The following is a 144,179-nucleotide window of genomic DNA, read 5'->3' as shown; positions in this document are numbered from 1 at the left end:
CTTCTTGAGGGGAAAGCTGTAACTCTGTGAGATGATTTCACAGAACACAAAGAAGTTTCTCAGAAAGCTTCTTTCTCTTTCTTATCGGAGGATATTTCCTTCGGCCCGATAGTCTCCAAAGGGAACCGAAATATCTGTTCTCAGATTCCACAGAAATAAGGCTAGCAAAGAGATCCACGAAATACAGATGTAACTCTGTGAGATGAATTAACAGAACACTAACCAGTTTCTCAGAAAGCTTCTTTCCAGATTTCATCTGAGGATATTTCCTTTTTCACCGAGCCCTCTATTGGCTTCCAAATATCACTTTGCCAATTCCACAGGAACTGGCTTAGCGAACGGCTTCTTGAGGGGAAAGTTGTAGGACTATGAGATGATTTCACAGAACACAAAGAAGTTTCTCTGAAAGCTTCTTTCTCTTTGTTATCGGAGGATATTTCCTTTGGCCCTGTAGTCTCCAAAGGGATCCGAAATATCTGTTCTCAGATTCCACAGAAATAAAGCTAGCAAAGAGATCCACGAAATACAGATGTAACTATGTGAGATGAATTAACAGAACACTAAGCAGTTTCTCAGAAAGCTTCTTTCCAGATTTCATTTGAGGATATTTCCTTTTTCACCATAGCCCTCTATGGGCATCCAAATATCACTTTGCCAATTCCACAAGAACTGTCTTAGCGAAAGGCTTCTTGAGGGGAAAGCTGTAACTCTGTGAGATGATTTCACAGAACACAAAGAAGTTTCTCAGAAAGCTTCTTTGTCTTTGTTATCGGAGGATATTTCCTTTGGCCCTATAGTCTCCAAAGGGATCCGAAATATCTGTTCTCGGACTCCACAGAAATAAGGCTAGCAAAGAGATCCACAAATACAGATGTAATTCTGTGAGATGAATTAACAGAACACTAAGCAGTTTCTCAGAAAGCTTCTTTCCAGATTTCATCTGAGGATATTTCCTTTTTAACCATAGCCCTCTATGGGCTTCCAAATATCACTTTGCCAATTCCACAAGAACTGTCTTAGCGAAAGGCTTCTTGAGGGGAAAGCTGTAACTCTGTGAGATGATTTCACAGAACACAAAGAAGTTTCTCAGAAAGCTTCTTTCTCTTTGTTATCGGAGGATATTTCCTTTGGCCCAATAGTCTCCAAAGGGAACCGAGATATCTGTTCTCAGATTCCACAGAAATAAGGCTAGCAAAGAGATCCACGAAATACAGATGTAACTCTGTGAGACGAATTAACAGAACACTAAGCAGTTCCTCAGAAAGCTTCTTTCCAGATTTCATTTGAGGATATTTCCTTTTCCACCATAGCCCTCTATGGGCCTCCAAATATCACTTTGCCAATTCCACAGGAACTGTCTTAGCGAAAGGCTTCTTGAGGGGAAAACTGTAAGTCTATGAGATGATTTCACAGAACTCAAAGAAGTTTCTTAAAAAGCTTCTTTCTCTTTGTTATCGGAGGATATTTCCTTTGGCCCTATAGTCTCCAAAGGGATCCGAAATATCTGTTCTCAGATTCCACAGAAATAAAGCTAGTAAAGACATCCACGAAATACAGAAGTAACTCTGTGAGATGAATTAACAGAACACTAAGCAGTTTCTCAGAAAGCTTCTTTCCAGATTTCATCTGAGGATATTTCCTTTTTCACCATAGCCCTCTATGGGCTTCCAAATATCACTTTGCCAATTCCACAAGAACTGTCTTAGCAAAAGGCTTCTTGAGGGGAAAGCTGTAACTCTGTGAGATGATTTCACAGAACACAAAGAAGTTTCTCAGAAAGCTTCTTTCTCTTTGTTATCTTAGGATATTTCCTTTGGCCCTATACTCTCCAAAGGGATCCGAAATATCTGTTCTCAGATTCCACAGAAATAAGGCTAGCAAAGAGATCCAGGAAATAAAGATGTAACTCTGTCAGATGAATTAACAGAACACTAAGCAGTTTCTCAGAAAGCTTCCTTCCAGATTTCATCTGGGGATATTTCCTTTTTCACCATCGCCCTCTATGGGCTTCCAAATATCACTTTGCCAATCACACAAGAACTGTCTTAGCGAAAGGCTTCTTGAGGGGAAAGCTGTAATTCTGTGAGATGATTTCACAGAACACAAAGAAGTTTCTCAGAAAGCTTCTTTCTCTTTGTTATCGGAGGATATTTCCTTTGGCCCTATAGTCTCCAAAGGGAACCGAAATATCTGTTCTCAGATTCCACAGAAATAAGGCTAGCAAAGAGATGCACGAAATACAGATGTAACTCTGTGAGATGAATTAACAGAACACTAACCAGTTTCTCAGAAAGCTTCTTTCCAGATTTCATCTGAGGATATTTCCTTTTTCACCACAGCCCTCTATTGGCTTCCAAATATCACTTTGCCAATTCCACAGGAACTGTCTTAGCGAAAGGCTTCTTGAGGTGAAAGCTGTAACTCTGTGAGATGATTTCACAGAAACCAAATAAGTTTCTCAGAAAGCTTCTTTCTCTTTGTTATCGGAGGATATTTCCTTTGGCCCTATAGTCTCCAAAGAGATCCGAAATATCTGTTCTCAGATTCCACAGAAATAAAGCTAGCAAAGACATCCACGAAATACAGATGTAACTCTGTGAGTGGAAGTCACGCATCACAGAGCAGTTTCTCAGAAAGCTTCTTTCCAAATTTCATTTGAGGATATTTCCTTTTTCACCATAGCCCTCTATGGGCTTCCAAATATCACTTTGCCAATTCCACAAGAACTGTCTTAGCGAAAGGTTTCTTGAGGGGAAAGCTGTAACTCTGTGAGATGATTTCACAGAACACAAAGAAGTTTCTCAGAAAGCTTCTTTCTCTTTGTTATCGGAGTATATTTCCTTTGGCCCTATAGTCTCCAAAGGGTACCGCAATATCTGTTCTCAGATTTCACAGAAATAAGGCTAGCAAAGAGATCCACGAAATACAGATGTAACTCTGTGAGATGAATTAACAGAACACTAATCAGTTTCTCAGAAAGCTTCTTTCCAGATTTCTTCTGAGGATATTTCCTTTTTCACCATAGCCTTCTATGGGCTTCCAAATATCACTTTGCCATTTCCACAGGAACTGTCTTAGCGAAAGGCTTCTTGAGGTGAAAGCTGTAACTCTGTGAGATGATTTCACAGAAACCAAATAAGTTTCTCAGAAAGCTTCTTTCTCTTTGTTATCGGAGGATATCTCCTTTGGCCCTATAGTCTCCAAAGGGATCGGAAATATCTGTTCTCGGACTCCACAGAAATAAGGCTAGCAAAGAGATCCACAAATACAGATGTAATTCTGTAAGATGAATTAACAGAACACTAAGCAGTTTCTCAGAAAGCTTCTTTCCAGATTTCATCTGAGGATATTTCCTTTTTCACCATAGCCCTCTATGGGCTTCCAAATATCACTTTGCCAATTCCACAAGAACTGTCTTAGCGAAAGGCTTCTTGAGGGGAAAGCTGTAACTCTGTGAGATGATTTCACAGAACACAAAGAAGTTTCTCAGAAAGCTTCCTTCTCTTTCTTATCGGAGGATATTTCCTTTGACCCTATATTCTCCAAAGGGATCCGAAATATCTGTTCTCAGATTCCACAGAAATAAGGCTAGCAAAGAGATCCACGAAATACAGATGTAACTCTGTGAGACGAATTAACAGAACATTAAGCAGTTCCTCAGAAAGCTTCTTTCCAGATTTCATTTGAGGATATTTCCTTTTTCCCCATAGCCCTCTATGGGCTTCCAATAATCACTTTGCCAATTCCACAGGAACTGTCTTAGCGAAAGGCTTCTTGAGGGGAAAACTGTAAGTCTATGAGATGATTTCACAGAACCCAAAGAAGTTTCTCAAAAAGCTTCTTTCTCTTTGTTATCGTAGGATATTTCCTTTGGCCCTATAGTCTCCAAAGGGAACAGAAATATCTGTTCTCAGATTCCACAGAAATAAGGCTAGCAAAGAGATCCACGAAATACAGATGTAACTCTGTGAGATGAATTAACAGAACACTAAGCAGTTTCTCAGAAAGCTTCTTTCCAGATTTCATCTGTGGATATTTCCTTTTTCACCATAGCCCTCTATGGGCTTCCAAATATCACTTTGCCAATTCCACAAGAACTGTCTTAGCGAAAGGCTGCTTGAGGGGAAAGCTGTAACTCTGTGAAATGATTTCACAGAACACAAAGGAGTTTCTCAGAAAGATTCTTTCTCTTTGTTATCGGAGGATATTTCCTTTGGCCCTATAGTCTCCAAAGGGATCCGAAATATCTGTTCTCAGATTCCACAGAAATAAGGCTAGCAAAGAGATCCACAAATACAGATGTAACTCTGTGAGATGAATTAACAGAACACTAAGCAGTTTCTCAGAAAGCTTCTTTCCAGATTTCATCTGAGGATATTTCCTTTTTCACCATAGCCCTCTATGGGCTTCCAAATATCACTTTGCCAATTCCACAAGAACTGTCTTAGCGAAAGGCTTCTTGAGGGGAAAGCTGTAACTCTGTGAGATGATTTCACAGAACACAAAGAAGTTTCTCAGAAAGCTTCTTTCTCTTTGTTATCGGAGGATATTTCCTTTGGCCCAATAGTCTCCAAAGGGAACCGAGATATCTGTTCTCAGATTCCACAGAAATAAGGCTAGCAAAGAGATCCACGAAATACAGATGTAACTCTGTGAGACGAATTAACAGAACACTAAGCAGTTCCTCAGAAAGCTTCTTTCCAGATTTCATCTGAGGATATTTCCTTTTCCACCATAGCCCTCTATGGGCCTCCAAATATCACTTTGCCAATTCCACAGGAACTGTCTTAGCGAAAGGCTTCTTGAGGGGAAAACTGTAAGTCTATGAGATGATTTCACAGAACGCAAAGAAGTTTCTTAAAAAGCTTCTTTCTCTTTGTTATCGGAGGATATTTCCTTTGGCCCTATAGTCTCCAAAGGGATCCGAAATATCTGTTCTCAGATTCCACAGAAATAAAGCTAGTAAAGACATCCACGAAATACAGAAGTAACTCTGTGAGATGAATTAACAGAACACTAAGCAGTTTCTCAGAAAGCTTCTTTCCAGATTTCATCTGAGGATATTTCCTTTTTCACCCTAGCCCTCTATGGGCTTCCAAATATCACTTTGCCAATTCCACAAGAACTGTCTTAGCAAAAGGCTTCTTGAGGGGAAAGCTGTAACTCTGTGAGATGATTTCACAGAACACAAAGAAGTTTCTCAGAAAGCTTCTTTCTCTTTGTTATCTTAGGATATTTCCTTTGGCCCTATAGTCTCCAAAGGGATCCGAAATATCTGTTCTCAGATTCCACAGAAATAAGGCTAGCAAAGAGATCCAGGAAATAAAGATGTAACTCTGTCAGATGAATTAACAGAACACTAAGCCGTTTCTCAGAAAGCTTCCTTCCAGATTTCATCTGGGGATATTTCCTTTTTCACCATCGCCCTCTATGGGCTTCCAAATATCACTTTGCCAATCACACAAGAACTGTCTTAGCGAAAGGCTTCTTGAGGGGAAAGCTGTAATTCTGTGAGATGATTTCACAGAACACAAAGAAGTTTCTCAGAAAGCTTCTTTCTCTTTGTTATCGGAGGATATTTCCTTTGGCCCTATAGTCTCCAAAGGGAACCGAAATATCTGTTCTCAGATTCCACAGAAATAAGGCTAGCAAAGAGATCCACGAAATACAGATGTAACTCTGTGAGATGAATTAACAGAACACTAACCAGTTTCTCAGAAAGCTTCTTTCCAGATTTCATCTGAGGATATTTCCTTTTTCACCACAGCCCTCTATTGGCTTCCAAATATCACTTTGCCAATTCCACAGGAACTGTCTTAGCGAAAGGCTTCTTGAGGTGAAAGCTGTAACTCTGTGAGATGATTTCACAGAAACCAAATAAGTTTCTCAGAAAGCTTCTTTCTCTTTGTTATCGGAGGATATTTCCTTTGGCCCTATAGTCTCCAAAGAGATCCGAAATATCTGTTCTCAGATTCCACAGAAACAAAGCTAGCAAAGACATCCACGAAATACAGATGTAACTCTGTGAGTGGAAGTCACGCATCACAGAGCAGTTTCTCAGAAAGCTTCTTTCCAAATTTCATTTGAGGATATTTCCTTTTTCACCATAGCCCTCTATGGGCTTCCAAATATCACTTTGCCAATTCCACAAGAACTGTCTTAGCGAAAGGCTTCTTGAGGGGAAAGCTGTAACTCTGTGAGATGATTTCACAGAACACAAAGAAGTTTCTCAGAAAGCTTCTTTCTCTTTGTTATCGGAGGATATTTCCTTTGGCCCTATAGTCTCCAAAGGGTACCGAAATATCTGTTCTCAGATTCCACAGAAATAAGGCTAGCAAAGAGATCCACGAAATACAGATGTAACTCTGTGAGATGAATTAACAGAACACTAATCAGTTTCTCAGAAAGCTTCTTTCCAGATTTCTTCTGAGGATATTTCCTTTTTCACCATAGCCTTCTATGGGCTTCCAAATATCACTTTGCCAATTCCACAGGAAATGTCTTAGCGAAAGGCTTCTTGAGGTGAAAGCTGTAACTCTGTGAGATGATTTCACAGAAACCAAATAAGTTTCTCAGAAAGCTTCTTTCTCTTTGTTATCGGAGGATATCTCCTTTGGCCCTATAGTCTCCAAAGGGATCGGAAATATCTGTTCTCGGACTCCACAGAAATAAGGCTAGCAAAGAGATCCACAAATACAGATGTAATTCTGTAAGATGAATTAACAGAACACTAAGCAGTTTCTCAGAAAGCTTCTTTCCAGATTTCATCTGAGGATATTTCCTTTTTCACCATAGCCCTCTATGGGCTTCCAAATATCACTTTGCCAATTCCACAAGAACTGTCTTAGCGAAAGGCTTCTTGAGGGGAAAGCTGTAACTCTGTGAGATGATTTCACAGAACACAAAGAAGTTTCTGAGAAAGCTTCCTTCTCTTTCTTATCGGAGGATATTTCCTTTGGCCCTATAGTCTCCAAAGGGAACCGAAATATCTGTTCTCAGATTCCACAGAAATAAGGCTAGCAAAGAGATCCACGAAATACAGATGTAACTCTGTGAGACGAATTAACAGAACACTAAGCAGTTCCTCAGAAAGCTTCTTTCCAGATTTCATTTGAGGATATTTCCTTTTTCCCCATAGCCCTCTATGGGCTTCCAAAAATCACTTTGCCAATTCCACAGGAACTGTCTTAGCGAAAGGCTTCTTGAGGGGAAAACTGTAAGTCTATGAGATGATTTCACAGAACCCAAAGAAGTTTCTCAAAAAGCTTCTTTCTCTTTGTTATCGTAGGATATTTCCTTTGGCCCTATAGTCTCCAAAGGGAACCGAAATATCTGTTCTCAGATTCCACAGAAATAAGGCTAGCAAAGAGATCGACGAAATACAGATGTAACTCTGTGAGATGAATTAACAAAACACTAAGCAGTTTCTCAGAAAGCTTCTTTCCAGATTTCATCTGAGGATATTTCCTTTTTCACCATAGCCCTCTATGGGCTTCCAAATATCACTTGGAAAATTCCACAGGAACTGTCTTACCGAAATGCTTCTTTAGGGGAAAGCTGTAACTCTGTGAGATGATTTGACAGAACACAAAAAAGTTTCTCAGAAAGCTTCACTCTTTTGTTATCGGAGGATATTTCCTTTGGCCCTATAGTCTCCAAAGGGATCCGAAATATGTGTTCTCAGATTCCACAGAAATAAGGCTAGCAAAGAGATCCACGAAATACAGATGTAACTCTGTGAGATGAATTAACAGAACACTAAGCAGTTTCTCACAAAGCTTCTTTCCAGATTTCATCTGAGGATATTTCCTTTTTCACCATAGCCCTCTATGGGCTTCCAAATATCACTTTGCGAATTCCACAAGAACTGTCCTAGCGAAAGGCTTCTTGAGAGGAAAGCTGTAACTCTGTGAGATGATTTCACAGAACACAAAGAAGTTTCTCAGAAAGTTTCTTTCTCTTTGTTATCGGAGGATATTTCCTTTGGCCCTATAGTCTCCAAAGGGAACCGAAATATCTGTTCTCAGATTCCACAGAAATAAGGCTAGCAAAGAGATCCACGAAATACAGATGTAACTCTCTGAGATGAATTAACAGAACACTAAGCAGTTTCTCAGAAAGCTTCTTTCCAGATTTCATCTGAGGATATTTCCTTTTTCACCATAGCCCTCTATGGGCTTCCAAATATCACTTTCCCAATTCCACAAGAACTGTCTTAGCGAAAGGCTTCTTGAGGGGAAAGCTGTAACTCTGTGAGATGATTTCACAGAACACAAAGAAGTTTCTCAGAAAGCTTCTTTCTCTTTGTTATCTTAGGATATTTCCTTTGCCCTATAGTCTCCAAAGGGATCCGAAATATCTGTTCTCAGATTCCACAGAAATAAGGCTAGCAAAGAGATCCAGGAAATAAAGATGTAACTCTGTCAGATGAATTAACAGAACACTAAGCCGTTTCTCAGAAAGCTTCTTTCCAGATTTCATCTGGGGATATTTCCTTTTTCACCATTGCCCTCTATGGGCTTCCAAATATCACTTTGCCAATTCCACAAGAACTGTCTTAGCGAAAGGCTTCTTGAGGGGAAAGCTGTAATTCTGTGAGATGATTTCACAGAACACAAAGAAGTTTCTCGGAAAGCTTCTTTCTCTTTGTTATCGGAGGATATTTCCTTTGGCCCTATAGTCTCCGAAGGGAACCGAAATATCTGTTCTCAGATTCCACAGAAATAAGGCTAGCAAAGAGATCCACGAAATACAGATGTAACTCTGTGAGATGAATTAACAGAACACTAAGCAGTTTCTCAGAAAGCTTCTTTCCAGATTTCACCTGAGGATATTTCCTTTTTCACCATAGCCCTCTATGGGCTTACAAATAACACTTTGCCAATTCCACAAGAACTGTCTTAGCGAAAGGATTCTTGAGGGGTAATCTGTAACTCTGTGAGATGATTTCGGAGAACACAAAGAAGTTTCTCAGAAAGCTTCTTTCTCTTTGTTATCGGAGGATATTTCCTTTGGCCCTATAGTCTCCAAAGGGATCCGAAATATCTGTTCTCAGATTCCACAGAAATAAGGCTAGCAAAGAGATCCACGAAATACAGATGTAACTCTGTGAGATGAATTAACAGAACACTAAGCAGTTTCTCAGAAAGCTTCTTTCCAGATTTCATCTGAGGATATTTCCTTTTTCACCATAGCCCTCTAAGGGCTTCCAAATATAACTTTGCCAATTCCACAAGAACTGTCTCACCGAACGGCTTCTTGAGGGGAAAGCTGTAACTCTGTGAGATGATTTCACAGAACACAAAGAAGTTTCTCAGAAAGCTTCTTTCTCTTTGTTATCGGAGGATATTTCCTTTGGCCGTATAGTCTCCAAAGGGTACCGAAATATCTGTTCTCAGATTCCACAGAAATAAGGCTAGCAAAGAGATCCACGAAATACAGATGTAATTCTGTGAGATGAATTAACAGAACACTAAGCAGTTTCTCAGAAAGCTTCTTTCCAGATTTCATCTGAGGATATTTCCTTTTTCACCATAGCCCTCTATGGGCTACCAAATATCACTTTGCCAATTCCACAAGAACTGTCTTAGCGAAAGGCTTCTTGAGGGGAAAGCTGTAACTCTGTGAGATGATTTCACAGAACACAAAGAAGTTTCTCACAAAGCTTCTTTCTCTTTGTTATCGGAGGATATTTCCTTTGGCCCTATAGTCTCCAAAGGGAACCTAAATATCTGTTCTCAGATTCCACAGAAATAAGGCTAGCAAAGAGATCCACGAAATGCAGATGTAACTCCGTGAGATGAATTAACAGAACACTAAGCAGTTCCTCAGAAAGCGTCTTTCCAGATTTCATCTGAGGATATTTCCTTTTTCACCATAGCCCTCTATGGGCTTCCCAATATCACTTTCCCAATTCCACAAGAACTGTCTTAGCGAAAGGCTTCTTGAGGGGAAAGCTGTAACTCTGTGAGGTGATTTCACAGAACACAAAGAAGTTTCTCAGAAAGCTTCTTTCTCTTTGTTATCATAGGATGTTTCCTTTGGCCCTATAGTCTCCAAAGGGATCCGAAATATCTGTTCTCAGATTCCACAGAAATAAGGCTAGCAAAGAGATCCAGGAAATAAAGATGTAACTCTGTCAGATGAATTAACAGAACACTAAGCCGTTTCTCAGAAAGCTTCTTTCCAGATTTCATCTGGGGATATTTCCTTTTTCAACATCGCCCTCTATGGGCTTCCAAATATCACTTTGCCAATTCCACAAGAACTGTCTTAGCGAAAGGCTTCTTGAGGGGAAAGCTGTAACTCTGTGAGATGATTTCACAGAACACAAAGAAGTTTCTCAGAAAGCTTCTTTCTCTTTGTTATCGGAGGATATTTCCTTTGGCCCTATAGTCTCCAAAGGGAACCGAAATATTTGTTCTCAGATTTCACAGAAATAAGGCTAGCAAAGAGATCGACGAAATACAGATGTAACTCTGTGAGATGAATTAAAAAAACACTAAGCAGTTTCTCAGAAAGCTTCTTTCCAGATTTCATCTGAGGATATTTCCTTTTTCACCATAGCCCTCTATGGGCTTCCAAATATCACTTTGAAAATTCCACAGGAACTGTCTTACCGAAATGCTTCTTTAGGGGAAAGCTGTAACTCTGTGAGATGATTTGACAGAACACAAAAAAGTTTCTCAGAAAGCTTCATTCTTTTGTTATCGGAGGATATTTCCTTTGGCCCTATAGTCTCCAAAGGGATCCGAAATATCTGTTCTCAGATTCCACAGAAATAAGGCTAGCAAAGAGATCCACGAAATACAGATGTAACTCTGTGAGATGAATTAACAGAACACTAAGCAGTTTCTCACAAAGCTTCTTTCCAGATTTCATCTGAGGATATTTCCTTATTCACCATAGCCCTCTATGGGCTTCCAAATATCACTTTGCGAATTCCACAAGAACTGTCTTAGCGAAAGGCTTCTTGAGAGGAAAGCTGTAACTCTGTGAGATGATTTCACAGAACACAAAGAAGTTTCTCAGAAAGTTTCTTTCTCTTTGTTATCGGAGGATATTTCCTTTGGCCCTATAGTCTCCAAAGGGAACCGAAATATCTGTTCTCAGATTCCACAGAAATAAGGCTAGCAAAGAGATCCACGAAATACAGATGTAACTCTGTGAGATGAATTAACAGAACACTAAGCAGTTTCTCAGAAAGCTTCTTTCCAGATTTCATCTGAGGATATTTCCTTTTTCACCATAGCCCTCTATGGGCTTCCAAATATCACTTTCCCAATTCCACAAGAACTGTCTTAGCTTAAGGCTCCTTGAGGGGAAAGCTGTAACTCTGTGAGATGATTTCACAGAACACAAAGAAGTTTCTCAGAAAGCTTCTTTCTCTTTGTTATCTTAGGATATTTCCTTTGCCCTATAGTCTCCAAAGGGATCCGAAATATCTGTTCTCAGATTCCACAGAAATAAGGCTAGCAAAGAGATCCAGGAAATAAAGATGTAACTCTGTCAGATGAATTAACAGAACACTAAGCCGTTTCTCAGAAAGCTTCTTTCCAGATTTCATCTGGGGATATTTCCTTTTTCACCATCGCCCTCTATGGGCTTCCAAATATCACTTTGCCAATTCCACAAGAACTGTCTTAGCGAAAGGCTTCTTGAGGGGAAAGCTGTAATTCTGTGAGATGATTTCACAGAACACAAAGAAGTTTCTCAGAAAGCTTCTTTCTCTTTGTTATCGGAGGATATTTCCTTTGGCCCTATAGTCTCCAAAGGGAACCGAAATATCTGTTCTCAGATTCCACAGAAATAAGGCTAGCAAAGAGATCCACGAAATACAGATGTAACTTTGAGAGATGAATTAACAGAACACTAAGCAGTTTCTCAGAAAGCTTCTTTCCAGATTTCATCTGAGGATATTTCCTTTTTCACCATAGCCCTCTATGGGTTTCCAAATATCACTTTGCCAATTCCACAAGAACTGTCTTTGCGAAAGGTTTCTGGAGGGGAAAGCTGTAACTCTGTGAGATGATTTCACAGAACACAAAGGAGTTTCTCAGAAAGCTTCTTTCTCTTTGTTATCGGAGGATATTTCCTTTGGCCCTATAGTCTCCAAAGGGAACCGAAATATCTGTTCTCAGATTCCACAGAAATAAGGCTAGCAAAGAGATCCAGGAAATGCAGATGTAACTCTGTGAGATGAATTAACAGAACACTAAGTAGTTTCTCAGAAAGTTTCTTTCCAGATTTCATCTGAGGATATTTCCTTTTTCACCATAGCCCTCTATGGGCTTCCAAATATCACTTTGCCAATTCCACAAGAACTGTCTTTGCGAAAGGTTTCTTGAGGGGAAAGCTGTAACTCTGTGAGATGATTTCACAGAACACAAAGGAGTTTCTCAGAAAGCTTCTTTCTCTTTGTTATCGGAGGATATTTCCTTTGGCCCTATAGTCTCCAAAGGGATCCGAAATATCTGTTCTCAGATTCCACAGAAATAAGGCTAGCAAAGAGATCCACGAAATGCAGATGTAACTCTGTGAGATGAATTAGCAGAACACTAAGCAGTTTCTCAGAAAGCTTCTTTCCAGATTTCATCTGGGGATATTTCCTTTTTCACCATAACCCTCTATGGGCTTCCAAATATCACTTTGCCAATTCCACAAGAACTGTCTTAGCGAAAGGCTTCTTGAGGGGAAAGCTGTAACTCTGTGAGATGATTTCACAGAACACAAAGAAGTTTCTCAGAAAGCTTCTTTCTCTTTGTTATCGGAGGATATTTCCTTTGGTCCTATAGACTGCAAAGGGATCCGCAATATCTGTTTTCAGATTCCACAGAAATAAGGCTAGCAAGGAGATCCACGAAATACAGATGTAACTCTGTGAGATGAATTAGCAGAACACTAAGCAGTTTCTCAGAAATCTTCTTTCCAGAATTCATCAGAGGATATTTCCTTTTTACCATAGCCCTCTAAGGCCTTCCAAGTATCACTTTGCAAATTCCACAAGAACTGTCTTAGCGAACGGCTTCTTCAGGGGAAAGCTGTAACTCTGTGAGATGATTTCACAGAACACAAAGAAGTTTCTCAGAAAGATTCTTTCTCTTTGTTATCGGAGGATATTTCCTTTGGTCATATAGTCTCCAAAGGGATCCGAAATATCTGTTCTCAAATTCCACAGAAATAAAGCTAGCAAAGAGATCCACGAAATACAGATGTAACTCTGTGAGATGAATTAACAGAACACTAAGCAGTTTTTCAGAAAGCTTCTTTCCATATTTCATTTGAGGATATTTCCTTTTTCACCATAGCCCAATATGGGCTTCCAAATATCACTTTGCCAATTCCACAAGAACTGTCTTAGCGAAAGGCTGCTTGAGGGGAAAGCTGTAACTCTGTGAAATGATTTCACAGAACACAAAGGAGTTTCTCAGAAAGCTTCTTTCTCTTTGTTATCGGAGGATATTTCCTTTGGCCCTATAGTCTCCAAAGGGATCCGAAATATCTGTTCTCAGATTCCACAGAAATAAGGCTAGCAAAGAGATCCACAAATACAGATGTAACTCTGTGAGATGAATTAAGAGAACACTAAGCAGTTTCTCAGAAAGCTTCTTTCCAGATTTCATCTGGGGATATTTCCTTTTTCACCATAACCCTCTATGGGCTTCCAAATATCACTTTGCCAATTCCACAAGAACTGTCTTAGCGAAAGGCTTCTTGAGGGGAAAGCTGTAACTCTGTGAGATGATTTCACAGAACACAAAGAAGTTTCTCAGAAAGCTTCTTTCTCTTTGTTATCGGAGGATATTTCCTTTGGTCCTATAGACTGCAAAGGGATCCGCAATATCTGCTTTCAGATTCCACAGAAATAAGGCTAGCAAGGAGATCCACGAAATACAGATGTAACTCTGTGAGATGAATTAGCAGAACACTAAGCAGTTTCTCAGAAATCTTCTTTCCAGAATTCATCAGAGGATATTTCCTTTTTACCATAGCCCTCTAAGGCCTTCCAAGTATCACTTTGCAAATTCCACAAGAACTGTCTTAGCGAACGGCTTCTTCAGGGGAAAGCTGTAACTCTGTGAGATGATTTCACAGAACACAAAGAAGTTTCTCAGAAAGATTCTTTCTCTTTGTTATCGGAGGATATTTCCTTTGGTCATATAGTCTCCAAAGGGATCCGAAATATCTGTTCTCAAATTCCACAGAAATAAAGCTAGCAAAGAGATCCACGAAATACAGATGTAACTCTGTGAGATGAATTAACAGAACACTAAGCAGTTTTTCAGAAAGCTTCTTTCCATATTTCATTTGAGGATATTTCCTTTTTCACCATAGCCCTCTAAGGGCTTCCAAATATCACTTTGCCAATTCCACAAGAACTGTCTTAGCGAAAGGCTTCTTGAGGGGAAAGCTGTAACTCTGTGAGATGATTTCACAGAACACAAAGAAGTTTCTCACAAAGCTTCTTTCTCTTTGTTATCGGAGGATATTTCCTTTGGCCCTATAGTCTCCAAAGGGAACCGAAATATCTGTTCTCAGATTCCACAGAAATAAGGCTAGCAAAGAGATCCACGAATTACAGATGTAACTCTGTGAGATGAATTAACAGAACACTAAGCAGTTCCTCAGAAAGCGTCTTTCCAGATTTCATCTGAGGATATTTCCTTTTTCACCATAGCCCTCTATGGGCTTCCAAATATCACTTTACCAATTCCACAAGAACTGTCTTAGCGAAAGGCTTCTTGAGGGGAAAGCTGTAACTCTGTGAGATGATTTCACAGAACATTAAGAAGTTTCTCAGAAAGCTTCTTTCTCTTTGTTATCTTAGGATATTTCCTTAGGCCCTATAGTCTCCAAAGGGATTGGAAATATCTGTTCTCAGATACCACAGAAATAAGGCTAGCAAAGAGATCCACGAAATACAGATGTAACTCTGTGAGATGAATTAACAGAACACTAAGCAGTTTCTCAGAAATCTTCTTTCCAGATTTCTTCTGGGGATATTTCCTTTTTCACCATCGCCCTCTATGGGCTTCCAAATATCACTTTGCCAATTTCACAAGAACTGTCTTAGCGAAAGGCTTCTTTAGGGGAAAGCTGTAACTCTGTGAGATGATTTCACAGAACACAAGGAAGTTTCTCACAAAGCTTCTTTCTCTTTGTTATCGGAGGATATTTCCTTTGGCCCTATAGTCTCCAAAGGGAACCGAAATATCTGTTCTCAGATTCCACAGAAATAAGGCTAGCAAAGAGATCCACGAAATACAGATGTAACTCTGTGAGATGAATTAACAGAACACTAAGCAGTTCCTCAGAAAGCGTCTTTCCAGATTTCATCTGAGGATATTTCCTTTTTCACCATAGCCCTCTATGGGCTTCCAAATATCACTTTGCCAATTCCACAAGAACTCTCTTAGCGAAAGGCTTCTTGAGGGGAAAGCTGTAACTCTGTGAGATGATTTCACAGAACACAAAGAAGTTTCTCAGAAAGCTTCTTTCTCTTTGTTATCATAGGATATTTCCTTTGGCCCTATTGTCCCCAAAGGGATCCGAAATATCTGTTCTCAGATTCCACAGAAATAAGGCTAGCAAAGAGATCCAGGAAATAAAGATGTAACTCTGTCAGATGAATTAACAGAACACTAAGCCGTTTCTCAGAAAGCTTCTTTCCAGATTTCATCTGGGGATATTTCCTTTTTCACCATCGCCCTCTATGGGCTTCCAAATATCACTTTGCCAATTCCACAAGAACTGTCTTAGCGAAAGATTTCTGGAGGGGAAAGCTGTAACTCTGTGAGATGATTTCACAGCACACAAAGGAGTTTCTCAGAAAGCTTCTTTCTCTTTGTTATCGGAGGATATTTCCTTTGGCCCTATAGTCTCCAAAGGGAACCGAAATATCTGTTCTCAGATTCCACAGAAATAAGGCTAGCAAAGAGATCCAGGAAATGCAGATGTAACTCTGTGAGATGAATTAACAGAACACTAAGTAGTTTCTCAGAAAGTTTCTTTCCAGATTTCATCTGAGGATATTTCCTTTTTCACCATAGCCCTCTATGGGCTTCCAAATATCACTTTGCCAAATCCACAAGAACTGTCTTAGCGAAAGGCTTCTTGAGGGGAAAGCTGTAACTCTGTGAGATGATTTCACAGAACACAAGGAAGTTTCTCAGAAAGCTTCTTTCTCTTTTTTATCGGAGGATATTTCCTTTGGCCCTATAGACTCCAAAGGGATCGGCAGTATCTGTTCTCAGATTCCACAGAAATAAGGCTAGCAAAGGGATCCACGAAATGCAGATGTAACTCTGTGAGATGAATTAACAGAACACTAAGCAGTTTCTCAGAAAGCTTCTTTCCAGATTTCATCTGAGTATATTTCCTTTTTCACCATAGCCCTACATGGGCTTCCAAATATCACTTTACCAATTCCACAAGAACTGTCTTAGCGAAAGGCTTCTTGAAAGGAAAGCTGTAATTCTGTGTGATGATTTCACAGAACACAAAGAAGTTTCTCAGAAAGCTTTTTTCTCTTTGTTATCGGATGATATTTCCTTTGGCCCTATAATCTCCAAAGGGATCCGAAATATCTGTTCTCAGATTCCACAGAAATAAGACTAGCAAAGAGATCCACGAAATACAGATGTAACTTTGAGAGATGAATTAACAGAACACTAAGCAGTTTCTCAGAAAGCTTCTTTCCAGATTTCATCTGAGGATATTTCCTTTTTCACCATAGCCCTCTATGGGCTTCCAAATATCACTTTGAAAATTCCACAGGAACTGTCTTACCGAAATGCTTCTTGAGGGGAAAGCTGTAACTCTGTGAGATGATTTGACAGAACACAAAAAAGTTTCTCAGAAAGCTTCATTCTTTTTGTTATCGGAGGATATTTCCTTTGGCCCTATAGTCTCCAAAGGGATCCGAAATATCTGTTCTCAGATTCCACAGAAATAAGGCTAGCAAAGAGATCCACGAAATAGAGATGTAACACTGTGAGATGAATTAACAGAACACTAAGCAGTTTCTCAGAAAGCTTCTTTCCAGATTTCATCTGAGGATATTTCCTTATTCACCATAGCCCTCTATGGGCTTCCAAATATCACTTTGCGAATTCCACAAGAACTGTCTTAGCGAAAGGCTTCTTGAGAGGAAAGCTGTAACTCTGTGAGATGATTTCACAGAACACAAAGAAGTTTCTCAGAAAGTTTCTTTCTCTTTGTTATCGGAGGATATTTCCTTTGGCCCGAGAGTCTCCAAAGGGAACCGAAATATCTCTTCTCAGATTCCACAGAAATAAGGCTAGCAAAGAGATCCACGAAATACAGATGTAACTCTGTGAGATGAATTAACAGAACACTTAGCAGTTTCTCAGAAAGCTTCTTTCCAGATTTCATCTGAGGATATTTCCTTTTTCACCATAGCCCTCTATGGGCTTCCAAATATCACTTTGCCATTTCCACAAGAACTGTCTTAGCGAAAGGCTTCTTGAGGGGAAAGCTGTAACTCTGTGAGATGATTTCACAGAACACAAAGAAGTTTCTCAGAAAGCTTCTTTCTCTTTGTTATCGGAGGATATTTCCTTTGGCCCTATAGTCTCCAAAGGGATCCGAAACATCTGTTCTCAGATTCCACAGAAATAAGGCTAGCAAAGAGATCCACGAAATACAGATGTAACTCTGTGAGATGAATTAACAGAACACTAAGCAGTTTCTCAGAAAGCTTCTTTCCAGATTTCATCTGAGGATAATTCCTTTTTCAACATAGCCCTCTAGGGCCTTCCAAATATCACTTTGCCAATTCCACAAGAACTGTCTTAGCGAAAGGCTTCTTGAGAGGAAAGCTGTAACTCTGTGAGATGATTTCACAGAACACAAAGAAGTTTCTCAGAAAGCTTCTTTCTCTTTGTTATCGGAGGATATTTCCTTTGGCCCTAAAGTCTCCAAAGGGATCCGAAATATCTGTTCTCAGATTCCACAGAAATAAGGCTAGCAAAGAGATCCACGAAATACAGATGTAACTCTGTGAGATGAATTAACAGAACACTAAGCAGTTTCTCAGAAAGCTTCTTTCCAGATTTCATTTGAGGGTATTTCCTTTTTCATCATAGCCCGCTATGGGCTTCCAAATATCACTTTGCCAATTCCACAAGAACTGTCTTAGCGAAAGGCTTCTTGAGGGGAAAGCTGTAACTCTGTGAGATGATTTCTCAGAACACAAAGAAGTTTCTCAGAAAGCTTCTTTCTCTTTGTTATCAGAGGATATTTCCTTTGGCCCTATAGTCTCCAAAGGGATCCGAAATATCTGTTTTCAGATTCCACAGAAATAAGGCTAGCAAAGATATCCACGAAATACAGATGTAACTCTGTGAGATGAATTAACAGAACACTAAGCAGTTTCTCAGAAAGCATCTTTTCAGATTTCATTTGAGGATATTTCCTTTTTCATCATAGACCTCTATGGGCTTCCAAATATCACTATGCCAAAACCACAAGAACTGTCTTAGCGAAAGGCTTCTTGAGGGGAAAGCTGTAACTCTGTGAGATGATTTCACAGAACACAAAGAAGTTTCTCAGAAAGCTTCTTTCTCTTTGTTATCGGAGTATATTTCCTTTGGCCCTATAGTCTCCAAAGGGATCGGTAATATCTGTTCTCAGATTCCACAGAAATAAGGCTAACAAAGAGATCCATGAAATACAGATGTAACTCTGTGAGATGAATTAACAGAACACTAAGCAGTTTCTCAGAAAGCTTCTTTCCAGATTTCATCTGAGGATATTTCCTTTTTCATCATAGCCCTCTATGGGCTTCCAAATATCACTTTGCCAATTCCACAAGAACTGTCTTAGCGAAAGGCTTCTTGAGGGGAAAGCTGTAACTCTGTGAGATGATTTCACAGAACACAAAGAAGTTTCTCAGAAAGCTTCTTTCTCTTTGTTATCGGAGGATATTTCCTTTGGCCCTATAGTCTCCAAAGGGATCCGAAACATCTGTTCTCAGATTCCACAGAAATAAGGCTAGCAAAGAGATCCACGAAATACAGATGTAACTCTGTGAGATGAATTAACAGAAGATTAAGCAGTTTCTCAGAAAGCTTCTTTCCAGATTTCATCTGAGGATAATTCCTTTTTCAACATAGCCCTCTATGGGCTTCCAAATATCACTTTACCAATTACGCAAGAACTGTCTTAGCGAAAGTCTTCTTGAGAGGAAAGTTGTAACTCTGTGAGATGATTTCACAGAACACAAAGAAGTTTCTCAGAAAGCTTCTTTCTCTTTGTTATCGGAGGATATTTCCTTTGGCCCTATAGTCTCCAAAGGGATCCGAAATATCTGTTCTCAGATTCCACAGAAATAAGGCTAGCAAAGAGATCCACGAAATACAGATGTAACTCTCTGAGATGAATTAACAGAACACTAAGCAGTTTCTCAGAAAGCTTCCTCCAGATTTCATCTGAGGATATTTCCTTTTTCACCATAGCCCTCTATGGGCTTCCAAATATCACTTTGCCATTTCCACAAGAACTGTCTTAGCGAAAGGCTTCTCTGAGGGGAAATCTGTAACTCTGTGAGATGATTTCACAGAACACAAAGAAGTTTCTCAGAAAGCTTCTTTCTCTTTGTTATCGGAGTATATTTCCTTTGGCCCTATAGTCTCCAAAGGGATCGGTAATATCTGTTCTCAGATTCCACAGAAATAGGCTAACAAAGAGATCCATGAAATACAGACGTAACACTGTGAGATGAATTAACAGAACACTAAGCAGTTTCTCAGAAAGCTTCTTTCCAGATTTCATCTGAGGATATTTCCTTTTTCATCATAGCCCTCTATGGGCTTCCAAATATCACTTTGCCAATTCCACAAGAACTGTCTTAGCGAAAGGCTTCTTGAGGGGAAAGCTGTAACTCTGTGAGATGATTTCACAGAACACAAAGAAGTTTCTCAGAAAGCTTCTTTCTCTTTGTTATCGGAGGATATTTCCTTTGGCCCTATAGTCTCCAAAGGGATCCGAAACATCTGTTCTCAGATTTCACAGAAATAAGGCTAGCAAAGAGATCCACGAAATACAGATGTAACTCTGTGAGATGAATTAACAGAACACTAAGCAGTTTCTCAGAAAGCTTCTTTCCAGATTTCATCTGAGGATAATTCCTTTTTCAACATAGCCCTCTAGGGCCTTCCAAATATCACTTTGCCAATTCCACAAGAACTGTCTTAGCGAAAGGCTTCTTGAGGGGAAAGCAGTAACTCTGTGAGATGATTTCTCAGAACACAAAGAAGTTTCTCAGAAAGCTTCTTTCTCTTTGTTATCAGAGGATATTTCCTTTGGCCCTATAGTCTCCAAAGGGATCCGAAATATCTGTTCTCAGATTCCACAGAAATAAGGCTAGCAAAGAGATCCACGAAATTCAGATGTAACTCTGTGAGATGAATTAACAGAACACTAAGCAGTTTCTCAGAAAGCTTCTTTTCAGATTTCATTTGAGGATATTTCCTTTTTCATCATAGCCGTCTATGGGCTTCCAAATATCACTTTGCCAAAACCACAGGAACTGTCTTAGCGAAAGGCTTCTTGAGGGGAAAGCTGTAACTCTGTGAAATGATTTCACAGAACACAAAGAAGTTTCTCAGAAAGCTTCTTTCTCTTTGTTATCGGAGGATATTTCCTTTGGCCCTATTGTCTCCAAAGGGATCCGAAACATCTGTTCTCAGATTCCACAGAAATAAGGCTAGCAAAGAGATCCACGAAATACAGATGTAACTCTCTGAGATGAATTAACAGAACACTAAGCAGTTTCTCAGAAAGCTTCCTCCAGATTTCATCTGAGGATATTTCCTTTTTCACCATAGCCCTCTATGGGCTTCCAAATATCACTTTGCCAATTCCACAAGAACTGTCTTAGCGAAAGGCTTCTCTGAGGGGAAATCTGTAACTCTGTGAGATGATTTCACAGAACACAAAGAAGTTTCTCAGAAAGCTTCTTTCTCTTTGTTATCGGAGGATATTTCCTTTGGCTCTACAGTCTCCAAAGGGATCCGAAATATCTGTTCTCAGATTCCACAGAAATAAGGCTAGCAAAGAGATCCACGAAATACAGCTGTAACTCTGTGAGATGAATTAACACAACACTAAGCAGTTTCTCAGAAAGCTTCTTTCCAGATTTTATTTGAGGATATTTCCTTTTTCATCATAGCCCTCTATGGGCTTCCAAATATCACCTTGCCAATTCCACAAGAACTGTCTTAGCGAAAGGCTTCTTGAGGTGAAAGCTGTAACTCTGTGAGATGATTTCTCAGAACACAAAGAAGTTTCTCAGAAAGCTTCTTTCTCTTTGTTATAAGAGGATATTTCCTTTGGCCCTATAGTCTCCAAAGGGATCCGAAATATCTGTTCTCAGATTCCACAGAAATAAGGCTAGCAAAGAGATCCACGAAATACAGATGTAACTCTGTGAGATGAATTAACAGAACACTAAGTAGTTTCTCAGAAAGCTTCTTTCCAGATTTTATTTGAGGATATTTCCTTTTTCATCATAGCCCTCTATGGGCTTCCAAATATCACTTTGCCAATTCCACAAGAACTGTCTTAGCGAAAGGCTTCTTGAGGGGAAAGCTGTAACTCTGTGAGATGATTTCTCAGAACACAAAGAAGTTTCTCAGAAAGCTTCTTTCTCTTTGTTATCGGAGGATATTTCCGTTGGCCCTATAGTCTCCAAAGGGATCCGAAACATCTGTTCTCAGATTCCACAGAAATAAGGCTAGCAAAGAGATCCACGAAATACAGATGTAACTCTGTGAGATGAATTAACAGAACACTAAGCAGTTTCTCAGAAAGCTTCTTTCCAGATTTCATCTGAGGATAATTCCTTTTTCAATATAGCCCTCTAGGGGCTTCCAAATATCACTTTGCCTATTCCACAAGAACTGTCTTAGCGAAAGGCTTCTTGAGAGGAAATCTGTAACTCTGTGAGATGATTTCACAGAACACAAAGAAGTTTCTCAGAAAGCTTCTTTCTCTTTGTTATCGGAAGATATTTCCTTTGGCTCTACAGTCTCCAAAGGGATCCGAAATATCTGTTCTCAGATTCCACAGAAATAAGGCTAGCAAAGAGATCCACGAAATACAGCTGTAACTCTGTGAGATGAATTAACACAACACTAAGCAGTTTCTCAGAAAGCTTCTTTCCAGATTTTATTTGAGGATATTTCCTTTTTCATCATAGCCCTCTATGGGCTTCCAAATATCACCTTGCCAATTCCATAAGAACTGTCTTAGCGAAAGGCTTCTTGAGGTGAAAGCTGTAACTCTGTGAGATGATTTCTCAGAACACAAAGAAGTTTCTCAGAAAGCTTCTTTCTCTTTGTTATCGGAGGATATTTCCTTTGGCCCTATAGTCTCCAAAGGGATCCGAAACATCTGTTCTCAGATTCCACAGAAATAAGGCTAGCAAAGAGATCCACGAAATACAGATGTAACTCTGTGAGATGAATTAACAGAACACTAAGCAGTTTCTCAGAAAGCTTCTTTCCAGATTTCATCTGAGGATAATTCCTTTTTCAACATAGCCCTCTAGGGGCTTCCAAATATCACTTTGCCAATTCCACAAGAACTGTCTTAGCGAAAGGCTTCTTGAGACGAAAGCTGTAACTCTGTGAGATGATTTCACAGAACACAAAGAAGTTTCTCAGAAAGCTTCTTTCTCTTTGTTATCGGAGGATATTTCCTTTGGCCCTATAGTCTCCAAAGGGATCCGAAACATCTGTTCTCAGATTCCACAGAAATAAGGCTAGCAAAGAGATCCACGAAATACAGTTGTAACTCTCTGAGATGAATTAACAGAACACTAAGCAGTTTCTCAGAAAGCTTCTTTCCAGATTTCATTTGAGGGTATTTCCTTTTTCATCATAGCCCGCTATGGGCTTCCAAATATCACTTTGCCAATTCCACAAGAACTGTCTTAGCGAAAGGCTTCTTGAGGGGAAAGCTGTAACTCTGTGAGATGATTTCTCAGAACACAAAGAAGATTCTCAGAAAGCTTCTTTCTCTTTGTTATAAGAGGATATTTTCTTTGGCCCTATAGTCTCCAAAGGGATCCGAAATATCTGTTCTCAGATTCCACAGAAAAAAGGCTAGCAAAGATATCCACGAAATACAGATGTAACTCTGTGAGATGAATTAACAGAACACTAAGCAGTTTCTAAGAAAGCTTCTTTCCAGATTTTATTTGAGGATATTTCCTTTTTCAATATAGCCCTCTAGGGGCTTCCAAATATCACTTTGCCAATTCCACAAGAACTGTCTTAGCGAAAGTCTTCTTGAGAGGAAATCTGTAACTCTGTGAGATGATTTCACAGAACACAAAGAAGTTTCTCAGAAAGCTTCTTTCTCTTTGTTATCGGAGGATATTTCCTTTGGCCCTATATCTCCAAAGGGATCCGAAATATCTGTTCTCAGATTCCACAGAAATAAGGCTAGCAAAGAGATCCACGAAATACAGATGTAACTCTGTGAGATGAATTAACAGAACACTAAGCAGTTTCTCAGAAAGCTTCTTTCCAGATTTCATCTGAGGATATTTCATTTTTCACCATAGCCCTCTATGGGCTTCCAAATATCACTTTGCCAATTCCACAAGAACTGTCTTAGCGAAAGGCTTCTTGAGGGGAAAGCTGTAACTCTGTGAGATGATTTCACAGAACACAAAGAAGTTTCTCAGAAAGCTTCTTTCTCTTTGTTATCGGAGGATATTTCCTTTGGCCCTATAGTCTCCAAAGGGATCCGAAATATCTGTTCTCAGATTCCACAGAAATAAGGCTAGCAAAGAGATACACGAAATACAGATGTAACTCTGTGAGATGAATTAACAGAACACTAAGCAGTTTCTCAGAAAGCTTCTTTTCAGATTTCATTTGAGGATATTTCCTTTTTCATCATAGCCCTCTAAGGGCTTCCAAATATCACTTTGCCAAAACCACAAGAACTGTCTTAGTGAAAGGCTTCTTGAGGGGAAAGCTGTAACTCTGTGAGATGATTTCACAGAACACAAAGAAGTTTCTCAGAAAGCTTCTTTCTCTTTGTTATCGGAGTATATTTCCTTTGGCCCTATAGTCTCCAAAGGGATCGGTAATATCTGTTCTCAGATTCCACAGAAATAAAGCTAACAAAGAGATCCACGAAATACAGATGTAACTCTGTGAGATGAATTAACAGACCACTACGCAGTTTCTCAGAAAGCTTCTTTCCAGATTTCATCTGAGGATATTTCCTTTTTCATCGTAGCCCTCTATGGGCTTCCAAATATCACTTTGCCAATTCCACAACAACTGTCTTAGCGAAAGGCTTCTTGAGGGGAAAGCTGTAACTCTGTGAGATGATTTCACAGAACACAAAGAAGTTTCTCAGAAAGCTTCTTTCTCTTTGTTATCGGAGGATATTTCCTTTGGCCCTATAGTCTCCAAAGGGATCCGAAACATCTGTTCTCAGATTCCACAGAAATAAGGCTAGCAAAGAGATCCACGAAATACAGATGTAACTCTGTGAGATGAATTAACAGAACATTAAGCAGTTTCTCAGAAAGCTTCTTTCCAGATTTCATCTGAGGACAATTACTTTTTCAACATAGCCCTCTATGGGCTTCCAAATATCACTTTACCAATTACGCAAGAACTGTCTTAGCGAAAGGCTTCTTGAGAGGAAAGCTGTAACTCTGTGAGATGATTTCACAGAACACAAAGAAGTTTCTCAGAATGCTTCTTTCTCTTTGTTATCGGAGGATATTTCCTTTGGCCCTATAGTCTCCAAAGGGATCCGAAATATCTGTTCTCAGATTCCACAGAAATAAGGCTAGCAAAGAGATCCACGAAATACAGATGTAACTCTCTGAGATGAATTAACAGAACACTAAGCAGTTTCTCAGAAAGCTTCCTCCAGATTTCATCTGAGGATATTTCCTTTTTCACCATAGCCCTCTAGGGGTTCCAAATATCACTTTGCCAATTCCACAAGAACTGTCTTAGCGAAAGGCTTCTCTGAGGGGAAATCTGTAACTCTGTGAGATGATTTCACAGAACACAAAGAAGTTTCTCAGAAAGCTTCTTTCTCTTTGTTAACGGAGGATATTTCCTTTGGCTCTACAGTCTCCAAAGGGATCCGAAATATCTGTTCTCAGATTCCACAGAAATAAGGCTAGCAAAGAGATCCAAGAAATACAGCTGTAACTCGGTGAGATTAATTAACAGAACACTAAGCAGTTTCTCAGAAAGCTTCTTTCCAGATTTTATTTGAGGATATTTCCTTTTTCATCATAGCCCTCTATGGGCTTCCAAATATCCCCTTGCTAATTCCACAAGAACTGTCTTAGCGAAAGGCTTCTTAAGGTGAAAGCTGTAACTCTGTGAGATGATTTCTCAGAACACAAAGAAGTTTCTCAGAAAGCTTCTTTCTCTTTGTTATCGGAGGATATTTCCTTTGGCCCTATAGTCTCCAAAGGGATCCGAAACATCTGTTCTCAGATTCCACAGAAATAAGGCTAGCAAAGAGATCCACGAAATACAGATGTAACTCTGTGAGATGAATTAACAGAACACTAAGCAGTTTCTCAGAAAGCTTCTTTCCAGATTTCATCTGAGGATATTTCCTTTTTCACCATAGCCCTCTATGGGCTTCCAAATATCACTTTGCCAATTCCACAAGAACTGTCTTAGCGAAAGGCTTCTTGAGGGGAAAGCTGTAACTCTGTGAGATGATTTCACAGAACATTAAGAAGTTTCTCAGAAACCTTCTTTCTCTTTGTTATCAGAGGATATTTCCTTTGCCCCTATAGTCTCCAAAGGGATCGGAAATATCTGTTCTCAGATACCACAGAAATAAGGCTAGCAAAGATATCCAGGAAATACAGATGTAACTCTGTGAGATGAATTAGCAGAACACTAAGCAGTTTCTCAGAAAGCTTCTTTCCAGATTTCATCTGGGGATATTTCCTTTTTCACCATAACCCTCTATGGGCTTCCAAATATCACTTTGCCAATTCCACAAGAACTGTCTGAGAGAAAGGCTTCTTGAGGGGAAAGCTGTAACTCTGTGAGATGATTTCACAGAACACAAAGAAGTTTCTCAGAAAGCTTCTTTCTCTTTGTTATCGGAGGATATTTCCTTTGGTCCTATAGACTGCAAAGGGATCCGCAATATCTGTTTTCAGATTCCACAGAAATAAGGCTAGCAAGGAGATCCACGAAATACAGATGTAACTCTCTGAGATGAATTAACAGAACACTAAGCAGTTTCTCAGAAATCTTCTTTCCAGAATTCATCAGAGGATATTTCCTTTTTACCATAGCCCTCTATGGGCTTCCAAGTATCACTTTGCAAATTCCACAAGAACTGTCTTATCGAACGGCTTCTTCAGGGGAAAGCTGTAACTCTGTGAGATGATTTCACAGAACACAAAGAAGTTTCTCAGAAAGATTCTTTCTCTTTGTTATCGGAGGATATTTCCTTTGGTCCTATAGTCTCCAAAGGGATCCGAAATATCTGTTCTCAAATTCCACAGAAATAAGCTAGCAAAGAGATCCACGAAATACAGATGTAACTCTGTGAGATGAATTAACAGAACACTAAGCAGTTTTTCAGAAAGCTTCTTTCCATATTTCATTTGAGGATATTTCCTTTTACACCATAGCCCTCTATGGGCTTCCAAATATCACTTTGCCAATTCCACAAGAACTGTCTTAGCGAAAGACTGCTTGAGGGGAAAGCTGTAACTCTGTGAAATGATTTCACAGAACACAAAGGAGTTTCTCAGAAAGCTTCTTTCTCTTTGTTATCGGAGGATATTTCCTTTGGCCCTATAGTCTCCAAAGGGATCCGAAATATCTGTTCTCAGATTGCACAGAAATAAGGCTAGCAAAGAGATCCACAAATACAGATGTAACTCTGTGAGATGAATTAACAGAACACTAAGCAGTTTCTCAGAAAGCTTCTTTCCAGATTTCATCTGAGGATATTTCCTTTTTCACCATAGCCCTCTATGGGCTTCCAAATATCACTTTGCCAATTCCACAAGAACTGTCTTAGCGAAAGGCTTCTTGAGGGGAATGCTGTAACTCTGTGAGATGATTTCACAGAACATTAAGAAGTTTCTCAGAAAGCTTCTTTCTCTTTGTTATCTTAGGATATTTCCTTTGGCCCTATAGTCTCCAAAGGGATCGGAAATATCTGTTCTCAGATACCACAGAAATAAGGCTAGCAAAGAGATCCAGGAAATACAGATGTAACTCTGTGAGATGAATTAACAGAACACTAAGCAGTTTCTCAGAAATCTTCTTTCCAGATTTCATCTGGGGATATTTCCTTTTTCACCATCGCCCTCTATGGGCTTCCAAATATCACTTTGCCAATTCCACAAGAACTGTCTTAGCGAATGGCTTCTTTAGGGGAAAGCTGTAACTCTGTGAGATGATTTCACAGAACACAAGGAAGTTTCTCAGAAAGCTTCTTTCTCTTTTTTATCGGAGGATATTTCCTTTGGCCCTATAGACTCCAAAGGGATCGGCAATATCTGTTCTCAGATTCCACAGAAATAAGGCTAGCAAAGGGATCCACGAAATGCAGATGTAACTCTGTGAGATGAATTAACAGAACACTAAGCAGTTTCTCAGAAAGCTTCTTTCCAGATTTCATCTGAGTATATTTCCTTTTTCACCATAGCCATACATGGGCTTCCAAATATCACTTTACCAATTCCACAAGAACTGTCTTAGCGAAAGGCTTCTTGAAAGGAAAGCTGTAATTCTGTGTGATGATTTCACAGAACACAAAGAAGTTTCTCAGAAAGCTTTTTTCTCTTTGTTATCGGATGATATTTCCTTTGGCCCTATAATCTCCAAAGGGATCCGAAATATCTGTTCTCAGATTCCACAGAAATAAGACTAGCAAAGAGATCCACGGAATACAGATGTAACTCTGTGAGATGAATTAACAGAACACTAAGCAGTTTCTCAGAAAGTTTCTTTCCAGATTTCATCTGAGGATATTTCCTTATTCACCATAGCCCTCTATGGGCTTCCAAATATCACTTTGCCAATTCCACAAGAACTGTCTTAGCGAAAGGCTTCTTGAGGGGAAAGCTGTAACTCTGTGAGATGATTTCACAGAACACAAGGAAGTTTCTCAGAAAGCTTCTTTCTCTTTGTTATCGGAGGATATTTCCTTTGGCCCTATGGTCTCCAAAGGGATCCGAAACATCTGTTCTCAGATTCCACAGAAATAAGGCTAGCAAAGAGATCCACGAAATACAGATGTAACTCTGGAAGATGAATTAACAGAACACTAAGCAGTTTCTCAGAAAGCTTCTTTCCAGATTTCATCTGAGGATAATTCCTTTTTCAACATAGCCCTCTAGGGCCTTCCAAATATCACTTTGCCAATTCCACAAGAACTGTCTTAGCGAAAGGCTTCTTGAGAGGAAAGCTGTAACTCTGTGAGATGATTTCACAGAACACAAAGAAGTTTCTCAGAAAGCTTCTTTCTCTTTGTTATCGGAGGATATTTCCTTTGGCCCTAAAGACTCCAAAGGGATCCGAAATATCTGTTCTCAGATTCCACAGAAATAAGGCTAGCAAAGAGGTCCACGAAATACAGATGTAACTCTCTGAGATGAATTAACAGAACACTAAGCAGTTTCTCAGAAAGCTTCTTTCCAGATTTCATTTGAGCGTATTTCCTTTTTCATCATAGCCCGCTATGGGCTTCCAAATATCACTTTGCCAATTCCACAAGAACTGTCTTAGCGAAAGGCTTCTTGAGGGGAAAGCTGTAACTCTGTGAGATGATTTCTCAGAACACAAAGAAGTTTCTCAGAAAGCTTCTTTCTCTTTGTTATCAGAGGATATTTCCTTTGGCCCTATAGTCTCCACAGGGATCCGAAATATCTGTTCTCAGATTCCACAGAAATAAGGCTAGCAAAGATATCCACGAAACACAGATGTAACTCTGTGAGATGAATTAACAGAACACTAAGCAGTTTCTCAGAAAGCTTCTTTTCAGATTTCATTTGAGGATATTTCCTTTTTCATCATAGCCCTCTATGGGCTTCCAAATATCACTTTGCCAAAACCACAAGAACTGTCTTAGCGAAAGGCTTCTTGAGGGGAAAGCTGTAACTCTGTGAGATGATTTCACAGAACACAAAGAAGTTTCTCAGAAAGCTTCTTTCTCTTTGTTATCGGAGTATATTTCCTTTGGCACTATAGTCTCCAAAGGGATCGGTAATATCTGTTCTCAGATTCCACAGAAATAAGGCTAACAAAGAGATCCATGAAATACAGATGTAACTCTGTGAGTTGAATTAACAGAACACTAAGCAGTTTCTCAGAAAGCTTCTTTCCAGATTTCATCTGAGGATATTTCCTTTTTCATCATAGCCCTCTATGGGCTTCCAAATATCACTTTGCCAATTCCACAAGAACTGTCTTAGCGAAAGGCTTCTTGAGGGGAAAGCTGTAACTCTGTGAGATGATTTCACAGAACACAAAGAAGTTTCTCAGAAAGCTTCTTTCTCTTTCTTATCGGAGGATATTTCCTTTGGCCCTATAATCTCCAAAGGGATCCGAAACATCTGTTCTCAGATTCCACAGAAATAAGGCTAGCAAAGAGATCCACGAAATACAGATGTAACTCTGTGAGATGAATTAACAGAACACTAAGCAGTTTCTCAGAAAGCTTCTTTCCAGATTTCATCTGAGGATAATTCCTTTTTCACCATAGCCCTCTAGGGCCTTCCAAATATCACTTTGCCAATTCCACAAGAACTGTCTTAGCGAAAGGCTTCTTGAGAGGAAAGCTGTAACTCTGTGAGATGATTTCACAAAACACAAAGAAGTTTCTCAGAAAGCTTCTTTCTCTTTGTTATCGGAGGATATTTCCTTTGGCCCTAAAGTCTCCAAAGGGATCCGAAATATCTGTTCTCAGATTCCACAGAAATAAGGCTAGCAAAGAGATCCACGAAATACAGATGTAACTCTCTGAGATGAATTAACAGAACACTAAGCAGTTTCTCAGAAAGCTTCTTTCCAGATTTCATTTGAGGGTATTTCCTTTTTCATCATAGCCCGCTATGGGCTTCCAAATATCACTTTGCCAATTCCACAAGAACTGTCTTAGCGAAAGGCTTCTTGAGGGGAAAGCTGTAACTCTGTGAGATGATTTCTCAGAACAGAAAGAAGTTTCTCAGAAAGCTTCTTTCTCTTTGTTATCAGAGGATATTTCCTTTGGCCCTATAGTCTCCAAAGGGATCCGAAATATCTGTTCTCAGATTCCACAGAAATAAGGCTAGCAAAGATATCCGTGAAATACAGATGTAACTCTGTGAGATGAATTAACAGAACACTAAGCAGTTTCTCAGAAAGCTTCTTTTCAGATTTCATTTGAGGATATTTCCTTTTTCATCATAGCCCTCTATGGGCTTCCAAATATCACTTTGCCAAAACCACAAGAACTGTCTTAGCGAAAGGCTTCTTGAGGGGAAAGCTGTAACTCTGTGAGATGATTTCACAGAACACAAAGAAGTTTCTCAGAAAGCTTCTTTCTCTTTGTTATCGGAGTATATTTCCTTTGCCCCTATAGTCTCCAAAGGGATCGGTAATATCTGTTCTCAGATTCCACAGAAATAAGGCTAACAAAGAGATCCATGAAATACAGATGTAACTCTGTGAGATGAATTAACAGAACACTAAGCAGTTTCTCAGAAAGCTTCTTTCCAGATTTCATCTGAGGATATTTCCTTTTTCATCATAGCCCTCTATGGGCTTCCAAATATCACTTTGCCAATTCCACAAGAACTGTCTTAGCGAAAGGCTTCTTGAGGGGAAAGCTGTAACTCTGTGAGATGATTTCACAGAACACAAAGAAGTTTCTCAGAAAGCTTCTTTCTCTTTGTTATCGGAGGATATTTCCTTTGGCCCTATAGTCTCCAAAGGGATCCGAAACATCTGTTCTCAGATTCCACAGAAATAAGGCTAGCAAAGAGATCCAAGAAATACAGATGTAACTCTGTGAGATGAATTAACAGAACATTAAGCAGTTTCTCAGAAAGCTTCTTTCCAGATTTCATCTGAGGATAATTCCTTTTTCAACATAGCCCTCTAAGGGCTTCCAAATATCACTTTACCAATTACGCAAGAACTGTCTAAGCGAAAGGCTTCTTGAGAGGAAAGATGTAACTCTGTGAGATGATTTCACAGAACACAAAGAAGTTTCTCAGAAAGCTTCTTTCTCTTTGTTATCGGAGGATATTTCCTTTGGCTCTACAGTCTCCAAAGGGATCCGAAATATCTGTTCTCAGATTCCACAGAAATAAGGTTAGCAAAGAGATCCACGAAATACAGCTGTAACTCTGTGAGATGAATTAACACAACACTAAGCAGTTTCTCAGAAAGCTTCTTTCCAGATTTTATTTGAGGATATTTCCTTTTTCATCATAGCCCTCTATGGGCTTCCAAATATCACCTTGCCAATTCCACAAGAACAGTCTTAGCGAAAGGCTTCTTGAGGTGAAAGCTGTAACTCTGTGAGATGATTTCTCAGAACACAAAGAAGTTTCTCAGAAAGCTTCTTTCTCTTTGTTATCGGAGGATATTTCCTTTGGCCCTATAGTCTCCAAAGGGATCCGAAACATCTGTTCTCAGATTCCACAGAAATAAGGCTAGCAAAGAGATCCACGAAATACAGATGTAACTCTGTGAGATGAATTAACAGAACACTAAGCAGTTTCTCAGAAAGCTTCTTTCCAGATTTCATCTGAGGATAATTCCTTTTTCAACATAGCCCTCTAGGGGCTTCCAAATATCACTTTGCCAATTCCACAAGAACTGTCTCAGCGAAAGGCTTCTTGAGAGGAAAGTTGTAACTCTGTGAGATGATTTCACAGAACACAAAGAAGTTTCTCAGAAAGCTTCTTTCTCTTTGTTATCGGAGGATATTTCCTTTGGCCCTATAGTCTCCAAAGGGATCCGAAATATCTGTTCTCAGATTCCACAGAAATAAGGCTAGCAAAGAGATCCACGAAATACAGTTGTAACTCTCTGAGATGAATTAACAGAACACTAAGCAGTTTCTCAGAAAGCTTCTTTCCAGATTTCATTTGAGGGTATTTCCTTTTTCATCATAGCCCGCTATGGGCTTCCAAATATCACTTTGCCAATTCCACAAGAACTGTCTTAGGGAAAGGCTTCTTGAGGGGAAAGCTGTAACTCTGTGAGATGATTTCTCAGAACACAAAGAAGTTTCTCAGAAAGCTTCTTTCTCTTTGTTATAAGAGGATATTTCCTTTGGCCCTATAGTCTCCAAAGGGATCCGAAATATCTGTTCTCAGATTCCACAGAAATAAGGCTAGCAAAGATATCCACGAAATACAGATGTAACTCTGTGAGATGAATTAACAGAACACTAAGCAGTTTCTAGGAAAGCTTCATTCCAGATTTTATTTGAGGATATTTCCTTTTTCATCATAGCCCTCTATGGGCTTCCAAATATCACTTTGCCAATTCCACAAGAACTGTCTTAGCGAAAGGCTTCTTGAGGCGAAAGCTGTAACGCTGTGAGATGATTTCTCAGAACACAAAGAAGTTTCTCAGAAAGCTTCTTTCTCTTTGTTATCGGAGGATATTTCCTTTGGCCCTATAGTCTCCAAAGGGATCCGAAACATCTGTTCTCAGATTCCACAGAAATAAGGCTAGCAAAGAGATCCACGAAATACAGATGTAACTCTGTGAGATGAATTAACAGAACACTAAGCAGTTTCTCAGAAAGCTTCTTTCCAGATTTCATCTGAGGATAATTCCTTTTTCAACATAGCCCTCTAGGGGCTACCAAATATCACTTTGCCAATTCCACAAGAACTGTCTTAGCGAAAGGCTTCTTGAGAGGAAATCTGTAACTCTGTGAGATGATTTCACAGAACACAAAGAAGTTTCTCAGAAAGCTTCTTTCTCTTTATTATCGGAGGATATTTCCTTTGGCTCTACAGTCTCCAAAGGGATCCGAAATATCTGTTCTCAGATTCCACAGAAATAAGGCTAGCAAAGAGATCCACGAAATACAGCTGTAACTCTGTGAGATGAAATAACACAACACTAAGCAGTTTCTCAGAAAGCTTCTTTCCAGATTTTATTTGAGGATATTTCCTTTTTCATCATAGCCCTCTATGGGCTTCCAAATATCACCTTGCCAATTCCACAAGAACTGTCTTAGCGAAAGGCTTCTTGAGGTGAAAGCTGTAACTCTGTGAGATGATTTCTCAGAACACAAGATTCTCAGAAAGCTTCTTTCTCTTTGTTATCGGAGGATATTTCCTTTGGCCCTATAGTCTCCAAAGGGATCCGAAACATCTGTTCTCAGATTCCACAGAAATAAGGCTAGCAAAGAGATCCACGAAATACAGATGTAACTCTGTGAGATGAATTAACAGAACACTAAGCAGTTTCTCTGAAATGTTCTTTCCAGATTTCATCTGAGGATAATTCCTTTTTCAACATAGCCCTCTAGGGGCTTCCAAATATCACTTTGCCAATTCCACAAGAACTGTCTTAGCGAAAGGCTTCTTGAGAGGAAAGTTGTAACTCTGTGAGATGATTTCACAGAACACAAAGAAGTTTCTCAGAAAGCTTCTTTCTCTTTGTTATCGGAGGATATTTCCTTTGGCCCTATAGTCTCCCAAGGGATCCGAAATATCTGTTCTCAGATTCCACAGAAATAAGGCTAGCAAAGAGATCCACGAAATACAGTTGTAACTCTCTGAGATGATTTAACAGAACACTAAGGAGTTTCTCAGAAAGCTTCTTTCCAGATTTCATTTGAGGGTATTTCCTTTTTCATCATAGCCCGCTATGGGCTTCCAAATATCACTTTGCCAATTCCACAAGAACTGTCTTAGCGAAAGGCTTCTTAAGGGGAAAGCTGTAACTCTGTCAGATGATTTCTCAGAACACAAAGAAGTTTCTCAGAAAGCTTCTTTCTCTTTGTTATAAGAGGATATTTCCTTTGGCCCTATAGTCTCCAAAGGGATCCGAAATATCTGTTCTCAGATTCCACAGAAATAAGGCTAGCAAAGATATCCACGAAATACAGATGTAACTCTGTGAGATGAATTAACAGAACACTAAGCAGTTTCTAGGAAAGCTTCATTCCAGATTTTATTTGAGGATATTTCCTTTTTCATCATAGCCCTCTATGGGCTTCCAAATATCACTTGGCCAATTCCACAAGAACTGTCTTAGCGAAAGGCTTCTTGAGGCGAAAGCTGTAACGCTGTGAGATGATTTCTCAGAACACAAAGAAGTTTCTCAGAAAGCTTCTTTCTCTTTGTTATCGGAGGATATTTCCTTTGGCCCTATAGTCTCCAAAGGGATCCGAAACATCTGTTCTCAGATTCCACAGAAATAAGGCTAGCAAAGAGATCCACGAAATACAGATGTAACTCTGTGAGATGAATTAACAGAACACTAAGCAGTTTCTCAGAAAGCTTCTTTCCAGATTTCATCTGAGGATAATTCCTTTTTCAATATAGCCCTCTAGGGGCTACCAAATATCACTTTGCCAATTCCACAAGAACTGTCTTAGCGAAAGGCTTCTTGAGAGGAAATCTGTAACTCTGTGAGATGATTTCACAGAACACAAAGAAGTTTCTCAGAAAGCTTCTTTCTCTTTGTTATCGGAGGATATTTCCTTTGGCTCTACAGTCTCCAAAGGGATCCGAAATATCTGTTCTCAGATTCCACAGAAATAAGGCTAGCAAAGAGATCCACGAAATACAGCTGTAACTCTGTGAGATGAATTAACACAACACTAAGCAGTTTCTCAGAAAGCTTCTTTCCAGATTTTATTTGAGGATATTTCCTTTTTCATCATAGCCCTCTATGGGCTTCCAAATATCACCTTGCCAATTCCACAAGAACTGTCTTAGCGAAAGGCTTCTTGAGGTGAAAGCTGTAACTCTTTGAGATGATTTCTCAGAACACAAAGAAGTTTCTCAGAAAGCTTCTTTCTCTTTGTTATCTTAGGATATTTCCTTTGGCCCTATAGTCTCCAAAGGGATCCGAAACATCTGTTCTCAGATTCCACAGAAATAAGGCTAGCAAAGAGATCCACGAAATACAGATGTAACTCTGTGAGATGAATTAACAGAACACTAAGCAGTTTCTCAGAAAGCTTCTTTCCAGATTTCATCTGAGGATAATTCCTTTTTCAACATAGCCCTCTAGGGGCTTCCAAATATCACTTTGCCACTTCCACAAGAACTGTCTTAGCGAAAGGCTTCTTGAGAGGAAAGCTGTAACTCTGTGAGATGATTTCACAGAACACCAAGAAGTTTCTCAGAAAGCTTCTTTTTCTTTGTTATCGGAGGATATTTCCTTTGGCCCTATAGTCTCCAAAGGGATCCGAAATATCTGTTCTCAGATTCCACAGAAATAAGGCTAGCAAAGAGATCCACGAAATACAGTTGTAACTCTCTGAGATGAATTAACAGAACACTAAGCAGTTTCTCAGAAAGCTTCTTTCCAGATTTCATTTGAGGGTATTTCCTTTTTCATCACAGCCCGCTATGGGCTCCAAATATCACTTTGCCAATTCCACAAGAACTGTCTTAGCGAAAGGCTTCTTGAGGGGAAAGCTGTAACTCTGTGAGATGATTTCTCAGAACACAAAGAAGATTCTCAGAAAGCTTCTTTCTCTTTGTTATAAGAGGATATTTCCTTTGGCCCTATAGTCTCGAAAGGGATCCGAAATATCTGTTCTCAGATTCCACAGAAATAAGGCTAGCAAAGATATCCACGAAATGCAGATGTAACTCTGTGAGATGAATTAACAGAACACTAAGCAGTTTCTAAGAAAGCTTCTTTCCAGATTTTATTTGAGGATATTTCCTTTTTCATCATAGCCCTCTATGGGCTTCCAAATATCACTTTGCCAATTCCACAAGAACTGTCTTAGCGAATGGCTTCTTGAGGGGAAAGCTGTAACTCTGTGAGATGATTTCTCAGAACACAAAGAAGTTTCTCAGAAAGCTTCTTTCTCTTTGTTATCGGAGGATATTTCCTTTGGCCCTATAGTCTCCAAAGGGATCCGAAACATCTGTTCTCAGATTCCACAGAAATAAGGCTAGCAAAGAGATCCACGAAATACAGATGTAACCCTGTGAGATGAATTAACAGAACACTAAGCAGTTTCTCAGAAAGCTTCTTTCCAGATTTCATCTGAGGATAATTCCTTTTTCAATATAGCTCTCTAGGGGCTTCCAAATATCACTTTGCCAATTCCACAAGAACTGTCTCAGCGAAAGGCTCCTTGAGAGGAAATCTGTAACTCTGTGAGATGATTTCACAGAACACAAAGAAGTTTCTCAGAAAGCTTCTTTCTCTTTGTTATCGGAGGATATTTCCTTTGGCCCTATAGTCTCCAAAGGGATCCGAAATATCTGTTCTCAGATTCCAGAGAAATAAGGCTAGCAAAGAGATCCACGAAATACAGTTGTAACTCTCTGAGATGAATTAACAGAACACTAAGCAGTTTCTCAGAAAGCTTCTTTCCAGATTTCATTTGAGGGTATTTCCTTTTTCATCATAGCCCGCTATGGGCTTCCAAATATCACTTTGCCAATTCCACAAGAACTGTCTTAGCGAAAGGCTACTTGAGGGGAAAGCTGTAACTCTGTGAGATGATTTCTCAGAACACAAAGAAGTTTCTCAGAAAGCTTCTTTCTCTTTGTTATAAGAGGATATTTCCTTTGGCCCTATAGTCTCCAAAGGGATCCGAAATATCTGTTCTCAGATTCCACAGAAATAAGGCTAGCAAAGATATCCACGAAATACAGATGTAACTCTGTGAGATGAATTAACAGAACACTAAGCAGTTTCTAGGAAAGCTTCATTCCAGATTTTATTTGAGGATATTTCCTTTTTCATCATAGCCCTCTATGGGCTTCCAAATATCACTTGGCCAATTCCACAAGAACTGTCTTAGCGAAAGGCTTCTTGAGGCGAAAGCTGTAACGCTGTGAGATGATTTCTCAGAACACAAAGAAGTTTCTCAGAAAGCTTCTTTCTCTTTGTTATCGGAGGATATTTCCTTTGGCCCTATAGTCTCCAAAGGGATCCGAAACATCTGTTCTCAGATTCCACAGAAATAAGGCTAGCAAAGAGATCCACGAAATACAGATGTAACTCTGTGAGATGAATTAACAGAACACTAAGCAGTTTCTCAGAAAGCTTCTTTCCAGATTTCATCTGAGGATAATTCCTTTTTCAATATAGCCCTCTAGGGGCTACCAAATATCACTTTGCCAATTCCACAAGAACTGTCTTAGCGAAAGGCTTCTTGAGAGGAAATCTGTAACTCTGTGAGATGATTTCACAGAACACAAAGAAGTTTCTCAGAAAGCTTCTTTCTCTTTGTTATCGGAGGATATTTCCTTTGGCTCAACAGTCTCCAAAGGGATCCGAAATATCTGTTCTCAGATTCCACAGAAATAAGGCTAGCAAAGAGATCCACGAAATACAGCTGTAACTCTGTGAGATGAATTAACACAACACTAAGCAGTTTCTCAGAAAGCTTCTTTCCAGATTTTATTTGAGGATATTTCCTTTTTCATCATAGCCCTCTATGGGCTTCCAAATATCACCTTGCCAATTCCACAAGAACTGTCTTAGCGAAAGGCTTCTTGAGGTGAAAGCTGTAACTCTTTGAGATGATTTCTCAGAACACAAAGAAGTTTCTCAGAAAGCTTCTTTCTCTTTTTTATCGGAGGATATTTCCTTTGGCCCTATAGTCTCCAAAGGGATCCGAAACATCTGTTCTCAGATTCCACAGAAATAAGGCTAGCAAAGAGATCCACGAAATACAGATGTAACTCTGTGAGATGAATTAACAGAACACTAAGCAGTTTCTCAGAAAGCTTCTTTCCAGATTTCATCTGAGGATAATTCCTTTTTCAACATAGCCCTCTAGGGGCTTCCAAATATCACTTTGCCAATTCCACAAGAACTCTCTTAGCGAAAGGCTTCTTGAGAGGAAAGCTGTAACTCTGTGAGATGATTTCACAGAACACCAAGAAGTTTCTCAGAAAGCTTCTTTTTCTTTGTTATCGGAGGATATTTCCTTTGGCCCTATAGTCTCCAAAGGGATTCGAAATATCTGTTCTCAGATTCCACAGAAATAAGGCTAGCAAAGAGATCCACGAAATACAGTTGTAACTCTCTGAGATGAATTAACAGAACACTAAGCAGTTTCTCAGAAAGCTTCTTTCCAGATTTCATTTGAGGGTATTTCCTTTTTCATCATAGCCCGCTATGGGCTTCCAAATATCACTTTGCCAATTCCACAAGAACTGTCTTAGCGAAAGGCTTCTTGAGGGGAAAGCTGTAACTCTGTGAGATGATTTCTCAGAACACAAAGAAGATTCACAGAAAGCTTCTTTCTCTTTGTTATCGGAGGATATTTCCTTTGGCCCTATAGTCTGCAAAGGATCCGAAATATCTGTTCTCAGATTCCACAGTAATAAGGCTAGCAAAGAGATCCACGAAATACAGATGTAACTCTGTGAGATGAATTAACAGAACACTAAGCAGTTTGTCAGAAAGCTTCTTTCCAGATTTCATTTGAGGATATTTCCTTTTTCATCATAGCCCTCTATGGGCTTCCAAATATCACTTTGCCAAAACCAGAAGAACTGTCTTAGCGAAAGGCTTCTTGAGGGGAAAGCTGTAACTCTGTGAGATGATTTCACAGAACACAAAGAAGTTTCTCAGAAAGCTTCTTTCTCTTTGTTATCGGAGGATATTTGCTTTGGCCCTATATTCTCCAAAGGGATCGGTAATATCTCTTCACAGATTCCACAGAAATAAGGCTAGCAAAGAGATCCACGAAATACAGATGTAACTCTGTGAGATGAATTAACAGAACACTAAGCAGTTTCTCAGAAAGCTTCTTTCCAGATTTCATCTGAGGATATTTCCTTTTTCATCATAGCCCTCTATGGGCTTCCAAATATCACTTTGCCAATTCCACAAGAACTGTCTTAGCGAAAGGCTTCTTGAGGGGAAAGCTGTAACTCTGTGAGATGATTTCACCGAACACAAAGAAGTTTCTCAGAAAGCTTCTTTCTCTTTGTTATCGGAGGATATTTCCTTTGGCCCTGTAGTCTCCAAAGGTATCCGAAACATCTGTTCTCAGATTCCACAGAAATAAAGCTAGCAAAGAGATCCACGAAATACAGATGTAACTCTGTGAGATGAATTAACAGAACATTTAGCAGTTTCTCAGAAAGCTTCTTTCCAGATTTCATCTGAGGATAATTCCTTTTTCAACATAGCCCTCTATGGGCTTCCAAATATCACTTTGCCAATTACGCAAGAAGTGTCTTAGCGAAAGGCTTCTTGAGAGGAAAGCTGTAACTCTGTGAGATGATTTCACAGAACACAAAGAAGTTTCGCAGAAAGCTTCTTTCTCTTTGTTATCGGAGGATATTTCCTTTGGCCCTATAGTGTCCAAAGGGATCCGAAATATCTGTTCTCAGATTCCACAGAAATAAGGCTAGCAAAGAGATCCACGAAATACAGATGTAACTCTCTGAGATGAATTAACAGAACACTAAGCAGTTTCTCAGAAAGCTTCCTCCAGATTTCATCAGAGGATATTTCCTTTTTCACCATAGCCCTCTATGGGCTTCCAAATATCACTTTGCCAATTCCACAAGAACTGTCTTAGCGAAAGGCTTCTTGAGAGGAAATCTGTAACACTGTGAGATGATTTCACAGAACACAAAGAAGTTTCTCAGAAAGCTTCTTTCTCTTTGTTATCGGAGGATATTTCCTTTGGCCCTATAGTCTCCAAAGGGATCCGAAATATCTGTTCTCAGATTCCACAGAAATAAGGCTAGCAAAGAGATCCACGAAATACAGATGTAACTCTGTGAGATGAATTAACAGAACACTAAGCAGTTTCTCAGAAAGCTTCTTTCCAGATTTCATCTGAGGATATTTACTTTTTCACCATAGACCTGTAGGGGCTTCCAAATATCACTTTGCCAATTCCACAAGAACTGTCTTAGCGAAAGGCTTCTTGAGGGGAAATCTGTAACTCTGTGAGATGATTTCACAGAACACAAAGAAGTTTCTCAGAAAGCTTCTTTCTCTTTGTTATCGGAGGATATTTCCTTTGGCCCTAAAGTCTCCACAGGGATCCGAAATATCTGTTCTCAGATTCCACAGAAATAAGGCTAGCAAAGAGATCCACGAAATACAGATGTAACTCTGTGAGATGAATTAACAGAACACTAAGCAGTTTCTCAGAAAGCTTCTTTCCAGATTTCATCTAAGGATATTTCCTTTTTCACCGTAGCCCACTATGGGCTTCCAAATATCACTTTGCCAATTACACAAGAACCGTCAAAGCGAAAGGCTTCTTGAGGGGATAGCTGTAACTCTGTGAGATGATTTCACAGAACACAAAGAAGTTTCTCAGAATGTTTCTTTCTCTTTGTTATCGGAGGATATTTCCTTTGGCGCTATAGACTCAAAGGGAACCGAAATATCTGTTCTCAGATGCCACAGAAATAAGGCTAGCAAAGAGATCCACGAAATACAGCTGTAACTCTGTGAGATGAATTAACAGAACACTAAGCAGTTTCTCTGAAAGCTTCTTTCCATATTTCATCTGAGGATATTTCCTTTTTCACCATAGCCCTCTATGGGCTTCCAAATATCACTTTGACAATTCCACAAGAACTGTCTTAGCGAAAGGCTTCTTGAGGGGAAAGCTGTAACTCTGTGAGATGATTTCACAGAACACAAAGAGATTTCTCAGAAAGCTTCTTTCTCTTTGTTATCGGAGGATATTTCCCTTTTCCCTATAGTCTCCAAAGGGATCCGAAATATCTGTTCTCAGATTCCACAGAAATAAGGCTAGGAAAGAGATCCACGAAATACAGATGTAACTCTGTGAGATGAATTAACAGAACACTAAGCAGTTTCTCAGAAAGCTTCTTTCCATATTTCATCTGAGGATATTTCCTTTTTCACCATAGCCCACTATGGGCTTCCAAATATCACTTTGCCAATTCCACAGGAACTGTCTTAGCGAAAGGCTTCTTGAGGTGAAAGCTCTAACTCTGTGAGACGATTTCACTGAAAACAAAGAAGTTTCTCAGAAAGCTTCTTTCTCTTTGTTATCGGAGGATATTTCCTTTGGCCCTATAGTCTCAAAGGGAACCGAAATATCTGTTCTCAGATTCCACAGAAATAAGGCTAGCAAAGAGATCCACGAAATACAGATGTAACTCTGTGAGATGAATTAACAAAACACTAAGCAGTTTTTCAGAAAGCTTCTTTCCAGATTTTATGTGAGGATATTTCCTTTTTCATCATAGCCATCTACGGGCTTCCAAATATCACTTTGCCAATTCCACAAGAACTGTCTTAGCGAAAGGCTTCTTGAGGGGAAAGCTGTAACTCCGTGAGATGATTTCACAGAACACAAAGAAGTTTCTCAGAAAGCTTCTTTCTCTTTGTTATCGGAGGATATTTCCTTTGGCCCTATAGTCTCCAAAGGGATCGGTAATATCTGTTCTCAGATTCCACAGAAATAAGGCTAGCAAAGAGATCCACGAAATACAGATGTAACTCTGTGAGGTGAATTAACAGAACACTAAGCAGTTTCTCAGAAAGCTTCTTTCCAGATTTCATCTGAGGATATTTCCTTTTTCATCATAGCCCTCTATGGGCTTCCAAATATCACTTTGCCAATTCCACAAGAACTGTCTTAGCGAAAGTCTTCTTGAGGGGAAAGCTGTAACTCTGTAAGATGATTTCACAGAACACAAAGAAGTTTCTCAGAAAGCTTCTTTCTCTTTGTTATCGGAGGATATTTCCTTTGGCCCTACACTCTACAAAGGGATCCGAAACATCTGTTCTCAGATTCCACAGAAACAAGGCTAGCAAAGAGATCCACGAAATACAGATGTAACTCTGTGAGATGAATTAACAGAACATTAAGCAGTTTCTCAGAAAGCTTCCTCCAGATTTCATCTGAGGATAATTCCTTTTTCAACATAGCCCTCTATGTGCTTCCAAATATCACTTTGCCAATTCCGCAAGAACTGTCTTAGCGAAAGGCTTCTTGAGAGGAAAGCTGTAACTCTGTGAGATGATTTCACAGAACACAAAGAAGTTTCTCAGAAAGCTTCTTTCTCTTTGTTATCGGAGGATATTTCCTTTGGCCCTATAGTCTCCAAAGGGATCCGAAACATCTGTTCTCAGATTCCACAGAAATAAGGCTAGCAAAGAGATCCACGAAATACAGATGTAACTCTGTGAGATGAATTAACAGAACACTAAGCAGTTTCTCAGAAATGTTCTTTCCAGATTTCATCTGAGGATAATTCCTTTTTCAACATAGCCCTCTAGGGGCTTCCAAATATCACTTTGCCAATTCCACAAGAACTGTCTTAGCGAAAGGCTTCTTGAGAGGAAAGTTGTAACTCTGTGAGATGATTTCACAGAACACAAAGAAGTTTCTCAGAAAGCTTCTTTCTCTTTGTTATCGGAGGATATTTCCTTTGGCCCTATAGTCTCCCAAGGGATCCGAAATATCTGTTCTCAGATTCCACAGAAATAAGGCTAGCAAAGAGATCCACGAAATACAGTTGTAACTCTCTGAGATGATTTAACAGAACACTAAGGAGTTTCTCAGAAAGCTTCTTTCCAGATTTCATTTGAGGGTATTTCCTTTTTCATCATAGCCCGCTATGGGCTTCCAAATATCACTTTGCCAATTCCACAAGAACTGTCTTAGCGAAAGGCTTCTTAAGGGGAAAGCTGTAACTCTGTGAGATGATTTCTCAGAACACAAAGAAGTTTCTCAGAAAGCTTCTTTCTCTTTGTTATAAGAGGATATTTCCTTTGGCCCTATAGTCTCCAAAGGGATCCGAAATATCTGTTCTCAGATTCCACAGAAATAAGGCTAGCAAAGATATCCACGAAATACAGATGTAACTCTGTGAGATGAATTAACAGAACACTAAGCAGTTTCTAGGAAAGCTTCATTCCAGATTTTATTTGAGGATATTTCCTTTTTCATCATAGCCCTCTATGGGCTTCCAAATATCACTTGGCCAATTCCACAAGAACTGTCTTAGCGAAAGGCTTCTTGAGGCGAAAGCTGTAACGCTGTGAGATGATTTCTCAGAACACAAAGAAGTTTCTCAGAAAGCTTCTTTCTCTTTGTTATCGGAGGATATTTCCTTTGGCCCTATAGTCTCCAAAGGGATCCGAAACATCTGTTCTCAGATTCCACAGAAATAAGGCTAGCAAAGAGATCCACGAAATACAGATGTAACTCTGTGAGATGAATTAACAGAACACTAAGCAGTTTCTCAGAAAGCTTCTTTCCAGATTTCATCTGAGGATAATTCCTTTTTCAATATAGCCCTCTAGGGGCTACCAAATATCACTTTGCCAATTCCACAAGAACTGTCTTAGCGAAAGGCTTCTTGAGAGGAAATCTGTAACTCTGTGAGATGATTTCACAGAACACAAAGAAGTTTCTCAGAAAGCTTCTTTCTCTTTGTTATCGGAGGATATTTCCTTTGGCTCTACAGTCTCCAAAGGGATCCGAAATATCTGTTCTCAGATTCCACAGAAATAAGGCTAGCAAAGAGATCCACGAAATACAGCTGTAACTCTGTGAGATGAATTAACACAACACTAAGCAGTTTCTCAGAAAGCTTCTTTCCAGATTTTATTTGAGGATATTTCCTTTTTCATCATAGCCCTCTATGGGCTTCCAAATATCACCTTGCCAATTCCACAAGAACTGTCTTAGCGAAAGGCTTCTTGAGGTGAAAGCTGTAACTCTTTGAGATGATTTCTCAGAACACAAAGAAGTTTCTCAGAAAGCTTCTTTCTCTTTGTTATCTTAGGATATTTCCTTTGGCCCTATAGTCTCCAAAGGGATCCGAAACATCTGTTCTCAGATTCCACAGAAATAAGGCTAGCAAAGAGATCCACGAAATACAGATGTAACTCTGTGAGATGAATTAACAGAACACTAAGCAGTTTCTCAGAAAGCTTCTTTCCAGATTTCATCTGAGGATAATTCCTTTTTCAACATAGCCCTCTAGGGGCTTCCAAATATCACTTTGCCACTTCCACAAGAACTGTCTTAGCGAAAGGCTTCTTGAGAGGAAAGCTGTAACTCTGTGAGATGATTTCACAGAACACCAAGAAGTTTCTCAGAAAGCTTCTTTTTCTTTGTTATCGGAGGATATTTCCTTTGGCCCTATAGTCTCCAAAGGGATCCGAAATATCTGTTCTCAGATTCCACAGAAATAAGGCTAGCAAAGAGATCCACGAAATACAGTTGTAACTCTCTGAGATGAATTAACAGAACACTAAGCAGTTTCTCAGAAAGCTTCTTTCCAGATTTCATTTGAGGGTATTTCCTTTTTCATCACAGCCCGCTATGGGCTCCAAATATCACTTTGCCAATTCCACAAGAACTGTCTTAGCGAAAGGCTTCTTGAGGGGAAAGCTGTAACTCTGTGAGATGATTTCTCAGAACACAAAGAAGATTCTCAGAAAGCTTCTTTCTCTTTGTTATAAGAGGATATTTCCTTTGGCCCTATAGTCTCGAAAGGGATCCGAAATATCTGTTCTCAGATTCCACAGAAATAAGGCTAGCAAAGATATCCACGAAATGCAGATGTAACTCTGTGAGATGAATTAACAGAACACTAAGCAGTTTCTAAGAAAGCTTCTTTCCAGATTTTATTTGAGGATATTTCCTTTTTCATCATAGCCCTCTATGGGCTTCCAAATATCACTTTGCCAATTCCACAAGAACTGTCTTAGCGAATGGCTTCTTGAGGGGAAAGCTGTAACTCTGTGAGATGATTTCTCAGAACACAAAGAAGTTTCTCAGAAAGCTTCTTTCTCTTTGTTATCGGAGGATATTTCCTTTGGCCCTATAGTCTCCAAAGGGATCCGAAACATCTGTTCTCAGATTCCACAGAAATAAGGCTAGCAAAGAGATCCACGAAATACAGATGTAACCCTGTGAGATGAATTAACAGAACACTAAGCAGTTTCTCAGAAAGCTTCTTTCCAGATTTCATCTGAGGATAATTCCTTTTTCAATATAGCTCTCTAGGGGCTTCCAAATATCACTTTGCCAATTCCACAAGAACTGTCTCAGCGAAAGGCTCCTTGAGAGGAAATCTGTAACTCTGTGAGATGATTTCACAGAACACAAAGAAGTTTCTCAGAAAGCTTCTTTCTCTTTGTTATCGGAGGATATTTCCTTTGGCCCTATAGTCTCCAAAGGGATCCGAAATATCTGTTCTCAGATTCCAGAGAAATAAGGCTAGCAAAGAGATCCACGAAATACAGTTGTAACTCTCTGAGATGAATTAACAGAACACTAAGCAGTTTCTCAGAAAGCTTCTTTCCAGATTTCATTTGAGGGTATTTCCTTTTTCATCATAGCCCGCTATGGGCTTCCAAATATCACTTTGCCAATTCCACAAGAACTGTCTTAGCGAAAGGCTTCTTGAGGGGAAAGCTGTAACTCTGTGAGATGATTTCTCAGAACACAAAGAAGTTTCTCAGAAAGCTTCTTTCTCTTTGTTATAAGAGGATATTTCCTTTGGCCCTATAGTCTCCAAAGGGATCCGAAATATCTGTTCTCAGATTCCACAGAAATAAGGCTAGCAAAGATATCCACGAAATACAGATGTAACTCTGTGAGATGAATTAACAGAACACTAAGCAGTTTCTAGGAAAGCTTCATTCCAGATTTTATTTGAGGATATTTCCTTTTTCATCATAGCCCTCTATGGGCTTCCAAATATCACTTGGCCAATTCCACAAGAACTGTCTTAGCGAAAGGCTTCTTGAGGCGAAAGCTGTAACGCTGTGAGATGATTTCTCAGAACACAAAGAAGTTTCTCAGAAAGCTTCTTTCTCTTTGTTATCGGAGGATATTTCCTTTGGCCCTATAGTCTCCAAAGGGATCCGAAACATCTGTTCTCAGATTCCACAGAAATAAGGCTAGCAAAGAGATCCACGAAATACAGATGTAACTCTGTGAGATGAATTAACAGAACACTAAGCAGTTTCTCAGAAAGCTTCTTTCCAGATTTCATCTGAGGATAATTCCTTTTTCAATATAGCCCTCTAGGGGCTACCAAATATCACTTTGCCAATTCCACAAGAACTGTCTTAGCGAAAGGCTTCTTGAGAGGAAATCTGTAACTCTGTGAGATGATTTCACAGAACACAAAGAAGTTTCTCAGAAAGCTTCTTTCTCTTTGTTATCGGAGGATATTTCCTTTGGCTCAACAGTCTCCAAAGGGATCCGAAATATCTGTTCTCAGATTCCACAGAAATAAGGCTAGCAAAGAGATCCACGAAATACAGCTGTAACTCTGGGAGATGAATTAACACAACACTAAGCAGTTTCTCAGAAAGCTTCTTTCCAGATTTTATTTGAGGATATTTCCTTTTTCATCATAGCCCTCTATGGGCTTCCAAATATCACCTTGCCAATTCCACAAGAACTGTCTTAGCGAAAGGCTTCTTGAGGTGAAAGCTGTAACTCTTTGAGATGATTTCTCAGAACACAAAGAAGTTTCTCAGAAAGCTTCTTTCTCTTTTTTATCGGAGGATATTTCCTTTGGCCCTATAGTCTCCAAAGGGATCCGAAACATCTGTTCTCAGATTCCACAGAAATAAGGCTAGCAAAGAGATCCACGAAATACAGATGTAACTCTGTGAGATGAATTAACAGAACACTAAGCAGTTTCTCAGAAAGCTTCTTTCCAGATTTCATCTGAGGATAATTCCTTTTTCAACATAGCCCTCTAGGGGCTTCCAAATATCACTTTGCCAATTCCACAAGAACTCTCTTAGCGAAAGGCTTCTTGAGAGGAAAGCTGTAACTCTGTGAGATGATTTCACAGAACACCAAGAAGTTTCTCAGAAAGCTTCTTTTTCTTTGTTATCGGAGGATATTTCCTTTGGCCCTATAGTCTCCAAAGGGATTCGAAATATCTGTTCTCAGATTCCACAGAAATAAGGCTAGCAAAGAGATCCACGAAATACAGTTGTAACTCTCTGAGATGAATTAACAGAACACTAAGCAGTTTCTCAGAAAGCTTCTTTCCAGATTTCATTTGAGGGTATTTCCTTTTTCATCATAGCCCGCTATGGGCTTCCAAATATCACTTTGCCAATTCCACAAGAACTGTCTTAGCGAAAGGCTTCTTGAGGGGAAAGCTGTAACTCTGTGAGATGATTTCTCAGAACACAAAGAAGATTCACAGAAAGCTTCTTTCTCTTTGTTATCGGAGGATATTTCCTTTGGCCCTATAGTCTGCAAAGGATCCGAAATATCTGTTCTCAGATTCCACAGTAATAAGGCTAGCAAAGAGATCCACGAAATACAGATGTAACTCTGTGAGATGAATTAACAGAACACTAAGCAGTTTGTCAGAAAGCTTCTTTCCAGATTTCATTTGAGGATATTTCCTTTTTCATCATAGCCCTCTATGGGCTTCCAAATATCACTTTGCCAAAACCAGAAGAACTGTCTTAGCGAAAGGCTTCTTGAGGGGAAAGCTGTAACTCTGTGAGATGATTTCACAGAACACAAAGAAGTTTCTCAGAAAGCTTCTTTCTCTTTGTTATCGGAGGATATTTGCTTTGGCCCTATATTCTCCAAAGGGATCGGTAATATCTCTTCACAGATTCCACAGAAATAAGGCTAGCAAAGAGATCCACGAAATACAGATGTAACTCTGTGAGATGAATTAACAGAACACTAAGCAGTTTCTCAGAAAGCTTCTTTCCAGATTTCATCTGAGGATATTTCCTTTTTCATCATAGCCCTCTATGGGCTTCCAAATATCACTTTGCCAATTCCACAAGAACTGTCTTAGCGAAAGGCTTCTTGAGGGGAAAGCTGTAACTCTGTGAGATGATTTCACCGAACACAAAGAAGTTTCTCAGAAAGCTTCTTTCTCTTTGTTATCGGAGGATATTTCCTTTGGCCCTGTAGTCTCCAAAGGTATCCGAAACATCTGTTCTCAGATTCCACAGAAATAAAGCTAGCAAAGAGATCCACGAAATACAGATGTAACTCTGTGAGATGAATTAACAGAACATTTAGCAGTTTCTCAGAAAGCTTCTTTCCAGATTTCATCTGAGGATAATTCCTTTTTCAACATAGCCCTCTATGGGCTTCCAAATATCACTTTGCCAATTACGCAAGAAGTGTCTTAGCGAAAGGCTTCTTGAGAGGAAAGCTGTAACTCTGTGAGATGATTTCACAGAACACAAAGAAGTTTCGCAGAAAGCTTCTTTCTCTTTGTTATCGGAGGATATTTCCTTTGGCCCTATAGTATCCAAAGGGATCCGAAATATCTGTTCTCAGATTCCACAGAAATAAGGCTAGCAAAGAGATCCACGAAATACAGATGTAACTCTCTGAGATGAATTGACAGAACACTAAGCAGTTTCTCAGAAAGCTTCCTCCAGATTTCATCAGAGGATATTTCCTTTTTCACCATAGCCCTCTATGGGCTTCCAAATATCACTTTGCCAATTCCACAAGAACTGTCTTAGCGAAAGGCTTCTTGAGGGGAAATCTGTAACACTGTGAGATGATTTCACAGAACACAAAGAAGTTTCTCAGAAAGCTTCTTTCTCTTTGTTATCGGAGGATATTTCCTTTGGCCCTATAGTCTCCAAAGGGATCCGAAATATCTGTTCTCAGATTCCACAGAAATAAGGCTAGCAAAGAGATCCACGAAATACAGATGTAACTCTGTGAGATGAATTAACAGAACACTAAGCAGTTTCTCAGAAAGCTTCTTTCCAGATTTCATCTGAGGATATTTACTTTTTCACCATAGACCTGTAGGGGCTTCCAAATATCACTTTGCCAATTCCACAAGAACTGTCTTAGCGAAAGGCTTCTTGAGGGGAAATCTGTAACTCTGTGAGATGATTTCACAGAACACAAAGAAGTTTCTCAGAAAGCTTCTTTCTCTTTGTTATCGGAGGATATTTCCTTTGGCCCTAAAGTCTCCACAGGGATCCGAAATATCTGTTCTCAGATTCCACAGAAATAAGGCTAGCAAAGAGATCCACGAAATACAGATGTAACTCTGTGAGATGAATTAACAGAACACTAAGCAGTTTCTCAGAAAGCTTCTTTCCAGATTTCATCTAAGGATATTTCCTTTTTCACCGTAGCCCACTATGGGCTTCCAAATATCACTTTGCCAATTACACAAGAACCGTCAAAGCGAAAGGCTTCTTGAGGGGATAGCTGTAACTCTGTGAGATGATTTCACAGAACACAAAGAAGTTTCTCAGAATGTTTCTTTCTCTTTGTTATCGGAGGATATTTCCTTTGGCCCTATAGACTCAAAGGGAACCGAAATATCTGTTCTCAGATTCCACAGAAATAAGGCTAGCAAAGAGATCCACGAAATACAGCTGTAACTCTGTGAGATGAATTAACAGAACACTAAGCAGTTTCTCTGAAAGCTTCTTTCCATATTTCATCTGAGGATATTTCCTTTTTCACCATAGCCCTCTATGGGCTTCCAAATATCACTTTGACAATTCCACAAGAACTGTCTTAGCGAAAGGCTTCTTGAGGGGAAAGCTGTAACTCTGTGAGATGATTTCACAGAACACAAAGAGATTTCTCAGAAAGCTTCTTTCTCTTTGTTATCGGAGGATATTTCCCTTTTCCCTATAGTCTCCAAAGGGATCCGAAATATCTGTTCTCAGATTCCACAGAAATAAGGCTAGGAAAGAGATCCACGAAATACAGATGTAACTCTGTGAGATGAATTAACAGAACACTAAGCAGTTTCTCAGAAAGCTTCTTTCCATATTTCATCTGAGGATATTTCCTTTTTCACCATAGCCCACTATGGGCTTCCAAATATCACTTTGCCAATTCCACAGGAACTGTCTTAGCGAAAGGCTTCTTGAGGTGAAAGCTCTAACTCTGTGAGACGATTTCACTGAAAAAAAGAAGTTTCTCAGAAAGCTTCTTTCTCTTTGTTATCGGAGGATATTTCCTTTGGCCCTATAGTCTCAAAGGGAACCGAAATATCTGTTCTCAGATTCCACAGAAATAAGGCTAGCAAAGAGATCCACGAAATACAGATGTAACTCTGTGAGATGAATTAACAAAACACTAAGCAGTTTTTCAGAAAGCTTCTTTCCAGATTTTATGTGAGGATATTTCCTTTTTCATCATAGCCATCTACGGGCTTCCAAATATCACTTTGCCAATTCCACAAGAACTGTCTTAGCGAAAGGCTTCTTGAGGGGAAAGCTGTAACTCCGTGAGATGATTTCACAGAACACAAAGAAGTTTCTCAGAAAGCTTCTTTCTCTTTGTTATCGGAGGATATTTCCTTTGGCCCTATAGTCTCCAAAGGGATCGGTAATATCTGTTCTCAGATTCCACAGAAATAAGGCTAGCAAAGAGATCCACGAAATACAGATGTAACTCTGTGAGGTGAATTAACAGAACACTAAGCAGTTTCTCAGAAAGCTTCTTTCCAGATTTCATCTGAGGATATTTCCTTTTTCATCATAGCCCTCTATGGGCTTCCAAATATCACTTTGCCAATTCCACAAGAACTGTCTTAGCGAAAGTCTTCTTGAGGGGAAAGCTGTAACTCTGTAAGATGATTTCACAGAACACAAAGAAGTTTCTCAGAAAGCTTCTTTCTCTTTGTTATCGGAGGATATTTCCTTTGGCCCTACACTCTACAAAGGGATCCGAAACATCTGTTCTCAGATTCCACAGAAACAAGGCTAGCAAAGAGATCCACGAAATACAGATGTAACTCTGTGAGATGAATTAACAGAACATTAAGCAGTTTCTCAGAAAGCTTCCTCCAGATTTCATCTGAGGATAATTCCTTTTTCAACATAGCCCTCTATGTGCTTCCAAATATCACTTTGCCAATTCCGCAAGAACTGTCTTAGCGAAAGGCTTCTTGAGAGGAAAGCTGTAACTCTGTGAGATGATTTCACAGAACACAAAGAAGTTTCTCAGAAAGCTTCTTTCTCTTTGTTATCGGAGGATATTTCCTTTGGCCCTATAGTCTCCAAAGGGATCCGAAATATCTGTTCTCAGATTCCACAGAAATAAGGCTAGCAAAGAGATCCACGAAATACAGATGTAACTCTGTGAGATGAATTAACAGAACACTAAGCAGTTTCTCAGAAAGCTTCTTTCCAGATTTCATCTGAGGATATTTCCTTTTTCACCATAGCCCTCTGTGGGCTTCCAAATATCATTTTGCCAATTCCACAAGAACTGTCTTAGCGAAAGGCTTCTTGAGGGGAAATCTGTAACTCTGTGAGATGATTTCACCGAACACAAAGAAGTTTCTCAGAAAGCTTCTTTCTCTTTGTTATCGGAGGATATTTCCTTTGGCCCTATAGTCTCCGAAGGGATCCGAAATATCTGTTCTCAGATTCCACAGAAATAAGGCTAGCAAAGAGATCCACGAAATACAGATGTAACCCTGTGAGATGAATTAACAGAATATTAAGCAGTTTCTCAGAAAGCTTCCTCCAGATTTCATCTGAGGATAATTCCTTTTTCAACATAGCCCTCTAAGTGCTTCCAAATATCACTTTGCCAATTCCGCAAGAACTGTCTTAGCGAAAGGCTTCTTGAGAGGAAAGTTGTAACTCTGTGAGATGATTTCACAGAACACAAAGAAGTTTCTCAGAAAGCTTCTTTCTCTTTGTTATCGGAGGATATTTCCTTTTGCCCTATAGTCTCCAAAGGGATCCGAAATATCTGTTCTCAGATTCCACAGAAATAAGGCTAGCAAAGAGATCCACGAAATACAGATGTAACTCTCTGAGATGAATTAACAGAACACTAAGCAGTTTCTCAGAAATCTTCTTTCCAGATTTCATCTGAGGATATTTCCTTTTTCACCATAGCCCTCTATGGGCTTCCAAATATCATTTTGCCAATTCCAAAAGAACTGTCTTAGCGAAAGGCTTCTTGAGGGGAAATCTGTAACTCTGTGAGATGATTTCACCGAACACAAAGAAGTTTCTCAGAAAGCTTCTTTCTCTTTGTTATCGGAGGATATTTCCTTTGGCCCGATAGTCTCCGAAGGGATCCGAAATATCTGTTCTCAGATTCCACAGAAATAAGGCTAGCAAAGAGATCCTAGAAATACAGATGTAACTCTGTGAGATGAATTAACAGAACACTAAGCAGTTTCTCAGAAAGCTTCTTTCCAGATTTCATCTGAGGATATTTCCTTTTTCACCATAGCCCTCTATGGGCTTCCAAATATCACTTTGCCAATACCACAAGAACTGTCTCAGCGAAAGGCTTCTTGAGGGGAAATCTGTAACTCTGTGAGATGATTTCACAGAACACAAAGAAGTTTCTCAGAAATCTTCTTTCTCTTTGTTATCGGAGGATATTTCCTTTCGCCCTATAGTCTCCAAAGGGATCCGAAATATCTGTTCTCAGATTCCACAGAAATAAGGCTAGCAAAGGGATCCACGAAATACAGATGTAACTCTGTGAGATGAATTAACAGAACACTAAGCAGTTTCTCAGAAAGCTTCTTTCCAGATTTCATCTGAGGATATTTCCTTTTTCACCATAGCCCTCTATGGGCTTCCAAATATCACTTTGCAAATTCCACAAGAACTGTCTCAGCGAAAGGCTTCTTGAGGGGAAATCTGTAACTCTGTGAGATGATTTCACAGAACACAAAGAAGTTTCTCAGAAAGCTTCTTTCTCTTTGTTATCGGAGGATATTTCCTTTGGCTCTACAGTCTCCAAAGGGATCCGAAATATCTGTTCTCAGATTCCACAGAAATAAAGCTAGCAAAGAGATCCACGAAATACAGATGTAACTCTGTGAGATGAATTAACAGAACACTAAGCAGTTTCTCAGAAAGCTTCTTTCCAGATTTTATTTGAGGATATTTCCTTTTTCATCATAGCCCTCTATGGGCTTCCAAATATCACTTTGCCAATTCCACAAGAACTGTCTTAGCGAAAGGCTTCTTGAGGGGAAAGCTGTAACTCTGTGAGATGATTTCACAGAAAACAAAGAAGTTTCTCAGAAATCTTCTTTCTCTTTGTTATCGGAGGATATTTCCTTTGGCCCTATAGTCTCCAAAGGGATCCGAAACATCTGTTCTCAGATTCCACAGAAATAAGGCTAGCAAAGAGATCCACGAAATACAGATGTAACTCTGTGAGATGAATTAACAGAACACTAAGCAGTTTCTCAGAAAGCTTCTTTCCAGATTTCATCTGAGGATAATTCCTTTTTCAACATAGCCCTCTAGGGGCTTCCAAATATCACTTTGCCAATTCCACAAGGACTGTCTTAGCGAAAGGCTTCCTGAGGGGAAAGCTGTAACTCTGTGGGATGATTTCACAGAACACAAAGAAGTTTCTCAGAAAGCTTCTTTCTCTTTGTTATCGGAGGATATTTCCTTTGGCCCTATAGTCTCCAAAGGGATCCGAAATATCTGTTCTCAGATTCCACAGAAATAAGGCTAGCAAAGAGATCCACGAAATACAGATGTAACTCTGTGAGATGAATTAACAGAACACTAAGCAGTTTCTCAGAAAGCTTCTTTCCAGATTTCATCTGAGGATATTTCCTTTTTCACCATAGCCCACTATGGGCTTCCAAATATCACTTTGCCAATTCCACAAGAACCGTCAAAGCGAAAGGCTTCTTGAGGGGATAGCTGTAAGTCTGTGAGATGATTTCACAGAACACAAAGAAGTTTCTCAGAATGTTTCTTTCTCTTTGTTATCGTAGGATATTTCCTTTGGCCCTATAGTCTCAAAGGGAACCGAAATATCTGTTCTCATATTCCACAGAAATAAGGCTAGCAAAGAGATCCACGAAATACAGATGTAACTCTGTGAGATGAATTAACAGAACACTAAGCAGTTTCTCAGAAAGCTTCTTTCCATATTTCATCTGATTATATTTCCTTTTTCACCATAGCCCTCTATGGGCTTCCAAATATCACTTTGACAATTCCACAAGAACTGTCTTAGCGAAAGGCTTCTTGAGGGGAAAGCTGTAACTCTGTGAGATGATTTCACAGAACACAAAGAAGTTTCTCAGAAAGCTTCTTTCTCTTTGTTATCGGAGGATATTTCCTTTGGCCCTATAGTCTCCAAAGGGATCTGAAATATCTGTTCTCAGATTCCACAGAAATAAGGCTAGCAAAGAGATCCACGAAATACAGATGTAACTCTCTGAGATGAATTAACAGAAAACTAAGCAGTTTCTCAGAAAGCTTCTTTCCAGATTTCATCTGAGGATATTTCCTTTTTCACCATAGCCCTCTAGGGGCTTCCAAATATCACTTTGCCAATTCCACAAGAACTGTCTTAGCGATAGGCTTCTTGAGGGGAAAGCTGTAACTCTGTGTGATGATTTCACAGAACACAATGAAGTTTCTCAAAAAGCTTCTTTCTGTTTGTTATCGGAGGATATTTCCTTTGGCCCTATAGTTTCCAAAGGGATCCGAAATATCTGTTCTCAGATTCCACAGAAATAAGGCTAGCAAAGAGATCCACGAAATACAGATGTAACTCTGTGAGATGAATTAACAGAACACTAAGCAGTTTCTCAGAAAGCTTCTTTCCAGATTTTATGTGAGGATATTTCCTTTTTCATCATAGCCCTCTACGGGCTTCCAAATATCACTTTGCCAATTCCACAAGAACTGTCTTAGCGAAAGGCTTCTTGAGGGGAAAGCTGTAACTCTGTGAGATGATTTCACAGAACACAAAGATGTTTCTCAGAAAGCTTCTTTCTCTTTGTTATCGGAGGATACTTCCTTTGGCCCTATAGTCTCCAAAGGGATCGGTAATATCTGTTCTCAGATTCCACAGAAATAAGGCTAGCAAAGAGATCCACGAAATACAGATGTAACTCTGTGAGGTGAATTAACAGAACACTAAGCAGTTTCTCAGAAAGCTTCTTTCCAGATTTCATCTGAGGATATTTCCTTTTTCATCATAGCCCTCTATGGGCTTCCAAATATCACTTTGCCAATTCCACAAGAACTGTCTTAGCGAAAGGCTTCTTGAGGGGAAAGCTGTAACTCTGTGAGATGATTTCACAGAACACAATGAAGTTTCTCAGAAAGCTTCTTTCTCTTTGTTATCAGAGGATATTTCCTTTGGCCCTACAGTCTCCAAAGGGATCCGAAATATCTGTTCTCAGATTCCACAGAAATAAGGCTAGCAAAGAGATCAACGAAATACAGTTGTAAATCTGTGAGATGAATTAACAGAACACTAAGCAGTTTCTCAGAAAGCTTCTTTCCAGATTTCATCTGAGGATATTTCCTCTTTCATCATAGCCCTCTATGGGCTTCCAAATATCACTTTGCGAATTCCACAAGAACTGTCTTAGCGAAAGTCTTCTTGAGGGGAAAGCTGTAACTCTGTAAGATGATTTCACAGAACACAAAGAAGTTTCTCAGAAAGCTTCTTTCTCTTTGTTATCGGAGGATATTTCCTTTGGCCCTACAGTCTACAAAGGGATCCGAAACATCTGTTCTCAGATTCCACAGAAACAAGGCTAGCAAAGAGATCCACGAAATACAGATGTAACTCTGTGAGATGAATTAACAGAACATTAAGCAGTTTCTCAGAAAGCTTCCTCCAGATTTCATCTGAGGATAATTCCTTTTTCAACATAGCCCTCTATGTGCTTCCAAATATCACTTTGCCAATTCCGCAAGAACTGTCTTAGCGAAAGGCTTCTTGAGAGGAAAGCTGTAACTCTGTGAGATGATTTCACAGAACACAAAGAAGTTTCTCAGAAAGCTTCTTTCTCTTTGTTATCGGAGGATATTTCCTTTGGCCCTATAGTCTCCAAAGGGATCCGAAATATCTGTTCTCAGATTCCACAGAAATAAGGCTAGCAAAGAGATCCACGAAATACAGATGTAACTCTCTGAGATGAATTAACAGAACTCTAAGCAGTTTCTCAGAAAGCTTCTTTCCAGATTTCATCTGAGGATATTTCCTTTTTCACCATAGCCCTCTGTGGGCTTCCAAATATCATTTTGCCAATTCCACAAGAACTGTCTTAGCGAAAGGCTTATTGAGGGGAAATCTGTAACTCTGTGAGATGATTTCACCGAACACAAAGAAGTTTCTCAGAAAGCTTCTTTCTCTTTGTTATCGGAAGATATTTCCTTTGGCCCTATAGTCTCCGAAGGGATCCGAAATATCTGTTCTCAGATTCCACAGAAATAAGGCTAGCAAAGAGATCCACGAAATACAGATGTAACCCTGTGAGATGAATTAACAGAATATTAAGCAGTTTCTCAGAAAGCTTCCTCCAGATTTCATCTGAGGATAATTCCTTTTTCAACATAGCCCTCTAAGTGCTTCCAAATATCACTTTGCCAATTCCGCAAGAACTGTCTTAGCGAAAGGCTTCTTGAGAGGAAAGTTGTAACTCTGTGAGATGATTTCACAGAACACAAAGAAGTTTCTCAGAAAGCTTCTTTCTCTTTGTTATCGGAGGATATTTCCTTTTGCCCTATAGTCTCCAAAGGGATCCGAAATATCTGTTCTCAGATTCCACAGAAATAAGGCTAGCAAAGAGATCCACGAAATACAGATGTAACTCTCTGAGATGAATTAACAGAACACTAAGCAGTTTCACAGAAATCTTCTTTCCAGATTTCATCTGAGGATATTTCCTTTTTCACCATAGCCCTCTATGGGCTTCCAAATATCATTTTGCCAATTCCAAAAGAACTGTCTCAGCGAAAGGCTTCTTGAGGGGAAATCTGTAACTCTGTGAGATGATTTCACAGAACACAAAGAAGTTTCTCAGAAATCTTCTTTCTCTTTGTTATCGGAGGATATTTCCTTCCGCCCTATAGTCTCCAAAGGGATCCGAAGTATCTGTTCTCAGATTCCACAGAAATAAGGCTAGCAAAGGGATCCACGAAATACAGATGTAACTCTGTGAGATGAATTAACAGAACACTAAGCAGTTTCTCAGAAAGCTTCTTTCCAGATTTCATCTGAGGATATTTCCTTTTTCACCATAGCCCTCTATGGGCTTCCAAATATCACTTTGCAAATTCCACAAGAACTGTCCCAGCGAAAGGCTTCTTGAGGGGAAATCTGTAACTCTGTGAGATGATTTCAGAGAACACAAAGAAGTTTCTCAGAAAGCTTCTTTCTCTTTGTTATCGGAGGATATTTCCTTTGGCTCTACAGTCTCCAAAGGGATCCGAAATATCTGTTCTCAGATTCCACAGAAATAAGGCTAGCAAAGAGATCCACGAAATACAGATGTAACTCTGTGAGATGAATTAACAGAACACTAAGCAGTTTCTCAGAAAGCTTCTTTCCAGATTTTATTTGAGGATATTTCCTTTTTCATCATAGCCCTCTATGGGCTTCCAAATATGACTTTGCCAATTCCACAAGAACTGTCTTAGCGAAAGGCTTCTTGAGGGGAAAGCTGTAACTCTGTGAGATGATTTCACAGAAAACAAAGAAGTTTCTCAGAAATCTTCTTTCTCTTTGTTATCGGAGGATATTTCCTTTGGCCCTATAGTCTCCAAAGGGATCCGAAACATCTGTTCTCAGATTCCACAGAAATAAGGCTAGCAAAGAGATCCACGAAATACAGATGTAAGTCTGTGAGATGAATTAACAGAACACTAAGCAGTTTCTCAGAAAGCTTCTTTCCAGATTTCATCTGAGGATAATTCCTTTTTGAACATAGCCCTCTAGGGGCTTCCAAATATCACTTTGCCAATTCCACAAGGACTGTCTTAGCGAAAGGCTTCCTGAAGGGAAAGCTGTAACTCTGTGGGATGATTTCACAGAACACAAAGAAGTTTCTCAGAAAGCTTCTTTCTCTTTGTTATCGGAGGATATTTCCTTTGGCCCTATAGTCTCCAAAGGGATCCGAAATATCTGTTCTCAGATTCCACAGAAATAAGGCTAGCAAAGAGATCCACGAAATACAGATGTAACTCTGTGAGATGAATTAACAGAACACTAAGCAGTTTCTCAGAAAGCTTCTTTCCAGATTTCATCTGAGGATATTTCCTTTTTCACCATAGCCCTCTAGGGGCTTCCAAATATCACTTTGCCAATTCCACAAGAACTGTCTTAGCGAAAGGCTCCTTGAGGGGAAATCTGTAACTCTGTGAGATGATTTCACCGAACACAAAGAAGTTTCTCAGAAAGCTTCTTTCTCTTTGTTATCGGAGGATATTTCCTTTGGCCCTATAGTCTCCAAAGGGATCCGAACTATCTGTTCTCAGATTCCACAGAAATAAGGCTAGCAAATAGATCCACGAAACAGAGATGTAACCCTGTGAGATGAATTAACAGAACACTAAGCAGTTTCTCAGAAAGCTTCTTTCCAGATTTCATCTGAGGATATTTCTTTTTTCACCATAGCCCTCTAAGGGCTACCAAATGTCACTTTGCCAATTCCACAAGAACTGTCTTAGCGAAAGGCTTCTTGAGGGGAAAGCTGTAACTCTGTGAGATGATTTCACAGAACACAATGAAGTTTCTCAAAAAGCTTCTTTCTCTTTGTTATCGGAGGATATTTCCTTTGGCCCTATAATTTCCAAAGGGATCCGAAATATCTGTTCTCAGATTCCACAGAAATAAGGCTAGCAAAGAGATCCACGAAATACAGATGTAACTCTGTGAGATGAATTAACACAACACTAAGCAGTTTCTCAGAAAGCTTCTTTCCAGATTTCATCTGAGGATATTTCCTTTTTCACCATAGCCCTCTATGGGCTTCCAAATATCACTTTGCAAATTCCACAAGAACTGTCTCAGCGAAAGGCTTCTTGAGGGGAAATCTGTAACTCTGTGAGATGATTTCACAGAACACAAAGAAGTTTCTCAGAAAGCTTCATTCTCTTTGTTATCGGAGGATATTTCCTTTGGCTCTACAGTCTCCAAAGGGATCCAAAATATCTGTTCTCAGATTCCACAGAAATAAGGCTAGCAAAGAGATCCACGAAATACAGATGTAACTCTGTGAGATGAATTAACAGAACACTAAGCAGTTTCTCAGAAAGCTTCTTTCTAGATTTTATGTGAGGATATTTCCTTTTTCATCATAGCCCTCTACGGGCTTCCAAATATCACTTTGCCAATTCCACAAGAACTGTCTTAGCGAAAGGCTTCTTGAGGGGAAAGCTGTAACTCTGTGAGATGATTTCACAGAACACAAAGAAGTTTCTCAGAAAGCTTCTTTCTCTTTGTTATCGGATGATATTTCCTTTGGCCCTATAGTCTCCAAAGGGATCGGTAATATCTGTTCTCAGATTCCACAGAAATAACGCTAGCAAAGAGATCCACGAAATACAGATGTAACTCTGTGAGGTGAATTAACAGAACACTAAGCAGTTTCTCAGAAAGCTTCTTTCCAGATTTCATCTGTGGATATTTCCTTTTTCACCATAGCCCTCTATGGGCTTCCAAATATCACTTTGCCAATTCTACAAGAACTGTCTTAGCGAAAGGCTTCTTGAGAGGAAAGCTGTAACTCTGTGAGATGATTTCACAGAAAACAAAGAAGTTTCTCAGAAAGCTTCTTTCTCTTTGTTATCGGAAGATATTTCCTTTGGCCCTACAGTCTCCAAAGGGATCCGAAATATCTGTTCTCAGATTCCACAGAAATAAGGCTAGCAAAGAGATCCACGAAATACAGATGTAAATCTGTGAGATGAATTAACAGAACACTAAGCAGTTTCTCAGAAAGCTTCTTTCCAGATTTCATCTGAGGATATTTCCTCTTTCATCATAGCCCTCTATGGGCTTCCAAATATCACTTTGCCAATTCCACAAGAACTGTCTTAGCGAACGGCTTCTTGAGGGGAAAGCTGTAACTCTGTAAGATGATTTCACAGAACACAAAGAAGTTTCTCAGAAAGCTTCTTTCTCTTTGTTATCGGAGGATATTTCCTTTGGCCCTACAGTCTACAAAGGGATCCGAAACATCTGTTCTCAGATTCCACAGAAACAAGGCTAGCAAAGAGATCCACGAAATACAGATGTAACTCTGTGAGATGAATTAACAGAACATTAAGCAGTTTCTCAGAAAGCTTCCTCCAGATTTCATCTGAGGATAATTCCTTTTTCAACATAGCCCTCTATGTGCTTCCAAATATCACTTTGCCAATTCCGCAAGAACTGTCTTAGCGAAAGTCTTCTTGAGAGGAAAGCTGTAACTCTGCGAGATGATTTCACAGAACACAAAGAAGTTTCTCAGAAAGCTTCTTTCTCTTTGTTATCGGAGGATATTTCCTTTGGCCCTATAGTCTCCAAAGGGATCCGAAATATCTGTTCTCAGATTCCACAGAAATAAGGCTAGCAAAGAGATCCACGAAATACAGATGTAACTCTGTGAGATGAATTAACAGAACACTAAGCAGTTTCTCAGAAAGCTTCTTTCCAGATTTCATCTGAGGATATTTCCTTTTTCACCATAGCCCTCTATGGGCTTCCAAATATCACTTGGCCAATTCCAGAAGAACTGTCTTAGCGAAAGGCTTCTTGAGGGGAAAGCTGTAAGTCTGTGAGATGATTTCACAGAACACAAAGAAGTTTCTCAGAAAGCTTCTTTCTCTTTGTTATGGGAGGATATTTCCTTTGGCCCTATAGTCTCCAAAGGGATCCGAAACAACTGTTCTCAGATTCCACAGAAATAAGGCTAGCAAAGAGATCCACGAAATACAGATGTAACTCTGTGAGATGAATTAACAGAACACTAAGCAGTTTCTCAGAAAGCTTCTTTCCAGATTTCATCTGAGGATAATTTATTTTTCAACATTGCCCTCTATGGGCTTCCAAATATCACTTTGCCAATTCCGCAAGAACTGTCTTAGCGAAAGGCTTCTTGAGAGGAAAGCTGTAACTCTGTGAGATGATTTCACAGAACACAAAGAAGTTTCTCAGAAAGCTTCTTTCTCTTTGTTATCGGAGGATATTTCCTTTGGCCCTATAGTCTCCAAAGGGAACCGAAATATATGTTCTCAGATTCCACAGAAATAAGGCTAGCAAAGAGATCCACGAAATACAGATGTAACTCTCTGAGATGAATTAACAGAACACTAAGCAGTTTCTCAGAAAGCTTCTTTCCAGATTTCATCTGAGGATATTTCCTTTTTCACCATAGCCCTCTAGGGGCTTCCAAATATCACTTTGCCAATTCCATAAGAACTCTCTTAGCGAAAGGCTTCTTGAGAGGAAAGCTGTAACTCTGTGAGATGATTTCACCGAACACAAAGAAGTTTCTCAGAAAACTTCTTTCTCTTTGTTATCGGAGGATATTTCCTTTGGCCCTATAGTCTCCAAAGGGATCCGAAATATCTGTTCTCAGACTCCACAGAAATAAGGCTAGCAAAGAGATCCACGAAATACACATGTAACTCTGTGAGATGAATTAACAGAACACTAAGCAGTTTCTCAGAAATCTTCTTTCCAGATTTCATCTGAGGATATTTCCTTTTTCACCATAGCCCTCTATGGGCTTCCAAATATCACTTTGCAAATTCCACAAGAACTGTCTCAGCGAAAGGCTTCTTGAGGGGAAATCTGTAACTCTGTGAGATGATTTCACAGAACACAAAGAAGTTTCTCAGAAAGCTTCTTTCTCTTTGTTATCGGAGAATATTTCCTTTAGCTCTACAGTCTCCAAAGGGATCCGAAATATCTGTTCTCAGATTCCACAGAAATAAGGCTAGCAAAGAGATCCACGAAATACAGATGTAAGTCTGTGAGATGAATTAACAGAACACTAAGCAGTTTCTCAGAAAGCTTCTTTCCAGATTTCATCTGAGGATATTTCCTTTTTCAACATAGCCCTCTAGGGGCTTCCAAATATCACTTTGCCAATTCCACAAGAACTGTCTTAGCGAAAGGCTTCTTGAGGGGAAAGCTGTAACTCTGTGAGATGATTTCACAGAACACAAAGAAGTTTCTCAGAAAGCTTCTTTCTCTTTGTTATGGGAGGATATTTCCTTTGGCCCTATAGTCTCCAAAGGGATCCGAAACAACTGTTCTCAGATTCCACAGAAATAAGGCTAGCAAAGAGATCCACGAAATACAGATGTAACTCTGTGAGATGAATTAACAGAACACTAAGCAGTTTCTCAGAAAGCTTCTTTCCATATTTCATCTGAGGATAATTTATTTTTCAACATTGCCCTCTATGGGCTTCCAAATATCACTTTGCCAATTCCGCAAGAACTGTCTTAGCGAAAGGCTTCTTGAGAGGAAAGCTGTAACTCTGTGAGATGATTTCACAGAACACAAAGAAGTTTCTCAGAAAGCTTCTTTCTCTTTGTTATCGGAGGATATTTCCTTTGGCCCTATAGTCTCCAAAGGGAACCGAAATATATGTTCTCAGATTCCACAGAAATAAGGCTAGCAAAGAGATCCACGAAATACAGATGTAACTCTCTGAGATGAATTAACAGAACACTAAGCAGTTTCTCAGAAAGCTTCTTTCCAGATTTCATCTGAGGATATTTCCTTTTTCACCATAGCCCTCTAGGGGCTTCCAAATATCACTTTGCCAATTCCATAAGAACTCTCTTAGCGAAAGGCTTCTTGAGAGGAAAGCTGTAACTCTGTGAGATGATTTCACCGAACACAAAGAAGTTTCTCAGAAAACTTCTTTCTCTTTGTTATCGGAGGATATTTCCTTTGGCCCTATAGTCTCCAAAGGGATCCGAAATATCTGTTCTCAGACTCCACAGAAATAAGGCTAGCAAAGAGATCCACGAAATACACATGTAACTCTGTGAGATGAATTAACAGAACACTAAGCAGTTTCTCAGAAATCTTCTTTCCAGATTTCATCTGAGGATATTTCCTTTTTCACCATAGCCCTCTATGGGCTTCCAAATATCACTTTGCAAATTCCACAAGAACTGTCTCAGCGAAAGGCTTCTTGAGGGGAAATCTGTAACTCTGTGAGATGATTTCACAGAACACAAAGAAGTTTCTCAGAAAGCTTCTTTCTCTTTGTTATCGGAGAATATTTCCTTTAGCTCTACAGTCTCCAAAGGGATCCGAAATATCTGTTCTCAGATTCCACAGAAATAAGGCTAGCAAAGAGATCCACGAAATACAGATGTAAGTCTGTGAGATGAATTAACAGAACACTAAGCAGTTTCTCAGAAAGCTTCTTTCCAGATTTCATCTGAGGATATTTCCTTTTTCAACATAGCCCTCTAGGGGCTTCCAAATATCACTTTGCCAATTCCACAAGAACTGTCTTAGCGAAAGGCTTCTTGAGGGGAAAGCTGTAACTCTGTGAGATGATTTCACAGAACACAAAGAAGTTTCTCAGAAAGCTTCTTTCTCTTTGTTATCGGAGGATATTTCCTTTGGCCCTATAGTCTCCAAAGGGATCTGAAATATCTGTTCTCAGATTCCACAGAAATAAGGCTAGCAAAGAGATCCACGAAATACAGATGTAACTCTGTGAGATGAATTAACAGAACACTAAGCAGTTTCTCAGAAAGCTTCTTTCCAGATTTCATCTGAGGATATTTCCTTTTTCACCATAGCCCTCTAGGGGCTTCCAAATATCACTTTGCCAATTCCATAAGAACTCTCTTAGCGAAAGGCTTCTTGAGGGGAAATCTGTAACTCTGTGAGATGATTTCACCGAACACAAAGAAGTTTCTCAGAAAGCTTCTTTCTCTTTGTTATCGGAGGATATTTCCTTTGGCCCTATAGTCTCCAAAGGGATCGGTAATATCTGTTCTCAGATTCCACAGAAATAAGGCTAGCAAAGAGATCCACGAAATACAGATGTAACTCTGTGAGATGAATTAACAAAACACTAAGCAGTTTCTCAGAAAGCTTCTTTCCAGATTTCATCTGAGGATATTTCCTTTTTCACCATAGCCCTCTATGGGCTTCCAAATATCACTTTGCCAATTCCACAAGAACTCTCTTAGCGAAAGGCTTCTTGAGGGGAAAGCTGTAACTCTGTGAGATGATTTCAAAGAAAACAAAGAAGTTTCTCAGAAAGATTCTTTCTCTTTGTTATCGGAGGATATTTCCTTTGGCCCTATAGTCTCCAAAGGGATCCGAAATATCTGTTCTCAGATTCCACAGAAATAAGGCTAGCAAAGAGATCCTCGAAATACAGATGTAACTCTGTGAGATGAATTAACAGAACACTAAGCAGTTTCTCAGAAAGCTTCTTTTCAGATTTCATCTGAGGATATTTCCTTTTTCACCATAGCCCTCTATGGGCTTCCAAATATCACTTTGCCAATTCCACAAGAACTGTCTTAGCGAAGGCTTCTTCAGGGGAAAGCTGTAACTCTGTGTGATGATTTCACAGAACACAATGAAGTTTCTCCAAAAGCTTCTTTCTGTTTGTTATCGGAGGATATTTCCTTTGGCCATATAGTTTCCAAAGGGATCCGAAATATCTGTTCTCAGATTCCACAGAAATAAGGCTAGCAAAGAGATCCACGAAATACAGATGTAACTCTGTGAGATGAATTAACAGAACACTAAGCAGTTTCTCAGAAAGCTTCTTTCCAGATTTTATGTGAGGATATTTCCTTTTTCATCATAGCCCTCTACGGGCTTCCAAATATCACTTTGCCAATTCCACAAGAACTGTCTTAGCGAAAGGCTTCTTGAGGGGAAAGCTGTAACTCTGTGAGATGATTTCACAGAACACAAAGAAGTTTCTCAGAAAGCTTCTTTCTCTTTGTTATCGGAGGATATTTCCTTTGGCCCTATAGTCTCCAAAGGGATCGGTAATATCTGTTCTCAGATTCCACAGAAATAAGGCTAGCAAAGAGATCCACGAAATACAGATGTAACTCTGTGAGGTGAATTAACAGAACACTAAGCAGTTTCTCAGAAAGCTTCTTTCCAGATTTCATCTGAGGATATTTCCTTTTTCAACATAGCCCTCTATGGGCTTCCAAATATCACTTTGCCAATTCCACAAGAACTGTCTTAGCGAAAGGCTTCTTGAGGGGAAAGCTGTAACTCTGTCAGATGATTTCACAGAAAACAAAGAAGTTTCTCAGAAAGCTTCTTTCTCTTTGTTATCGGAGGATATTTCCATTGGCCCTATAGTCTCCAAAGGGATCCGAAATATCTGTTCTCAGATTCCACAGAAATAAGGCTAGCAAAGAGATCCACGAAATACACATGTAACTCTGTGAGATGAATTAACAGAACACTAAGCAGTTTCTCAGAAAGCTTCTTTCCAGATTTCATCTGAGGATATTTCCTTTTTCATCATAGCCCTCTATGGGCTTCCAAATATCACTTTGCCAATTCCACAAGAACTGTCTTAGCGAAAGGCTTCTTGAGGGGAAAGCTGTAACTCTGTGAGATGATTTCACAGAACACAATGAAGTTTCTCAGAAAGCTTCTTTCTCTTTGTTATCGGAGGATATTTCCTTTGGCCCTACAGTCTCCAAAGGGATCCGAAATATCTGTTCTCAGATTCCACAGAAATAAGGCTAGCAAATAGGTCCACGAAATAGAGATGTAACCCTGTGAGATGAATTAACAGAACACTAAGCAGTTTCTCAGAAAGCTTCTTTCCAGATTTCATCTGAGGATATTTCCTCTTTCATCATAGCCCTCTATGGGCTTCTAAATATCACTTTGCCAATTCCACAAGAACTGTCTTAGCGAAAGTCTTCTTGAGGGGAAAGCTGTAACTCTGTAAGATGATTTCACAGAACACAAAGAAGTTTCTCAGAAAGCTTCTTTCTCTTTGTTATCGGAGGATATTTCCTTTGGCCCTATAGTCTCCAAAGGGATCCGAAATATCTGTTCTCAGATTCCACAGAAATAAGGCTAGCAAAGAGATCCACGAAATACAGATGTAACTCTCTGAGATGAATTAACAGAACACTAAGCAGTTTCTCAGAAAGCTTCTTTCCAGATTTCATCTGAGGATATTTCCTTTTTCACCATAGCCCTCTGTGGGCTTCCAAATATCATTTTGCCAATTCCACAAGAACTGTCTTAGCGAAAGGCTTATTGAGGGGAAATCTGTAACTCTGTGAGATGATTTCACCGAACACAAAGAAGTTTCTCAGAAAGCTTCTTTCTCTTTGTTATCGGAGGATATTTCCTTTGGCCCTATAGTCTCCGAAGGGATCCGAAATATCTGTTCTCAGATTCCACAGAAATAAGGCTAGCAAAGAGATCCACGAAATACAGATGTAACCCTGTGAGATGAATTAACAGAATATTAAGCAGTTTCTCAGAAAGCTTCCTCCAGATTTCATCTGAGGATAATTCCTTTTTCAACATAGCCCTCTAAGTGCTTCCAAATATCACTTTGCCAATTCCGCAAGAACTGTCTTAGCGAAAGGCTTCTTGAGAGGAAAGTTGTAACTCTGTGAGATGATTTCACAGAACACAAAGAAGTTTCTCAGAAAGCTTCTTTCTCTTTGTTATCGGAGGATATTTCCTTTGGCCCTATAGTCTCCAAAGGGATCCGAAATATCTGTTCTCAGATTCCACAGAAATAAGGCTAGCAAAGAGATCCACGAAATACAGATGTAACTCTCTGAGATGAATTAACAGAACACTTAGCAGTTTCTCAGAAATCTTCTTTCCAGATTTCATCTGAGGATATTTCCTTTTTCACCATAGCCCTCTATGGGCTTCCAAATATCATTTTGCCAATTCCAAAAGAACTGTCTTAGCGAAAGGCTTCTTGAGGGGAAATCTGTAACTCTGTGAGATGATTTCACCGAACACAAAGAAGTTTCTCAGAAAGCTTCTTTCTCTTTGTTATCGGAGGATATTTCCTTTGGCCCTATAGTCTCCGAAGGGATCCGAAATATCTGTTCTCAGATTCCACGGAAATAAGGCTAGCAAAGAGATCCACGAAATACAGATGTAACTCTGTGAGATGAATTAACAGAACACTAAGCAGTTTCTCAGAAAGCTTCTTCCAGATTTCATCTGAGGATATTTCCTTTTTCACCATAGCCCTCTATGGGCTTCCAAATATCACTTTGCCAATTCCACAAGAACTGTCTCAGCGAAAGGCTTCTTGAGGGGAAATCTGTAACTCTGTGAGATGATTTCACAGAACACAAAGAAGTTTCTCAGAAATCTTCTTTCTCTTTGTTATCGGAGGATATTTCCTTTCGCCCTATAGTCTCCAAAGGGATCTGAAATATATGTTCTCAGATTCCACAGAAATAAGGCTAGCAAAGGGATCCACGAAATACAGATGTAACTCTGTCAGATGAATTAACACAACACTAAGCAGTTTCTCAGAAAGCTTCTTTCCAGATTTCATCTGAGGATATTTCCTTTTTCACCATAGCCCTCTATGGGCTTCCAAATATCACTTTGCAAATTCCACAAGAACTGTCTCAGCGAAAGGCTTCTTGAGGGGAAATCTGTAACTCTGTGAGATGATTTCACAGAACACAAAGAAGTTTCTCAGAAAGCTTCTTTCTCTTTGTTATCGGAGGATATCTCCTTTGGCTCTACAGTCTCCAAAGGGATCCGAAATATCTGTTCTCAGATTCCACAGAAATAAGGCTAGCAAAGAGATCCACGAAATACAGATGTAACTCTGTGAGATGAATTAACAGAACACTAAGCAGTTTCTCAGAAAGCTTCTTTCCAGATTTTATTTGAGGATATTTCCTTTTTCATCATAGCCCTCTATGGGCTTCCAAATATCACTTTGCCAATTCCACAAGAACTGTCTTAGCGAAAGGCTTCTTGAGGGGAAAGCTGTAACTCTGTGAGATGATTTCACAGAAAACAAAGAAGTTTCTCAGAAAGCTTCTTTCTCTTTGTTATCGGAGGATATTTCCTTTGGCCCTATAGTCTCCAAAGGGATCCGAAACATCTGTTCTCAGATTCCACAGAAATAAGGCTAGCAAAGAGATCCACGAAATACAGATGTAACTCTCTGAGATGAATTAACAGAACACTAAGCAGTTTCTCAGAAAGCTTCTTTCCAGATTTCATCTGAGGATAATTCCTTTTTCAACATAGCCCTCTAGGGGCTTCCAAATATCACTTTGCCAATTCCACAAGAACTGTCTTAGCGAAAGGCTTCCTGAGGGGAAAGCTGTAACTCTGTGGGATGATTTCACAGAACACAAAGAAGTTTCTCAGAAAGCTTCTTTCTCTTTGTTATTGGAGGATATTTCCTTTGGCCCTATAGTCTCCAAAGGGATCCGAAATATCTGTTCTCAGATTCCACAGAAATAAGGCTAGCAAAGAGATCCACGAAATACAGATGTAACTCTGTGAGATGAATTAACAGAACACTAAGCAGTTTCTCAGAAAGCTTCTTTCCAGATTTCATCTGAGGATATTTCCTTTTTCACCATAGCCCTCTAGGGGCTTCCAAATATCACTTTGCCAATTCCACAAGAACTGTCTTAGCGAAAGTCTCCTTGAAGGGAAATCTGTAACTCTGTGAGATGATTTCACCGAACACAAAGAAGTTTCTCAGAAAGCTTCTTTCTCTTTGTTATCCGAGGATATTTCCTTTGGCGCTATAGTCTCCAAAGGGATCCGAACTATCTGTTCTCAGATTCCACAGAAATAAGGCTAGCAAATAGGTCCACGAAATAGAGATGTAACCCTGTGAGATGAATTAACAGAACACTAAGCAGTTTCTCAGAAAGCTTCTTTCCGGATTTCATCTGAGGATATTTCTTTTTTCACCATAGCCCTCTATGGGCTACCAAATGTCACTTTGCCAATTCCACAAGAACTGTCTTAGCGAAAGGCTTCTTGAGGGGAAAGCTGTAACTCTGTGAGATGATTTCACAGAACACAATGAAGTTTCTCAAAAAGCTTCTTTCTCTTTGTTATCGGAGGATATTTCCTTTGGCCCTATAATTTCCAAAGGGATCCGAAATATCTGTTCTCAGATTCCACAGAAATAAGGCTAGCAAAGAGATCCACGAAATACAGATGTAACTCTGTGAGATGAATTAACACAACACTAAGCAGTTTCTCAGAAAGCTTCTTTCCAGATTTCATCTGAGGATATTTCCTTTTTCACCATAGCCCTCTATGGGCTTCCAAATATCACTTTGCAAATTCCACAAGAACTGTCTCAGCGAAAGGCTTCTTGAGGGGAAATCTGTAACTCTGTGAGATGATTTCACAGAACACAAAGAAGTTTCTCAGAAAGCTTCATTCTCTTTGTTATCGGAGGATATTTCCTTTGGCTCTACAGTCTCCAAAGGGATCCAAAATATCTGTTCTCAGATTCCACAGAAATAAGGCTAGCAAAGAGATCCACGAAATACAGATGTAACTCTGTGAGATGAATTAACAGAACACTAAGCAGTTTCTCAGAAAGCTTCTTTCTAGATTTTATGTGAGGATATTTCCTTTTTCATTATAGCCCTCTACGGGCTTCCAAATATCACTTTGCCAATTCCACAAGAACTGTCTTAGCGAAAGGCTTCTTGAGGGGAAAGCTGTAACTCTGTGAGATGATTTCACAGAACACAAAGAAGTTTCTCAGAAAGCTTCTTTCTCTTTGTTATCGGAGGATATTTCCTTTGGCCCTATAGTCTCCAAAGGGATCGGTAATATCTGTTCTCAGATTCCACAGAAATAACGCTAGCAAAGAGATCCACGAAATACAGATGTAACTCTGTGAGATGAATTAACAGAACACTAAGCAGTTTCTCAGAAAGCTTCTTTCCAGATTTCATCTGAGGATATTTCCTTTTTCACCATAGCCCTCTATTGGCTTCCAAATATCACTTTGCCAATTCCACAAGAACTGTCTTAGCGAAAGGCTTCTTGAGGGGAAAGCTGTAACTCTGTGAGATGATTTCACAGAAAACAAAGAAGTTTCTCAGAAAGCTTCTTTCTCTTTGTTATCGGAGGATATTTCCTTTGGCCCTATAGTCTCCAAAGGGATCCGAAATATCTGTTCTCAGATTCCACAGAAATAAGGCTAGCAAAGAGATCCACGAAATACACATGTAACTCTGTGAGATGAATTAACAGAACACTAAGCAGTTTCTCAGAAAGCTTCTTTCCAGATTTCATCTGAGGATATTTCCTTTTTCATCATAGCCCTCTATGGGCTTCCAAATATCACTTTGCCAATTCCACAAGAACTGTCTTAGCGAAAGGCTTCTTGAGGGGAAAGCTGTAACTCTGTGAGGTGATTTCACAGAACACAATGAAGTTTCTCAGAAAGCTTCTTTCTCTTTGTTATCGGAGGATATTTCCTTTGGCCCTACAGTCTCCAAAGGGATCCGAAATATCTGTTCCCAGATTCCACAGAAATAAGGCTAGCAAAGAGATCCACGAAATAGAGATGTAAATCTGTGAGATGAATTAACAGAACACTAAGCAGTTTCTCAGAAAGCTTCTTTCCAGATTTCATCTGAGGATATTTCCTCTTTCATCATAGCCCTCTATGGGCTTCCAAATATCACTTTGCCAATTCCACAAGAACTGTCTTAGCGAAAGTCTTCTTGAGGGGAAAGCTGTAACTCTGTAAGATGATTTCACAGAACACAAAGAAGTTTCTCAGAAAGCTTCTTTCTCTTTGTTATCGGAGGATAATTCCTTTGGCCCTACAGTCTACAAAGGGATCCGAAACATCTGTTCTCAGATTCCACAGAAACAAGGCTAGCAAAGAGATCCACGAAATACAGATGTAACTCTGTGAGATGAATTAACAGAACATTAAGCAGTTTCTCAGAAAGCTTCCTCCAGATTTCATCTGAGGATAATTCCTTTTTCAACATAGCCCTCTATGTGCTTCCAAATATCACTTTGCCAATTCCGCAAGAACTGTCCTAGCGAAAGGCTTCTTGAGAGGAAAGCTGTAACTCTGTGAGATGATTTCACAGAACACAAAGAAGTTTCTCAGAAAGCTTCTTTCTCTTTGTTATCGGAGGATATTTCCTTTGGACCTATAGTCTCCAAAGGGATCCGAAATATCTGTTCTCAGATTCCACAGAAATAAGGCTAGCAAAGAGATCCACGAAATACAGATGTAACTCTCTGAGATGAATTAACAGAACACTAAGCAGTTTCTCAGAAAGCTTCTTTCCAGATTTCATCTGAGGATATTTCCTTTTTCACCATAGCCCTCTATGGGCTTCCAAATATCATTTTGCCAATTCCACAAGAACTGTCTTAGCGAAAGGCTTATTGAGGGGAAATCTGTAACTCTGTGAGATGATTTCACCGAACACAAAGAAGTTTCTCAGAAAGCTTCTTTCTCTTTGTTATCGGAGGATATTTCCTTTGGCCCTATAGTCTCCGAAGGGATCCGAAATATCTGTTCTCAGATTCCACAGAAATAAGGCTAGCAAAGAGATCCACGAAATACAGATGTAACCCTGTGAGATGAATTAACAGAACATTAAGCAGTTTCTCAGAAAGCTTCCTCCAGATTTCATCTGAGGATAATTCCTTTTTCAACATAGCCCTCTAAGTGCTTGCAAATATCACTTTGCCAATTCCGCAAGAACTGTCTTAGCGAAAGGCTTCTTGAGAGGAAAGTTGTAACTCTGTGAGATGATTTCACAGAACACAAAGAAGTTTCTCAGAAAGCTTCTTTCTCTTTGTTATCGGAGGATATTTCCTTTTGCCCTATAGTCTCCAAAGGGATCCGAAATATCTGTTCTCAGATTCCACAGTAATAAGGCTAGCAAAGAGATCCACGAAATACAGATGTAACTCTCTGAGATGAATTAACAGAACACTTAGCAGTTTCTCAGAAATCTTCTTTCCAGATTTCATCTGAGGATATTTCCTTTTTCACCATAGCCCTCTATGGGCTTCCAAATATCATTTTGCCAATTCCACAAGAACTGTCTTAGCGAAAGGCTTCTTGAGGGGAAAACTGTAACTCTGTGAGATGATTTCACCGAACACAAAGAAGTTTCTCAGAAAGCTTCTTTCTCTTTGTTATCGGAGGATATTTCCTTTGGCCCTATAGTCTCCAAAGGGATCCGAAATATCTGTTCTCAGATTCCACGGAAATAAGGCTAGCAAAGAGATCCACGAAATACAGATGTAACTCTGTGAGATGAATTAACAGAACACTAAGCAGTTTCTCAGAAAGCTTCTTTCCAGATTTCATCTGAGGATATTTCCTTTTTCACCATAGCCCTCTATGGGCTTCCAAATATCACTTTGCCAATTCCACAAGAACTGTCTCAGCGAAAGGCTTCTTGAGTGGAAATCTGTAACTCTGTGAGATGATTTCACAGAACACAAAGAAGTTTCTCAGAAATCTTCTTTCTCTTTGTTATCGGAGGATATTTCCTTTCGCCCTATAGTCTCCAAAGGGATCCGAAATATCTGTTCTCAGATTCCACAGAAATAAGGCTAGCAAAGGGATCCACGAAATACAGATGTAACTCTGTCAGATGAATTAACAGAACACTAACAGTTTCTCAGAAAGCTTCTTTCCAGATTTCATCTGAGGATATTTCCTTTTTCACCATAGCCCTCTATGGGCTTCCAAATATCACTTTGCAAATTCCACAAGAACTGTCTCAGCGAAAGGCTTCTTGAGGGGAAATCTGTAACTCTGTGAGATGATTTCACAGAACACAAAGAAGTTTCTCAGAAAGCTTCTTTCTCTTTGTTATCGGAGGATATTTCCTTTGGCTCTACAGTCTCCAAAGGGATAAGAAATATCTGTTCTCAGATTCCACAGAAATAAGGCTAGCAAAGAGATCCACGAAATACAGATGTAACTCTGTGAGATGAATTAACAGAACACTAAGCAGTTTCTCAGAGAGCTTCTTTCCAGATTTTATTTGAGGATATTTCCTTTTTCATCATAGCCCTCTATGGGCTTCCAAATATCACTTTGCCAATTCCACAAGAACTGTCTTAGCGAAAGGCTTCTTGAGGGGAAAGCTGTAACTCTGTGAGATGATTTCACAGAAAACAAAGAAGTTTCTCAGAAAGCTTCTTTCTCTTTGTTATCGGAGGATATTTCCTTTGGCCCTATAGTCTCCAAAGGGATCCGAAACATCTGTTCTCAGATTCCACAGAAATAAGGCTAGCAAAGAGATCCACGAAATACAGATGTAACTCTCTGAGATGAATTAACAGAACACTAAGCAGTTTCTCAGAAAGCTTCTTTCCAGATTTCATCTGAGGATAATTCCTTTTTCAACATAGCCCTCTAGGGGCTTCCAAATATCACTTTGCCAATTCCACAAGAACTGTCTTAGCGAAAGGCTTCCTGCGGGGAAAGCTGTAACTCTGTGGGATGATTTCACAGAACACAAAGAAGTTTCTCAGAAAGCTTCTTTCTCTTTGTTATCGGAGGATATTTCCTTTGGCCCTATAGTCTCCAAAGGGATCCGAAATATCTGTTCTCAGATTCCACAGAAATAAGGCTAGCAAAGAGATCCACGAAATACAGATGTAACTCTGTGAGATGAATTAACAGAACACTAAGCAGTTTCTCAGAAAGCTTCTTTCCAGATTTCATCTGAGGATATTTCCTTTTTCACCATAGCCCTCTAGGGGCTTCCAAATATCACTTTGCCAATTCCACAAGAACTGTCTTAGCGAAAGGCTCCTTGAGGGGAAATCTGTAACTCTGTGAGATGATTTCACCGAACACAAAGAAGTTTCTCAGAAAGCTTCTTTCTCTTTGTTATCGGAGGATATTTCCTTTGGCCCTATAGTCTCCAAAGGGATCCGAACTATCTGTTCTCAGATTCCACAGAAATAAGGCTAGCAAATAGATCCACGAAATAGAGATGTAACCCTGTGAGATGAATTAACAGAACACTAAGCAGTTTCTCAGAAAGCTTCTTTCCAGATTTCATCTGAGGATATTTCTTTTTTCACCATAGCCCTCTATGGGCTACCAAATGTCACTTTGCCAATTCCACAAGAACTGTCTTAGCGAAAGGCTTCTTGAGGGGAAAGCTGTAACTCTGTGAGATGATTTCACAGAACACAATGAAGTTTCTCAAAAAGCTTCTTTCTCTTTGTTATCGGAGGATATTTCCTTTGGCCCTATAATTTCCAAAGGGATCCGAAATATCTGTTCTCAGATTCCACAGAAATAAGGCTAGCAAAGAGATCCACGAAATACAGATGTAACTCTGTGAGATGAATTAACACAACACTAAGCAGTTTCTCAGAAAGCTTCTTTCCAGATTTCATCTGAGGATATTTCCTTTGTCACCATAGCCCTCTATGGGCTTCCAAATATCACTTTGCAAATTCCACAAGAACTGTCTCAGCGAAAGGCTTCTTGAGGGGAAATCTGTAACTCTGTGAGATGATTTCACAGAACACAAAGAAGTTTCTCAGAAAGCTTCATTCTCTTTGTTATCGGAGGATATTTCCTTTGGCTCTACAGTCTCCAAAGGGATCCAAAATATCTGTTCTCAGATTCCACAGAAATAAGGCTAGCAAAGAGATCCACGAAATACAGATGTAACTCTGTGAGATGAATTAACAGAACACTAAGCAGTTTCTCAGAAAGCTTCTTTCTAGATTTTATGTGAGGATATTTCCTTTTTCATCCTAGCCCTCTACGGGCTTCCAAATATCACTTTGCCAATTCCACAAGAACTGTCTTAGCGAATGGCTTCTTGAGGGGAAAGCTGTAACTCTGTGAGATGATTTCACAGAAAACAAAGAAGTTTCTCAGAAAGCTTCTTTCTCTTTGTTATCGCAGGATATTTCCTTTGGCCCTATAGTCTCCAAAGGGATCCGAAATATCTGTTCTCAGATTCCACAGAAATAAGGCTAGCAAAGAGATCCACGAAATACACATGTAACTCTGTGAGATGAATTAACAGAACACTAAGCAGTTTCTCAGAAAGCTTCTTTCCAGATTTCATCTGAGGATATTTCCTTTTTCATCATAGCCCTCTATGGGCTTCCAAATATCACTTTGCCAATTCCACAAGAACTGTCTTAGCGAAAGGCTTCTTGAGGGGAAAGCTGTAACTCTGTGAGGTGATTTCACAGAACACAATGAAGTTTCTCAGAAAGCTTCTTTCTCTTTGTTATCGGAGGATATTTCCTTTGGCCCTACAGTCTCCAAAGGGATCCGAAATATCTGTTCCCAGATTCCACAGAAATAAGGCTAGCAAAGAGATCCACGAAATACAGATGTAAATCTGTGAGATGAATTAACAGAACACTAAGCAGTTTCTCAGAAAGCTTCTTTCCAGATTTCATCTGAGGATATTTCCTCTTTCATCATAGCCCTCTATGGGCTTCCAAATATCACTTTGCCAATTCCACAAGAACTGTCTTAGCGAAAGTCTTCTTGAGGGGAAAGCTGTAACTCTGTAAGATGATTTCACAGAACACAAAGAAGTTTCTCAGAAAGCTTCTTTCTCTTTGTTATCGGAGGATATTTCCTTTGGCCCTACAGTCTACAAAGGGATCCGAAACATCTGTTCTCAGATTCCACAGAAACAAGGCTAGCAAAGAGATCCACGAAATACAGATGTAACTCTGTGAGATGAATTAACAGAACATTAAGCAGTTTCTCAGAAAGCTTCCTCCAGATTTCATCTGAGGATAATTCCTTTTTCAACATAACCCTCTATGTGCTTCCAAATATCACTTTGCCAATTCCGCAAGAACTGTCTTAGCGAAAGTCTTCTTGAGAGGAAAGCTGTAACTCTGTGAGATGATTTCACAGAACACAAAGAAGTTTCTCAGAAAGCTTCTTTCTCTTTGTTATCGGAGGATATTTCCTTTGGCCCTATAGTCTCCAAAGGGATCCGAAATATCTGTTCTCAGATTCCACAGAAATAAGGCTAGCAAAGAGATCCACGAAATACAGATGTAACTCTCTGAGATGAATTAACAGAACACTTAGCAGTTTCTCAGAAATCTTCTTTCCAGATTTCATCTGAGGATATTTCCTTTTTCACCATAGCCCTCTATGGGCTTCCAAATATCATTTTGCCAATTCCAAAAGAACTGTCTTAGCGAAAGGCTTCTTGAGGGGAAAACTGTAACTCTGTGAGATGATTTCACCGAACACAAAGAAGTTTCTCAGAAAGCTTCTTTCTCTTTGTTATCGGAGGATATTTCCTTTGGCCCTATAGTCTCCAAAGGGATCCGAAATATCTGTTCTCAGATTCCACGGAAATAAGGCTAGCAAAGAGATCCACGAAATACAGATGTAACTCTGTGAGATGAATTAACAGAACACTAAGCAGTTTCTCAGAAAGCTTCTTTCCAGATTTCATCTGAGGATATTTCCTTTTTCACCATAGCCCTCTATGGGCTTCCAAATATCACTTTGCCAATTCCACAAGAACTGTCTCAGCGAAAGGCTTCTTGAGGGGAAATCTGTAACTCTGTGAGATGATTTCACAGAACACAAAGAAGTTTCTCAGAAAGCTTCTTTCTCTTTGTTATCAGAGGATATTTCCTTTGGCTCTACAGTCTCCAAAGGGATCCGAAATATCTGTTCTCAGATTCCACAGAAATAAGGCTAGCAAAGAGATCCACGAAATACAGATGTAACTCTGTGAGATGAATTAACAGAACACTAAGCAGTTTCTCAGAAAGCTTCTTTCCAGATTTTATTTGAGGATATTTCCTTTTTCATCATAGCCCTCTATGGGCTTCCAAATATCACTTTGCCAATTCCACAAGTACTGTCTTAGCGAAAGGCTTCTTGAGGGGAAAGCAGTAACTCTGTGAGATGATTTCACAGAAAACAAAGAAGTTTCTCAGAAATCATCTTTCTCTTTGTTATCGGAGGATATTTCCTTTGGCCCTATAGTCTCCAAAGGGATCCGAAACATCTGTTCTCAGATTCCACAGAAATAAGGCTAGCAAAGAGATCCACGAAATACAGATGTAACTCTGTGAGATGAATTAACAGAACACTAAGCAGTTTCTCAGAAAGCTTCTTTCCAGATTTCATCTGAGGATAATTCCTTTTTCAACATAGCCCTCTAGGGGCTTCCAAATATCACTTTGCCAATTCCACAAGAACTGTCTTAGCGAAAGGCTTCTTGAGGGGAAAACTGTAACTCTGTGGGATGATTTCACAGAACACAAAGAAGTTTCTCAGAAAGCTTCTTTCTCTTTGCTATCGGAGGATATTTCCTTTGGCCCTATAGTCTCCAAAGGGATCCGAAATATCTGTTCTCAGATTCCACAGAAATAAGGCTAGCAAAGAGATCCACGAAATACAGATGTAACTCTCTGAGATGAATTAACAGAACACTAAGCAGTTTCTCAGAAAGCTTCTTTCCAGATTTCATCTGAGGATATTTCCTTTTTCACCATAGCCCTCTAGGGGATTCCAAATATCACTTTGCCAATTCCACAAGAACTGTCTTAGCGAAAGGCTCCTTGAGGGGAAATCTGTAACTCTGTGAGATGATTTCACCGAACACAAAGAAGTTTCTCAGAAAGCTTCTTTCTCTTTGTTATCGGAGGATATTTCCTTTGGCCCTATAGTCTCCAAAGGGATCCGAACTATCTGTTCTCAGATTCCACAGAAATAAGGCTAGCAAATAGATCCACGAAATAGAGATGTAACCCTGTGAGATGAATTAACAGAACACTAAGCAGTTTCTCAGAAAGCTTCTTTCCAGATTTCATGTGAGGATATTTCTTTTTTCACCATAGCCCTCTAGGGGCTTCCAAATGTCACTTTGCCAATTCCACAAGAACTGTCTTAGCGAAAGGCTTCTTGAGGGGAAAGCTGTAACTCTGTGAGATGATTTCAGAGAACACAATGAAGTTTCTCAAAAAGCTTCTTTCTCTTTGTTATCGGAGGATATTTCCTTTGGCCCTATAGTTTCCAAAGGGATCCGAAATATCTGTTCTCAGATTCCACAGAAATAAGGCTAGCAAAGGGATCCACGAAATACAGATGTAACTCTGTCAGATGAATTAACAGAACACTAAGCAGTTTCTCAGAAAGCTTCTTTCCAGATTTCATCTGAGGATATTTCCTTTTTCACCATAGCCCTCTATGGGCTTCCAAATATCACTTTGCAAATTCCACAAGAACTGTCTCAGCGAAAGGCTTCTTGAGGGGAAATCTGTAACTCTGTGAGATGATTTCACAGAACACAAAGAAGTTTCTCAGAAATCTTCTTTCTCTTTGTTATCAGAGGATATTTCCTTTGGCTCTACAGTCTCCAAAGGGATCCGAAATATCTGTTCTCAGATTCCACAGAAATAAGGCTAGCAAAGAGATTCACGAAATACAGATGTAACTCTGTGAGATGAATTAACAGAACACTAAGCAGTTTCTCAGAAAGCTTCTTTCCAGATTTTATTTGAGGATATTTCGTTTTTCATCATAGCCCTCTATGGGCTTCCAAATATCACTTTGCCAATTCCACAAGAACTGTCTTAGCGAAAGGCTTCTTGAGGGGAAAGCAGTAACTCTGTGAGATGATTTCACAGAAAACAAAGAAGTTTCTCAGAAATCTTCTTTCTCTTTGTTATCGGAGGATATTTCCTTTGGCCCTATAGTCTCCAAAGGGATCCGAAACATCTGTTCTCAGATTCCACAGAAATAAGGCTAGCAAAGAGATCCACGAAATACAGATGTAACTCTGTGAGATGAATTAACAGAACACTAAGCAGTTTCTCAGAAAGCTTCTTTCCAGATTTCATCTGAGGATAATTCCTTTTTCAACATAGCCCTCTAGGGGCTTCCAAATATCACTTTGCCAATTCCACAAGAACTGTCTTAGCGAAAAGCTTCTTGAGGGGAAAGCTGTAACTCTGTGGGATGATTTCACAGAACATAAAGAAGTTTCTCAGAAAGCTTCTTTCTCTTTGCTATCGGAGGATATTTCCTTTGGCCCTATAGTCTCCAAAGGGATCCGAAATATCTGTTCTCAGATTCCACAGAAATAAGGCTAGCAAAGAGATCCACGAAATACAGATGTAACTCTCTGAGATGAATTAACAGAACACTAAGCAGTTTCTCAGAAAGCTTCTTTCCAGATTTCATCTGAGGATATTTCCTTTTTCACCATAGCCCTCTAGGGGATTCCAAATATCACTTTGCCAATTCCACAAGAACTGTCTTAGCGAAAGGCTCCTTGAGGGGAAATCTGTAACTCTGTGAGATGATTTCACCGAACACAAAGAAGTTTCTCAGAAAGCTTCTTTCTCTTTGTTATCGGAGGATATTTCCTTTGGCCCTATAGTCTCCAAAGGGATCCGAACTATCTGTTCTCAGATTCCACAGAAATAAGGCTAGCAAATAGATCCACGAAATAGAGATGTAACCCTGTGAGATGAATTAACAGAACACTAAGCAGTTTCTCAGAAAGCTTCTTTCCAGATTTCATCTGAGGATATTTCTTTTTTCACCATAGCCCTCTATGGGCTACCAAATGTCACTTTGCCAATTCCACAAGAACTGTCTTAGCGAAAGGCTTCTTGAGGGGAAAGCTGTAACTCTGTGAGATGATTTCACAGAACACAATGAAGTTTCTCAAAAAGCTTCTTTCTCTTTGTTATCGGAGGATATTTCCTTTGGCCCTATAATTTCCAAAGGGATCCGAAATACCTGTTCTCAGATTCCACAGAAATAAGGCTAGCAAAGAGATCCACGAAATACAGATGTAACTCTGTGAGATGAATTAACACAACACTAAGCAGTTTCTCAGAAAGCTTCTTTCCAGATTTCATCTGAGGATATTTCCTTTGTCACCATAGCCCTCTATGGGCTTCCAAATATCACTTTGCAAATTCCAAAAGAACTGTCTCAGCGAAAGGCTTCTTGAGGGGAAATCTGTAACTCTGTGAGATGATTTCACAGAACACAAAGAAGTTTCTCAGAAAGCTTCATTCTCTTTGTTATCGGAGGATATTTCCTTTGGCTCTACAGTCTCCAAAGGGATCCAAAATATCTGTTCTCAGATTCCACAGAAATAAGGCTAGCAAAGAGATCCACGAAATACAGATGTAACTCTGTGAGATGAATTAACAGAACACTAAGCAGTTTCTCAGAAAGCTTCTTTCTAGATTTTATGTGAGGATATTTCCTTTTTCATCCTAGCCCTCTACGGGCTTCCAAATATCACTTTGCCAATTCCACAAGAACTGTCTTAGCGAATGGCTTCTTGAGGGGAAAGCTGTAACTCTGTGAGATGATTTCACAGAACACAAAGAAGTTTCTCAGAAAGCTTCTTTCTCTTTGTTATCGGAGGATATTTCCTTTGGCCCTATAGTCTCCAAAGGGATCCGAAATATCTGTTCTCAGATTCCACAGAAATAAGGCTAGCAAAGAGATCCACGAAATACACATGTAACTCTGTGAGATGAATTAACAGAACACTAAGCAGTTTCTCAGAAAGCTTCTTTCCAGATTTCATCTGAGGATATTTCCTTTTTCATCATAGCCCTCTATGGGCTTCCAAATATCACTTTGCCAATTCCACAAGAACTGTCTTAGCGAAAGGCTTCTTGAGGGGAAAGCTGTAACTCTGTGAGGTGATTTCACAGAACACAATGAAGTTTCTCAGAAAGCTTCTTTCTCTTTGTTATCGGAGGATATTTCCTTTGGCCCAACAGTCTCCAAAGGGATCCGAAATATCTGTTCTCAGATTCCACAGAAATAAGGCTAGCAAAGAGATCCACGAAATACAGATGTAAATCTGTGAGATGAATTAACGGAACACTAAGCAGTTGCTCAGAAATCTTCTTTCCAGATTTCATCTGAGGATATTTCCTCTTTCATCATAGCCCTCTATGGGCTTCCAAATATCACTTTGCCAATTCCACAAGAACTGTCTTAGCGAAAGTCTTCTTGAGGGGAAAGCTGTAACTCTGTAAGATGATTTCACAGAACACAAAGAAGTTTCTCAGAAAGCTTCTTTCTCTTTGTTATCGGAGGATATTTCCTTTGGCCCTACAGTCTACAAAGGGATCCGAAACATCTGTTCTCAGATTCCACAGAAACAAGGCTAGCAAAGAGATCCACGAAATACAGATGTAACTCTGTGAGATGAATTAACAGAACATTAAGCAGTTTCTCAGAAAGCTTCCTCCAGATTTCATCTGAGGATAATTCCTTTTTCAACATAGCCCTCTATGTGCTTCCAAATATCACTTTGCCAATTCCGCAAGAACTGTCTTAGCGAAAGGCTTCTTGAGAGGAAAGCTGTAACTCTGTGAGATGATTTCACAGAACACAAAGAAGTTTCTCAGAAAGCTTCTTTCTCTTTGTTATCGGAGGATATTTCCTTTGGCCCTATAGTCTCCAAAGGGATCCGAAATATCTGTTCTCAGATTCCACAGAAATAAGGCTAGCAAAGAGATCCACGAAATACAGATGTAACTCTGTGAGATGAATTAACAGAACACTAAGCAGTTTCTCAGAAAGCTTCTTTCCAGATTTCATCTGAGGATATTTCCTTTTTCACCATAGCCCTCTATGGGATTCCAAATATCATTTTGCCAATTCCACAAGAACTGTCTTAGCGAAAGGCTTATTGAGGGGAAATCTGTAACTCTGTGAGATGATTTCACCGAACACAAAGAAGTTTCTCAGAAAGCTTCTTTCTCTTTGTTATCGGAGGATATTTCCTTTGGCCCTATAGTCTCCGAAGGGATCCGAAATATCTGTTCTCAGATTCCACAGAAATAAGGCTAGCAAAGAGATCCACGAAATACAGATGTAACCCTGTGAGATGAATTAACAGAACATTAAGCAGTTTCTCAGAAAGCTTCCTCCAGATTTCATCTGAGGATAATTCCTTTTTCAACATAGCCCTCTATGTGCTTCCAAATATCACTTTGCCAAAACCAGAAGAACTGTCTTAGCGAAAGGCTTCTTGAGGGGAAAGCTGTAACTCTGTGAGATGATTTCACAGAACACAAAGAAGTTTCTCAGAAAGCTTCTTTCTCTTTGTTATCGGAGGATATTTCCTTTGGCCCTATATTCTCCAAAGGGATCGGTAATATCTGTTCTCAGATTCCACAGAAATAAGGCTAGCAAAGGGATCCACGAAATACAGATGTAACTCTGTCAGATGAATTAACAGAACACTAAGCAGTTTCTCAGAAAGCTTCTTTCCAGATTTCATCTGAGGATATTTCCTTTTTCACCATAGCCCTCTATGGGCTTCCAAATATCACTTTGCAAATTCCACAAGAACTGTCTCAGCGAAAGGCTTCTTGAGGGGAAATCTGTAACTCTGTGAGATGATTTCACAGAACACAAAGAAGTTTCTCAGAAAGCTTCTTTCTCTTTGTTATCGGAGGATATTTCCTTTGGCTCTACAGTCTCCAAAGGGATCCGAAATATCTGTTCCCAGATTCCACAGAAATAAGGCTAGCAAAGAGATCCACGAAATACAGATGTAACTCTGTGAGATGAATTAACAGAACACTAAGCAGTTTCTCAGAAAGCTTCTTTCCAGATTTTATTTGAGGATATTTCCTTTTTCATCATAGCCCTCTATGGGCTTCCAAATATCACTTTGCCAATTCCACAAGAACTGTCTTAGCGAAAGGCTTCTTGAGGGGAAAGCAGTAACTCTGTGAGATGATTTCACAGAAAACAAAGAAGTTTCTCAGAAATCTTCTTTCTCTTTGTTATCGGAGGATATTTCCTTTGGCCCTATAGTCTCCAAAGGGATCCGAAACATCTGTTCTCAGATTCCACAGAAATAAGGCTAGCAAAGAGATCCACGAAATACAGATGTAACTCTGTGAGATGAATTAACAGAACACTAAGCAGTTTCTCAGAAAGCTTCTTTCCAGATTTCATCTGAGGATAATTCCTTTTTCAACATAGCCCTCTAGGGGCTTCCAAATATCACTTTGCCAATTCCACAAGAACTGTCTTAGCGAAAGGCTTCTTGAGGGGAAAGCTGTAACTCTGTGGGATGATTTCACAGAACACAAAGAAGTTTCTCAGAAAGCTTCTTTCTCTTTGCTATCGGAGGATATTTCCTTTGGCCCTATAGTCTCCAAAGGGATCCGAAATATCTGTTCTCAGATTCCACAGAAATAAGGCTAGCAAAGAGATCCACGAAATACAGATGTAACTCTCTGAGATGAATTAACAGAACACTAAGCAGTTTCTCAGAAAGCTTCTTTCCAGATTTCATCTGAGGATATTTCCTTTTTCACCATAGCCCTCTAGGGGATTCCAAATATCACTTTGCCAATTCCACAAGAACTGTCTTAGCGAAAGGCTCCTTGAGGGGAAATCTGTAACTCTGTGAGATGATTTCACCGAACACAAAGAAGTTTCTCAGAAAGCTTCTTTCTCTTTGTTATCGGAGGATATTTCCTTTGGCCCTATAGTCTCCAAAGGGATCCGAACTATCTGTTCTCAGATTCCACAGAAATAAGGCTAGCAAATAGATCCACGAAATAGAGATGTAACCCTGTGAGATGAATTAACAGAACACTAAGCAGTTTCTCAGAAAGCTTCTTTCCAGATTTCATGTGAGGATATTTCTTTTTTCACCATAGCCCTCTATGGGCTTCCAAATGTCACTTTGCCAATTCCACAAGAACTGTCTTAGCGAAAGGCTTCTTGAGGGGAAAGCTGTAACTCTGTGAGATGATTTCACAGAACACAATGAAGTTTCTCAAAAAGCTTCTTTCTCTTTGTTATCGGAGGATATTTCCTTTGGCCCTATAGTTTCCAAAGGGATCCGAAATATCTGTTCTCAGATTCCACAGAAATAAGGCTAGCAAAGGGATCCACGAAATACAGATGTAACTCTGTCAGATGAATTAACAGAACACTAAGCAGTTTCTCAGAAAGCTTCTTTCCAGATTTCATCTGAGGATATTTCCTTTTTCACCATAGCCCTCTATGGGCTTCCAAATATCACTTTGCAAATTCCACAAGAACTGTCTCAGCGAAAGGCTTCTTGAGGGGAAATCTGTAACTCTGTGAGATGATTTCACAGAACACAAAGAAGTTTCTCAGAAAGCTTCTTTCTCTTTGTTATCAGAGGATATTTCCTTTGGCTCTACAGTCTCCAAAGGGATCCGAAATATCTGTTCTCAGATTCCACAGAAATAAGGCTAGCAAAGAGATTCACGAAATACAGATGTAACTCTGTGAGATGAATTAACAGAACACTAAGCAGTTTCTCAGAAAGCTTCTTTCCAGATTTTATTTGAGGATATTTCGTTTTTCATCATAGCCCTCTATGGGCTTCCAAATATCACTTTGCCAATTCCACAAGAACTGTCTTAGCGAAAGGCTTCTTGAGGGGAAAGCAGTAACTCTGTGAGATGATTTCACAGAAAACAAAGAAGTTTCTCAGAAATCTTCTTTCTCTTTGTTATCGGAGGATATTTCCTTTGGCCCTATAGTCTCCAAAGGGATCCGAAACATCTGTTCTCAGATTCCACAGAAATAAGGCTAGCAAAGAGATCCACGAAATACAGATGTAACTCTGTGAGATGAATTAACAGAACACTAAGCAGTTTCTCAGAAAGCTTCTTTCCAGATTTCATCTGAGGATAATTCCTTTTTCAACATAGCCCTCTAGGGGCTTCCAAATATCACTTTGCCAATTCCACAAGAACTGTCTTAGCGAAAAGCTTCTTGAGGGGAAAGCTGTAACTCTGTGGGATGATTTCACAGAACATAAAGAAGTTTCTCAGAAAGCTTCTTTCTCTTTGCTATCGGAGGATATTTCCTTTGGCCCTATAGTCTCCAAAGGGATCCGAAATATCTGTTCTCAGATTCCACAGAAATAAGGCTAGCAAAGAGATCCACGAAATACAGATGTAACTCTCTGAGATGAATTAACAGAACACTAAGCAGTTTCTCAGAAAGCTTCTTTCCAGATTTCATCTGAGGATATTTCCTTTTTCACCATAGCCCTCTAGGGGATTCCAAATATCACTTTGCCAATTCCACAAGAACTGTCTTAGCGAAAGGCTCCTTGAGGGGAAATCTGTAACTCTGTGAGATGATTTCACCGAACACAAAGAAGTTTCTCAGAAAGCTTCTTTCTCTTTGTTATCGGAGGATATTTCCTTTGGCCCTATAGTCTCCAAAGGGATCCGAACTATCTGTTCTCAGATTCCACAGAAATAAGGCTAGCAAATAGATCCACGAAATAGAGATGTAACCCTGTGAGATGAATTAACAGAACACTAAGCAGTTTCTCAGAAAGCTTCTTTCCAGATTTCATGTGAGGATATTTCTTTTTTCACCATAGCCCTCTATGGGCTTCCAAATGTCACTTTGCCAATTCCACAAGAACTGTCTTAGCGAAAGGCTTCTTGAGGGGAAAGCTGTAACTCTGTGAGATGATTTCACAGAACACAATGAAGTTTCTCAAAAAGCTTCTTTCTCTTTGTTATCGGAGGATATTTCCTTTGGCCCTATAGTTTCCAAAGGGATCCGAAATATCTGTTCTCAGATTCCACAGAAATAAGGCTAGCAAAGAGATCCACGAAATACAGATGTAACTCTGTGAGATGAATTAACAGAACACTAAGCAGTTTCTCAGAAAGCTTCTTTACAGATTTCATCTGAGGATATTTCCTTTTTCACCATAGCCCTCTATGGGCTTCCAAATATCACTTTGCAAATTCCACAAGAACTGTCTCAGCAGAAGACTTCTTGAGGGGAAATCTGTAACTCTGTGAGATGATTTCACAGAACACAAAGAAGTTTCTCAGAAAGCTTCATTCTCTTTGTTATCGGAGGATATTTCCTTTGGCTCTACAGTCTCCAAAGGGATCGGTAATATCTGTTCTCAGATTCCACAGAAATAAGGCTAGCAAAGAGATCCACGAAATACAGATGTAACTCTGTGAGGTGAATTAACAGAACACTAAGCAGTTTCTCAGAAAGCTTCTTTCCAGATTTCATCTGAGGATATTTCCTTTTTCACCATAGCCCTCTAGGGGCTTCCAAATATCACTTTGCCAATTCCACAAGAACTGTCTTAGCGAAAGGCTTCTTGAGGGGAAAGCTGTAACTCTGTGAGATGATTTCACAGAAAACAAAGAAGTTTCTCAGAAAGCTTCTTTCTCTTTGTTATCGGAGGATATTTCCTTTGGCCCTATAGTCTCCAAAGGGATCCGAAATATCTGTTCTCAGATTCCACAGAAATAAGGCTAGCAAAGAGATCCACGAAATACACATGTAACTCTGTGAGATGAATTAACAGAACACTAAGCAGTTTCTCAGAAAGCTTCTTTCCAGATTTCATCTGAGGATATTTCCTTTTTCATCATAGCCCTCTATGGGCTTCCAAATATCACTTTGCCAATTCCACAAGAACTGTCTTAGCGAAAGGCTTCTTGAGGGGAAAGCTGTAACTCTGTGAGATGATTTCACAGAAAACAAAGAAGTTTCTCAGAAAGCTTCTTTCTCTTTGTTATCGGAGGATATTTCCTTTGGCCCTATAGTCTCCAAAGGGATCCGAAATATCTGTTCTCAGATTCCACAGAAATAAGGCTAGCAAAGAGATCCACGAAATACACATGTAACTCTGTGAGATGAATTAACAGAACACTAAGCAGTTTCTCAGAAAGCTTCTTTCCAGATTTCATCTGAGGATATTTCCTTTTTCATCATAGCCCTCTATGGGCTTCCAAATATCACTTTGCCAATTCCACAAGAACTGTCTTAGCGAAAGGCTTCTTGAGGGGAAAGCTGTAACTCTGTGAGGTGATTTCACAGAACACAATGAAGTTTCTCAGAAAGCTTCTTTCTCTTTGTTATCGGAGGATATTTCCTTTGGCCCTACAGTCTCCAAAGGGATCCGAAATATCTGTTCCCAGATTCCACAGAAATAAGGCTAGCAAAGAGATCCACGAAATACAGATGTAAATCTGTGAGATGAATTAACAGAACACTAAGCAGTTTCTCAGAAAGCTTCTTTCCAGATTTCATCTGAGGATATTTCCTCTTTCATCATAGCCCTCTATGGGCTTCCAAATATCACTTTGCCAATTCCACAAGAACTGTCTTAGCGAAAGTCTTCTTGAGGGGAAAGCTGTAACTCTGTAAGATGATTTCACAGAACACAAAGAAGTTTCTCAGAAAGCTTCTTTCTCTTTGTTATCGGAGGATATTTCCTTTGGCCCTACAGTCTACAAAGGGATCCGAAACATCTGTTCTCAGATTCCACAGAAACAAGGCTAGCAAAGAGATCCACGAAATACAGATGTATCTCTGTGAGATGAATTAACAGAACATTAAGCAGTTTCTCAGAAAGCTTCCTCCAGATTTCATCTGAAGATAATTCCTTTTTCAACATAACCCTCTATGTGCTTCCAAATATCACTTTGCCAATTCCGCAAGAACTGTCTTAGCGAAAGTCTTCTTGAGAGGAAAGCTGTAACTCTGTGAGATGATTTCAAAGAACACAAAGAAGTTTCTCAGAAAGCTTCTTTCTCTTTGCTATCGGAGGATATTTCCTTTGGCCCTATAGTCTCCAAAGGGATCCGAAATATCTGTTCTCAGATTCCACAGAAATAAGGCTAGCAAAGAGATCCACGAAATACAGATGTAACTCTCTGAGATGAATTAACAGAACACTAAGCAGTTTCTCAGAAAGCTTCTTTCCAGATTTCATCTGAGGATATTTCCTTTTTCACCATAGCCCTCTAGGGGATTCCAAATATCACTTTGCCAATTCCACAAGAACTGTCTTAGCGAAAGGCTCCTTGAGGGGAAATCTGTAACTCTGTGAGATGATTTCACCGAACACAAAGAAGTTTCTCAGAAAGCTTCTTTCTCTTTGTTATCGGAGGATATTTCCTTTGGCCCTATAGTCTACAAAGGGATCCGAACTATCTGTTCTCAGATTCCACAGAAATAAGGCTAGCAAATAGATCCACGAAATAGAGATGTAACCCTGTGAGATGAATTAACAGAACACTAAGCAGTTTCTCAGAAAGCTTCTTTCCAGATTTCATGTGAGGATATTTCTTTTTTCACCATAGCCCTCTATGGGCTTCCAAATGTCACTTTGCCAATTCCACAAGAACTGTCTTAGCGAAAGGCTTCTTGAGGGGAAAGCTGTAACTCTGTGAGATGATTTCACAGAACACAATGAAGTTTCTCAAAAAGCTTCTTTCTCTTTGTTATCGGAGGATATTTCCTTTGGCCCTATAGTTTCCAAAGGGATCCGAAATATCTGTTCTCAGATTCCACAGAAATAAGGCTAGCAAAGGGATCCACGAAATACAGATGTAACTCTGTCAGATGAATTAACAGAACACTAAGCAGTTTCTCAGAAAGCTTCTTTCCAGATTTCATCTGAGGATATTTCCTTTTTCACCATAGCCCTCTATGGGCTTCCAAATATCACTTTGCAAATTCCACAAGAACTGTCTCAGCGAAAGGCTTTTTGAGGGGAAATCTGTAACTCTGTGAGATGATTTCACAGAACACAAAGAAGTTTCTCAGAAAGCTTCTTTCTCTTTGTTATCAGAGGATATTTCCTTTGGCTCTACAGTCTCCAAAGGGATCCGAAATATCTGTTCTCAGATTCCACAGAAATAAGGCTAGCAAAGAGATTCACGAAATACAGATGTAACTCTGTGAGATGAATTAACAGAACACTAAGCAGTTTCTCAGAAAGCTTCTTTCCAGATTTTATTTGAGGATATTTCGTTTTTCATCATAGCCCTCTATGGGCTTCCAAATATCACTTTGCCAATTCCACAAGAACTGTCTTACCGAAAGGCTTCTTGAGGGGAAAGCAGTAACTCTGTGAGAAGATTTCACAGAAAACAAAGAAGTTTCTCAGAAATCTTCTCTCTCTTTGTTATCGGAGGATATTTCCTTTGGCCCTATAGTCTCCAAAGGGATCCGAAACATCTGTTCTCAGATTCCACAGAAATAAGGCTAGCAAAGAGATCCACGAAATACAGATGTAACTCTGTGAGATGAATTAACAGAACACTAAGCAGTTTCTCAGAAAGCTTCTTTCCAGATTTCATCTGAGGATAATTCCTTTTTCAACATAGCCCTCTAGGGGCTTCCAAATATCACTTTGCCAATTCCACAAGAACTGTCTTAGCGAAAGGCTTCTTGAGGGGAAAGCTGTAACTCTGAGGGATGATTTCACAGAACACAAAGAAGTTTCTCAGAAAGCTTCTTTCTCTTTGCTATCGGAGGATATTTCCTTTGGCCCTATAGTCTCCAAAGGGATCCGAAATATCTGTTCTCAGATTCCACAGAAATAAGGCTAGCAAAGAGATCCACGAAATACAGATGTAACTCTCTGAGATGAATTAACAGAACACTAAGCAGTTTCTCAGAAAGCTTCTTTCCAGATTTCATCTGAGGATATTTCCTTTTTCACCATAGCCCTCTAGGGGATTCCAAATATCACTTTGCCAATTCCACAAGAACTGTCTTAGCGAAAGGCTCATTGAGGGGAAATCTGTAACTCTGTGAGATGATTTCACCGAACACAAAGAAGTTTCTCAGAAAGCTTCTTTCTCTTTGTTATCGGAGGATATTTCCTTTGGCCCTATAGTCTCCAAAGGGATCCGAACTATCTGTTCTCAGATTCCACAGAAATAAGGCTAGCAAATAGATCCACGAAATAGAGATGTAACCCTGTGAGATGAATTAACAGAACACTAAGCCGTTTCTCAGAAAGCTTCTTTCCAGATTTCATGTGAGGATATTTCTTTTTTCACCATAGCCCTCTATGGGCTTCCAAATGTCACTTTGCCAATTCCACAAGAACTGTCTTAGCGAAAGGCTTCTTGAGGGGAAAGCTGTAACTCTGTGAGATGATTTCACAGAACACAATGAAGTTTCTCAAAAAGCTTCTTTCTGTTTGTTATCGGAGGATATTTCCTTTGGCCCTATAGTTTCCAAAGGGATCCGAAATATCTGTTCTCAGATTCCACAGAAATAAGGCTAGCAAAGAGATCCACGAAATACAGCTGTAACTCTGTGAGATGAATTAACAGAACACTAAGCAGTTTCTCAGAAAGGTTCTTTACAGATTTCATCTGAGGATATTTCCTTTTTCACCATAGCCCTCTATGGGCTTCCAAATATCACTTTGCAAATTCCACAAGAACTGTCTCAGCAGAAGGCTTCTTGAGGGGAAATCTGTAACTCTGTGAGATGATTTCACAGAACACAAAGAAGTTTCTCAGAAAGCTTCATTCTCTTTGTTATCGGAGGATATTTCCTTTGGCTCTACAGTCTCCAAAGGGATCCGAAATATCTGTTCTCAGATTCCACAGAAATAAGGCTAGCAAAGAGATCCACGAAATACAGATGTAACTCTGTGAGATGAATTAACAGAACACTAAGCAGTTTCTCAGAAACCTTCTTTCCAGATTTTATGTGAGGATATTTCCTTTTTCATCATAGCCCTCTACGGGCTTCCAAATATCACTTTGCCAATTCCACAAGAACTATCTTAGCGAAAGGCTTCTTGAGGGGAAAGCTGTAACTCTGTGAGATGATTTCACAGAACACAAAGAAGTTTCTCAGAAAGCTTCTTTCTCTTTGTTATCGGAGGATATTTCCTTTGGCCCTATACTCTCCAAAGGGATCGGTAATATCTGTTCTCAGATTCCACAGAAATAAGGCTAGCAAAGAGATCCACGAAATACAGATGTAACTCTGTGAGGTGAATTAACAGAACACTAAGCAGTTTCTCAGAAAGCTTCTTACCAGATTTCATCTGAGGATATTTCCTTTTTCACCATAGCCCTCTAGGGGCTTCCAAATATCACTTTGCCAATTCCACAAGAACTGTCTTAGCGAAAGGCTTCTTGAGGGGAAAGCTGTAACTCTGTGAGATGATTTCACAGAAAACAAAGAAGTTTCTCAGAAAGCTTCTTTCTCTTTGTTATCGGAGGATATTTCCTTTGGCCCTGTAGTCTCCAAAGGGATCGGAAATATCTGTTCTCAGATTCCACAGAAATAAGGCTAGCAAAGAGATCCACGAAATACACATGTAACTCTGTGAGGTGAATTAACAGAACACTAAGCAGTTTCTCAGAAAGCTTCTTTCCAGATTTCATCTGAGGATATTTCCTTTTTCATCATAGCCCTCTATGGGCTTCCAAATATCACTTTGCCAATTCCACAAGAACTGTCTTAGCGAAAGGCTTCTTGAGGGGAAAGCTGTAACTCTGTGAGGTGATTTCACAGAACACAATGAAGTTTCTCAGAAAGCTTCTTTCTCTTTGTTATCGGAGGATATTTCCTTTGGCCCAACAGTCTCCAAAGGGATCCGAAATATCTGTTCTCAGATTCCACAGAAATAAGGCTAGCAAAGAGATCCACGAAATACAGATGTAAATCAGTGAGATGAATTAACGGAACACTAAGCAGTTGCTCAGAAAGCTTCTTTCCAGATTTCATCTGAGGATATTTCCTCTTTCATCATAGCCCTCTATGGGCTTCCAAATATCACTTTGCCAATTCCACAAGAACTGTCTTAGCGAAAGTCTTCTTGAGGGGAAAGCTGTAACTCTGTAAGATGATTTCACAGAACACAAAGAAGTTTCTCAGAAAGCTTCTTTCTCTTTGTTATCGGAGGATATTTCCTTTGGCCCTACAGTCTACAAAGGGATCCGAAACATCTGTTCTCAGATTCCACAGAAACAAGGCTAGCAAAGAGATCCACGAAATACAGATGTAACTCTGTGAGATGAATTAACAGAACATTAAGCAGTTTCTCAGAAAGCTTCCTCCAGATTTCATCTGAGGATAATTCCTTTTTCAACATAGCCCTCTATGTGCTTCCAAATATCACTTTGCCAATTCCGCAAGAACTGTCTTAGCGAAAGGCTTCTTGAGAGGAAAGCTGTAACTCTGTGAGATGATTTCACAGAACACAAAGAAGTTTCTCAGAAAGCTTCTTTCTCTTTGTTATCGGAGGATATTTCCTTTGGCCCTATAGTCTCCAAAGGGATCCGAAATATCTGTTCTCAGATTCCACAGAAATAAGGCTAGCAAAGAGATCCACGAAATACAGATGTAACTCTGTGAGATGAATTAACAGAACACTAAGCAGTTTCTCAGAAAGCTTCTTTCCAGATTTCATCTGAGGATATTTCCTTTTTCACCATAGCCCTCTATGGGCTTCCAAATATCATTTTGCCAATTCCACAAGAACTGTCTTAGCGAAAGGCTTATTGAGGGGAAATCTGTAACTCTGTGAGATGATTTCACCGAACACAAAGAAGTTTCTCAGAAAGCTTCTTTCTCTTTGTTATCGGAGGATATTTCCTTTGGCCCTATAGTCTCCGAAGGGATCCGAAATATCTGTTCTCAGATTCCACAGAAATAAGGCTAGCAAAGAGATCCACGAAATACAGATGTAACCCTGTGAGATGAATTAACAGAACATTAAGCAGTTTCTCAGAAAGCTTCCTCCAGATTTCATCTGAGGATAATTCCTTTTTCAACATAGCCCTCTATGTGCTTCCAAATATCACTTTGCCAAAACCAGAAGAACTGTCTTAGCGAAAGGCTTCTTGAGGGGAAAGCTGTAACTCTGTGAGATGATTTCACAGAACACAAAGAAGTTTCTCAGAAAGCTTCTTTCTCTTTGTTATCGGAGGATATTTCCTTTGGCCCTATATTCTCCAAAGGGATCGGTAATATCTGTTCTCAGATTCCACAGAAATAAGGCTAGCAAAGGGATCCACGAAATACAGATGTAACTCTGTCAGATGAATTAACAGAACACTAAGCAGTTTCTCAGAAAGCTTCTTTCCAGATTTCATCTGAGGATATTTCCTTTTTCACCATAGCCCTCTATGGGCTTCCAAATATCACTTTGCAAATTCCACAAGAACTGTCTCAGCGAAAGGCTTCTTGAGGGGAAATCTGTAACTCTGTGAGATGATTTCACAGAACACAAAGAAGTTTCTCAGAAAGCTTCTTTCTCTTTGTTATCGGAGGATATTTCCTTTGGCTCTACAGTCTCCAAAGGGATCCGAAATATCTGTTCCCAGATTCCAGAGAAATAAGGCTAGCAAAGAGATCCACGAAATACAGATGTAACTCTGTGAGATGAATTAACAGAACACTAAGCAGTTTCTCAGAAAGCTTCTTTCCAGATTTTATTTGAGGATATTTCCTTTTTCATCATAGCCCTTTATGGGCTTCCAAATATCACTTTGCCAATTCCACAAGAACTGTCTTAGCGAAAGGCTTCTGGAGGGGAAATCTGTAACTCTGTGAGATGATTTCACAGAAAACAAAGAAGTTTCTCAGAAATCTTCTTTCTCTTTGTTATCGGAGGATATTTACTTTGGCCCTATATTCTCCAAAGGGATCCGAAACATCTGTTCTCAGATTCCACAGAAGTAAGGCTAGCAAAGAGATCCACGAAATACAGATGTAACTCTGTGAGATGAATTAACAGAACACTATGCAGTTTCTCAGAAAGCTTCTTTCCAGATTTCATCTGAGGATAATTCCTTTTTCAACATAGCCCTCTAGGGGCTTCCAAATATCACTTTGCCAATTCCACAAGAACTGTCTTAGCGAAAGGCTTCTTGAGGGGAAAGCTGTAACTCTGTGGGATGATTTCACAGAACACAAAGAAGTTTCTCAGAAAGCTTCTTTCTCTTTGTTATCGGAGGATATTTCCTTTGGCCCTATAGTCTCCAAAGGGATCCGAAATATCTGTTCTCAGATTCCACAGAAATAAGGCTAGCAAAGAGATCCACGAAATACAGATGTAACTCTGTGAGATGAATTAACAGAACACTAAGCAGTTTCTCAGAAAGCTTCTTTCCAGATTTCATCTGAGGATATTTCCTTTTTCACCATAGCCCTCTAGGGGCTTCCAAATATCACTTTGCCAATTCCACAAGAACTGTCTTAGCGAAATGCTCCTTGAGGGGAAATCTGTAACTCTGTGAGATGATTTCACCGAACACAATGAAGTTTCTCAGAAAGCTTCTTTCTCTTTGTTATCGGAGGATATTTCCTTTGGCCCTATAGTCTCCAAAGGGATCCGAACTATCTGTTCTCAGATTCCACAGAAATAAGGCTAGCAAATAGATCCACGAAATAGAGATGTAACCCTGTGAGATGAATTAACAGAACACTAAGCAGTTTCTCAGAAAGCTTCTTTCCAGATTTCATCTGAGGATATTTCTTTTTTCACCATAGCCCTCTATGGGCTTCCAAATGTCACTTTGCCAATTCCACAAGAACTGTCTTAGCGAAAGGCTTCTTGAGGGGAAAGCTGTAACTCTGTGAGATGATTTCACAGAACACAATGAAGTTTCTCAAAAAGCTTCTTTCTCTTTGTTATCGGAGGATATTTCCTTTGGCCCTATAATTTCCAAAGGGATCCGAAATATCTGTTCTGAGATTCCACAGAAATAAGGCTAGCAAAGAGATCCACGAAATACAGATGTAACTCTGTGAGATGAATTAACACAACACTAAGCAGTTTCTCAGAAAGCTTCTTTCCAGATTTCATCTGAGGATATTTCCTTTTTCACCATAGCCCTCTATGGGCTTCCAAATATCACTTTGCAAATTCCACAAGAACTGTCTCAGCGAAAGGCTTCTTGAGGGGAAATCTGTAACTCTGTGAGATGATTTCACAGAACACAAAGAAGTTTCTCAGAAAGCTTCATTCTCTTTGTTATCGGAGGATATTTCCTTTGGCTCTACAGTCTCCAAAGGGATCCAAAATATCTGTTCTCAGATTCCACAGAAATAAGGCTAGCAAAGAGATCCACGAAATACAGATGTAACTCTGTGAGATGAATTAACAGAACACTAAGCAGTTTCTCAGAAAGCTTCTTTCTAGATTTTATGTGAGGATATTTCCTTTTTCATCATAGCCCTCTACGGGCTTCCAAATATCACTTTGCCAATTCCACAAGAACTGTCTTAGCGAAAGGCTTCTTGAGGGGAAAGCTGTAACTCTGTGAGATGATTTCACAGAACACAAAGAAGTTTCTCAGAAAGCTTCTTTCTCTTTGTTATCGGAGGATATTTCCTTTGGCCCTATAGTCTCCAAAGGGATCGGTAATATCTGTTCTCAGATTCCACAGAAATAACGCTAGCAAAGAGATCCACGAAATACAGATGTAACTCTGTGAGGTGAATTAACAGAACACTAAGCAGTTTCTCAGAAAGCTTCTTTCCAGATTTCATCTGAGGATATTTCCTTTTTCACCATAGCCCTCTATGGGCTTCCAAATATCACTTTGCCAATTCCACAAGAACTGTCTTAGCGAAAGGCTTCTTGAGGGGAAAGCTGTAACTCTATGAGATGATTTCACAGAAAACAAAGAAGTTTCTCAGAAAGCTTCTTTCTCTTTGTTATCGGAGGATATTTCCTTTGGCCCTATAGTCTCCAAAGGGATCCGAAATATCTGTTCTCAGATTCCACAGAAATAAGGCTAGCAAAGAGATCCACGAAATACACATGTAACTCTGTGAGATGAATTAACAGAACACTAAGCAGTTTCTCAGAAAGCTTCTTTCCAGATTTCATCTGAGGATATTTCCTTTTTCATCATAGCCCTCTATGGGCTTCCAAATATCACTTTGCCAATTCCACAAGAACTGTCTTAGCGAAAGGCTTCTTGAGGGGAAAGCTGTAACTCTGTGAGGTGATTTCACAGAACACAATGAAGTTTCTCAGAAAGCTTCTTTCTCTTTGTTATCGGAGGATATTTCCTTTGGCCCTACAGTCTCCAAAGGGATCCGAAATATCTGTTCTCAGATTCCACAGAAATAAGGCTAGCAAAGAGATCCACGAAATACAGATGTAAATCTGTGAGATGAATTAACAGAACACTAAGCAGTTTCTCAGAAAGCTTCTTTCCAGATTTCATCTGAGGATATTTCCTCTTTCATCATAGCCCTCTATGGGCTTCCAAATATCACTTTGCCAATTCCACAGGAACTGTCTTAGCGAAAGTCTTCTTGAGGGGAAAGCTGTAACTCTGTAAGATGATTTCACAGAACACAAATAAGTTTCTCAGAAAGCTTCTTTCTCTTTGTTATCGGAGGATATTTCCTTTGGCCCTACACTCTACAAAGGGATCCGAAACATCTGTTCTCAGATTCCACAGAAACAAGGCTAGCAAAGAGATCCACGAAATACAGATGTAGCTCTGTGAGATGAATTAACAGAACATTAAGCAGTTTCTCAGAAAGCTTCCTCCAGATTTCATCTGAGGATAATTCCTTTTTCAACATAGCCCTCTATGTGCTTCCAAATATCACTTTGCCAATTCCGCAAGAACTGTCTTAGCGAAAGGCTTCTTGAGAGGAAAGCTGTAACTCTGTGAGATGATTTCACAGAACACAAAGAAGTTTCTCAGAGAGCTTCTTTCTCTTTGTTATCGGAGGATATTTCCTTTGGCCCTATAGTCTCCGAAGGGATCCGAAATATCTGTTCTCAGATTCCACAGAAATAACGCTAGCAAAGAGATCCACGAAATACAGATGTAACTCTCTGAGATGAATTAACAGAACACTAAGCAGTTTCTCAGAAAGCTTCTTTCCAGATTTCATCTGAGGATATTTCCTTTTTCACCATAGCCCTCTAGGGGCTTCCAAATATCACTTTGCCAATTCCACAAGAACTGTCTCAGCGAAAGGCTTCATGAGGGGAAATCTGTAACTCTGTGAGATGATTTCACAGAACACAAAGAAGTTTCTCAGAAAGCTTCTTTCTCTTTGTTATCGGAGGATATTTCCTTTCGCCCTATAGTCTCCAAAGGGATCCGAAATATCTGTTCTGAGATTCCACAGAAATAAGGCTAGCAAAGGGATCCACGAAATACAGATGTAACTCTGTCAGATGAATTAACAGAACACTAAGCAGTTTCTCAGAAAGCTTCTTTCCAGATTTAATCTGAGGATATTTCCTTTTTCACCATAGCCCTCTATGGGCTTCCAAATATCACTTTGCAAATTCCACAAGAACTGTCTCAGCGAAAGGCTTCTTGAGGGGAAATCTGTAACTCTGTGAGATGATTTCACAGAACACAAAGAAGTTTCTCAGAAAGCTTCTTTCTCTTTGTTATCGGAGGATATTTCCTTTGGCTCTACAGTCTCCAAAGGGATCCGAAATATCTGTTCTCAGATTCCACAGAAATAAGGCTAGCAAAGAGATCCACGAAATACAGATGTAACTCTGTGAGACGAATTAACAGAACACTAAGCAGTTTCTCAGAAAGCTTCTTTCCAGATTTCATCTGAGGATATTTCCTTTTTCACCATAGCCCTCTATGGGCTTCCAAATATCACTTTGCAAATTCCATAAGAACTGTCTCAGCGAAAGGCTTCTTGAGGGGAAATCTGTAACTCTGTGAGATGATTTCACAGAACACAAAGAAGTTTCTCAGAAAGCTTCTTTCTCTTTGTTATCGGAGGATATTTCCTTTGGCTCTACAGTCTCCAAAGGGATCCGAAATATCTGTTCCCAGATTCCACAGAAATAAGGCTAGCAAAGAGATCCACGAAATACAGATGTAACTCTGTGAGATGAATTAACAGAACACTAAGCAGTTTCTCAGAAAGCTTCTTTCCAGATTTTATTTGAGGATATTTCCTTTTTCATCATAGCCCTCTATGGGCTTCCAAATATCACTTTGCCAATTCCACAAGAACTGTCTTAGCGAAAGGCTTCTGGAGGGGACATCTGTAACTCTGTGAGATGACTTCACAGAAAACAAAGAAGTTTCTCAGAAATCTTCTTTCTCTTTGTTATCGGAGGATATTTCCTTTGGCCCTATAGTCTCCAAAGGGATCCGAAACATCTGTTCTCAGATTCCACAGAAATAAGGCTAGCAAAGAGATCCACGAAATACAGATGTAACTCTGTGAGATGAATTAAGAGAACACTAAGCAGTTTCTCAGAAAGCTTCTTTCCAGATTTCATCTGAGGATAATTCCTTTTTCAACATAGCCCTCTAGGGGCTTCCAAATATCACTTTGCCAATTCCACAAGAACTGTCTTAGCGAAAGGCTTCTTGAGGGGAAAGCTGTAACTCTGTGGGATGATTTCACAGAACACAAAGAAGTTTCTCAGAAAGCTTCTTTCTCTTTGTTATCGGAGGATATTTCCTTTGGCCCTATAGTCTCCAAAGGGATCCGAAATATCTGTTCTCAGATTCCACAGAAATAAGGCTAGCAAAGAGATCCACGAAATACAGATGTAACTCTGTGAGATGAATTAACAGAACACTAAGCAGTTTCTCAGAAAGCTTCTTTCCAGATTTCATCTGAGGATATTTCCTTTTTCACCATAGCCCTCTAGGGGCTTCCAAATATCACTTTGCCAATTCCACAAGAACTGTCTTAGCGAAAGGCTCCTTGAGGGGAAATCTGTAACTCTGTGAGATGATTTCACCGAACACAATGAAGTTTCTCAGAAAGCTTCTTTCTCTTTGTTATCGGAGGATATTTCCTTTGGCCCTATAGTCTCCAAAGGGATCCGAACTATCTGTTCTCAGATTCCACAGAAATAAGGCTAGCAAATAGATCCACGAAATAGAGATGTAACCCTGTGAGATGAATTAACAGAACACTAAGCAGTTTCTCAGAAAGCTTCTTTCCAGATTTCATCTGAGGATATTTCTTTTTTCACCAGAGCCCTCTATGGGCTTCCAAATGTCACTTTGCCAATTCCACAAGAACTGTCTTAGCGAAAGGCTTCTTGAGGGGAATGCTGTAACTCTGTGAGATGATTTCACAGAACACAATGAAGTTTCTCAAAAAGCTTCTTTCTCTTTGTTATCGGAGGATATTTCCTTTGGCCCTATAATTTCCAAAGGGATCCGAAATATCTGTTCTCAGATTCCACAGAAATAAGGCTAGCAAAGAGATCCACGAAATACAGATGTAACTCTGTGAGATGAATTAACACAACACTAAGCAGTTTCTCAGAAAGCTTCTTTCCAGATTTCATCTGAGGATATTTCCTTTTTCACCATAGCCCTCTATGGGCTTCCAAATATCACTTTGCAAATTCCACAAGAACTGTCTCAGCGAAAGGCTTCTTGAGGGGAAATCTGTAACTCTGTGAGATGATTTCACAGAACACAAAGAAGTTTCTCAGAAAGCTTCATTCTCTTTGTTATCGGAGGATATTTCCTTTGGCTCTACAATCTCCAAAGGGATCCAAAATATCTGTTCTCAGATTCCACAGAAATAAGGCTAGCAAAGAGATCCACGAAATACAGATGTAACTCTGTGAGATGAATTAACAGAACACTAAGCAGTTTCTCAGAAAGCTTCTTTCTAGATTTTATGTGAGGATATTTCCTTTTTCATCATAGCCCTCTACGGGCTTCCAAATATCACTTTGCCAATTCCACAAGAACTGTCTTAGCGAAAGGCTTCTTGAGGGGAAAGCTGTAACTCTGTGAGATGATTTCAAAGAACACAAAGAAGTTTCTCAGAAAGCTTCTTTCTCTTTATTATCGGAGGATATTTCCTTTGGCCCTATAGTCTCCAAAGGGATCGGTAATATCTGTTCTCAGATTCCACAGAAATAACGCTAGCAAAGAGATCCACGAAATACAGATATAACTCTGTGAGGTGAATTAACAGAACACTAAGCAGTTTCTCAGAAAGCTTCTTTCCAGATTTCATCTGAGGATATTTCCTTTTTCACCATAGCCCTCTATGGGCTTCCAAATATCACTTTGCCAATTCCACAAGAACTGTCTTAGCGAAAGGCTTGTTGAGGGGAAAGCTGTAACTCTGTGAGATGATTTCACAGAAAACAAAGAAGTTTCTCAGAAAGCTTCTTTCTCTTTGTTATCGGAGGATATTTCCTTTGGCCCTACAGTCTCCAAAGGGATCCGAAATATCTGTTCTCAGATTCCACAGAAATAAGGCTAGCAAAGAGATCCACGAAATACACATGTAACTCTGTGAGATGAATTAACAGAACACTAAGCAGTTTCTCAGAAAGCTTCTTTCCAGATTTCATCTGAGGATATTTCCTTTTTCATCATAGCCCACTATGGGCTTCCAAATATCACTTTGCCAATTCCACAAGAACTGTCTTAGCGAAAGGCTTCTTGAGGGGAAAGCTGTAACTCTGTGAGGTGATTTCACAGAACACAATGAAGTTTCTCAGAAAGCTTCTTTCTCTTTGTTATCGGAGGATATTTCCTTTGGCCCTACAGTCTCCAAAGGGATCCGAAATATCTGTTCTCAGATTCCACAGAAATAAGGCTAGCAAAGAGATCCACGAAATACAGATGTAAATCTGTGAGATGAATTAACAGAACACTAAGCAGTTTCTCAGAAAGCTTCTTTCCAGATTTCATCTGAGGATATTTCCTCTTTCATCATAGCCCTCTATGGGCTTCCAAATATCACTTTGCCAATTCCACAAGAACTGTCTTAGCGAAAGTCTTCTTGAGGGGAAAGCTGTAACTCTGTAAGATGATTTCACAGAACACAAAGAAGTTTCTCAGAAAGCTTCTTTCTCTTTGTTATCGGAGGATATTTCCTTTGGCCCTACAGTCTAGAAAGGGATCCGAAACATCTGTTCTCAGATTCCACAGAAACAAGGCTAGCAAAGAGATCCACGAAATACAGATGTAACTCTGTGAGATGAATTAACAGAACATTAAGCAGTTTCTCAGAAAGCTTCCTCCAGATTTCATCTGAGGATAATTCCTTTTTCAACATAGCCCTCTATGTGCTTCCAAATATCACTTTGCCAATTCCGCAAGAACTGTCTTAGCGAAAGGCTTCTTGAGAGGAAAGCTGTAACTCTGTGAGATGATTTCACAGAACACAAAGAAGTTTCTCAGAAAGCTTCTTTCTCTTTGTTATCGGAGGATATTTCCTTAGGCCCTATAGTCTCCAAAGGGATCCGAAATATCTCTTCTCAGATTCCACAGAAATAAGGCTAGCAAAGAGATCCACGAAATACAGATGTAACTCTCTGAGATGAATTAACAGAACACTAAGCAGTTTCTCAGAAAGCTTCTTTCCAGATTTCATCTGAGGATATTTCCTTTTTCACCATAGCCCTCTACGGGCTTCCAAATATCATTTTGCCAATTCCACAAGAACTGTCTTAGCGAAAGGCTTATTGAGGGGAAATCTGTAACTCTGTGAGATGATTTCACCGAACACAAAGAAGTTTCTCAGAAAGCTTCTTTCTCTTTGTTATCGGAGGATATTTCCTTTGGCCCTATAGTCTCCGAAGGGATCCGAAATATCTCTTCTCAGATTCCACAGAAATAAGGCTAGCAAAGAGATCCACGAAATACAGATGTAACTCTGTGAGATGAATTAACAGAACACTAAGCAGTTTCTCAGAAAGCTTCTTTCCAGATTTCATCTGAGGATATTTCCTTCTTCACCATAGCCCTCTAGGGGCTTCCAAATATCACTTTGCCAATTCCACAAGAACTGTCTCAGCGAAAGGCTTCATGAGGGGAAATCTGTAACTCTGTGAGATGATTTCACAGAACACAAAGAAGTTTCTCAGAAAGCTTCTTTCTCTTTGGTATCGGAGGATATTTCCTTTCGCCCTATAGTCTCCAAAGGGATCCGAAATATCTGTTCTCAGATTCCACAGAAATAAGGCTAGCAAAGGGATCCACGAAATACAGATGTAACTCTGTCAGATTAATTAACAGAACACTAAGCAGTTTCTCAGAAAGCTTCTTTCCAGATTTCATCTGAGGATATTTCCTTTTTCACCATAGCCCTCTATGGGCTTCCAAATATCACTTTGCAAATTCCACAAGAACTGTCTCAGCGAAAGGCTTCTTGAGGGGAAATCTGTAACTCTGTGAGATGATTTCACAGAACACAAAGAAGTTTCTCAGAAAGCTTCTTTCTCTTTGTTATCGGAGGATATTTCCTTTGGCTCTACAGTCTCCAAAGGGATCCGAAATATCTGTTCTCAGATTCCACAGAAATAAGGCTAGCAAAGAGATCCACGAAATACAGATGTAACTCTGTGAGATGAATTAACAGAACACTAAGCAGTTTCTCAGAAAGCTTCTTTCCAGATTTTATTTGAGGATATTTCCTTTTTCATCATAGCCCTCTATGCGCTTCCAAATATCACTTTGCCAATTCCACAAGAACTGTCTTAGCGAAAGGCTTCTTGAGGGGAAAGCAGTAACTCTGTGAGATGATTTCACAGAAAACAAAGAAGTTTCTCAGAAATCTTCTTTCTCTTTGTTATCGGAGGATATTTCCTTTGGCCCTATAGTCTGCAAAGGGATCCGAAACATCTGTTCTCAGATTCCACAGAAATGAGGCTAGCAAAGAGATCCACGAAATACAGATGTAACTCTGTGAGATGAATTAACAGAACACTAAGCAGTTTCTCAGAAAGCTTCTTTCCAGATTTCATCTGAGGATAATTCCTTTTTCAACATAGCCCTCTAGGGGCTTCCAAATATCACTTTGCCAATTCCACAAGAACTGTCTTAGCGAAAGGCTTCTTGAGGGGAAAGCTGTAACTCTGTGGGATGATTTCACAGAACACAAAGAAGTTTCTCAGAAAGCTTCTTTCTCTTTGTTATCGGAGGATATTTCCTTTGGCCCTATAGTCTCCAAAGGGATCCGAAATATCTGTTCTCAGATTCCACAGAAATAAGGCTAGCAAAGAGATCCACGAAATACAGATGTAACTCTCTGAGATGAATTAACAGAACACTAAGCAGTTTCTCAGAAAGCTTCTTTCCAGATTTCATCTGAGGATATTTCCTTTTTCACCATAGCCCTCTAGGGGATTCCAAATATCACTTTGCCAATTCCACAAGAACTGTCTTAGCGAAAGGCTCCTTGAGGGGAAATCTGTAACTCTGTGAGATGATTTCACCGAACACAAAGAAGTTTCTCAGAAAGCTTCTTTCTCTTTGTTATCGGAGGATATTTCCTTTGGCCCTATAGTCTCCAAAGGGATCCGAAATATCTGTTCTCAGATTCCACAGAAATAAGGCTAGCAAATAGATCCACGAAATAGAGATGTAACCCTGTGAGATGAATTAACAGAACACTAAGCAGTTTCTCAGAAAGCTTCTTTCCAGATTTCATCTGAGGATATTTCTTTTTTCACCATAGCCCTCTATGGGCTTCCAAATGTCACTTTGCCAATTCCACAAGAACTGTCTTAGCGAAAGGCTTCTTGAGGGGAAAGCTGTAACTCTGTGAGATGATTTCACAGAACACAATGAAGTTTCTCAAAAAGCTTCTTTCTCTTTGTTATCGGAGGATATTTCCTTTGGCCCTATAGTTTCCAAAGGGATCCGAAATATCTGTTCTCAGATTCCACAGAAATAAGGCTAGCAAAGAGATCCACGAAATACAGATGTAACTCTGTGAGATGAATTAACACAACACTAAGCAGTTTCTCAGAAAGCTTCTTTCCAGATTTCATCTGAGGATATTTCCTTTTTCACCATAGCCCTCTATGGGCTTCCAAATATCACTTTGCCAATTCCACAAGAACTGTCTTAGCGAAAGGCTTCTTGAGGGGAAAGCTGTAACTCTGTGAGATGATTTCACAGAACACAAAGAAGTTTCTCAGAAAGCTTCTTTCTCTTTGCTATCGGAGGATATTTCCTTTGGCCCTATAGTCTCCAAAGGGATCGGTAATATCTGTTCTCAGATTCCACAGAAATAAGGCTAGCAAAGAGATCCACGAAATACAGATGTAACTCTGTGAGGTGAATTAACAGAACACTAAGCAGTTTCTCAGAAAGCTTCTTTCCAGATTTCATCTGAGGATATTTCCTTTTTCACCATAGACCTCTATGGGCTTCCAAATATCACTTTGCCAATTCCACAAGAACTGTCTTAGCGAAAGGTTTCTTGAGGGGAAAGCTGTAACTCTGTGAGATGATTTCACAGAAAACAAAGAAGTTTCTCAGAAAGCTTCTTTCTCTTTGTTATCGGAGGATATTTCCTTTGGCCCTATAGTCTCCAAAGGGATCCGAAATATCTGTTCTCAGATTCCACAGAAATAAGGCTAGCAAAGAGATCCACGAAATACACATGTAACTCTGTGAGATGAATTAACAGAACACTAAGCAGTTTCTCAGAAAGCTTCTTTCCAGATTTCATCTGAGGATATTTCCTTTTTCATCATAGCCCTCTATGGGCTTCCAAATATCACTTTGCCAATTCCACAAGAACTGTCTTAGCGAAAGGCTTCTTGAGGGGAAAGCTGTAACTCTGTGAGGTGATTTCACAGAACACAATGAAGTTTCTCAGAAAGCTTCTTTCTCTTTGTTATCGGAGGATATTTCCTTTGGCCCTACAGTCTCCAAAGGGATCCGAAATATCTGTTCTCAGATTCCACAGAAATAAGGCTAGCAAAGAGATCCACGAAATACAGATGTAAATCTGTGAGACGAATTAACGGAACACTAAGCAGTTTCTCAGAAAGTTTCTTTCCAGATTTAATCTGAGGATATTTCCTCTTTCATCATAGCCCTCTATGGGCTTCCAAATATCACTTTGCCAATTCCACAAGAACTGTCTTAGCGAAAGTCTTCTTGAGGGGAAAGCTGTAACTCTGTAAGATGATTTCACAGAACACAAAGAAGTTTCTCAGAAAGCTTCTTTCTCTTTGTTATCGGAGGATATTTCCTTTGGCCCTACAGTCTACAAAGGGATCCGAAACATCTGTTCTCAGATTCCACAGAAACAAGGCTAGCAAAGAGATCCACGAAATACAGATGTAACTCTGTGAGATGAATTAACAGAACATTAAGCAGTTTCTCAGAAAGCTTCCTCCAGATTTCATCTGAGGATAATTCCTTTTTCAACATAGCCCTCTATGTGCTTCCAAATATCACTTTGCCAATTCCGCAAGAACTGTCTTAGCGAAAGGCTTCTTGAGAGGAAAGCTGTAACTCTGTGAGATGATTTCACAGAACACAAAGAAGTTTCTCAGAAAGCTTCTTTCTCTTTGTTATCGGAGGATATTTCCTTTGGCCCTATAGTCTCCAAAGGGATCCGAAATATCTGTTCTCAGATTCCACAGAAATAAGGCTAGCAAAGAGATCCACGAAATACAGATGTAACTCTCTGAGATGAATTAACAGAACACTAAGCAGTTTCTCAGAAAGCTTCTTTCCAGATTTCATCTGAGGATATTTCCTTTTTCACCATAGCCCTCTATGGGCTTCCAAATATCATTTTGCCAATTCCACAAGAACTGTCTTAGCGAAAGGCTTATTGATGGGAAATCTGTAACTCTGTGAGATGATTTCACAGAACACAAAGAAGTTTCTCAGAAAGCTTCTTTCTCTTTGTTATCGGAGGATATTTCCTTTGGCCCTATAGTCTCCGAAGGGATCCGAAATATCTGTTCTCAGATTCCACAGAAATAAGGCTAGCAAAGAGATCCACGAAATACAGATGTAACCCTGTGAGATGAATTAACAGAACATTAAGCAGTTTCTCAGAAAGCTTCCTCCAGATTTCATCTGAGGATAATTCCTTTTTCAACATAGCCCTCTATGTGCTTCCAAATATCACTTTGCCAAAACCAGAAGAACTGTCTTAGCGAAAGGCTTCTTGAGGGGAAAGCTGTAACTCTGTGAGATGATTTCACAGAACACAAAGAAGTTTCTCAGAAAGCTTCTTTCTCTTTGTTATCGGAGGATATTTCCTTTGGCCCTATATTCTCCAAAGGGATCGGTAATATCTGTTCTCAGATTCCACAGAAATAAGGCTAGCAAAGAGATCCACGAAATACAGATGTAACTCTGTGAGATGAATTAACAGAACACTAAGCAGTTTCTCAGAAAGCTTCTTTCCAGATTTCATCTGAGGATATTTCCTTTTTCATCATAGCCCTCTATGGGCTTCCAAATATCACTTTGCCAATTCCACAAGAAATGTCTTAGCGAAAGGCTTCTTGAGGGGAAAGCTGTAACTCTGTGAGATGATTTCACAGAACACAAAGAAGTTTCTCAGAAAGCTTCTTTCTCTTTGTTATCGGAGGATATTTCCTTTGGCCCTATAGTCTCCAAAGGGATCCGAAATATCTGTTCTCAGATTCCACAGAAATAAGGCTAGCAAAGAGATCCACGAAATACAGATGTAACTCTGTGAGATGAATTAACAGAACACTAAGCAGTTTCTCAGAAAGCTTCTTTCCAGATTTCATCTGAGGATATTTACTTTTTCACCATAGACCTGTAGGGGCTTCCAAATATCACTTTGCAAATTCCACAAGAACTGCCTTAGCGAAAGGCTTCTTGAGGGGAAATCTGTAACTCTGTGAGATGATTTCACAGAACACAAAGAAGTTTCTCAGAAAGCTTCATTCTCTTGGTTATCGGAGGATATTTCCTTTGGCTCTACAGTCTCCAAAGGGATCCAAAATATCTGTTCTCAGATTCCACAAAAATAAGGCTAGCAAAGAGATCCACGAAATACAGATGTAACTCTGTGAGATGAATTAACAGAACACTAAGCAGTTTCTCAGAAAGCTTCTTTCCAGATTTTATGTGAGGATATTTCCTTTTTCATCATAGCCCTCTACGGGCTTCCAAATATCACTTTGCCAATTCCACAAGAACTGTCTTAGCGAAAGGCTTCTTGAGGGGAAAGCTGTAACTCTGTGAGATGATTTCACAGAACACAAAGAAGTTTCTCAGAAAGCTTCTTTCTCTTTGTTATCGGAGGATATTTCCTTTGGCCCTATAGTGTCCAAAGGGATCGGTAATATCTGTTCTCAGATTCCACAGAAATAAGGCTAGCAAAGAGATCCACGAAATACAGATGTAACTCTGTGAGGTGAATTAACAGAACACTAAGCAGTTTCTCAGAAAGCTTCTTTCCAGATTTCATCTGAGGATATTTCCTTTTTCACCATAGCCCTCTATGGGCTTCCAAATATCACTTTGCCAATTCCACAAGAGCTGTCTTAGCGAAAGGCTTCTTGAGGGGAAAGCTGTAACTCTGTGAGATGATTTCACAGAAAACAAAGAAGTTTCTCACAAAGCTTCTTTCTCTTTGTTATCGGAGGATATTTCCTTTGGCCCTATAGTCTCCAAAGGGATCCGAAATATCTGTTCTCAGATTCCACAGAAATAAGGCTAGCAAAGAGATCCACGAAATACACATGTAACTCTGTGAGATGAATTAACAGAACACTAAGCAGTTTCTCAGAAAGCTTCTTTCCAGATTTCATCTGAGGATATTTCCTTTTTCATCATAGCCCTCTATGGGCTTCCAAATATCACTTTGCCAATTCCACAAGAACTGTCTTAGCGAAAGGCTTCTTGAGGGGAAAGCTGTAACTCTGTGAGGTGATTTCACAGAACACAATGAAGTTTCTCAGAAAGCTTCTTTCTCTTTGTTATCGGAGGATATTTCCTTTGGCCCTATAGTCTCCAAAGGGATCCGAAATATCTGTTCTCAGATTCCACAGAAATAAGGCTAGCAAAGAGATCCACGAAATACAGATGTAAATCTGTGAGATGAATTAACTGAACACTAAGCAGTTTCTGAGAAAGCTTCTTTCCAGATTTCATCTGAGGATATTTCCTCTTTCATCATAGCCCTCTATGGGCTTCCAAATATAATTTGCCAATTCCACAAGAACTGTCTTAGCGAAAGTCTTCTTGAGGGGAAAGCTGTAACTCTGTAAGATGATTTCACAGAACACAAAGAAGTTTCTCAGAAAGCTTCTTTCTCTTTGTTATCGGAGGATATTTCCTTTGGCCCTATAGTCTACAAAGGGATCCGAAACATCTGTTCTCAGATTCCACAGAAACAAGGCTAGCAAAGAGATCCACGAAATACAGATGTAACTCTGTGAGATGAATTAACAGAACATTAAGCAGTTTCTCAGAAAGCTTCCTCCAGATTTCATCTGAGGATAATTCCTTTTTCAACATAGCCCTCTATGTGCTTCCAAATATCACTTTGCCAATTCCGCAAGAACTGTCTTAGCGAAAGGCTTCTTGAGAGGAAAGCTGTAACTCTGTGAGATGATTTCACAGAACACAAAGAAGTTTCTCAGAAAGCTTCTTTCTCTTTGTTATCGGAGGATATTTCCTTTGGCTCTACAGTCTCCAAAGGGATCCGAAATATCTGTTCTCAGATTCCACAGAAATAAGGCTAGCAAAGAGATCCACGAAATACAGATGTAACTCTGTGAGATGAATTAACAGAACACTAAGCAGTTTCTCAGAAAGCTTCTTTCCAGATTTTATTTGAGGATATTTCCTTTTTCATCATAGCCCTCTATGCGCTTCCAAATATCACTTTGCCAATTCCACAAGAACTGTCTTAGCGAAAGGCTTCTTGAGGGGAAAGCAGTAACTCTGTGAGATGATTTCACAGAAAACAAAGAAGTTTCTCAGAAATCTTCTTTCTCTTTGTTATCGGAGGATATTTCCTTTGGCCCTATAGTCTGCAAAGGGATCCGAAACATCTGTTCTCAGATTCCACAGAAATGAGGCTAGCAAAGAGATCCACGAAATACAGATGTAACTCTGTGCGATGAATTAACAGAACACTAAGCAGTTTCTCAGAAAGCTTCTTTCCAGATTTCATCTGAGGATAATTCCTTTTTCAACATAGCCCTCTAGGGGCTTCCAAATATCACTTTGCCAATTCCACAAGAACTGTCTTAGCGAAAGGCTTCTTGAGGGGAAAGCTGTAACTCTGTGGGATGATTTCACAGAACACAAAGAAGTTTCTCAGAAAGCTTCTTTCTCTTTGTTATCGGAGGATATTTCCTTTGGCCCTATAGTCTCCAAAGGGATCCGAAATATCTGTTCTCAGATTCCACAGAAATAAGGCTAGCAAAGAGATCCACGAAATACAGATGTAACTCTCTGAGATGAATTAACAGAACACTAAGCAGTTTCTCAGAAAGCTTCTTTCCAGATTTCATCTGAGGATATTTCCTTTTTCACCATAGCCCTCTAGGGGATTCCAAATATCACTTTGCCAATTCCACAAGAACTGTCTTAGCGAAAGGCTCCTTGAGGGGAAATCTGTAACTCTGTGAGATGATTTCACCGAACACAAAGAAGTTTCTCAGAAAGCTTCTTTCTCTTTGTTATCGGAGGATATTTCCTTTGGCCCTATAGTCTCCAAAGGGATCCGAAATATCTGTTCTCAGATTCCACAGAAATAAGGCTAGCAAATAGATCCACGAAATAGAGATGTAACCCTGTGAGATGAATTAACAGAACACTAAGCAGTTTCTCAGAAAGCTTCTTTCCAGATTTCATCTGAGGATATTTCTTTTTTCACCATAGCCCTCTATGGGCTTCCAAATGTCACTTTGCCAATTCCACAAGAACTGTCTTAGCGAAAGGCTTCTTGAGGGGAAAGCTGTAACTCTGTGAGATGATTTCACAGAACACAATGAAGTTTCTCAAAAAGCTTCTTTCTCTTTGTTATCGGAGGATATTTCCTTTGGCCCTATAGTTTCCAAAGGGATCCGAAATATCTGTTCTCAGATTCCACAGAAATAAGGCTAGCAAAGAGATCCACGAAATACAGATGTAACTCTGTGAGATGAATTAACACAACACTAAGCAGTTTCTCAGAAAGCTTCTTTCCAGATTTCATCTGAGGATATTTCCTTTTTCACCATAGCCCTCTATGGGCTTCCAAATATCACTTTGCCAATTCCACAAGAACTGTCTTAGCGAAAGGCTTCTTGAGGGGAAAGCTGTAACTCTGTGAGATGATTTCACAGAACACAAAGAAGTTTCTCAGAAAGCTTCTTTCTCTTTGCTATCGGAGGATATTTCCTTTGGCCCTATAGTCTCCAAAGGGATCGGTAATATCTGTTCTCAGATTCCACAGAAATAAGGCTAGCAAAGAGATCCACGAAATACAGATGTAACTCTGTGAGGTGAATTAACAGAACACTAAGCAGTTTCTCAGAAAGCTTCTTTCCAGATTTCATCTGAGGATATTTCCTTTTTCACCATAGACCTCTATGGGCTTCCAAATATCACTTTGCCAATTCCACAAGAACTGTCTTAGCGAAAGGCTTCTTGAGGGGAAAGCTGTAACTCTGTGAGGTGATTTCACAGAACACAATGAAGTTTCTCAGAAAGCTTCTTTCTCTTTGTTATCGGAGGATATTTCCTTTGGCCCTACAGTCTCCAAAGGGATCCGAAATATCTGTTCTCAGATTCCACAGAAATAAGGCTAGCAAAGAGATCCACGAAATACAGATGTAAATCTGTGAGACGAATTAACGGAACACGAAGCAGTTTCTCAGAAAGCTTCTTTCCAGATTTAATCTGAGGATATTTCCTCTTTCATCATAGCCCTCTATGGGCTTCCAAATATCACTTTGCCAATTCCACAAGAACTGTCTTAGCGAAAGTCTTCTTGAGGGGAAAGCTGTAACTCTGTAAGATGATTTCACAGAACACAAAGAAGTTTCTCAGAAAGCTTCTTTCTCTTTGTTATCGGAGGATATTTCCTTTGGCCCTACAGTCTACAAAGGGATCCGAAACATCTGTTCTCAGATTCCACAGAAACAAGGCTAGCAAAGAGATCCACGAAATACAGATGTAACTCTGTGAGATGAATTAACAGAACATTAAGCAGTTTCTCAGAAAGCTTCCTCCAGATTTCATCTGAGGATAATTCCTTTTTCAACATAGCCCTCTATGTGCTTCCAAATATCACTTTGCCAATTCCGCAAGAACTGTCTTAGCGAAAGGCTTCTTGAGAGGAAAGCTGTAACTCTGTGAGATGATTTCACAGAACACAAAGAAGTTTCTCAGAAAGCTTCTTTCTCTTTGTTATCGGAGGATATTTCCTTTGGCCCTATAGTCTCCAAAGGGATCCGAAATATCTGTTCTCAGATTCCACAGAAATAAGGCTAGCAAAGAGATCCACGAAATACAGATGTAACTCTCTGAGATGAATTAACAGAACACTAAGCAGTTTCTCAGAAAGCTTCTTTCCAGATTTCATCTGAGGATATTTCCTTTTTCACCATAGCCCTCTATGGGCTTCCAAATATCATTTTGCCAATTCCACAAGAACTGTCTTAGCGAAAGGCTTATTGATGGGAAATCTGTAACTCTGTGAGATGATTTCACAGAACACAAAGAAGTTTCTCAGAAAGCTTCTTTCTCTTTGTTATCGGAGGATATTTCCTTTGGCCCTATAGTCTCCGAAGGGATCCGAAATATCTGTTCTCAGATTCCACAGAAATAAGGCTAGCAAAGAGATCCACGAAATACAGATGTAACCCTGTGAGATGAATTAACAGAACATTAAGCAGTTTCTCAGAAAGCTTCCTCCAGATTTCATCTGAGGATAATTCCTTTTTCAACATAGCCCTCTATGTGCTTCCAAATATCACTTTGCCAAAACCAGAAGAACTGTCTTAGCGAAAGGCTTCTTGAGGGGAAAGCTGTAACTCTGTGAGATGATTTCACAGAACACAAAGAAGTTTCTCAGAAAGCTTCTTTCTCTTTGTTATCGGAGGATATTTCCTTTGGCCCTATATTCTCCAAAGGGATCGGTAATATCTGTTCTCAGATTCCACAGAAATAAGGCTAGCAAAGAGATCCACGAAATACAGATGTAACTCTGTGAGATGAATTAACAGAACACTAAGCAGTTTCTCAGAAAGCTTCTTTCCAGATTTCATCTGAGGATATTTCCTTTTTCATCATAGCCCTCTATGGGCTTCCAAATATCACTTTGCCAATTCCACAAGAAATGTCTTAGCGAAAGGCTTCTTGAGGGGAAAGCTGTAACTCTGTGAGATGATTTCACAGAACACAAAGAAGTTTCTCAGAAAGCTTCTTTCTCTTTGTTATCGGAGGATATTTCCTTTGGCCCTATAGTCTCCAAAGGGATCCGAAATATCTGTTCTCAGATTCCACAGAAATAAGGCTAGCAAAGAGATCCACGAAATACAGATGTAACTCTGTGAGATGAATTAACAGAACACTAAGCAGTTTCTCAGAAAGCTTCTTTCCAGATTTCATCTGAGGATATTTACTTTTTCACCATAGACCTGTAGGGGCTTCCAAATATCACTTTGCAAATTCCACAAGAACTGCCTTAGCGAAAGGCTTCTTGAGGGGAAATCTGTAACTCTGTGAGATGATTTCACAGAACACAAAGAAGTTTCTCAGAAAGCTTCATTCTCTTGGTTATCGGAGGATATTTCCTTTGGCTCTACAGTCTCCAAAGGGATCCAAAATATCTGTTCTCAGATTCCACAAAAATAAGGCTAGCAAAGAGATCCACGAAATACAGATGTAACTCTGTGAGATGAATTAACAGAACACTAAGCAGTTTCTCAGAAAGCTTCTTTCCAGATTTTATGTGAGGATATTTCCTTTTTCATCATAGCCCTCTACGGGCTTCCAAATATCACTTTGCCAATTCCACAAGAACTGTCTTAGCGAAAGGCTTCTTGAGGGGAAAGCTGTAACTCTGTGAGATGATTTCACAGAACACAAAGAAGTTTCTCAGAAAGCTTCTTTCTCTTTGTTATCGGAGGATATTTCCTTTGGCCCTATAGTGTCCAAAGGGATCGGTAATATCTGTTCTCAGATTCCACAGAAATAAGGCTAGCAAAGAGATCCACGAAATACAGATGTAACTCTGTGAGGTGAATTAACAGAACACTAAGCAGTTTCTCAGAAAGCTTCTTTCCAGATTTCATCTGAGGATATTTCCTTTTTCACCATAGCCCTCTATGGGCTTCCAAATATCACTTTGCCAATTCCACAAGAACTGTCTTAGCGAAAGGCTTCTTGAGGGGAAAGCTGTAACTCTGTGAGATGATTTCACAGAAAACAAAGAAGTTTCTCACAAAGCTTCTTTCTCTTTGTTATCGGAGGATATTTCCTTTGGCCCTATAGTCTCCAAAGGGATCCGAAATATCTGTTCTCAGATTCCACAGAAATAAGGCTAGCAAAGAGATCCACGAAATACACATGTAACTCTGTGAGATGAATTAACAGAACACTAAGCAGTTTCTCAGAAAGCTTCTTTCCAGATTTCATCTGAGGATATTTCCTTTTTCATCATAGCCCTCTATGGGCTTCCAAATATCACTTTGCCAATTCCACAAGAACTGTCTTAGCGAAAGGCTTCTTGAGGGGAAAGCTGTAACTCTGTGAGGTGATTTCACAGAACACAATGAAGTTTCTCAGAAAGCTTCTTTCTCTTTGTTATCGGAGGATATTTCCTTTGGCCCTATAGTCTCCAAAGGGATCCGAAATATCTGTTCTCAGATTCCACAGAAATAAGGCTAGCAAAGAGATCCACGAAATACAGATGTAAATCTGTGAGATGAATTAACTGAACACTAAGCAGTTTCTGAGAAAGCTTCTTTCCAGATTTCATCTGAGGATATTTCCTCTTTCATCATAGCCCTCTATGGGCTTCCAAATATAATTTGCCAATTCCACAAGAACTGTCTTAGCGAAAGTCTTCTTGAGGGGAAAGCTGTAACTCTGTAAGATGATTTCACAGAACACAAAGAAGTTTCTCAGAAAGCTTCTTTCTCTTTGTTATCGGAGGATATTTCCTTTGGCCCTATAGTCTACAAAGGGATCCGAAACATCTGTTCTCAGATTCCACAGAAACAAGGCTAGCAAAGAGATCCACGAAATACAGATGTAACTCTGTGAGATGAATTAACAGAACATTAAGCAGTTTCTCAGAAAGCTTCCTCCAGATTTCATCTGAGGATAATTCCTTTTTCAACATAGCCCTCTATGTGCTTCCAAATATCACTTTGCCAATTCCGCAAGAACTGTCTTAGCGAAAGGCTTCTTGAGAGGAAAGCTGTAACTCTGTGAGATGATTTCACAGAACACAAAGAAGTTTCTCAGAAAGCTTCTTTCTCTTTGTTATCGGAGGATATTTCCTTTGGCCCTATAGTCTCCAAAGGGATCCGAAATATCTGTTCTCAGATTCCACAGAAATAAGGCTAGCAAAGAGATCCACGAAATACAGATGTAACTCTCTGAGATGAATTAACAGAACACTAAGCAGTTTCTCAGAAAGCTTCTTTCCAGATTTCATCTGAGGATATTTCCTTTTTCACCATAGCCCTCTATGAGCTTCCAAATATCATTTTGCCAATTCCACAAGAACTGTCTTAGCGAAAGGCTTATTGAGGGGAAATCTGTAACTCTGTGAGATGATTTCACAGAACACAAAGAAGTTTCTCAGAAAGCTTCTTTCTCTTTGTTATCGGAGGATATTTCCTTTGGCCCTATAGTCTCCGAAGGGATCCGAAATATCTGTTCTCAGATTTCACAGAAATAAGGCTAGCAAAGAGATCCACGAAATACAGATGTAACCCTGTGAGATGAATTAACAGAACATTAAGCAGTTTCTCAGAAAGCTTCCTCCAGATTTCATCTGAGGATAATTCCTTTTTCAACATAGCCCTCTATGTGCTTCCAAATATCACTTTGCCAAAACCAGAAGAACTGTCTTAGCGAAAGGCTTCTTGAGGGGAAAGCTGTAACTCTGTGAGATGATTTCACAGAACACAAAGAAGTTTCTCAGAAAGCTTCTTTCTCTTTGTTATCGGAGGATATTTCCCTTGGCCCTATAGTCTCCAAAGGGATCCGAAATATCTGTTCTCAGATTCCACAGAAATAAGGCTAGGAAAGAGATCCACGAAATACAGATGTAACTCTGTGAGATGAATTAACAGAACACTAAGCAGTTTCTCAGAAAGCTTCTTTCTATATTTCATCTGAGGATATTTCCTTTTTCACCATAGCCCAGTATGGGCTTCCAAATATCACTTTGCCAATTCCACAGGAACTGTCTTAGCGAAAGGCTACTTGAGGTGAAAGCTCTAACTCTGTGAGACGATTTCACGGAAAACAAAGAAGTTTTTCAGAAAGCTTCTTTCTCTTTGTTATCGGAGGATATTTCCCTTGGCCCTATAGTCTCCAAAGGGATCCGAAATATCTCTTCTCAGATTCCACAGAAATAAGGCTAGCAAAGAGATCCACGAAATACAGATGTAACTCTCTGAGATGAATTAACAGAACACTAAGCAGTTTCTCAGAAAGCTTCTTTCCAGATTTCATCTGAGGATATTTCCTTTTTCACCATAGCCCTCTAGGGGCTTCCAAATATCACTTTGCCAATTCCACAAGAACTGTCTTAGCGAAAGGCTTCTTGAGGGGAAATCTGTAACTCTGTGAGATGATTTCACCGAACACAAAGAAGTTTCTCAGAAAGCTTCTTTCTCTTTGTTATCGGAGGATATTTCCTTTGGCCCTATAGTCTCCAAAGGGATCTGAAATATCTGTTCTCAGATTCCACAGAAATAAGGCTAGCAAAGAGATCCACGAAATACAGATGTAACTCTGTGAGATGAATTAACAGAACACTAAGCAGTTTCTCAGAAAGCTTCTTTCCAGATTTCATCTGAGGATATTTCCTTTTTCACCATAGCCCTCTATGGGCTTCCAAATATCACTTTGCAAATTCCACAAGAACTGTCTCAGCGAAAGGCTTCTTGAGGGGAAAGCTGTAACTCTGTGAGATGATTTCACAGAAAACAAAGAAGTTTCTCAGAAAGCTTCTTTCTCTTTGTTATCGGAGGATATTTCCTTTGGCCCTATAGTCTCCAAAGGGATCCGAAATATCTGTTCTCAGATTCCACAGAAATAAGGCTAGCAAAGAGATCCACGAAATACAGATGTAACTCTCTGAGATGAATTAACAGAACACTAAGCAGTTTCTCAGAAAGCTTCTTTCCAGATTTCATCTGAGGATATTTCCTTTTTCACCATAGCCCTCTATGGGCTTCCAAATATCACTTTGCCAATTCCACAAGAACTGCCTTAGCGAAAGGCTTCTTGAGGGGAAATCTGTAACTCTGTGAGATGATTTCACAGAACACAAAGAAGTTTCTCAGAAAGCTTCATTCTCTTGGTTATCGGAGGATATTTCCTTTGGCTCTACAGTCTCCAAAGGGATCCAAAATATCTGTTCTCAGATTCCACAGAAATAAGGCTAGCAAAGAGATCCACGAAATACAGATGTAACTCCGTGAGATGAATTAACAGAACACTAAGCAGTTTCTCAGAAAGCTTCTTTCCAGATTTTATGTGAGGATATTTCCTTTTTCATCATAGCCCTCTACGGGCTTCCAAATATCACTTTGCCAATTCCACAAGAACTGTCTTAGCGAAAGGCTTCTTGAGGGGAAAGCTGTAACTCTGTGAGATGATTTCACAGAACACAAAGAAGTTTCTCAGAAAGCTTCTTTCTCTTTGTTATCGGAGGATATTTCCTTTGGCCCTATAGTGTCCAAAGGGATCGGTAATATCTGTTCTCAGATTCCACAGAAATAAGGCTAGCAAAGAGATCCACGAAATACAGATGTAACTCTGTGAGGTGAATTAACAGAACACTAAGCAGTTTCTCAGAAAGCTTCTTTCCAGATTTCATCTGAGGATATTTCCTTTTTCACCATAGCCCTCTATGGGCTTCCAAATATCACTTTGCCAATTCCACAAGAACTGTCTTAGCGAAAGGCTTCTTGAGGGGAAAGCTGTAACTCTGTGAGATGATTTCACAGAAAACAAAGAAGTTTCTCACAAAGCTTCTTTCTCTTTGTTATCGGAGGATATTTCCTTTGGCCCTATAGTCTCCAAAGGGATCCGAAATATCTGTTCTCAGATTCCACAGAAATAAGGCTAGCAAAGAGATCCACGAAATACACATGTAACTCTGTGAGATGAATTAACAGAACACTAAGCAGTTTCTCAGAAAGCTTCTTTCCAGATTTCATCAGAGGATATTTCCTTTATCAACATAGCCCTCTATGGGCCTCCAAATAACACTTTGCCAATTCCACAAGAACTGTCTTAGCGAAAGGCTTCTTGAGGGGAAAGCTGTAACTCTGTGAGATGATTTCACAGAAAACAAAGAAGTTTCTCACAAAGCTTCTTTCTCTTTGTTATCGGAGGATATTTCCTTTGGCCCTATAGTCTCCAAAGGGATCCGAAATATCTGTTCTCAGATTCCACAGAAATAAGGCTAGCAAAGAGATCCACGAAATACACATGTAACTCTGTGAGATGAATTAACAGAACACTAAGCAGTTTCTCAGAAAGCTTCTTTCCAGATTTCATCTGAGGATATTTCCTTTTTCATCATAGCCCTCTATGGGCTTCCAAATATCACGTTGCCAATTCCACAAGAACTGTCTTAGCGAAAGGCTTCTTGAGGGGAAAGCTGTAACTCTGTGAGGTGATTTCACAGAACACAATGAAGTTTCTCAGAAAGCTTCTTTCTCTTTGTTATCGGAGGATATTTCCTTTGGCCCTACAGTCTCCAGAGGGATCCGAAATATCTGTTCTCAGATTCCACATAAATAAGGCTAGCAAAGAGATCCACGAAATACAGATGTAAATCTGTGAGATCAATTAACTGAACACTAAGCAGTTTCTCAGAAAGCTTCTTTCCAGATTTCATCTGAGGATATTTCCTCTTTCATCATAGCCCTCTATGGGCTTCCAAATATAATTTGCCAATTCCACAAGAACTGTCTTAGCGAAAGTCTTCTTGAGGGGAACGCTGTAACTCTGTAAGATGATTTCACAGAACACAAAGAAGTTTCTCAGAAAGCTTCTTTCTCTTTGTTATCGGAGGATATTTCCTTTGGCCCTATAGTCTACAAAGGGATCCGAAACATCTGTTCTCAGATTCCACAGAAAAAAGGCTAGCAAAGAGATCCACGAAATACAGATGTAACTCTGTGAGATGAATTAACAGAACATTAAGCAGTTTCTCAGAAAGCTTCCTCCAGATTTCATCTGAGGATAATTCCTTTTTCAACATAGCCCTCTATGTGCTTCCAAATATCACTTTGCCAATTCCGCAAGAAATGTCTTAGCGAAAGGCTTCTTGAGAGGAAAGCTGTAACTCTGTGAGATGATTTCACAGAACACAAAGAAGTTTCTCAGAAAGCTTCTTTCTCTTTGTTATCGGAGGATATTTCCTTTGGCCCTATAGTCTCCAAAGGGATCCGAAATATCTGTTCTCAGATTCCACAGAAATAAGGCTAGCAAAGAGATCCACGAAATACAGTTGTAACTCTCTGAGATGAATTAACAGAACACTAAGCAGTTTCTCAGAAAGCTTCTTTCCAGATTTCATCTGAGGATATTTCCTTTTTCACCATAGCCCTCTATGAGCTTCCAAATATCATTTTGCCAATTCCACAAGAACTGTCTTAGCGAAAGGCTTATTGAGGGGAAATCTGTAACTCTGTGAGATGATTTCACAGAACACAAAGAAGTTTCTCAGAAAGCTTCTTTCTCTTTGTTATCGGAGGATATTTCCTTTGGCCCTATAGTCTCCGAAGGGATCCGAAATATCTGTTCTCAGATTTCACAGAAATAAGGCTAGCAAAGAGATCCACGAAATACAGATGTAACCCTGTGAGATGAATTAACAGAACATTAAGCAGTTTCTCAGAAAGCTTCCTCCAGATTTCATCTGAGGATAATTCCTTTTTCAACATAGCCCTCTATGTGCTTCCAAATATCACTTTGCCAAAACCAGAAGAACTGTCTTAGCGAAAGGCTTCTTGAGGGGAAAGCTGTAACTCTGTGAGATGATTTCACAGAACACAAAGAAGTTTCTCAGAAAGCTTCTTTCTCTTTGTTATCGGAGGATATTTCCCTTGGCCCTATAGTCTCCAAAGGGATCCGAAATATCTGTTCTCAGATTCCACAGAAATAAGGCTAGGAAAGAGATCCACGAAATACAGATGTAACTCTGTGAGATGAATTAACAGAACACTAAGCAGTTTCTCAGAAAGCTTCTTTCTATATTTCATCTGAGGATATTTCCTTTTTCACCATAGCCCAGTATGGGCTTCCAAATATCACTTTGCCAATTCCACAGGAACTGTCTTAGCGAAAGGCTTCTTGAGGTGAAAGCTCTAACTCTGTGAGACGATTTCACGGAAAACAAAGAAGTTTTTCAGAAAGCTTCTTTCTCTTTGTTATCCGAGGATATTTCCCTTGGCCCTATAGTCTCCAAAGGGATCCGAAATATCTGTTCTCATATTCCACAGAAATAAGGCTAGCAAAGAGATCCACGAAATACAGATGTAACTCTCTGAGATGAATTAACAGAACACTAAGCAGTTTCTCAGAAAGCTTCTTTCCAGATTTCATCTGGGGATATTTCCTTTTTCACCATAGCCCTCTAGGGGCTTCCAAATATCACTTTGCCAATTCCACAAGAACTGTCTTAGCGAAAGGCTTCTTGAGGGGAAATCTGTAACTCTGTGAGATGATTTCACCGAACACAAAGAAGTTTCTCAGAAAGCTTCTTTCTCTTTGTTATCGGAGGATATTTCCTTTGGCCCTATAGTCTCCAAAGGGATCTGAAATATCTGTTCTCAGATTCCACAGAAATAAGGCTAGCAAAGAGATCCACGAAATACAGATGTAACTCTGTGAGATGAATTAACAGAACACTAAGCAGTTTCTCAGAAAGCTTCTTTCCAGATTTCATCTGAGGATATTTCCTTTTTCACCATAGCCCTCTATGGGCTTCCAAATATCACTTTGCAAATTCCACAAGAACTGTCTCAGCGAAAGGCTTCTTGAGGGGAAAGCTGTAACTCTGTGAGATGATTTCACAGAAAACAAAGAAGTTTCTCAGAAAGCTTCTTTCTCTTTGTTATCGGAGGATATTTCCTTTGGCCCTATAGTCTCCAAAGGGATCCGAAATATCTGTTCTCAGATTCCACAGAAATAAGGCTAGCAAAGAGATCCACGAAATACAGATGTAACTCTGTGAGATGAATTAACAGAACACTAAGCAGTTTCTCAGAAAGCTTCTTTCCAGATTTCATCTGAGGATATTTCCTTTTTCACCATAGCCCTCTATGGGCTTCCAAATATCACTTTGCCAATTCCACAAGAACTGTCTTAGCGATAGGCTTCTTGAGGGGAAAGCTGTAACTCTGTGAGATGATATCACAGAACACAATGAAGTTTCTTTAAAAGCTTCTTTCTCTTTGTTATCGGAGGATATTTCCTTTGGCCCTATAGTTTCCAAAGGGATCCGAAATATCTGTTCTCAGATTCCACAGAAATAAGGCTAGCAAAGAGATCCACGAAATACAGATGTAACTCTGTGAGATGAATTAACAGAACACTAAGCAGTTTCTCAGAAAGCTTCTTTCCAGATTTTATGTGAGGATATTTCCTTTTTCATCATAGCCCTCTACGGGCTTCCAAATATCACTTTGCCAATTCCACAAGAACTGTCTTAGCGAAAGGCTTCTTGAGGGGAAAGCTGTAACTCTGTGAGATGATTTCACAGAACACAAAGAAGTTTCTCAGAAAGCTTCTTTCTCTTTGTTATCGGAGGATATTTCCTTTGGCCCTATAGTCTCCAAAGGGATCGGTAATATCTGTTCTCAGATTCCACAGAAATAAGGCTAGCAAAGAGATCCACGAAATACAGATGTAACTCTGTGAGGTGAATTAACAGAACACTAAGCAGTTTCTCAGAAAGCTTCTTTCCAGATTTCATCTGAGGATATTTCCTTTTTCACCATAGCCCTCTATGGGCTTCCAAATATCACTTTGCCAATTCCACAAGAACTGTCTTAGCGAAAGGCTTCTTGAGGGGAAAGCTGTAACTCTGTGAGATGATTTCACAGAAAACAAAGAAGTTTCTCAGAAAGCTTCTTTCTCTTTGTTTTCGGAGGATATTTCCTTTGGCCCTATAGTCTCCAAAGGGATCCGAAATATCTGTTCTCAGATTCCACAGAAATAAGGCTAGCAAAGAGATCCACGAAATACACATGTAACTCTGTGAGATGAATTAACAGAACACTAAGCAGTTTCTCAGAAAGCTTCTTTCCAGATTTCATCTGAGGATATTTCCTTTTTCATCATAGCCCTCTATGGGCTTCCAAATATCACTTTGCCAATTCCACAAGAACTGTCTTAGCGAAAGGCTTCTTGAGAGGAAAGCTGTAACTCTGTGAGATGATTTCACAGAACACAATGAAGTTTCTCAGAAAGCTTCTTTCTCTTTGTTATCCGAGGATATTTCCTTTGGCCCTACAGTCTCCAAAGGGATCCGAAATATCTGTTCTCAGATTCCACAGAAATAAGGCTAGCAAAGAGATCCACGAAATACAGATGTAAATCTGTGAGATGAATTAACAGAACACTAAGCAGTTTCTCAGAAAGCTTCTTTCCAGATTTCATCTGAGGATATTTCCTCTTTCATCATAGCCCTCTATGGGCTTCCAAATATCACTTTGCCAATTCCACAAGAACTGTCTTAGCGAAAGTCTTCTTGAGGGGAAAGCTGTAACTCTGTAAGATGATTTCACAGAACACAAAGAAGTTTCTCAGAAAGCTTCTTTCTCTTTGTTATCGGAGGATATTTCCTTTGGCCCTACAGTCTACAAAGGGATCCGAAACATCTGTTCTCAGATTCCACAGAAACAAGGCTAGCAAAGAGATCCACGAAATACAGATGTAACTCTGTGAGATGAATTAACAGAACATTAAGCAGTTTCTCAGAAAGCTTCCTCCAGATTTCATCTGAGGATAATTCCTTTTTCAACATAGCCCTCTATGTGCTTCCAAATATCACTTTACCAATTCCGCAAGAACTGTCTTAGCGAAAGGCTTCTTGAGAGGAAAGCTGTAACTCTGTGAGATGATTTCACAGAACACAAAGAAGTTTCTCAGAAAGCTTCTTTCTCTTTGTTATCGGAGGATATTTCCTTTGGCCCTATAGTCTCCAAAGGGATCCGAAATATCTGTTCTCAGATTCCACAGAAATAAGGCTAGCAAAGAGATCCACGAAATACAGATGTAACTCTCTGAGATGAATTAAGAGAACACTAAGCAGTTTCTCAGAAAGCTTCTTTCCAGATTTCATCTGAGGATATTTCCTTTTTCACCATAGCCCTCTATGGGCTTCCAAATATCATTTTGCCAATTCCACAAGAACTGTCTTAGCGAAAGGCTTATTGAGGGGAAATCTGTAACTCTGTGAGATGATTTCACAGAACACAAAGAAGTTTCTCAGAAAGCTTCTTTCTCTTTGTTATCGGAGGATATTTCCTTTGGCCCTATAGTCTCCGAAGGGATCCGAAATATCTGTTCTCAGATTCCACAGAAATAAGGCTAGCAAAGAGATCCACGAAATACAGATGTAACCCTGTGAGATGAATTAACAGAACATTAAGCAGTTTCTCAGAAAGCTTCCTCCAGATTTCATCTGAGGATAATTCCTTTTTCAACATAGCCCTCTATGTGCTTCCAAATATCACTTTTCCAATTCCTCAAGAACTGTCTTAGCGAAAGGCTTCTTGAGAGGAAAGCTGTAACTCTGTGAGATGATTTCACAGAACACAAAGAGGTTTCTCAGAAAGCTTCTTTCTCTTTGTTATCGGAGGATATTTCCTTTTGCCCTATAGTCACCAAAGGGATCCGAAATATCTGTTCTCAGATTCCACAGAAATAAGGGTAGCAAAGAGATCCACGAAATACAGATGTAACTCTCTGAGATGAATTAACAGAACACTAAGCAGTTTCTCAGAAATCTTCTTTCCAGATTTCTTCTGAGGATATTTCCTTTTTCACCATAGCCCTCTATGGGCTTCCAAATATCATTTTGCCAATTCCACAAGAACTGTCTTAGCGAAAGGCTTCTTGAGGGGAAATCTGTAACTCTGTGAGATGATTTCACCGAACACAAAGAAGTTTCTCAGAAAGCTTCTTTCTCTTTGTTATCGGAGGATATTTCCTTTGGCCCTATAGTCTCCGAAGGGATCCGAAATATCTGTTCTCAGATTCCACAGAAATAAAGCTAGCAAAGAGATCCACGAAATACAGATGTAACTCTGTGAGATGAATTAACAGAACACTAAGCAGTTTCTCAGAAAGCTTCTTTCCAGATTTCATCTGAGGATATTTCCTTTTTCACCATAGCCCTCTAGGTGCTTCCAAATATCACTTTGCCAATTCCACAAGAACTGTCTCAGCGAAAGGCTTCTTGAGGGGAAATCTGTAACTCTGTGAGATGATTTCACAGAACACAAAGAAGTTTCTCAGAAAGCTTCTTTCTCTTTGTTATCGGAGGATATTTCCTTTCGCCCTATAGTCTCCAAAGGGATCCGAAATATCTGTTCTCAGATTCCACAGAAATAAGGCTAGCAAAGGGATCCACGAAATACAGATGTAACTCTGTCAGATGAATTAACAGAACACTAAGCAGTTTCTCAGAAAGCTTCTTTCCAGATTTCATCTGAGGATATTTCCTTTTTCACCAAAGCCCTCTATGTGCTTCCAAATATCACTTTGCAAATTCCACAAGAACTGTCTCAGCGAAAGGCTTCTTGAGGGGAAATCTGTAACTCTGTGAGATGATTTCACAGAACACAAAGAAGTTTCTCAGAAAGCTTCATTCTCTTTGTTATCGGACGATATTTCCTTTGGCTCTACAGTCTCCAAAGGGATCCAAAATATCTGTTCTCAGATTCCACAGAAATAAGGCTAGCAAAGAGATCCACGAAATACAGATGTAACTCTGTGAGATGAATTAACAGAACACTAAGCAGTTTCTCAGAAAGCTTCTTTCCAGATTTCATCTGAGGATATTTCCTTTTTCACCATAGCCCTCTATGGGCTTCCAAATATCATTTTGCCAATTCCACAAGAACTGTCTTAGCGAAAGGCTTATTGAGGGGAAATCTGTAACTCTGTGAGATGATTTCACCGAACACAAAGAAGTTTCTCAGAAAGCTTCTTTCTCTTTGTTATCGGAGGATATTTCCTTTGGCCCCATAGTCTCCAAAGGGATCCGAAATATCTGTTCTCAGATTCCACAGAAATAAGGCTAGCAAAGAGATCCACGAAATACAGATGTAACTCTCTGAGATGAATTAACAGAACACTAAGCAGTTTCTCAGAAAGCTTCTTTCCAGATTTCATCTGAGGATATTTCCTTTTTCATCATAGCCCTCTATGGGCTTCCAAATATCACTTTGCCAATTCCACAAGAACTGTCTTAGCGAAAGGCTTCTTGACGGGAAAGCTGTAACTCTGTGAGATGATTTCACAGAACACAAAGAAGTTTCTCAGAAAGCTTCTTTCTCTTTGTTATCGGAGGATATTTCCTTTGGCCCTATACTCTCCAAAGGGATCCGAAATATCTGCTCTCAGATTCCACAGAAATAAGGCTAGCAAAGAGATCCACGAAATACAGATGTAACTCTGTGAGATGAATTAACAGAACACTAAGCAGTTTCTCAGAAAGCTTCTTTCCAGATTTCATCTGAGGATATTTCCTTTTTCACCATAGCCCACTACGGGCTTCCAAATATCACTTTGCCAATTCCACAAGAACCGTCAAAGCGAAAGGCTTCTTGAGGGGATAGCTGTAACTCTGTGAGATGATTTCACAGAACACAAAGAAGTTTCTCAGAATGTTTCTTTCTCTCTGTTATCGGAGGATATTTCCTTTGGCCCTATAGTCTCAAAGGGAACCGAAATATCTGTTCTCAGATTCCACAGAAATAAGGCTAGCAAAGAGATCCACGAAATACAGATGTAACTCTGTGAGATGAATTAACAAAACACTAAGCAGTTTCTCAGAAAGCTTCTTTCCATATTTCATCTGAGGATATTTCCTTTTTCACCATAGCCCTCTATGGGCTTCCAAATATCACTTTGACAATTCCACAAGAACTGTCTTAGCGAAAGGCTTCTTGAGGGGAAAGCTGTAACTCTGTGAGATGATTTCACAGAACACAAAGAAGTTTCTGAGAAAGCTTCTTTCTCTTTGTTATCGGAGGATATTTCCCTTGGCGCTATAGTCTCAAAAGGGATCCGAAATATCTGTTCTCAGATTCCACAGAAATAAGGCTAGGAAAGAGATCCACGAAATACAGATGTAACTCTGTGAGATGAATTAACAGAACACTAAGCAGTTTCTCAGAAAGCTTCTTTCTATATTTCATCTGAGGATATTTCCTTTTTCACCATAGCCCAGTATGGGCTTCCAAATATCACTTTGCCAATTCCACAGGAACTGTCTTAGCGAAAGGCTTCTTGAGGTGAAAGCTCTAACTCTGTGAGACGATTTCACAGAAAACAAAAAGTTTCTCAGAAAGCTTCTTTCTCTTTGTTATCGGAGGATATTTCCTTTGGCCGTATAGTCTCCAAAGGGATCCAAAATATCTGTCCTCAGATTCCACAGAAATAAAGCTAGGAAAGAGATCCACGAAGTAGAGATGTAACTCTGTGAGATGAATTAACAGAACACTAAGCAGTTTCTCTGAAAGCTTGTTTCCATATTTAATTTGAGGATATTTCCTTTTTCACCACAGCCCTCTATGGACTTGCAAATATCACTTTGCCAATTCCACAAGAACTGTCTTAGCGAAGGGCTTCTGAGGGGAAAGCTGTAACTCTGTGAGATGATTTCACAGAACACAAAGAAGTTTCTCAGAAAGCTTCTTTCTCTTTCTTATCGGAGGATATTTCCTTTGGCCCTACAGTCTCCAAAGGGATCCGAAATATCTGTTCTCAGATTCCACAGAAATAAGGCTAGCAAAGAGATCCACGAAATACAGATGTAAATCTGTGAGATGAATTAACAGAACACTAAGCAGTTTCTCAGAAAGCTTCTTTCCAGATTTCATCTGAGGATATTTCCTCTTTCATCATAGCCCTCTATGGGCTTCCAAATATCACTTTGCCAATTCCACAAGAACTGTCTTAGCGAAAGTCTTCTTGAGGGGAAAGCTGTAACTCTGTAAGATGATTTCACAGAACACAAAGATGTTTCTCAGAAAGCTTCTTTCTCTTTGTTATCGGAGGATATTTCCTTTGGCCCTACAGTCTACAAAGGGATCCGAAACATCTGTTCTCAGATTCCACAGAAACAAGGCTAGCAAAGAGATCCACGAAATACAGATGTAACTCTGTGAGATGAATTAACAGAACATTAAGCAGTTTCTCAGAAAGCTTCCTCCAGATTTCATCTGAGGATAATTCCTTTTTCAACATAGCCCTCTATGTGCTTCCAAATATCACTTTGCCAATTCCGCAAGAACTGTCTTAGCGAAAGGCTTCTTGAGAGGAAAGCTGTAACTCTGTGAGATGATTTCACAGAACACAAAGAAGATTCTCAGAAAGCTTCTTTCTCTTTGTTATCGGAGGATATTTCCTTTGGCCCTATAGTCTCCAAAGGGATCCGAAATATCTGTTCTCAGATTCCACAGAAATAAGGCTAGCAAAGAGATCCACGAAATACAGATGTAACTCTCTGAGATGAATTAACAGAAAACTAAGCAGTTTCTCAGAAAGCTTCTTTCCATATTTCATCTGAGGATATTTCCTTTTTCACCGTAGCCCTCTATGGGCTTCCAAATATCATTTGCCAATTCCACAAGAACTGTCTTAGCGAAAGGCTTATTGAGGGGAAATCTGTAACTCTGTGAGATGATTTCACCGAACACAAAGAAGTTTCTCAGAAAGCTTCTTTCTCTTTGTTATCGGAGGATATTTCCTTTGGCCCTATAGTCTCCGAAGGGATCCGAAATATCTGTTCTAAGATTCCACAGAAATAAGGCTAGCAAAGAGATCCACGAAATACAGATGTAACCCTGTGAGATGAATTAACAGAACATTAAGCAGTTTCTCAGAAATCTTCCACCAGATTTCATCTGAGGATAATTCCTTTTTCAACATAGCCCTCCATGTGCTTCCAAATATCACTTTGCCAAAACCAGAAGAACTGTCTTAGCGAAAGGCTTCTTGAGGGGAAAGCTGTAACTCTGTGAGATGATTTCACAGAACACAAAGAAGTTTCTCAGAAAGCTTCTTTCTCTTTGTTATCGGAGGATATTTCCTTTGGCCCTATATTCTCCAAAGGGATCGGTAATATCTGTTCTCAGATTCCACAGAAATAAGGCTAGCAAAGAGATCCACGAAATACAGATGTAACTCTGTGAGATGAATTAACAGAACACTAAGCAGTTTCTCAGAAAGCTTCTTTCCAGATTTCATCTGAGGATATTTCCTTTTTCATCATAGCCCTCTATGGGATTCCAAATATCACTTTGCCAATTCCACAAGAACTGTCTTAGCGTAAGGCTTCTTGAGGGGAAAGCTGTAACTCTGTGAGATGATTTCACAGAACACAAAGAAGTTTCTCAGAAAGCTTATTTCTCTTTGTTATCGGAGGATATTTCCTTTGGCCCTATAGTCTCCAAAGGGATCCGAAATATCTGTTCTCAGATTCCACAGAAATAAGGCTAGCAACTAGATCCACGAAATACAGATGTAACTCTGTGAGATGAATTAACAGAACACTAAGCAGTTTCTCAGAAAGCTTCTTTCCAGATTTCATCTGAGGATATTTACTTTTTCACCATAGACCTGTAGGGGCTTCCAAATATCACTTTGCCAATTCCACAAAAACTGTCTTAGCGAAAGGCTTCTTGAGGGGAAATCTGTAACTCTGTGAGATGATTTCACAGAACACAAAGAAGTTTCTCAGAAAGCTTCTTTCTCTTTGTTATCGGAGGATATTTCCTTTGGCCCTATACTCTCCAAAGGCATCCGAAATATCTGCTCTCAGATTCCACAGAAATAAGGCTAGCAAAGAGATCCACGAAATACAGATGTAACTCTGTGAGATGAATTAACAGAACACTAAGCAGTTTCTCAGAAAGCTTCTTTCCAGATTTCATCTGAGGATATTTCCTTTTTCACCATAGCCCTCTATGGGCTTCCAAATATCATTTTGCCAAATCCACAAGAACTGTCTTAGCGAAAGGCTTATTGAGGGGAAATCTGTAACTCTGTGAGATGATTTCACCGAACACAAAGAAGTTTCTCAGAAAGCTTCTTTCTCTTTGTTATCGGAGGATATTTCATTTGGCCCTATAGTCTCCGAAGGGATCCGAAATATCTGTTCTCAGATTCCACAGAAATAAGGCTAGCAAAGAGATCCACGAAATACAGATATAACCCTGTGAGATGAATTAACAGAACATTAAGCAGTTTCTCAGAAATCTTCCTCCAGATTTCATCTGAGGATAATTCCTTTTTCAACATAGCCCTCCATGTGCTTCCAAATATCACTTTGCCAAAACCAGAAGAACTGTCTTAGCGAAAGGCTTCTTGAGGGGAAAGCTGTAACTCTGTGAGATGATTTCACAGAACACAAAGAAGTTTCTCAGAAAGCTTCTTTCTCTTTGTTATCGGAGGATATTTCCTTTGGCCCTATATTCTCCAAAGGGATCGGTAATATCTGTTCTCAGATTCCACAGAAATAAGGCTAGCAAAGAGATCCACGAAATACAGATGTAACTCTGTGAGATGAATTAACAGAACACTAAGCAGTTTCTCAGAAAGCTTCTTTCCAGATTTCATCTGAGGATATTTCCTTTTTCATCATAGCCCTCTATGGGCTTCCAAATATCACTTTGCCAATTCCACAAGAACTGTCTTAGCGTAAGGCTTCTTGAGGGGAAAGCTGTAACTCTGTGAGATGATTTCACAGAACACAAAGAAGTTTCTCAGAAAGCTTCTTTCTCTTTGTTATCGGAGGATATTTCCTTTGGCCCTATAGTCTCCGAAGGGATCCGAAATATCTGTTCTCAGATTCCACAGAAATAAGGCTAGCAAAGAGATCCACGAAATACAGATATAACCCTGTGAGATGAATTAACAGAACATTAAGCAGTTTCTCAGAAATCTTCCTCCAGATTTCATCTGAGGATAATTCCTTTTTCAACATAGCCCTCCATGTGCTTCCAAATATCACTTTGCCAAAACCAGAAGAACTGTCTTAGCGAAAGGCTTCTTGAGGGGAAAGCTGTAACTCTGTGAGATGATTTCACAGAACACAAAGAAGTTTCTCAGAAAGCTTCTTTCTCTTTGTTATCGGAGGATATTTCCTTTGGCCCTATATTCTCCAAAGGGATCGGTAATATCTGTTCTCAGATTCCACAGAAATAAGGCTAGCAAAGAGATCCACGAAATACAGATGTAACTCTGTGAGATGAATTAACAGAACACTAAGCAGTTTCTCAGAAAGCTTCTTTCCAGATTTCATCTGAGGATATTTCCTTTTTCATCATAGCCCTCTATGGGCTTCCAAATATCACTTTGCCAATTCCACAAGAACTGTCTTAGCGTAAGGCTTCTTGAGGGGAAAGCTGTAACTCTGTGAGATGATTTCACAGAACACAAAGAAGTTTCTCAGAAAGCTTCTTTCTCTTTGTTATCGGAGGATATTTCCTTTGGCCCTATAGTCTCCAAAGGGATCCGAAATATCTGTTCTCAGATTCCACAGAAATAAGGCTAGCAAAGAGATCCACGAAATACAGATGTAACTCTCTGAGATGAATTAACAGAACACTAAGCAGTTTCTCAGAAAGCTTCTTTCCAGATTTCATCTGAGGATATTTCCTTTTTCATCATAGCCCTCTATGGGCTTCCAAATATCACTTTGCCAATTCCACAAGAACTGTCTTAGCGAAAGGCTTCTTGACGGGAAAGCTGTAACTCTGTGAGATGATTTCACAGAACACAAAGAAGTTTCTCAGAAAGCTTCTTTCTCTTTGTTATCGGAGGATATTTCCTTTGGCCCTATACTCTCCAAAGGGATCCGAAATATCTGCTCTCAGATTCCACAGAAATAAGGCTAGCAAAGAGATCCACGAAATACAGATGTAACTCTGTGAGATGAATTAACAGAACACTAAGCAGTTTCTCAGAAAGCTTCTTTCCAGATTTCATCTGAGGATATTTCCTTTTTCACCATAGCCCACTACGGGCTTCCAAATATCACTTTGCCAATTCCACAAGAACCGTCAAAGCGAAAGGCTTCTTGAGGGGATAGCTGTAACTCTGTGAGATGATTTCACAGAACACAAAGAAGTTTCTCAGAATGTTTCTTTCTCTCTGTTATCGGAGGATATTTCCTTTGGCCCTATAGTCTCAAAGGGAACCGAAATATCTGTTCTCAGATTCCACAGAAATAAGGCTAGCAAAGAGATCCACGAAATACAGATGTAACTCTGTGAGATGAATTAACAAAACACTAAGCAGTTTCTCAGAAAGCTTCTTTCCATATTTCATCTGAGGATATTTCCTTTTTCAACATAGCCCTCTATGGGCTTCCAAATATCACTTTGACAATTCCACAAGAACTGTCTTAGCGAAAGGCTTCTTGAGGGGAAAGCTGTAACTCTGTGAGATGATTTCACAGAACACAAAGAAGTTTCTGAGAAAGCTTCTTTCTCTTTGTTATCGGAGGATATTTCCCTTGGCGCTATAGTCTCAAAAGGGATCCGAAATATCTGTTGTCAGATTCCAGAGAAATAAGGCTAGGAAAGAGATCCACGAAATACAGATGTAACTCTGTGAGATGAATTAACAGAACACTAAGCAGTTTCTCAGAAAGCTTCTTTCTATATTTCATCTGAGGATGTTTCCTTTTTCACCATAGCCCAGTATGGGCTTCCAAATATCACTTTGCCAATTCCACAGGAACTGTCTTAGCGAAAGGCTTCTTGAGGGGAAAGCTGTAACTCTGTGAGATGATTTCACAGAACACAAAGAGGTTTCTCAGAAAGCTTCTTTCTCTTTGTTATCGGAGGATATTTCCTTTGGCCCTATAGTCTCCAAAGGGATCCAAAATATCTGTCCTCAGATTCCACAGAAATAAAGCTAGGAAAGAGATCCACGAAGTAGAGATGTAACTCTGTGAGATGAATTAACAGAACACTAAGCAGTTTCTCTGAAAGCTTCTTTCCATATTTAATTTGAGGATATTTCCTTTTTCACCACAGCCCTCTATGGACTTGCAAATATCACTTTGCCAATTCCACAAGAACTGTCTTAGCGAAGGGCTTCTGAGGGGAAAGCTGTAACTCTGTGAGATGATTTCACAGAACACAAAGAAGTTTCTCAGAAAGCTTCTTTCTCTTTCTTATCGGAGGATATTTCCTTTGGCCCTACAGTCTCCAAAGGGATCCGAAATATCTGTTCTCAGATTCCACAGAAATAAGGCTAGCAAAGAGATCCACGAAATACAGATGTAAATCTGTGAGATGAATTAACAGAACACTAAGCAGTTTCTCAGAAAGCTTCTTTCCAGATTTCATCTGAGGATATTTCCTCTTTCATCATAGCCCTCTATGGGCTTCCAAATATCACTTTGCCAATTCCACAAGAACTGTCTTAGCGAAAGTCTTCTTGAGGGGAAAGCTGTAACTCTGTAAGATGATTTCACAGAACACAAAGAAGTTTCTCAGAAAGCTTCTTTCTCTTTGTTATCGGAGGATATTTCCTTTGGCCCTACAGTCTACAAAGGGATCCGAAACATCTGTTCTCAGATTCCACAGAAACAAGGCTAGCAAAGAGATCCACGAAATACAGATGTAACTCTGTGAGATGAATTAACAGAACATTAAGCAGTTTCTCAGAAAGCTTCCTGCAGATTTCATCTGAGGATAATTCCTTTTTCAACATAGCCCTCCATGTGCTTCCAAATATCACTTTGCCAATTCCGCAAGAACTGTCTTAGCGAAAGGCTTCTTGAGAGGAAAGCTGTAACTCTGTGAGATGATTTCACAGAACACAAAGAAGTTTCTCAGAAAGCTTCTTTCTCTTTGTTATCGGAGGGTATTTCCTTTGGCCCTATAGTCTCCAAAGGGATCCGAAATATCTGTTCTCAGATTCCACAGAAATAAGGCTAGCAAAGAGATCCACGAAATACAGATGTAACTCTCTGAGATGAATTAACAGAACACTAAGCAGTTTCTCAGAAAGCTTCTTTCCAGATTTCATCTGAGGATATTTCCTTTTTCACCATAGCCCTCTATGGGCTTCCAAATATCATTTTGCCAATTCCACAAGAACTGTCTTAGCGAAAGGCTTATTGAGGGGAAATCTGTATCTCTGTGAGATGATTTCACCGAACACAAAGAAGTTTCTCAGAAAGCTTCTTTCTCTTTGTTATCGGAGGATATTTCCTTTGGCCCTATAGTCTCCGAAGGGATCCGAAATATCTGTTCTAAGATTCCACAGAAATAAGGCTAGCAAAGAGATCCACGAAATACAGATGTAACCCTGTGAGATGAATTAACAGAACATTAAGCAGTTTCTCAGAAATCTTCCTCCAGATTTCATCTGAGGATAATTCCTTTTTCAACATAGCCCTCCATGTCCTTCCAAATATCACTTTGCCAAAACCAGAAGAACTGTCTTAGCGAAAGGCTTCTTGAGGGAAAAGCTGTAACTCTGTGAGATGATTTCACAGAACACAAAGAAGTTTCTCAGAAAGCTTCTTTCTCTTTGTTATCGGAGGATATTTCCTTTGGCCCTATATTCTCCAAAGGGATCGGTAATATCTGTTCTCAGATTCCACAGAAATAAGGCTAGCAAAGAGATCCACGAAATACAGATGTAACTCTGTGAGATGAATTAACAGAACACTAAGCAGTTTCTCAGAAAGCTTCTTTCCAGATTTCATCTGAGGATATTTCCTTTTTCATCATAGCCCTCTATGGGATTCCAAATATCACTTTGCCAATTCCACAAGAACTGTCTTAGCGTAAGGCTTCTTGAGGGGAAAGCTGTAACTCTGTGAGATGATTTCACAGAACACAAAGAAGTTTCTCAGAAAGCTTCTTTCTCTTTGTTATCGGAGGATATTTCCTTTGGCCCTATAGTCTCCAAAGGGATCCGAAATATCTGTTCTCAGATTCCACAGAAATAAGGCTAGCAACTAGATCCACGAAATACAGATGTAACTCTGTGAGATGAATTAACAGAACACTAAGCAGTTTCTCAGAAAGCTTCTTTCCAGATTTCATCTGAGGATATTTACTTTTTCACCATAGACCTGTAGGGGCTTCCAAATATCACTTTGCCAATTCCACAAAAACTGTCTTAGCGAAAGGCTTCTTGAGGGGAAATCTGTAACTCTGTGAGATGATTTCACAGAACACAAAGATGTTTCTCAGAAAGCTTCTTTCTCTTTGTTATCGGAGGATATTTCCTTTGGCCCTATACTCTCCAAAGGCATCCGAAATATCTGCTCTCAGATTCCACAGAAATAAGGCTAGCAAAGAGATCCACGAAATACAGATGTAACTCTGTGAGATGAATTAACAGAACACTAAGCAGTTTCTCAGAAAGCTTCTTTCCAGATTTCATCTGAGGATATTTCCTTTTTCACCATAGCCCTCTATGGGCTTCCAAATATCATTTTGCCAATTCCACAAGAACTGTCTTAGCGAAAGGCTTATTGAGGGGAAATCTGTAACTCTGTGAGATGATTTCACCGAACACAAAGAAGTTTCTCAGAAAGCTTCTTTCTCTTTGTTATCGGAGGATATTTCCTATGGCCCTATAGTCTCCGAAGGGATCCGAAATATCTGTTCTCAGATTCCACAGAAATAAGGCTAGCAAAGAGATCCACGAAATACAGATATAACCCTGTGAGATGAATTAACAGAACATTAAGCAGTTTCTCAGAAATCTTCCTCCAGATTTCATCTGAGGATAATTCCTTTTTCAACATAGCCCTCCATGTGCTTCCAAATATCACTTTGCCAAAACCAGAAGAACTGTCTTAGCGAAAGGCTTCTTGAGGGGAAAGCTGTAACTCTGTGAGATGATTTCACAGAACACAAAGAAGTTTCTCAGAAAGCTTCTTTCTCTTTGTTATCGGAGGATATTTCCTTTGGCCCTATATTCTCCAAAGGGATCGGTAATATCTGTTCTCAGATTCCACAGAAATAAGGCTAGCAAAGAGATCCACGAAATACAGATGTAACTCTGTGAGATGAATTAACAGAACACTAAGCAGTTTCTCAGAAAGCTTCTTTCCAGATTTCATCTGAGGATATTTCCTTTTTCATCATAGCCCTCTATGGGATTCCAAATATCACTTTGCCAATTCCACAAGAACTGTCTTAGCGTAAGGCTTCTTGAGGGGAAAGCTGTAACTCTGTGAGATGATTTCACAGAACACAAAGAAGTTTCTCAGAAAGCTTCTTTCTCTTTGTTATCGGAGGATATTTCCTTTGGCCCTATAGTCTCCAAAGGGATCCGAAATATCTGTTCTCAGATTCCACAGAAATAAGGCTAGCAACTAGATCCACGAAATACAGATGTAACTCTGTGAGATGAATTAACAGAACACTAAGCAGTTTCTCAGAAAGCTTCTTTCCAGATTTCATCTGAGGATATTTACTTTTTCACCATAGACCTGTAGGGGCTTCCAAATATCACTTTGCCAATTCCACAAAAACTGTCTTAGCGAAAGGCTTCTTGAGGGGAAATCTGTAACTCTGTGAGATGATTTCACAGAACACAAAGAAGTTTCTCAGAAAGCTTCTTTCTCTTTGTTATCGGAGGATATTTCCTTTGGCCCTATACTCTCCAAAGGCATCCGAAATATCTGCTCTCAGATTCCACAGAAATAAGGCTAGCAAAGAGATCCACGAAATACAGATGTAACTCTGTGAGATGAATTAACAGAACACTAAGCAGTTTCTCAGAAAGCTTCTTTCCAGATTTCATCTGAGGATATTTCCTTTTTCACCATAGCCCTCTATGGGCTTCCAAATATCATTTTGCCAATTCCACAAGAACTGTCTTAGCGAAAGGCTTATTGAGGGGAAATCTGTAACTCTGTGAGATGATTTCACCGAACACAAAGAAGTTTCTCAGAAAGCTTCTTTCTCTTTGTTATCGGAGGATATTTCCTTTGGCCCTATAGTCTCCGAAGGGATCCGAAATATCTGTTCTCAGATTCCACAGAAATAAGGCTAGCAAAGAGATCCACGAAATACAGATATAACCCTGTGAGATGAATTAACAGAACATTAAGCAGTTTCTCAGAAATCTTCCTCCAGATTTCATCTGAGGATAATTCCTTTTTCAACATAGCCCTCCATGTGCTTCCAAATATCACTTTGCCAAAACCAGAAGAACTGTCTTAGCGAAAGGCTTCTTGAGGGGAAAGCTGTAACTCTGTGAGATGATTTCACAGAACACAAAGAAGTTTCTCAGAAAGCTTCTTTCTCTTTGTTATCGGAGGATATTTCCTTTGGCCCTATATTCTCCAAAGGGATCGGTAATATCTGTTCTCAGATTCCACAGAAATAAGGCTAGCAAAGAGATCCACGAAATACAGATGTAACTCTGTGAGATGAATTAACAGAACACTAAGCAGTTTCTCAGAAAGCTTCTTTCCAGATTTCATCTGAGGATATTTCCTTTTTCATCATAGCCCTCTATGGGCTTCCAAATATCACTTTGCCAATTCCACAAGAACTGTCTTAGCGTAAGGCTTCTTGAGGGGAAAGCTGTAACTCTGTGAGATGATTTCACAGAACACAAAGAAGTTTCTCAGAAAGCTTCTTTCTCTTTGTTATCGGAGGATATTTCCTTTGGCCCTATAGTCTCCGAAGGGATCCGAAATATCTGTTCTCAGATTCCACAGAAATAAGGCTAGCAAAGAGATCCACGAAATACAGATATAACCCTGTGAGATGAATTAACAGAACATTAAGCAGTTTCTCAGAAATCTTCCTCCAGATTTCATCTGAGGATAATTCCTTTTTCAACATAGCCCTCCATGTGCTTCCAAATATCACTTTGCCAAAACCAGAAGAACTGTCTTAGCGAAAGGCTTCTTGAGGGGAAAGCTGTAACTCTGTGAGATGATTTCACAGAACACAAAGAAGTTTCTCAGAAAGCTTCTTTCTCTTTGTTATCGGAGGATATTTCCTTTGGCCCTATATTCTCCAAAGGGATCGGTAATATCTGTTCTCAGATTCCACAGAAATAAGGCTAGCAAAGAGATCCACGAAATACAGATGTAACTCTGTGAGATGAATTAACAGAACACTAAGCAGTTTCTCAGAAAGCTTCTTTCCAGATTTCATCTGAGGATATTTCCTTTTTCATCATAGCCCTCTATGGGCTTCCAAATATCACTTTGCCAATTCCACAAGAACTGTCTTAGCGTAAGGCTTCTTGAGGGGAAAGCTGTAACTCTGTGAGATGATTTCACAGAACACAAAGAAGTTTCTCAGAAAGCTTCTTTCTCTTTGTTATCGGAGGATATTTCCTTTGGCCCTATACTCTCCAAAGGGATCCGAAATATCTGCTCTCAGATTCCACAGAAATAAGGCTAGCAAAGAGATCCACGAAATACAGATGTAACTCTGTGAGATGAATTAACAGAACACTAAGCAGTTTCTCAGAAAGCTTCTTTCCAGATTTCATCTGAGGATATTTCCTTTTTCACCATAGCCCACTATGGGCTTCCAAATATCACTTTGCCAATTCCACAAGAACCGTCAAAGCGAAAGGCTTCTTGAGGGGATAGCTGTAACTCTGTGAGATGATTTCACAGAACACAAAGAAGTTTCTCAGAATGTTTCTTTCTCTTTGTAATCGGAGAATATTTCCTTTGGCCCTATAGTCTCAAAGGGAACCGAAATATCTGTTCTCAGATTCCACAGAAATAAGGCTAGCAAAGAGATCCAAGAAATACAGATGTAACTCTGTGAGATGAATTAACAAAACACTAAGCAGTTTCTCAGAAAGCTTCTTTCCATATTTCATCTGAGGATATTTCCTTTTTCACCATAGCCCTCTATGGGCTTCCAAATATCACTTTGACAATTCCACAAGAACTGTCTAAGCGAAAGGCTTCTTGAGGGGAAAGCTGTAACTCTGTGAGATGATTTCACAGAACACAAAGAAGTTTCTGAGAAAGCTTCTTTCTCTTTGTTATCGGAGGATATTTCCCTTGGCCCTATAGTCTCCAAAGGGATCCGAAATATCTGTTCTCAGATTCCACAGAAATAAGGCTAGGAAAGAGATCCACGAAACACAGATGTAACTCTGTGAGATGAATTAACAGAACACTAAGCAGTTTCTCAGAAAGCTTCTTTCTATATTTCATCTGAGGATATTTCCTTTTTCACCATAGCCCAGTATGGGCTTCCAAATATCACTTTGCCAATTCCACAGGAACTGTCTTAGCGAAAGGCTTCTTGAAGTGAAAGCTCTAACTCTGTGAGACGATTTCACAGAAAACAAAGAAGTTTCTCAGAAAGCTTCTTTCTCTTTGTTATCGGAGGATACTTCCTTTGGCCGTATAGTCTCCAAAGGGATCCAAAATATCTGTCCTCAGATTCCACAGAAATAAAGCTAGCAAAGAGATCCACGAAGTAGAGATGTACCTCTGTGAGATGAATTAACAGAACACTAAGCAGTTTCTCTGAAAGCTTCTTTCCATATTTCATTTGAGGATATTTCCTTTTTCACCACAGCCCTCTATGGACTTGCAAATATCACTTTGCCAATTCCACAAGAACTGTCTTAGCGAAGGGCTTCTGAGGGGAAAGCTGTAACTCTGTGAGATGATTTCACAGAACACAAAGAAGTTTCTCAGAAACCTTCTTTCTCTTTGTTATCGGAGGATATTTCCTTTGGCCCTAGAGTCTCCAAAGGGATCCGAAATATCTGTTCTCAGATTCCACAGAAATAAGGCTAGCAAAGAGATCCACGAAATACAGATGTAACTCTGTGAGATGAATTAACAGAACACTAAGCAGTTTCTCAGAAAGCTTCTTTCCAGATTTCATCTGAGGATATTTCCTTTTTCACCATAAGCCTCTATGGGCTTCCAAATATCACGTTGTCAATTCCACAAGAACTGTCTTAGCGAAAGGCTTCTTGAGGGGAAAGCTGTAAGTCTGTGAGATGATTTCTCAGAACACAAAGAAGTTTCTCAGAAAGCTTCTTTCTCTTTGTTATCGGAGGATATTTCCTTTGGCCCTATAGTCTCCAAAGGGATCCGAAACAACTGTTCTCAGATTCCACAGAAATAAGGCTAGCAAAGAGATCCACGAAATACAGATGTAACTCTGTGAGATGAATTAACAGAACACTAAGCAGTTTCTCAGAAAGCTTCTTTCCAGATTTCATCTGAGGATATTTCCTTTTTCACCATAGCCCACTATGGGCTTCCAAATATCACTTTGCCAATTCCACAAGAACCGTCAAAGCGAAAGGCTTCTTGAGGGGATAGCTGTAACTCTGTGAGATGATTTCACAGAACACAAAGAAGTTTCTCAGAATGTTTCTTTCTCTTTGTAATCGGAGAATATTTCCTTTGGCCCTATAGTCTCAAAGGGAACCGAAATATCTGTTCTCAGATTCCACAGAAATAAGGCTAGCAAAGAGATCCAAGAAATACAGATGTAACTCTGTGAGATGAATTAACAAAACACTAAGCAGTTTCTCAGAAAGCTTCTTTCCATATTTCATCTGAGGATATTTCCTTTTTCACCATAGCCCTCTATGGGCTTCCAAATATCACTTTGACAATTCCACAAGAACTGTCTAAGCGAAAGGCTTCTTGAGGGGAAAGCTGTAACTCTGTGAGATGATTTCACAGAACACAAAGAAGTTTCTGAGAAAGCTTCTTTCTCTTTGTTATCGGAGGATATTTCCCTTGGCCCTATAGTCTCCAAAGGGATCCGAAATATCTGTTCTCAGATTCCACAGAAATAAGGCTAGGAAAGAGATCCACGAAACACAGATGTAACTCTGTGAGATGAATTAACAGAACACTAAGCAGTTTCTCAGAAAGCTTCTTTCTATATTTCATCTGAGGATATTTCCTTTTTCACCATAGCCCAGTATGGGCTTCCAAATATCACTTTGCCAATTCCACAGGAACTGTCTTAGCGAAAGGCTTCTTGAAGTGAAAGCTCTAACTCTGTGAGACGATTTCACAGAAAACAAAGAAGTTTCTCAGAAAGCTTCTTTCTCTTTGTTATCGGAGGATACTTCCTTTGGCCGTATAGTCTCCAAAGGGATCCAAAATATCTGTCCTCAGATTCCACAGAAATAAAGCTAGCAAAGAGATCCACGAAGTAGAGATGTACCTCTGTGAGATGAATTAACAGAACACTAAGCAGTTTCTCTGAAAGCTTCTTTCCATATTTCATTTGAGGATATTTCCTTTTTCACCACAGCCCTCTATGGACTTGCAAATATCACTTTGCCAATTCCACAAGAACTGTCTTAGCGAAGGGCTTCTGAGGGGAAAGCTGTAACTCTGTGAGATGATTTCACAGAACACAAAGAAGTTTCTCAGAAACCTTCTTTCTCTTTGTTATCGGAGGATATTTCCTTTGGCCCTATAGTCTCCAAAGGGATCCGAAACAACTGTTCTCAGATTCCACAGAAATAAGGCTCGCAAAGAGATCCACGAAATACAGATGTAACTCTGTGAGATGAATTAACAGAACACTAAGCAGTTTCTCAGAAAGCTTCTTTCCAGATATCATCTGAGGATATTTCCTTTTTCACCATAGTCCTCTATGGGCTTCCAAATATCACTTTGCAAATTCCACAAGAACTGTCTCAGCGAAAGTCTTCTTGAGGGGAAATCTGTAACTCTGTGAGATGAATTCACAGAACACAAAGAAGTTTCTCAGAAAGCTTCTTTCTCTTTGTTATCGGAGGATATTTCCTTTGGCTCTACAGTCTCCAAAGTGATCCGAAATATCTGTTCTCAGATTCCACAGAAATAAGGCTAGCAAAGAGATCCACGAAATACAGATGTAACTCTGTGAGATGAATTAACAGAACACTAAGCAGTTTCTCAGAAAGCTTCTTTCCAGATTTTATTTGAGGATATTTCCTTTTTCATCATAGCCCTCTATGGGCTTCCAAATATCACTTTGCCAATTCCACAAGAACTGTCTTAGCGAAAGGCTTCTCCAGGGGAAAGCTGTAACTCTGTGAGATGATTTCACAGAAAACAAAGAAGTTTCTCAGAAATCTTCTTTCTCTTTGTATCGGAGGATATTTCCTTTGGCCCTATAGTCTCCAAAGGGATCCGAAACATCTGTTCTCAGATTCCACAGAAATAAGGCTAGCAAAGAGATCCACGTAATACAGATGTAACTCTGTGAGATGAATTAACAGAACACTAAGCAGTTTCTCAGAACGCTTCTTTCCAGATTTCATCAGAGGATAATTCCTTTTTAAACATAGCCCTCTAGGGGCTTCCAAATATCACTTTGCCAATTCCGCAAGAACTGTCTTAGCGAAAGGCTTATTGAGGGGAAAGCTGTAACTCTGTGAGATGATTTCACAGAACACAAAGAAGTTTCTCAGAAAGCTTCTTTCTCTTGGTTATCGGAGGATATTTCCTTTGGCCCTATAGTATCCAAAGGGATCCGAAATATCTGTTCTCAGATTCCACAGAAATAAGGCTAGCAAAGAGATCCACGAAATACAGATGTAACTCTCTGAGATGAATTAACAGAACACTAAGCAGTTTCTCAGAAAGCTTCTTTCCAGATTTCATCTGAGGATATTTCCTTTTTCACCATAGCCCTCTAGGGGCTTCCAAATATCACTTTGCCAATTCCATAAGAACTCTCTTAGCGAAAGGCTTCTTGAGGGGAAATCTGTAACTCTGTGAGATGATTTCACCGAACACAAAGAAGTTTCTCAGAAAGCTTCTTTCTCTTTGTTATCGGAGGATATTTCCTTTGGCCCTATAGTCTCCAAAGGGATCCGAACTATCTGTTCTCAGATTCCACAGAAATAAGGCTAGCAAATAGATCCACGAAATAGAGATGTAACCCTGTGAGATGAATTAACAGAACACTAAGCAGTTTCTCAGAAAGCTTCTTTCCAGATTTCATCTGAGGATATTTCTTTTTTCACCATAGCCCTCTATGGGCTTCCAAATATCACTTTGCCAATTCCACAAGAACTGTCTTAGCGAAAGGCTTCTTGAGGGGAAAGCTGTAACTCTGTGAGATGATTTCACAGAACACAATGAAGTTTCTCAAAAAGCTTCTTTCTCTTTGTTATCGGAGGATATTTCCTTTGGCCCTATAGTTTCCAAAGGGATCCGAAATATCTGTTCTCAGATTCCACAGAAATAAGGCTAGCAAAGAGATCCACGAAATACAGATGTAACTCTGTGAGATGAATTAACACAACACTAAGCAGTTTCTCAGAAATCTTCTTTCCATGTTTCGTCTGAGGATATTTCCTTTTTCACCATAGCCCTCTATGGGCTTCCAAATATCACTTTGCAAATTCCACAAGAACTGTCTCAGCGAAAGGCATCTTGAGGGGAAATCTGTAACTCTGTGAGATGATTTCACAGAACACAAAGAAGTTTCTCAGAAAGCTTCATTCTCTTTGTTATCGGAGCATATTTCCTTTGGCTCTACAGTCTCCAAAGGGATCCAAAATATCTGTTCTCAGATTCCACAGAAATAAGGCTAGCAAAGAGATCCACGAAATACAGATGTAACTCTGTGAGATGAATTAACAGAACACTAAGCAGTTTCTCAGAAAGCTTCTTTCCAGATTTTATGTGAGGATATTTCCTTTTTCATCATAGCCCTCTACGGGCTTCCAAATATCACTTTGCCAATTCCACAAGAACTGTCTTAGCGAAAGGCTTCTTGAGGGGAAAGCTGTAACTCTGTGAGATGATTTCACAGAACACAAAGAAGTTTCTCAGAAAGCTTCTTTCTCTTTGTTATCGGAGGATATTTCCTTTGGCCCTATAGTCTCCAAAGGGATCGGTAATATCTGTTCTCAGATTCCACAGAAATAAGGCTAGCAAAGAGATCCACGAAATACAGATGTAACTCTGTGAGGTGAATTAACAGAACACTAAGCAGTTTCTCAGAAAGCTTCTTTCCAGATTTCATCTGAGGATGTTTCCTTTTTCACCACAGCCCTCTATGGGCTTCCAAATATCACTTTGCCAATTCCACAAGAACTGTCTTAGCGAAAGGCTTCTTGAGGGGAAAGCTGTAACTCTGTGAGATGATTTCACAGAACACAAAGAAGTTTCTCAGAAAGCTTCTTTCTCTTTGTTATCGGAGGATATTTCCTTTGGCCCTATAGTCTCCAAAGGGATCCGAAATATCTGTTCTCAGATTCCACAGAAATAAGGCTAGCAAAGAGATCCACGAAATACACATGTAACTCTGTGAGATGAATTAACAGAACACTAAGCAGTTTCTCAGAAAGCTTCTTTCCAGATTTCATCTGAGGATAATTCCTTTTTCAACATAGCCCTCTAGGGGCTTCCAAGTATCACTTTGCCAATTCCACAAGAACTGTCTTAGCGAAAGGCTTCTTGAGGGGAAAGCTGTAACTCTGTGGGATGATTTCACAGAACACAACGAAGTTTCTCAGAAAGCTTCTTTCTCTTTGTTATCGGAGGATATTTCCTTTGGCCCTATAGTCTCCAAAGGGATCCGAAATATCTGTTCTCAGATTCCACAGAAATAAGGCTAGCAAAGAGATCCACGAAATACAGATGTAACTCTCTGAGATGAATTAACAGAACACTAAGCAGTTTCTCAGAAAGCTTCTTTCCAGATTTCTTCTGAGGATATTTCCTTTTTCACCATAGCCCTCTAGGGGCTTCCAAATATCACTTTGCCAATTCCACAAGAACTGTCTTAGCGAAAGGCTCCTTGAGGGGAAATCTGTAACTCTGTGAGATGATTTCACCGAACACAAAGAAGTTTCTCAGAAACCTTCTTTCTCTTTGTTATCGGAGGATATTTCCTTTGGCCCTATAGTCTCCAAAGGGATCCGAACTATCTGTTCTCAGATTCCACAGAAATAAGGCTAGCAAATAGATCCACGAAATAGAGATGTAACCCTGTGAGATGAATTAACAGAACACTAAGCAGTTTCTCAGAAAGCTTCTTTCCAGATTTCATCTGAGGATATTTCTTTTTTCACCATAGCCCTCTATGGGCTTCCAAATATCACTTTGCCAATTCCACAAGAACTGTCTTAGCGAAAGGCTTCTTGAGGGGAAAGCTGTAACTCTGTGAGATGATTTCACAGAACACAATGAAGTTTCTCAAAAAGCTTCTTTCTCTTTGTTATCGGAGATTATTTCCTTTGGCCCTATAGTTTCCAAAGGGATCCGAAATATCTGTTCTCAGATTCCACAGAAATAAGGCTAGCAAAGAGATCCACGAAATACAGATGTAACTCTGTGAGATGAATTAACACAACACTAAGCAGTTTCTCAGAAAGCTTCTTTCCAGATTTCATCTGAGGATATTTCCTTTTTCACCATAGCCCTCTATGGGCTTCCAAATATCACTTTGCAAATTCCGCAAGAACTGTCTTAGCGAAAGGCTTCTTGAGAGGAAAGCTGTAACTCTGTGAGATGATTTCACAGAACACAAAGAAGTTTCTCAGAAAGCTTCTTTCTCTTTGTTATCGGAGCATATTTCCTTTGGCCCTATAGTCTCCAAAGGGATCCGAAATATCTGTTCTCAGATTCCACAGAAATAAGGCTAGCAAAGAGATCCACGAAATACAGACGTAACTCTCTGAGATGAATTAACAGAACACTAAGCAGTTTCTCAGAAAGCTTCTTTCCAGATTTCATCTGAGGATATTTCCTTTTTCACCATAGCCCTCTATGGGCTTCCAAATATCATTTTGCCAATTCCACAAGAACTGTCTTAGCGAAAGGCTTCTTGAGGGGAAATCTGTAACTCTGTGAGATGATTTCACCGAACACAAAGAAGTTTCTCAGAAAGCTTCTTTCTCTTTGTTATCGGAGGATATTTCCTTTGGCCCTATAGTCTCCGAAGGGATCCGAAATATCTGTTTTCAGATTCCACAGAAATAAGCCTAGCAAAGAGATCCACGAAATACACATGTAACTCTGTGAGATGAATTAACAGAACACTAAGCAGTTTCTCAGAAAGCTTCTTTCCAGATTTCATCTGAGGATATTTCCTTTTTCACCATAGCCCTCTAGGGGCTTCCAAATATCACTTTGCCAATTCCATAAGAACTCTCTTAGCGAAAGGCTTCTTGAGGGGAAATCTGTAACTCTGTGAGATGATTTCACCGAACACAAAGAAGTTTCTCAGAAAGCTTCTTTCTCTTTGTTATCGGAGGATATTTCCTTTGGCCCTATAGTCTCCAAAGGGATCCGAACTATCTGTTCTCAGATTCCACAGAAATAAGGTTAGCAAATAGATCCACGAAATAGAGATGTAACCCTGTGAGATGAA

The sequence above is a fragment of the Macaca mulatta genome, chromosome 4, assembly GCF_049350105.2.
Source record: "Macaca mulatta isolate MMU2019108-1 chromosome 4, T2T-MMU8v2.0, whole genome shotgun sequence".
Taxonomy (NCBI): domain Eukaryota; kingdom Metazoa; phylum Chordata; class Mammalia; order Primates; family Cercopithecidae; genus Macaca; species Macaca mulatta.
This window is presented reverse-complemented; position numbering follows the sequence as displayed.